This window comes from Lutjanus erythropterus, chromosome 24 (genome assembly GCF_056507025.1).
Source record: "Lutjanus erythropterus isolate fLutEry1 chromosome 24, fLutEry1.hap2, whole genome shotgun sequence".
NCBI lineage: Eukaryota > Metazoa > Chordata > Actinopteri > Lutjaniformes > Lutjanidae > Lutjanus > Lutjanus erythropterus.
The window spans coordinates 4,502,189-4,634,615 of record NC_139340.1 but is presented as its reverse complement, the minus strand read 5'-3'; the positions used below and the strand labels follow the sequence as shown (position 1 = coordinate 4,634,615).

Below are 132,427 nucleotides of genomic sequence, written 5' to 3'. Positions count from 1 at the left end.
GAGAACGTACCTCAAAGCCTGTTGCAAACTGATTTTCCAGGAAGCATGTCGCTCGATCCGTAAACCATGGCAAAACAGTGCACAGCACCTTCATGCCTTCTGGTGTGTAAAAGCGTGGGGCAGTCAGGTGATGTGGAGAGGATGGAAAGTCTGAGGACGTCTGGTGGACGGATGGAAAATGGTGCCTGAGGAACCAGGAAGGAACAGAGAGACAGACTGTGTCACATGGTTTGGAAGGAAACATATGGGTGTAATGCTTGAGTGTCCACATACTTTTGGCAATCCTAAGTCATTATAATATGTGTCTGCTACATGAGAAATATCATAGTATTACTGTAAATATATTAAAAATAAAGGAGACGGAGAGAGAAACAGGGACATCTTCACCCCTCTGAAGTTCCTCCAATTGTCTCCGTCAACAGCTCAACTTGCACCAGACACAAACAGGTTGTATTTTGGGGGATCCTGAAGCCTTCTGACCCTCAGGCTTGTCGAGGAGCATCAAGTATTTTTATTTATTTATTTTTTTTATCTCGAGAGCGCGACTTGTGGGATTTTTCTGAGGCTCTGACCGCCGACTTTGATCTCTGCATCCATCCAGCTTCAATACAGCTTAACCCTTATCACCAGCAGCCCAGAGACCGCCAGCATCAAGACGGATTTACAGGCAGGGACACCCGGCTACTTTCAACATGTAATCCATTACAGATTATTACAGATTACTGGCCAGATGCTTCAATAGTTGTAATTATAAATGAGTCAGACATACGTATAACATTTGTTTGAGCCATTCTTGGGAATAAAACATTAATAAATCCCCTTAGTTTCAACAAACACTGGAAGAAAAATAGCCAAACCCGCCATAAGACAATAAATAATACAATATATAATTAACCCACATTTTCCTGTAATTCATCTCTGGAATGAAAAATATTAAATCATTATGGAGCAAAATAAAGAGCACAAGATAACCTAGCTAATCTTGCTAAATGCTAACTTACCTAGACTGGCAGTGTATCACTGAAACTAGTTTGGTTTTTAAACCAAACTGTGGTGACTCCACTCCAGCGAGTTAAGGCTAACAGGCGAGAGCTTTAGCTAAAGCTTTTGTTTTTTAAATAAAGCTAATTAATTCACTTTTTCCTGTTTGAACATCAAAAAAAGAACACCTGATGGACTAGCTTGTCCCGCTGCTAGCTGTTTGTGCTCTTTGACTTTGTAAGGCAGTAGACTTGACTTGACTTGCATTCAGACCAGAACTACACCAACATGGCTGCCAATAAAGAATTAATTGAAGCTAACTCTTTGAGTAGGAGCTTCATTTGTTTAGGAAAATAATCAGTGGATTGTGTATTAAAACAGATTAGTATTAAGGGTCCACTTAGCACCTCTTCCTCTAAATCTTCCTGTCATCGAAACAACAGACAATAATTGGAAGGGATTAGAGTCCCTTATTTCTGAGGCTAAATCCTTCAGGGAGTCTCTTAGTTACAACTGAAATTAGCATTCCCTGCTAGCTAACAGTCATCTAAACACTTGAATCAGCGGACTGGATTATTTCAGCACCGCGACAAAGGACAGAAAACACACAGAGGATCCCAAACAATGCATCAAAACCCTGAAATATCCCACTTCAGTTTTTTTTAAAACCCCAATCCAGAGCTAATTTATCAGCAGGTAATTGGTAATAGGGATTTACTGCATCACAGGAGAAAAACAATCCTTAAGCTCAATTAGCTGACTGAGTTTTAGGGATAAAATGCTGTAATTTATCCAGGTTAGAAGTGTATATGTTTATAGGCCTATAGGACGAGATTCAGTGCAGAATATCTTTAGTGACATCTTAGATTTCTCCAATAATTAAACAAAACCACAGCCATGCTAGAAGCTAACATATGCAACCACTGGAAAGAGTAACAGACATGTTGCCAGGGATAAAACAACAACCGCCTGGCCAAGTGGATGATTGATCTCAGATGCTGGAACCCTTCTCTGCGACTACGAGATGGAGAACTGCCCAAAACAACCCAAACTCAGGTGGAACACACTTTGTCTCCTCACCATATGGCCTCATATTTCAAAGGCCTACATGTTTTGCCTGCCAAGTGTTTAACCCAAGTCAAGCTAACATGCTAATGTTTTGCACATATAATGTTAATGTTCAATCATCAACATATTTTGGCATGTTAGTATGCTAACATTTGCTAATTAGTGCCATCAAAGTAAAGTATTGAAAGATCAAAAACCAGAAATGTCTGATCTGCTGATGGTCCCGCGCCTTTTTAATTCACAGTTGTACAACTTTGGTATCCGGTCTATTTCTTTCCCCAGAAAAGGGAAGCTATGACTCAGCCAACTCTACTCTGATTGGCTAGTGCTCATTGCCTTCATTGGTTTGGCATCTAAGTAGGCTTCGGATGAGGAATGTAATTGGTAAGAGTTAAAGTAAATATATTACAATATATCACATTTTAAGTTAGCTATGTCTGCATAAGATCACCCACAGAAACCTGTAACTGGTGTGATCAGCATTATAAAAAAACTCCCTTCAAATTACAGCACTTTAAAACTTTCATGATCAGACTTTACAAACATTTTATCATCTGTTTATTTAAAATTCTGACTTGTTGGCTGATTTCCTTCCACAACTCCAACTAGGAAGGAAAAGGTTGTCTGACTTTCAACTTCAAAAGAACTATAATGAAGATTTTACACATAATTTAAGTAATATCTTGTTATAATTACCATAAAAAAGGCTCATACTGGAGACAGCTGTTTCCATCTGACACAGGTGGTATTGTTATTTCCAGTGTTTATCCAAATATTGATCCAAAGACTTCCTGTCCCAGAGGATATCAACACTTCCCTTCTTCATCATATATTTTCTGTCAGCCTCAGTTTACTCTGACAGAACAGCGCCCTCTTCTTGTTCTGTGCCACAACACAACCCAAAGAATCATAACTCTGAAAGCTCTAAAAACCTAATTTATTCATGTTAAATTACAAACATAAACAAAGTTAAAAACATGACATGTTTTCTTCTCTTTTTTTTAATGAATATTCATCTTGATGCAGCAGTGATTTCATTTGCTATGCACTTCCAGTGTTGATTGGCTGAATTTAAACAATGCTGCATAATGTTACACCCATAAATTAGTGATAAATATTCCACTCTACTCCACTACAGGTAGGATCAGTATGATTTGTCCGAGCTGTACCTAAACGCACCAAAGCAAGGCATGTTTATCTGTATAGCACATTTCACCAACAAGGCAATTCATAGTGCATTACATAAATCAGGAAAAGCATCAAGACAAAATGTAAAAAGAACATAAAGTGACATAAAAAGACATTAAATAGTTAAGTTAAATAGAAATTAAAAAATAAGATGAAACAGGATAGTAAAAGTTGCAGATGCAGTTTAACTGCAATGAAGAACAAGACAAAGAAAAGCTTCCAAACTCAGGAGAAGTGAGCAAAAAACTAGTTTTTGGGGTGAGGAAGATGTAAAAGAAAAGTAATCTGTGCACCTCCGAGGGGAGGAGGAGGACGAAACACAACACTTGAAAAAGATCTCCATTATCCGTCTATCGCAAACTATCTCTCCTTTCCAAAAAAAAAAGAAAAAAAAAGATGCTTAGGGGAGCGTTTGAAGAGGAATGAGCGGTTGAGGGGATGAAGCTCTGGGCTCTGGAGGACTCAGGGGTTTGTTTGAGGATTATGAGGACGTTTACATTGAGAGGCGAAGGCCTGGTGTGATGAGCCGGGCCCTCTGAAGGCCCCTGGATCAGCTCTGCATTCCTCTAAAGAGTGATGGACAGCTGAAGTTCACAAACCACAAGGAATGGAAAACATTTGAGAAGTGAAAGCTGAATTTGAGAGAAAGAAAATACATGTTTTACCAAATAAACTCCATGTTTTCTTCATTATTAATAGACATCATAAAGCTGTATAATCTCACCAATAATGCTGCCTTTATTTTAAAAAATCAAGTTGTACACATTCAGAATCAGATTAGATAATTTTATCCATATAAGCAGGGCCAGAACTTTTCTATGTAACCTTAGGAATATGTCTGTTTTGAGGCACATGAAAGGAAAAGAATAAAATAAAAATGGGATATATATCTATTGATACATTAATTAATTAATGAGGGGAAACTGGGGGTGATTGTAGCTCACTCAGTTCCTCCAATCAGAAACAAGAGTGATGACACTTTTTCTGCTCATGCTCAGTACGATTCTCTGTCGGAAAAACTGATTTTAAGGTGTAGTTACTTAAGTTACTTTTTGGATGTACTGTATTTTTTAAACTTACATCACTTTTATTGGTTAAAAATGAACATACAAACTATGCAAACACAGTTATTGCCAACAAGCATTCAAGAAAGTCAGCACCTTATTTGTCTGTGTTAAACTTTTTCAGACTATTTCACTAAATTTAAAGGTAAAATTGCTTTGAACTCAATTCAAATAATTGAAATCCAGTTACTAATAGAATATTTGCCTAGTCTTCTGCAAAATAATAGGTGTTAATATAAGTTTGTTACAGACTAGGATATCCAACTGAAATGGTAGAGGTGCTGTGCTGAACACAAATTCAAGATAATAAGATAAGATAAGGACTCCATCTTGTGGCTGTGAGCTGCATTACAACAACGGGCTAAAAAAGTCACAATTATGAGATAAAAAGTCAAAATTTCTCTCATATATTTTGATTTTTTTTAATCTCATAATTATGACTTACCACGAGGCTGTTTTTGCTTTCACTGGCAGAGATGGGCTTCCATATCTGAGGCTTGCCATGGACGCTAAATCCAAAAAAAGAAAATAGTTGTGGCTCCAGACAGATGTTTTTTCCTTCTTTTTCAATCAAAAGTGGCTCTTTTGATAATAGCTATGGTCTGCTATAATCTTTTTTTGGTGCAAGTCACTGAAGCTGAGGCATGTTTTCTATAAATTTGTGAAATACTTGTCTCAAATATTTATGTATGAATATCAGCAGCAGGATATTTTTGCAGAGAACTTTTCACAAAAAATCCATAAAGGTGTTCTCTATGTCAAAACACATTTAATAATAATATATTTCTTGGCTCACCTTATAATCTATAAATTTAACACAACTAACTGTGCTAAGAGTCTCAGAACATTGTGTCTAATTTCCCTGTGATCAATATCGAATGATGTTGTTCTTTCCAGGAAACTTCCAAGTTATTAGAAACTATAAGAAAAAAAAATTTAACTGAAAAAAATCACTGGACTTTCCACTGTAAATCAACTTTACACAGATTTCAGGTGTTGCTTTTACTCTGAAAGAGCCAAACAGGAAGCCATATCTGACTCTATGAAAAAAACAAAAAGATTTGAAAAGAGTAAAACTGCAGCTGTTAATGGCTCCTCCTCCTCTTCCTCCTCCTCCTCCTCTTCCTGTAGTAGCTATAAAAAGTGTGTGTGTCACACACTGTCAGGACTTCACTCACAGAGATCTCATTATAGGTACACTGTGAGAGTTGCAAGGTTCAACTTCTTCTTCTACTTCTACAAAAAGGACAAAAGAACTGCAAAATGGTGAGTATTAAGACATTATTACTGCTATTAGAATTATTCTCTAACTAGTATATAAAAGAGGCAACATTTGCAGTACTTTATGTCCTAATTGTGAGTCATATCTGAAGATTTAAACAGGTTATCTAAAGTAGAAAAAAAAGTTTTTGTCTTATGTTTCTACTTAAGGCTGCTTCTGAATGAACTTTGTGGCACGGCTACAGCACATAAACCTCACTCATTTGTTGGAAACGGTGAAAAACATCAAGTCAATCAGCGGAAACATGCTACCAGGCATGTGGCTCCAGCTCCAGTAAAGGTTAACTGTTTCCATATGGGTTCTGGAGGGCTGCCCGTCTGTCAGGAGGGCGTGCTTGGCTTGTTTGCCTGGCTGGTTTTGGGAATGCTGATGTGGCTTCCAGCAGACGCTCGTGTGAATTTTACATTTTCTATTTCGGCAGCTGATAAGCTGTTGGATGCCCCGAGCTGAAGCTGTGGGTTGTATAGAAATATGCCAAAAACTGTCACCAACATGCATATTTTTGATGTTTAACATGAGGCCAGGCACATGACGATAAACCCTAAAGCCTTGGATCAACATTTTTAAAAGCTAACAAGAGCTAAAGAGTCTTAAGTTCATTCTTCAGCACGAGGTCGTGACGATGACCTTTCCCTCTTGACTTTGATCAGTCCTAACACGGGTGCAAAAGCAAATACTGAGTGTGTTGTAATGTTTGCAGGTCAGTTTGAAAGACTAGAGTGAGTAAAAACTATTTTCTGAGGTGCGAACTCGAAGAAAAGTCTGTTTCCCCCACATGGTTTTAGGCCATTTGGTGTGCAACATGAAAGGGGCGGAGGTGTGCAGAATCTTCCTGCCTTTGGAGTTGCTATTCCACAAACAACCTTTTCCCCAACTTATAGATCAGGCTACCTTTAGCTAACTATTTTAATTATTTATACATCACTTTCAGCTGATAGGTTCATTTCAACCAATTAAGCCATTACTTTTTGCTAACTGATTGTTTAAACTAACCATAACCTCTTCCTGATTACTTTTAGCTTACAAACTGTTTTTCACTTTTAGGTAACTAATGTTTTTTGTTACTTTTAGTTACTTTTAGCAAACTATTCAAATTCTTAATTCTTAGCTTTTCTAAGTTTTCTGTCCTTTACTTTTAGCTAACCAACTGTTTAAACCTTTCCCCAAACTTTTAGCTAACTATTTTAACTGTGTTACTTTAACTTTTTACAACTGTTTACGCTAATTATAACCTTTCCATCATACTTTCATTTCAACTTTTCTTTTTTACTTTTTATTATCTGTGCAACATTGTAACTTTTTTTTTTTTTTTACATTACTTTCAGCTATTTGAACTTTTAATTAATCACTTTTAGTTAACTGTTTAAGTTAACTGTAAACTTTTAGTGAACTATTTCAATCATTTTTCAGTAGCTAACTATGTCTCCACATTCCCCAATCACTAATCCATTACTTTTTGCTAACGTATTCATTACTTAATTAACTGTTTAAACTAACTATAACCCCCCCCCCCACCACCACCACCACCACTACTTTTAGCTATATTATTATAAATTTTTTAATTTATACTTTTAGCTAATTATGCAACACTTTAACAGTTTCCCCTAGTTAACTATTTGAATTGCTTATTTATTACTTTTATTTCAAACATCATACAACAATATTTTCTATACTTTTTATTTTATTGCAGTAAACTAGCTAGTTTTCACGCACCTTCAAACTAGCACAATACGTAGCATGAAGTGTTACAGCTGACTCAATATGTGGGTATTTTTTATAATCAAAAAGTAATTAAATATTCGAAAGGATTCAAGCTACTCTGTTTTCAAAGTGCCCCCTGTGAAGGCATGGTTGAAAACCCAGAATGATTTCTCCTAACATGTGACCATCTTCAAAGGAAGTAGGTCACTCCACTCATATCAAAATCACATCACATAACTCACTTACAGATTATTCCTGATAGAAATCTGGACAGTGAAGGAATTCCATCTTCTTAAAGTTGAACACACCTGAAGACTCAGTTTGGGTCTAGATGAAGATAAGTAGCATTTTGTGTCCTAGATTTTTTTTTTTTAACATTACATTGAGGTTTTACAGTTGGAGTCTGTCAATTAAGTATGGAAGAACAAGTAATAGAGCATGAAAACTCAAACATCATCCCTCCAGTTCATTTTCAATCGGTAAACAATTGAATTATTGATGTTTTTTATTTATCTTAGACCTAGGCTACAGTACAATGCTCTACTGTACTGCTGAGATCCCGACGTCAGCCCTGACGCACTTTCAGGACAAGATACAGGAAGTTGGTAGATAGTCACTACACCACTGCCTGGAAGGGTAGATTTCAGTCTGCTTGGTAAACATGAACGGATGTGGCTTGTTGCAACACCACCACTTCTACTTTCTCAGATCCATGTTGAAACTGTCTGACTCACAAAACAGAAGTACAGTGGAAAGCTTCATTAACTGTTGTGTTCTATTTCATAAGCATACTGCATTTTATTTTACTTTACTTATTTTCGGAGCACTCTGCAGTAAAAGTAAATTGTTCCCATGACAGAGGCCTGAGGTGCAGTCTTGCAGTCCAAACAGGTCAGTGGGGTATAGTTAAACTGTCTGTGAAGCTTCACTCAAAATAGCTGGCTGCTGAGCTGGCCGCCATCACCATACTTGGCAACTCCCATGTCACTGTAACCCCTCCTCCAACCTCATCACAAGCTTCTTTAGGGGGAGGGGAAGCAAAAGAGATCAAAATTCAAAACAAAACCCACAAGGGAAAGATGAAGAGAAAGAAAAGAAAATACAATGTGTGGTTTGTCCACTATCAGCTTAAAGCAAGAGGTGGTTGTCTGAACTGAACTGTATCACTACCACTGCGTTTCAGCCATTAGCAATTATTATTTAGGTAACTTTCAACAGTCGAGCTGTACATTAAGCTATCTGTAGCAAATGTTGTTACAACCATTTAGTCAACATATTAGCCAAATTTGGCTAACTATTACAAAGGTTTACTAATTACTTTTAGGTAACATTACCCCAGCACACATTACTTTTAGTTTACAATATAAACTCCCCTTCAATTACTTTTAGCTAACTATTTCAACCATTTAACTTAACTATCTCAAACTGTAATGCATAACTTTTAGCTATTTCATCATTAATCCGTTACTTTAAGATAAATATTTGTTTTAAATTTAACCAAACAAATTAAACAATTTGCCCCTTTCTCCCATTACTTTTTTTTGCAAATATTAATCCATTACTTTAAGCAAACTTTTGTTTATCTTAAAGAACTATTTAGACATATTGTTTTAGCTAATTATTTGAAGCTAATTATTCATCACTTAAAACTATTTCACTATTTCAAACAATCATTCACTTTTAGCTAACCATTTCAATGTCTTTCCATTACGTATTACGTAACTACTTTAACTGTTTATTCATCAATTTGCAATTCATCAGTTTACACCTTTCTCCCATTACTTTTTGGTAACTTTTTGCTAACTATTGAACCACTAACCATTACTTTTAGCTCACATTTTTGGTTTTCTTTAAACTGAGCTAACTATTTACACCTTTCCCCATTATTTATTAGCTAACTTTTTTAAGTTTTTAGTTTCCTATTTCAACCATAAATTCATAACTTATAGCTATTTGCAGCTACCAGTCACTTAGCTATCTAGGCTATATCATCTTTCCCCATGACTTTCTCCTTACTATTTCAACCATTTATCTTTAAGCTACCATTTTAACTATTTTTGAGTACTTTTAACAAACTGTTTATTTATTATCTATTTTAATCATACAACACTATTTTAGCTGTTAACTCACTAGTTGTCATGCACTTTCAGTCTATTAAAGATATAGTGTTCAAGTGTTACAGCTGACTCTATATGTGGATATTTCATAGAAAGTTCTATTAACTCAAATTATTCAAGCCACTCTACAATCTTTCCACATACCCCCTGTCAATGCCTGGTACAAAGACCAGAATGTGACCAGTAAAAGAAAGTAGGTCACTCTTCTCATATAAAAATTATATTACATAACTCACGTCAAGATTATTCCTGATAGAAATCTGTTCAGTGAAGGAATTCCATTCTCTCTTAACTTCAAAACTCTGCTTATCAGACTGGCTGCTCTTGTGGGGGGACGACATGTTCAGCATTGTTGGAGCCTGGCTATTTGTGTTGCCAAAGAGGTCTCACTGGAAAAACACGACGAGCTGCCCTGTCGAGATGCTTTTAGACTCGGCTATAGGCTAAAAGAGAGACTGACATCACAAGAATTTCACAACAACTCGAATATTTCAGTTCCCCCGTAGAGATGAGGTCAGAAGTGTCAGCTGAAGCCTCTTTCACCACCTTGCAAACATGGAATTATTTATGATACATAAATATAACAGTGTTTAGTTTACCTAAACTCTTGTCTTGGCAGGTATGGTGCATGATGACATTTTGACAGCAATACTTGACGTGTTTGTGTTCTGATATTACCAGTGACAGCTGGCCTTTTGTTGACAGACTAACTGCTGCAATAAAAACACACAGCTGCGGGACAAAGCAGTTATGGATCAGCTTTAGTTTGCAGTTCAGTAGGGTTGATTTCATCCTCAAAGGTGCTACTAATGTTCTCTGATGTGAGTTAGAGGTTAGGTTTGCCTTTTTGCTATGTCTCACACAACATCTCACAGGCCAGTTAACCAAACAGGACAGACGACAATGCATCTTCAACTCCCTCGGGCCACATTTCTCTTCCAAACGATGAGACCAAACTTGTTCCAGTCCTCAAGCCTGCACCCACTGACTCCCTCCCCCGCCCTCCACCCTCACCCACATCATTTACAAGGAACTAGAAATACTTCAGCAGGGTGTGGAAGCACTTTGGCCCCTATAGACACTCTGACAAGACCATGTTAATCACCACTACTCGCTCATTTAGATCAGTGACTCCTGATTTGATGTGTCACGTCCTACATCGCAATGACATGTCAGAATTCAAGTGTTCCGCAGGGTTTGCACATCCAGGCCTGCAAATTTGACAACACAGAAAGCAGGTTGTGATGCAAATCTTGCGCAAATACAAAAGCAGTTGAAAAGTCATTGTGACTCCACCCGGTATTTCCCGGTGCTCAACTGTCATTTTCTGCAGGTCAGGACAGGTTTAAAAGCAGAAATGTTGGCATTAAGGTATCCAGCAGACGACAGTATATTTTCAAAGTCAGCAGCGTTGTGGTTTGCATGAAGAATTCAGTGATAATTTTGACAATTTGCAGCTGGAAGGCAGTAAAGAATATCCCTCTATCACACTGGATTCAGTTAAGAGTGCTGAATCAACGTGCCCTCCAATAATAAATAAAATCTCTTCTTTTTTTCCTCCACAGCGTGAGTGTATCTCTATCCACGTTGGCCAGGCTGGTGTCCAGATGGGCAACACGTGTTGGGAGCTCTATGGCCTGGAGCACGGCATCCAGCCTGACGGCCACATGCCAAGTGACAAGCCCGCCGGAGGCTACGACGACTCCTTCACCACCTTCTTCAGTGAGACTGGCACCGGGAAATACGTCCCCAGAGCCATCTTTGTCGACCTGGAGCCCACTGTGATTGGTGAGTCCTTGAGGAATTTCTTCAAGCTTCAGGGCAAAAAACCAACCTGCTGTTTCACATTCTTTTAACTCATTTTCCCGAAAGCCAACATTAGGAGGCAAGGGTCGCACTCAACAGCTGTTGAGGTGGTAGAAGATGTTAAGTTATAGAAATTTTCTGAATGAAAACACAGAATGTAGGGCTCACTGTTGGACTCAGAGGGGAGCAGGGGTAGTGATTGCCTCCCCTTGTGGCCCCATGTTAGAAGAAATGCCTTTTGGGTAGATAAAACATGATGAAGTGCCCGAGAGTGCCCTTCAGCCAACAAAATGTGGCAAAGTGCCTTCTAAAGTGCCCTTCCAGTGGACAAAATGTGGTAAATACCCTCTAGAAGAATGCCCTTCAGTGAAAAAAATATGGTAATGTGTCATCTAAGGTGCCCTTCTCGCAGACAAAACACAATAAAGTGTCATCTAGAGTGCCCTTTAATGGACAATTTGTTTCAGAAGGCTTTACAATCTGTACAACATACAGCACCCTCGATCCCTAGATCCTTGATTCGGATAAGGAAATACAGTACCAACATGCTCTCAAACCATCTCTTCTCTGTCCTTCAGATGAGGTCCGTACAGGCCCATACCGCCAGCTTTTCCACCCTGAGCAGTTGATCTCAGGAAAGGAAGATGCCGCCAACAACTACGCCCGTGGTCACTACACCGTTGGAAAGGAGCACATTGACTCTGTGCTGGACAGGATCCGCAAACTGGTAAGGTGATGTCATTATTCGTACCAATGACAGAAAACCACAATTTCAAATAAAAGGTGTCAAAATTTTCAGTAAACGTTTATTTAGGTCTTGAATTGTTTTTGATATTCCTGATATCTGAAGTATGGTTTTTAGTCTTTTTCAAAATTACAGCTTGCTTGCAGCAGTTTTATATAGAAAATTCTTCCTGTCTTGTCCAGTCTGACCAGTGCACAGGACTGCAAGGTTTCCTGGTCTTCCATTCCTTTGGAGGAGGAACTGGCTCTGGCTTCACCTCTCTGCTGATGGAGCGTCTCTCTGTAGACTTTGGCAAGAAGTCCAAGTTGGAGTTTGCCATCTACCCTGCTCCTCAGGTGTCGACGGCCGTGGTGGAGCCATACAACTCCATCCTGACCACCCACACCACCCTGGAGCACTCTGACTGCGCCTTCATGGTCGACAACGAGGCCATCTATGACATCTGCCGCAGGAACCTGGACATCGAGCGTCCATCCTACACCAACCTGAATCGTCTCATCAGCCAGATCGTCTCCTCCATCACCGCCTCTTTGCGCTTCGATGGAGCCTTGAACGTGGATCTGACAGAGTTCCAGACCAACCTGGTGCCCTACCCTCGTATCCACTTCCCTCTGGCCACCTACGCCCCAGTGATCTCAGCAGAGAAGGCCTACCATGAGCAGCTCACGGTGTCTGAGATCACCAACGCCTGCTTTGAGCCAAGCAATCAGATGGTGAAATGTGACCCTCGCCATGGCAAGTACATGGCCTGCTGCTTGCTGTACCGTGGCGATGTGGTGCCCAAAGATGTCAACACAGCCATCAGCAACATCAAAACCAAGCGCTCCATCCAGTTTGTGGACTGGTGCCCCACAGGCTTCAAGGTGGGCATCAACTACCAGCCTCCCACTGTGGTTCCTGGAGGAGACCTGGCCAAGGTGCAGAGGGCGGTGTGCATGCTGAGCAACACCACCGCCATTGCCGAGGCCTGGGCTCGGCTCGACCACAAGTTTGACCTGATGTACGCCAAGAGGGCCTTCGTCCACTGGTATGTTGGAGAAGGAATGGAGGAGGGAGAGTTTTCAGAGGCCAGAGAGGACATGGCTGCCCTGGAGAAGGACTACGAAGAGGTCGGCATCGACTCATTCGAAGAAGATGAAGAGGGCGAGGAGTATTAGAAACAGACAGAGATCTATTAAAGATAGAGTAAAGTTCTCTCAAAGTGTAACAGTAAATGATTTTACATCTCCTCCAGCAGCAGTGTGAATGTTAATGGGCAGTTTAACGACTGGTATGTAGACCATTAATAAACACTAAAGTTACTGCTGAGCAGCAGTTGGTCCAAGCTCAATTGAAAAATGACTCTCTAAAGAGTGACAATGTGTCCTTACCTCCTTTTCTGAATAAAGCTGTTTACACCTACTTCTCTTTATTAAACCTTTCTTCATATACACTGATTACTGATTTTTTTTTTTTTTACCAACTGATGTCTACAAATAAGTTTGTTCAATGAAAAGTCCAAAACCCAAAGCTTTACAAAGATATAAAAATAGACCAGCACATTCTCATAATTGACCCAGCCCAGTCCAGCCCCTTTTAAAACTGGGCTCCTATAAACTTGGCACTCGGTTTATTTATGCTGAAAAGAAAAGCACATTTTGCAGATGGTTAAAAGAGGTTGCTGGGGTACCTGTAAAAGTGACGTACACTTTATGCAGTCACAACTTAAGTTAACTAATATTAGCAAAACGCTAGCTTGCTTGCTAACTAACTACAATCAAATTAATACAAATGTAGGTTACCAGTACTCACAGGCTGTCTCAAGCTGTCCTTCAGTTTTCTTCTCTCTTGGCCGCAACCTCATCACATACCTGGAATGAAACACAAAACTCTGGTAAGTTTATACAATGACTTAACATCATTTATTTTTTCACCCAGCAACTTATCTATATGTTAGGATATATGTGCTAGATGGCTAGCTTACCTTGCATAAAATAGCTAAGATAAAAATGTTACATGTATAACTAGGGGAAGAATAAAAACAGACCACTGCACATTAAATACCACAATCAAAAGGCCACAGATGTAGCCTTGTTAGCAGCTAACAAGCAATTGTTAAAGATAGCTAGCATCTACAAAAAGAAAAAAGTACAGCGAGTTAGCTGGCTAATGAAAGTGAAACCACTAACCATAACTATACATAACTATGCTACAATGAAATGAGTTTAACATCTTGCTGTTACCACAACTTACTACTTACTAAAAATATAAGAAGGTAAAATATTAGTATCAACCTACCATGAAGGTCTGACTGCAAGAGAACTTTCCACAAACGATGGCATGGCACCGGAAAATTAATTTACCTAAAGCAACCCGCAGCAAATGAAGCATGAGAACAGTGTGTTCAAACAACTATGACTCAGCATCCTGGGGGAGAAAAAAATGGTGGATGTGATGCTGCTGGAAATAAGCAGGGTCCTGATTAGGGGCTTATAAATGAGGTAGTTTTGAATCAGGCACAGACTTGCATACTTGCCGATGTGTGATCCAGCATTTTAGGCAGCACCTTTTGATTGTGTCTCATGGCCACCTTTGAATGCAGATCATCAAAGACTCAGTTGCAGGTAATATTACCTACCTATTTTGATGTGCAATATATTTTTTAATAGAATAATGGTTTATATTGCATTTCCAATTGTTACCAGGGGGAAGGAGTTCCACAGAATAAATCAAGCACACACCTTTACATCAGCTGGATATAGTATGGAATGAAACAATCTGATCCTCAACTGTGGCTCATTAATATAAAAAAAATATGTAAAATGTAGGGGAAAGAACACTGTTAAACCATAATACACTGACATATATTTGGTCATTCATATATTTGGGTCATAAACAAGTGTCAGAAAAAAAAAGTCTAAGAATAAAATGCGTGAGTGGCTGAAAGGGTTTGTTATTAAATATGATACACAACAGAATAAAAAGTAACTTGTTCTTTTATAAATGGCACCAAAGTGCACTTTTTGGGCAGAGAGCCCCTCTGCACTGGATGGAAACTGAGGATGAGGGGCAGATATTTCCTCCTCAACGTAATGTCAACTGTACTCAGTAATGTGTGAATGGTAAAATCAAGATGATGAGGACGCCATCTAGTGGCTGTGAGCTGCACTGCCATTTCACATGAGCTACAACAAGGGAATCCCTGCAGTAATAACTGAAAACCTTCAAAATGAAAGTTAAATTAATGTAAGAATAAATAAATAAGACACGTTATTAAAGACAGATTTTTTTGTTTTGAATCGAGCTCAAACTTATTGGCTTTGAAATAAACAAAACTATTTTTTTCCCAATAATCGTTTGTTGAAATAATCAACCTTTTCCTTAAAAAACATTTAATTTTCAATAACTGCAATAATAACAAATCAGGTTCATAGCTCCCTGTGAAAGATCTTTCAAATACTGATTTTTTTGGGCTTCAATGACTCAAAGATTCAAGTTTATCTAAAGAAGAAAAGCAAATGATGTCAAAAAGAGATTATAGGTCACCAAAACTTAAGAGCTTAAGCTGCTGACTGTTTTGTATATCAAATCTTGCTATGAAAAGTAACTCCTGCTGTCAGGCTCATGTACTTTTCCCCCCTCTCTCATCAATACTTGAGTTAAGAACAATAAACTCTGAAAAGAACAAAGCTGCAGCTGTTCATGGCTCCTCCTCCTCCTGTAGTACCTTTAAGTGTGTGTGTGTGTGTGTGTGTCACACACTGACAGGACTTCACTCACAGAGATCTCATTATAGGTACACTGTGAGAACTTTTCTTCTTCATCTGCAAAAAGGACAAACGAAACATAATAATGGTGAGTATCATTCAAGTCATTATTACTGATTTAATCATTGTTTCTTAGCTAACAGCCTCAAAAGCAACACTTGCAGGGTTTTATGTGCTACTGTTGAGAATTATGAGTCATATTCAAAATATGAAAATACTTTAGTTTTTCAATAGACTAAACTAAAGTGGAAACAGTGGACAAAAAGTTCTTGTTTTGTGTCTTTAGTCTCTACTTTATTTGGCCCCAGGCTGTTTCTAAAACAGCTTTGTGGCACGGCCACAGCACATAAACCTCACTCACTTGTTGGAAATAGTGAAAAACATAAAGTCAATCAGTGGAAACATGCTACCAGGCATGAGGCTCCAGCTCCAGTAAAGGTTAACTGGTTCCATATGGGCACTGGAGGGCTGCCTGCTTGGCTCGTTTGCCTGGCTGGTTGCCTTCAGCAGCCAAAGAGCGCAAGAGCCTGCAGTCTGTTCTTCAGCATGAGTTCAGGATCCGAATCTTTCCCATTTGACTTTGAGTGTGTTGTACAACCGTAATCACTGCAGGCCATTTGAAAGGCAGAAGTGAATAAAACCAGTTTGTCAAAGTGATAACTAGAAAAAAAAAGTTTGTTTCCACAAATGGCTCTGAGCTGCTGACACCTCCTGTCGGGCCGTTTGGTGTTCAGCATGAAAGGGGAGGAGGTGTGAAGAGTCCTCGTGTCTTTAGAGCTGCTATTCCACCTTAAAAAGTGCTGTTAGCATGGGCTTTGATGGGGATTGGCATCTTCTGCTCAAGATGTATTCATATTACCAGGAGTGTGACTTAATTTCCAGTGTGATTTGGTATTTCAGCAGCCAAATTCACAATTTTAAAGCTTTTGCAGATGAAGGAAAGCAAAAGTTAAACATTAAATATCACTATATCAGACTGGTTCTAGCAGAGAGTGCTGAACCTGCATTTCCTCTGATAACATATAAATTTTCTTCTTTATGCCTCCACAGCGTGAGTGTATCTCTGTCCACGTTGGCCAGGCTGGTGTCCAGATGGGCAACACCTGCTGGGAGCTGTACTGCCTGGAGCACGGCATCCAGCCTGACGGCCACATGCCAAGTGACAAGGCCGCCGAAAGGTATGATGACTCCTTCACCACCTTCTTCAGCGAGTCCGGCCTCCATTGATCTCAGAGGCCGTGTCGGTCAAGGTAGAACCGACATGCTATCAAACCATCTCTTTTCTCTCCATCAGATGAGGTCCGTACAGGGCTGTACCGTCAACTTTCCCACCCCGACCAGCTAATCTCAGGAAAGGAGGATGCCGCCAACAACTACGCCCGTGGACACTACACTGTCGGAAAGGAGCACATTGACTGTGTGCTTGAAAGAGTCCGCAAACTGGTGAGAAGGGCTGAAGGACAAAAATTGGAACATGTTTGTTCTTTAAGTCATTATTAATGAGAGGCCAGGCTTTACAGCAATTTTACAACAGCCAGAAGGAGTCATTAGTCATGCTGTGTGAAGTACCAAGACCCTGTTGGCTGTAGATTTAGAGGATGGGGTGTTTTTTTTTTTTGCCAGTGTGTAGCAGAGAGAAAAATCAATTCAATTTTGTCTACATAGCCCAAAATCAAACATTTAGGGAAAGGATTCAAACTACCTCAGTACAGTATTCCCTGTGTAGATGTGCAGTTTAAATTTATTTATGTGACTACTGTTTACACGCTATTAAATAATCACCATCACATCTACCTACATGTGCATTACAGCTTCAACACTGCTGTGCACCAGTCTACCTCAATATATTTTATATAATATTTTATATTTGAACATCTGCAGTATTTATATCTTTCACTTAGATTCCCTTTTTATGGTGTACATGATTTTCATTTTTTATTTTAGGAGTATTGAAAGAGACAGAAGAGTTTCACTGCTTCATTGCCATAAAAATGTGACAAATAAAGAATTAAACTTTCAAATAAAAATGGGCCAGTTTCTTCCATTTATAATGAAAGATTATTGATACAACTATGATTTTAAATGCTTGTATTATTGTATTATTGGAAGAAAACAAAAAGATCTAGTTTGGGGACTTGGATAAAGAACGTGGCTTAATATATGTCAGTTAAAACAATACATATACACACAGGTAAACTGAATTTATATAAAAAGATTTGGGGACTTTTCATAAATTGTGTTGGACATGGGGAGTGTATTTGAGGAAAACACTTGATTTATGACAAATTATCAAGATTAATTGAGCTTGTGAAATAACTGAATTTATTGAAGGTGTTTTATTTCCTTTTACTTATATTTATCTATTATTATTTTATATATGTTTAATTGTTAAAGTATGTTATTGTGAGCAAAGCTATTTCTTCTTTTTTGCCAGTGTATTTGGAGAGAGGAGGTAGCGCACTTTCTGTCAGCATTTTATGTGAAAACACTGAATGTATTTTACATTTGTACAGTTGGGTGAGTTGTGGGTGTTTGACCACAAGGTGGCAGTGTTGTGTTACCCACCCATTTTACAAACACCACCAGAGCAGAACTGAGACATCTGAAGTCCTCCAGCTCGACACTGAGGTCAAGAACCTGCACAAAATGTATAAAAACACACAATCTCACATACATATACACGAAATGGCCAGAAGTATGTGGACAACTGTGACCAAATTAATTATATTATCTGCTTTTTTGTCAAAGGCTGTTTTCTGCACTGTTCCAATATTATTAATTATATTCTTATTAGTTGTGTTGTGCAGACTAATTACTGTAAATATTTGACGAAAACCAAGGTAAAGATTTTTGTTACGGTAGAAAATGTCCAGAACAAAAGACATTTTCCTTCTTTATAGCCTTTCTGTGCGGAGCCACCAGAGACAGACTTATTCTGTGGTTCAGGTCTGACCTCATATTTTCTGAAGTTGCTGCTGGACTCTTCCCTCCCGTCCTCAGTGGATGAGGCCTTCATATTGACTCTGTAATTGCTTTGATGTAATTAAGGCTCAATTTGAGCAGCGTGGACGGGGGATTTATAAAGGTCGTAAAGGACAAAGAGACAGATAAATGTTTTTTTTTTCCTTTTTCATAGTTTTTTTCAGACTACTGTTAGGATTTCATGCTGCTATGTCTATTCAGTAACACAAAGGGAAATTAAAGGTGCAATATCACTTTTTTTTTACATTGTTAAGACATTATTTTGATGTTTTGGTACTGCTGAACCAAACTCCATTCTAAAAGCAGCTGTTTTATGGTCGAGATACACTTTTTCACTATAAAAACTTCAGTTCCATCATCATGAAGACTTCTTTCTGATTCACTTTGATCTACAGACATAATCAGCACACGATTGATTTATTCAGTAACATCATTAACTAACCTGTGGTGAAGTGTTTGACACAAGCACACAAAACTTTTACAGTGCAGGTCTCCATCCATGTTGGTGGGGAAGCTGATGATGGGATTAAGAACAGGTGTGGGGACAGAAACAGTGAGGACACCTGCAGGACAGGAATGGAACAGCAGACAAGGAAAACTGATAAAATAAAGAATAATGCAAATAATGTATTTTACCATATAGTACACTGCTGTACTGCTGTACTTTAATGACAACACATATTTTCCATATTCTATACTACTAATAAAAAACTACACCACGGTCACATGCACACCGAAAGTACTTTGAGATGTTTTATTATTAATAACAAAAATTAAATACAGATACAAAAACTTAAAATTGCAACCTTAGGACCATCAGTTGAATGACGCTCAAAAGAGGCGCCTCAAATACATGAAATATGAGATCACTGCAATGTAGTTTAAAATAAGTTTTGCCTTTCCTGTAACCTAATATGTAGTCACAATCATGCATGTAGCGTGATGATTAGTTATGGCTTCAACTGTTTCGAAGAGAAATGCAGATCAGGAGGAGAATGTTTTGAGCACTTGAGCAGAATCACATTCAAAATTAAGTGGGCAACAGTGAACAGAGTACAGAAGAAGCAACCGTGAAGTGCCCACAGCACCACCTCGCACCAAATGGTGCAAAACAAGAAGCTTGAGAAACACTGTGCTAACTCAGGACTGCAGCGCTCTACAGAACTCTCCTCCATGTTTCATGGGAACTTGAAGTAAAGGATCCAAGGTCAAGACACGACACAATCTAAAAACATCTAAAATCAGACTCACAAGTGACTCATTCATCGCTCTTTAATATTAAAACAGCCAAAAAATACAGTAAGCTTTTCTTTATTCATCGCTCGCCCAGAATGTTTCCCCCAAGAAGAAAGAAAAGTTAAGTTAAAGTCACAGTACAAACCCCAACAGAAACAAAAAGCATGACTTCACACTGCTTCTTTAAATTGGACACAGACAGCGGGACAGGCTTTCAGGAGCTTTAAACAGATACACATGACTTTGAAGATGCTGCCTCGCCAGCTGCATGTGTTTCATCTTTAAATGAATTATGAGAGCGGCTGTATCCAAGGCTACCAAAATGCGTTGGCATGGCAACCGACAGCCAAGCGTTTCTAGGGGATTATCACAACTTCAGATTTGATTTTCATGGGTTTTTTTTTTTTTCCTCCTCGCGTTGACGGCAGTTTGCGAATCAAACCGCAGACACCGAGCACAGAGAGGACGTTCATCACTGTGATTAATGGCTGACAGTAATTGTCTGAATCGCTCTCGTAATCACGGCGAGGAACGCTCTCAGGGCCTGTGCTGCCGTAACACTTGATGGTGCCTTTTATTGCAATGCTTCATGGGTAACTCTACAACCTGGAGTATTTCCAAACTGTTCAGTGCAGCAAAAGAAAATATTTTAAGCATAAACGCCGCTGCAAAGAGGAGAGAAATTGCACTTGAAATCGTTTATCCAGAACAGTTTAGACACACTTTAATGAATAAATTAGGACAATTAAAGTTTACGAAATGTTTTGTCATGCATGTAAATGAAACCACAACCAGTAGAAAATCTAAAAACATCAACTGATAACATCAAATCAAAACATGAAATGACACAGACAGTGGTAGGTCTTAACTGTTCAACTTGAAAAAGAAAAAAACTTAATTTATTTTTATCTTTGTAGGCAGAAACAAAATCAAGAATTCAGTTTTTATTTCTCTCTTTTTTAATACTGGCTGCAAACTGACTATACAACTTAAAGGGATAGTTCTGATTATTTGAAGTGTGGGTGTCTGAGGTATTTATTCATAGTTAGTGTATTATCTACATGAGATAGCAGTCAACATGCCCCCAGTTTGGAGAAGGAGTACCTGTGTGTAACATGAAAGTTTTCACTGCTTTACTTTGCTGTCAGACTTCCTTTTCCAACAGGAAACCACTGTTATATAAGACAAACATCGCTCTCTCCTAACCAACCAAACTCCATTGGTAAAATCACTAATTTTACCTCACAGAACGCAGGGGTTTCTGGTCTCCCGCTGCCTCGATCTGTTAGTTTGTCTGTGTTATTGTGTGACTTCAGGGTTAGTTTAGATTCACCAAAGTCATAAAATAACACAAACAAACTAACAAAAAGAGAAAGCGTAGACTAAAGCCTCCTGTGTTCTGTGAGATAAAATGACTGATTTTGCCAATGGGGTTTGGTTGGTTTTGACTCAATGCCAGCCAGTCTCCAAAATATTGCTCTCTCTAAACATTAGAGGGAGGAAGAGACAGTCTGACAGCAAGGTAAAGTTATATATTCTAAATATAGCGCACACTTAGACTGATATTGATTTCTTTAAAGTGGCTAAAATCCATTTTGGACATTGCTCAGCTTCTGCTACTGGTGCTCCTGCTGCTTCTCCAAACTGAAGGTGTGTCGATTGTCGTCTCCTGTAGGTAACACACTGACTATTGATGAGTACCTCATATAACCCCACTTCAAAAACTATCTCTTAATATTTTGTTTTTCCACCTTCGTCAATTATTTTTCTGCTGTGGCGCCTTCAAAATGAGAATTTCCTTCTTCCCTCTCTGACAGCAGGACGACAGCCTCATCTGAATATGAAACAAAAAAAAATCTTCAAAAGGCACTGGAGATTGTATGATGGAAAAACAGAATATTAAGTTAGGTATTTGTTTTGCAGCAGAAGTCTAAAACTAGAAATTTCTGCCCTGAATCTGAATTTATGCCAAAAATCAAATCAAAAAATTCAAACAGTTAAAACCACAGTCTCTTTAAGCTAGTGCAGATAACAACCATTTTTAACAACAACAACAACAAAAAACACTTATTGCCCATTTAAACCTCCCTTTTTTAATTATCTGTCCATAAAAAGTTGGTGTCAAATGATAAATACTGTCTTTTAAAATAAATAAATGAATAAATAAATAAATATATTTCAGTTGAAACACTGATACTGACAAGGAGACAGAGTAACAAAAAGACCATCCTCTAACATAAAGTACTGTACTTGTGTTGAGCTCTATTGCTGTCTAATTAAAGGCTAAATGACTTAATAGGTCTGTTACCATATTTGGAAACAGGAAGCCGCCCCACATGAATATATAAACAGGCTCGACGTGACAGACAGGTTTTCTCCTGCTTCCCTGTGCAGGTTGATCACTTTCAGATAAAGTTTCAGTCTTCGTAAATGAGAAATGTTGACATCAGGTGATGAAAATGACACAATATGCCATAAAAATGTCCTTAATGTCAAAACAAATGTTTTCCTACAAGAGGCTTTGGAAGATCAATGATCTTTCATGGCATGAGGGCATGAAAATAACGCCACGTCAAAGTATGTGTTCACACAAACTATGAGCTTCTGTTTCTTAAATTTTCAAGGAGACTCCTCCACCAAACTACACCCACATTTGTTGAATTTTGAAAAATTCCCTCTGTTCTACAGGTGAAAACAGATCTGACCGCAGGAGATTTAGTCTAATGGGGTGACAATGAGCGATAGAAACTAAATCTGATATGTTGTTTCGTCCGTCAAACGTGCTACAGGTATAAAACACACTCACACGCTCAGTCTACCAGGGGCACATTCACTCATAAACACGGTCCGGTAACGACCGCGCGTCCTCTCACTCGTCGTCCCGTTGTTGTTGGTCGAGTAACGATGACGCGTCGAGCAGACATCCTCTGAAATAACCGATTAGGGAGTGAGTCAGCTGGATCCGGCTGCGTCTTGACAAGAAGTGTCCCTCGTCTGGGTAGATCTGTCCCCGAAAAACATGACAGATGCACGAGTGAAGAAGACACAAACACACTAAAGGTCACACAAAACAACACAGCTTGGAAAATTACATTTTTTAACATTATATATAAGAAAGAAACTTTTTCAAATACATCATTATATCAAGTTAAAGTTTGTTCTACATATTTATGTTTATTAACATTTATATATATTTATAATACTTTTACTGCTATACCATGCCATCAGCTTTTTCTGATGAGAAACTGATGTTTTATAAGCCAACTGTCACTTTCTCTAAACCAACCAAACTCCATTGACAAAATCAGTAATTTTACCTCACAGAACATGGGAGTTTCTAGTGGTCGGCCGCCTCGATCTGTTAGTTTGTTTGTCTTATTGTGTGACTTCAGTGTTCTGAAAGTTTAGTTTGGTTTCACAGAAGTCACAAAACAACACAAACTAACCGATCGAGGTTTTTGTGCGACTGTATCTGAAATATGTCTTAACCTGCCGACATTTAGCTTTGAACAAACTGTTTCAACTGATTTAATCATTTACAGTAAATTTATGAGCATTGTATTAATGGGAAACAAGTCAGATTTGACAAATACAGAAAACAGTAAATAATATAGGCTACTTATTTATCTCTAGTGGATAAAGTCCCCAGATTTCGTTTAAAAATCTGCCATTTTTGTTGTTGCTGAGTTAGGATGAACTGTATAAACTTTGTGAAACACTGTCTATGACAAATTCTTAATTATTTGAACCTTCTTGTAAATTCGGCAAATGTTACATTAAATTATAACTTTTTTTTATGGAAAAAATATTGTGTCTTTTTGTCCCAGTGTGTTACTGGCTACTATTGTTGGACTGCCAGTTAAAAACAACAATGCATTTGGTTTTTGCAAACAGAAATTATGTGTTTATTTACGTCTTTATTTGCATTCAGAGCGGGGAAGTGAGATCCAATCACAGATGGTCACTTGAGACGCATTTTAATGCCGGGTGTAAACAGGCTCAAAAATTGTGAGTAGTTACATGTATTTTCTTAAAAATGCAGTTTTTTCAGTTCAGTCTGGAGCAGAGGATTATGATTCATGAGTTTTCTCTTTTTCTTCTTTTGCAACATACTACAGTATCTGTGCAGTAAAAGAAAGAATCAAATGTACTCTATTTCAGTCAGTACCTTACCTGCATAGTGTAGTTGGCTCCGATCTTTATTAAGTGTTTGATGAGCTCTGCTGAGTGCTGGAAGTGAACGTTTGCTGTGGAGAAAAACAGAACATGCAGATAAGAGTGGACGGGGTTAATTCCACCGCTGGATATAAAAGCTGCGGCTCTCATCGAGGTCAAGTTTTAATGCTGCGCATCGTGGAAGAGCTCATTTCAAAAGGACACGACGAGCAGCTGAAAACACTCACGCCCACCTTTAATAACAGACAGCGCGGGATGGTGGTTTGTAATGACAACGGTCGTATGAGGTGAAGAGAGGAAATGTTCGTACCGTCAGCAGTGCCGTGAGCCAGAAACAGAGTTCCTCCCTGCAGACCCTTCATGTTGGGCAGGACTTTGGCTGTCTGGGCACACACAGAAAGACAGATTCTCCATAAATACATTATGTTTTATAACCTTATCATGCGTTTTGTATCTTAAAAAAAAGGAATGGTATGCTCATTCTCTTTCTTGCTGAGAGTAGATGAGAAGATTGATACCACTCTCTTGTCTGCGTGATAAAATATGAAGCCACAGTCAGCATTCAGTTAGCTTAGCTTAGCATTAAGACTGCAAACAACAACTCTGTCCAAAGGTAACACACTCCACCTACCAGCGCCTTTAAATCTGAGTAACTAGCACATTAAATCTAATTTGTACATTTTTTTTCCAGAAATATCAAACTGTTCTTTCAATCTGAGAAGTACAAGTATCTCAGAATTGTAGCTAAATACTGTTCTGAGTAGACGTAGCTTGCAGATACTATTGCTGTGTTAAAATTGAGCTTGTGAACCCGTAATTACAATACCAAACATGTCGTGAACATGACATCAGGGTGTCATTCAAATGGGCTCATCTCATAAACATGGCAAATCCGACCCCATTTGAATGCACCGTATTTTAACTGTTTGGTAACCACAGTAACCAGTAGACAGGCGTGAGTCTGACGTCAGCGTGTTTATAATTAGACAGGTTAGCCGATGTCGATGTCAATGTCTCTTCCTTCCTGTCCTCATTTTATTTTGGTGGGTAGTTTTTCCTTCTTCCAGCTCTGATGATATCCTGTCGTAATTTCCTGTAATTGGTACGAAAGTCCGAACCATCCAAAAAATGTTTTCACACTAAAAACAAACTGAACCATGGTCAATTTATTCTACGTTTCAGTATGTTTTAATAAGAAAAACCAAAGTTATTTAGCTTGTCTTGCTTGGTTACAGTTGATAAGCGATGCTGTATTGAGATAAGAGAGGATGGGAACAAAAACCAGGATTTGTTAAGTCAGTTTTTTTTACCAAAGTGGGGATAATCTTTTCTTAAACTCTTCTTATCTTAACTGAACACTGATGATAGGAAGTTTCAATCATATGACCCCTGAGCTAGAAAACTATTTCTCTTTCAGTTGTGATTGTGAAACTCTTAACAACGGCAGCGCGAGGAGAAAACAGGTCCTGGAAAGGTCATGGAGGGACATTTTGAAAGAGACTTGGCCTTTTGTAGAGCGGTGCAGCCGGACTGGAAATGAATGTCTGCAGAGAAAAATACCTTGAATCTCACATCTAGCTGGTGAGTATCTTGTGTTTTCAGATTGCATTTAGATGTATTGCTCAGGGGAGTGTGGACAGAAGCTGTTATATCAATCTCATCATTCACTTTTTTTTTCCCCAGCTGGGATTGAATCAGGAAGATTTCCCGGCTTGTCAGTCAGAGCACATCAACAAGCGGACATTTAACAACCCATTTCTTTCTCGGCGTCTCGTTCGGTCTCAGTGGACGGGGGGGGGGGACGCAGCTGATTATTGTCTGATCACATGGTGCCACTTTTTTCCTGTCTCTGGATGTCATTTAAAGCAGCAGACCCCCACCTCCTGCTGCGAGAGTCACAAAAATAGCGTACCCTGGCCCAGTTAAAGGCAACCCACTTAGGAGGGAAAACACACTTTGACTGCAACCTTCACTTGGAGGACAATTGTGTTTCAGCCTACACCTCTGGCACTTTCCTATTTCTCATGTTTTTGTCTGTTTTTTTCCTCTTTGGAGCGTTGCCTAGACTGCTTGAAGCCACATTCTCTTTTTTTTATTTCAAGCAGACTCTCTCTCTTTTGTTTGCGGAGTGAACCAAAGCAGAGTGTGTTTTTATTAAGACGTGTGTGTCGCCTGCTCTGTGACGTCCACCTCCGACAAAAACACCTTGCAGAAAGAGAATCTAAGATGTTATTTGCAGTCAAAACATCAGTTGTAATGCTGTAATTTAATTTCTAGGCGGCACAGCAGCAGAAAATGAGCTGCGGCTCCATCAAAGTTAGTGGAATAAAATTGATTTGAGAAATTGATTTTCTAATAACTCTACTGTCGAAATCTTGCATCAACTAATCTATAAGACCAATCACAGAGAGCAGAGTTTTCACTGCTGTTTATCACTGTGGTCTGAGGTCTGCTGCTGGAATAAAGTATCTGTATTTTATGAAATACTTCTACTCTGTGACGTCCAAGTGTGATGAGTGATGGATTTCTCTCTTTTTCCTGAAGACTTTTATTTAAAATTTGGAATCCATAGTGAGCTTATAGAGACTCAAGAAGACGAGCCACCGTCAAATTTTAGAGGAAAAGACATCCAGCCATAGACGTAGACTATGATGCACATTTTTGTTGATGAAATATAAAAACTTTTCTTTGAATTTGGTGTAGAGGCTACATATTTTTAACAGCTAGCAAATGTAAGACTTTAAACTGTAAAAAAAAAAAGAAACTGCTCTGGAGCTGCAGGTTACAGACCCCCCGATCTACGGAAACAAAAACACAACAGTCCTTCTATTCACTGATGATACACTCATGAAAATATTGTAATATTCTGCACATAAAACCCTGTAAATCTCACACTCTGGACCTTTAAGAATGCATTACTCCATGTAATCTACTTCACTAAAATCACAATTACTACTAAATTCTTATATTTGTCAGTTGTAAATATGTAGTTTATACACCAAAATTAAATACTTCATCAACTAAACTGTACATCATTGACTACGTCTATGGCTCTGTGCTTTTCCCTCTAAATTTAAAATTCTCTTCTAAATTTTGAATGAAGAGAGAATTTATTTATTCTTTTTTTTTGGCTCCAGATACCGTCTTTCACATTCTCCTACACTCTTCTACACATTTCATGCAGGATTTTGAGCTTTTTATACAGAAAATCAAATATTTTTAGCTGATTTTTAACTTGGTTTGGACTTTATTTTTAGTTCAGGGATTTTATTGCTTCCTCCGAATGTTAGTTTGTTTTTCATTTAATGCGTCTGGCTGCTGAGACAGATGTGATTTGGGACATAAAAATAAATAAAAACAAGCCGAGCAACAGATGGACAGCAGCTCACCTGGTATTTGTTCTCCTCGGTCGAAGGAAAGCCGAGGTACCTCTCAGAGAACGCAGAGGCTGAAGAGAGAAAAGAGCGTTCAGTCTGCTGTTCATGATATGCATGGTGTGTTTTTAACATCAAGAAAGTGAAAGGAATCCTTCTTCTGCTCTGTAGCTCTTATTAGAAGCAGACACACTTCAGTCTATTAAACTCTAATCACATACAGCTGTGTCTCCTCAGCTCTACAGTAGCTTTAATACTCCGTTGACGCTCCCAGAAATGAAGGAAGCTTTTCATCCTAAAATTCAATAAGACCGAATTCCCGAAAGCAGAACCGGAGGATAATTAAAGTCACATTACCCAGACAATACAGCATGTAGGATAAAGACGTCGTGGCGCTGCTGCAGCAGCAGAAGCAATAAATATTTCCACGTCCCTGCGGCCGTATGCTTTAAAGTAGAGCAGACATATGAAGAAGTGCTCACCGTACATGGACCAGTCGATGACGGGAGTCTGAGCTGCTGCACATCTGATCAGCCTCTCCGTCGACTTCAGCATCATCAGTGTCAGGTAGCCTCCGTAGTCCTGACAGACGAAGGAAAACTAGTTTTGTACATGTAGTTTCAGGTTAAAATACGCTCAGATTTTAAGGACAGCAGAAAAAACATATTTCTATAACACAGTTATGTTGTTTTTAAAGACTTTAATAAGGTATTTTAACTTGCAGAATCTCCATATTTTGTCATTTTAATTTTTTTACCCCATAAATCAATGCTACTGGTGACCTTTGATGTGGGTTTACACATACTTAACTAAATTAAAAGTATTAAAAGGAGCTACCGAGTTTGACAACACAGTGTTAAATTATTTAAATTCCTGGAAAGTAACAGCTTTGGGAGGTTTCCATTTGGCAGTGATGATATACACTGTCTGGCCAAAAAAAAGTCACACACTCTAATATCCCTTTAGCTTTGATTTCAACACACGTTCACCATAGCATTGTTTCTATAAACTTATGCAGTGTCACAACATTTATTTCTGTCCAGAGTTGTATTAATTTTTCATTAAGATCTTGTATTGATGATGGGAGAGTTGGACCGCTGTGTAAAGTCTCTCCAGCACATCCCAAAGATTCTCAGTGGGGTTAAAGTCCTGGTATTGATCCATTAATGTAAAAACCTGATCATTCAGTATATTCAGGTAGTGAGCTGACATCATAACGTTGCTGAACCTCGACCTGAGCGACTGAAGCAACCCCAGATCATAACACTGCCCCCAAAGGCTTGTGCAGTAGACACTAGGCATGATGGGATTTTTTTATTTAAATAAATAAAAAAAATACTATAAGTTTACTGTTTCAGTGACCTGATGTCATTCTGAGCAATTAAATTAGTTGTTAAACTATAAAATACCCTGCCTCCATGACATATCATTGTGAAGAATAACCACATTTGTGAGGTCATTACAATACCAGCTGATATATTGATATAAATCATTTTTTACTCCTTAATATCATAATTGGCATTGGCCCCAAAAACTGGGTATCAGTCTTGTCCCAGTTGTATGTCTATTTAATTGCATCCAGAGGCATTTTGTGCTCCTGAGAAATAAAAAATGAGCTGAGGGAATCTGACAATGCCAAGCTAGAAGAACCCCTAAAGTCACATTTTTTTCAATGTTGATATAATTATTTTGAGTGTGTGATGTTAGGAATGAATGCAGAGGATTCTCGTCCTCCATTACTAAAGACCAGAGAAGCTGAAGCAGCCAGAGATCATATAACCATCAGTGTGTATGACCTCTCATATAAATGTGGTCTCATAAATGATCCTGAGTGTGTTAACGAGCTGTCAGACAGTTTAAATGAGACTCTTCAACCACACAGACCATACACATTAATCCAGTCGTGTCCAGTGAGCTGAAAAGAATCAGAGCGAAAGGTTTGATTCATTCACAGACGAACCTTTCCGAAGACTCCGACTCGAGTGCGATCAACGAACGGCAGCTTCACCAGGTACCTGAGTCACACAGAGAGGAAACGCTTTCATCCAAACAAATCCAGAACCACTGCTTAAATTCACAGACCATCAAGTGACCAACTGTCAGGAGGTCAAAGGTCACAGCCACAGGTACTCTACTCCTGTGGTGCCTTCACTGGTCGTGGGACAGAGGAGAAATGAGAAAACCAAGCAGGAAGCAACACCAGTGCTGCCAACTGCTGCCTTTCTTTATATGTAAAAACAGCATCCTTTTTTAGTGTCTCACATTTAGATTTTAACACACAAACACAAACCTGAAGAGAGATTTGTTTCAACAGAAACAACGCAGGAACGTTGGATTCAGCTTTGCAAGTTGCAGTGAGTGTTAGAAATTAATTAAATCTGCAGAATAGTACAAGAAAGTGTCCTGTGAATGTGTGTGTGTGTAGAGATCAGAGCCAGCTAATTATCAAGAGTATTCAAGGAAATCTGACTTTATTATTTTCATTAACAATTAATCCACCAATGATTTCCAATTTAATTTGGTCTATAAAAAGGTAACAGTGAGTCAGAATCTTCCAGATACCACACGAGTAATAAAATGAGTAAATTTACATCTAAGAAGCTGGAGAAAGAGTCAGTTTGCCTTAAAACACTTCCTGTAATGATTAAATGGTCACACAGATGTGGAAATGTGTTTAAATTTGCATCAGACAAACATCTTGTCAGCTTAGTTTATCATGCATTTTTGAGATTTGGGACTATTATTATCCTACAAAAAAACTTAAAAAAATATTAAAACCAACATTCTAATTCTTTTTTTCTTTGGTGAAAATGTATTCTTTAAGGATTTAAATATATTAAATATATGCAATTTATGAAAATGTGAAAAAGGCGTCTCTGAAATTCTAATCAAAAATCTTCCCTCTCAGAAAAACACCTTCAAAACTTTCCAACACAAAGTAGCTCTCACCAAGCTTGAATGACGATGAAACTGGATAAAATACGTTACATACTCCAGAGCCGCTATCTGGTCCTCTGCGTCCACGGTGCCGAGCCCCTGATGGACCTGCTGCAAAACCCTGTGAAGTGACGAAGATAAGGATGAAGGTCAGACGCTTCATTTATTGAGTCAAACCGTGCAGGAAGAAGTAATAACAGAACCCTGAAGATGACTAAAACCACCAACACGTGTTTATGTTCAGTACCTTTGACCTCTGAAGCCCGACCCTCGGCCGTCCAGTCGAGCGACGATGACCTGCTCTGTTCCCACCAGCACCCAGTCCCAGTCCGGACGGAACTCCTCCGTCACCGCCTGCTCGCCTGGAGAACAGCCGCTGTCGGGACAGAAGACACAGAGTATCTTATTACTAATACAAAGATTAATTTAAACATTTATTCAGATACTTTTCACTCTCTTTTTTGGAAGCGCGACTCAGTTTTTTCAAGTGCTGTACTTAATTGCAGTGGTTTTATCAGAATTAAAATGTTATTACTGCAAACTAAAGCCTGTATAAAAGAAATGGGGATGGCCTGTGTGACATTAGCTGTTGGTTTGTGAACATTCTTGCCATTTTGTGTTTTTTTTTGAAGAGAGAAGTGACCAGATCTGCAAAGAAGTCATCACTTTAACCCAAATTGTGATCTTTCTCTAAACCTAACCAAGCGCATTGCTCACAAGCTCAGACCAAACTGTCAAAGCAGGCAGTGCTGAAAAAATATTGATCAAGATTCTGTTACTACCTTGTTTATTTCTCAGCTAAAATGTTTTCAGAAACATGTTTTAGTGAGTGTTTAGCACTCGTGGCTGCCTCAGATAAACAGAGTGTGACTTCATTCTCTTTTCAGGATGCCAAGGTTTTCAATTAACACCTTCTTTGTAGTTTTGTTGATGCAAACACCACTGAGCCAACTTTAGTTTTTCCACACAGCACGTCACAGACTGATGTTATTTCTCGCTGAATCTGCACGAATCACCTACGTGCCCTATTTTGGATTCAAAATGATGAATTTTGTCAAAATATGTACGAATCTTGCAACAGTTTCGCACATCTAGGATTATCATCGACAGATGACCACATTTGGATGAGAGGGTGGAGCTGGGTAGGAGCGAGGGGTGGTGGTCAGGTTATCAAACTGCAGAGCCAGGCACTGTTAGCATAGCACATGCTAAGTTATCAGCTAATGCTAGTAGTAGCTGCAGCAGTAACATTAACTGTGATATCAATTGGGATCATTTTGGCGAGTGAAAACAGACATTTTCAAGACATATTTATAGCTTTATTTGACAGAACAGCTGAAGTGAGGAGAGGAAAGGGGAGAAAGTGGGGGAGTGTTACACAGCAAAGGGCCACGGGTGGGAGATGAATGAACGGCTGCAGCCTCTTTGCATGGGGCCTATGCTCGACCAACTGAGCTACCAAGCCAACGCAAAAACAGACTTGACTTGACTTGACAGTCTTGAATACTTTGTGTTGAGCCACCAGACCAAAGTTTTGCACCTTCAACCTGCAGGGAGTTTATACTGTATGTTGCAATGTCTTCATGTGGAAACTTACGTAAGTTAATATGTGAAAATGGGTTTAGAACAACTTGGCAAAATAGTATTTTGATGCTAAAAGATGCATACTTCAAAAAGTAAAGACTGTTTAGATTCGAATACATAAGAAACACTACTGAAAACTTAAAGAATCATATAAAACCTCAAAGAACAAAAACTCTGTAGTGTCTTTCAGTACAATCAAATGCTGGACTAGACATTTTTTAGGTGCTACAATAAACTTTTATGATCTAAAAATACACTGAAAAGGTCAAAGTTCTAGAACAAAAATGCAAACAAAAGAAGTTCTCAGCTATTTAAATGTGCACACTGCCAAAGATATGCATTGCCACACCTCTATCCTGATCAACAGGTTGCCATGGTAGTGACTTGTAAATCATAATTTACAAAGTTATGATTTACATGCCATATAGAAGAAGACTTTACACTAGTGATTTAGAACATAAATTCATCAGGAAACTGATTACTGAGGCCATATATCATGACAGAATTTGGGTCATTTTCTCATAGATTTCCAGAGAATCTGACGTCTTTTTGCATCCACTGGCGTCGCCCCCTGCTGGCCAATAGAAAGGATGCTAGTTTACAGCACATCTGCATTGGCTTCACTCTTCAGATCACTTCATTCATACAGTCTATGCTGCAAACACTGCCTCTAGCAAAATAAATAAATATCTCATAATGAAGCAGCAGTGCTAATTAAAACATATTTTCATGCTAATATGCTGTTTTTCTATGTAATAACAGTTTTTATTTGAGCTCAGAAGAAGAAATCCTGCATTTTGTGAGTTTTTTGAAGCTGCTCTGCAAAGTAAAAGAATTATAAGGGATTAAAATTGTAGCTAAGATGTGAAACTTTATGCTAAATGTACACTTTCTCATCTAGCGCTGCTTTTTATTTTCATTTATTCTGACTGTTGATGTGTCAAATGTATTAAACAGCCTGCAGGTGTCGAGGAGTGAAGCCGTCCTCATTGAGTTTGGCCTTTGAAGCTCACAGTGCGGCCGCTACGGTAAATGAAAAAAATGTAAATGTAATAAAGTGAAATGGGCTTACACAATGAGGAGAAGGCCGTAGAGGTAGGACTCAGAGAAGTCAGGAGGATAGATGAGCTTCAGAGGCAGCTCTGTGAGGAGGAGGAGGCAGAAACATTAGCTGGAGGAGGTGAACCAGAGGACAGACAGGAAGACAAACACACACACAACTCCAGAAGTGGCTCATTATCTCATGAAGATGTGTCAGATCAACACACACGCACACACACGCGCGCACACACACACACAGCTGTTAAGTGTAGATAATTTGTACCAAAGTTGTCATTAGTAATCATCCGGATTTCCGTCTGAATCGTCTTTTTAGTCTCCAGCGCAGACCGCAGAGGGAGGTTGTTCTCCAGGATGAAATACGCTGTGAAATGAGAAATCACATTTATCAGAGTACAGTAGAACTGTTATTTATTTATTTTTATTGCACTAAATTAAACTTTTTTTTATGACAAGAAAGACAGAGCAGTGCCTGAAGCAGACGAGACGCACAGGAATCAGTCATTAAAGGTGCAGGTAACTCAGAAAAGTGAATTTATAATCAGTACATTATCATTTTTATGACCTGTTTGGTGGGTGTCTGGGATTTAAAGCACTGAGTTTCACCTTTTATATGTGACTGATAGGTTATCAGTCTAATTAGCCGGTTAGAAAGGCCACTTCTGTGAAGTGCCGAACATTGTGAGGATTATTACATGAACTTTTTGAAACATTTTTCAAAATCCCATTTTTGTCCTCCATTACTGTTATTTTTTCCCCCTGGGTTTTGCCTCTCAGGCCACTTTTGCAGGCTACTCTACCATATTTGTGAAGATTAACACGACAGAAACAGTCCTGCACAAAGTCTGAATTAGCTATTAAACAAAGAAAAGATTTTCCATAGGATATCCTATAGGATTAGAACGGCACAGAGGTTAGTGATGCAGCCTAAAACACCAGATTATTGGATGTTACGACTTTTAAAGTATCCACGGAAACCCTGTACATAAATTACACAAAAAGAAAAGAAAATGTTATAATTTTTACCAATTCTAGCCATATGTAGTCATATTTTCCATACAGAAATTTAAGTGGTTATTGTTGTTTTTTGTGTGATTGTAGATGCATCTTGGTTGCTTAGCAGCTGTTATATTTCTGTTATATGTTTCTTTCAAAGAAACTTAATTTTCCTACAAATAATTAAACCTAATTGTCCTAAACAGTAGAATTACCAGGGACCACGGTAACACTTTTTGTCTCAGCACCTGTAGCTCGCCGAAGTTTTGCATGAGACCTCTCAAATCATTAATTTTTTGGATACATCCTTTGCACAATTATATATATAAAAAGACAAATATAACAAATACCACCTGCTGGAAATATGATATTATTATATGATTAACATTATGTCGTTTACTTCTATATGCTTTCATTTTTTAGATCAGCTTGTTTGCTGACTTTTCCACGAGGATTGTTTTCTGCGACGGTTCTGGGAGGAAATCTTTTATCAATGTTAAAATAAAATGCATAAAATACATTTAATTGCTTCTCATTCTGAGTAATTCATCTAAAATGTGAACGGGATCTCATGATTATTCCTACATAAAAATAATTTAATTCACAGTTATTCAACAGGTATATATGTTCTGTGAAATACTGATTTTAGTGAAATACTTGCATGTATATCTTTATGTATCTAAGAAGCCCAGAAGCAGATATTTCCTCCATATTCATGTTTCCTGCTGTTATTGAATGAAGGTGAACGGTGAGGTTGTGCAGGCATGAAGACAAGATAGACAACAGTTCACATGAAATATTCAGCAATGAAAGAGCAGGACTACATTTTTATTTTATAACCACTAATCCACGTAGCGTAGGCAGCGCTCCTATAGTGAACATGTACCATTACACAATGACATGCTTTTCAATATCTGAGCCTCCTCCTGCATCACCTTGTAGCTGAGTATTCTGTTTCTTTTCAGAGAATTTCTTCCAGTTTTATAAATTTTCCTTTCTAACCTGTGTCTTTGTGAGTGTGCACAGGAGTTCAGACTATTATCTGTCTTTAAAAAAGCGATTGTGGAGATGAATTGCGGCCATTTAAAGTGGGAAGCACAAACATCTTGAAATGAACAAATTGCCGGTGCAGTTTTAGCGCCGGCGTCAAACCCAACAGCTGCTGATGTTTTCAAACGAATGAGATGATGATGCTTAATTGCTGCAAACTATTTTCCATTTCAGAGCAGACGTGAGAGAAAAAGCACATCTGCCCGCCCACACAAACACCACAGGAACACAACATGGATTCATGTTTGGTGGAATAAAGACGACTCACAGTCCACGTCATCGAAACTGAGCAGCAACACAGCTGGAACTCCAGGACCTGCGATATGAGGGAAGAAAATATTGTTGTTTTTATGAATGTAACACAAGATGTCCGTCCTGCTTTGGGCTGTGTGTTGAAACATTAAAAATTCTGCATCTAAAACAACTTATTTGGGGTTAAGACACATTTTTCATAAGATAAGATAAGATACATTCCAGTGAAGTGAACTTCATCGGGTTAATTTTACAAAAGACACGCAGAGATCATTTAAATTCTTAGAGTAGATGAGTCTGTTTAGATGGTCTCTCCTTGTGTTTTGTAAAATTAAGTTCAAAGAAGGTGGTTAAATTCAAAATAAAGTGATTAAATAAGTTGTTGTACGTCTGGTAGAGTCCTGCACCGGTTCAGTACCCATAGGTAACCAACAGGTGTTCTGCAAAAACACAGTGTGATGGGTAAAAAGACCTATTTATATCCAGTCACTGATGTGTAAATGGGTAAAACTGAACTAAATGCCTGTAGGTAGCTGGTGAGCACAATAATATAAGACATACCACACACTTATATGTATTTTTTTCTGGAGAAATCAGAAATTTTTACATTTATACTCACTAATACAGTAATATCAAGCCTGATCGGCCAGGAGGATTTTATTGTGAAAGCCTTCGACACATCCTTTGACCCCACATCCTGCCAAACAATGGGACATCACTGTTTGATCTAACAGCAATGAAGGTTAGCAAAGCGCTAACCTTGAAGAACTGATGATATAAAGGCAAAAATAGTGGAGGACACAAAATTGTGGACAACACATCGTCAAAGGCCAAAGACTGGGGCGATCAAAGACTGCGAGAAGAACATTGTCAGCGACTTTGCTGCTTGTAAAAATTTTCAACAAGTTTAAGCTTTTGATGGCCAAAAGATAGGCTCGTCGTCACCATGGAAACATGTTGACAGCTGCAGGACACAGCTGCTGAGCCAGTTGAGAACACAAGTGAGAGAACAGTAAGTGTATTTGTGTTAAATCGCAGGCGCGGGTCAGGTCGTGGGGCTTTTATTCACAGTTCCAGGCGGGTGTGGATTTGACTTGGAAATAATTATGGGTAACGGGTCGGTTCTGGTTCTCAGCCTTGCGGGTCTGGGCGGGTTTGCAAAACCGACTTTTCTGTAAACTGGCCACTGTAATATATGCTGCTTCATTCTCTGTAAGTACCTGAAAATTAAGTAAATTACGACGCCTGGCGACAGCTAAAGTATGTGATTAAACCAAAATTTAATAGATATAGTGTTATGCTGTCAGTGCTCAGTATCAGTATTTTTAATCCTCTCTCAACCAAGTCAGCTAAATGCTACCATCAGCTGCAGCAGACATAAAACAGCCAAGGACCTGCAGAGGACACGGGGGTTTCGGTGTCACTGTTCTCTCTCATCTCTGAAAGGTTTAACAGGGTTGAGGGCGTAATTTTCACTGGGGATGAGAGGGGCACTTTCACTTTCCAAACTCCTATTTTTGTCCCCCTCGCTTTTATTGTTTCAGGAGTTCGAATGGTGCAGCGAGTTCTTAGGCTGACAGCCGACTGAATTCTGGACTCGTTACACTTCATTTCCAGCCAGCTCAGAGGAGTGGGCGGATCTGAAGGTCTTGGCCCAGGATAGTCAGTTCTTTGTGTAAATTATTGCCCTGAGTTTTGCCTCTCAGGCCACTTGCCCTAAATTATTGGTGGAGATTAATAAGACGGAAACTTTTAAAAGATGTGGATGCTGCACAAAGTCTGAACTGGCTTTTCAAACCAGCTGCAAATAGCGGCTGCGTACCTATTCTCACCCAGGTGTAAATTACACATAAAGAGGTTCACATAACATTTTATTTATGTTCTGTTAGGATACGACCATTATTCTGGACAGACCAATAAGCAACAACTAATTTGATCACGATTTGTTCTTTGTGAGACTGATCTAACTGGAGTAAATATTTCCTTGTTTCTGACCTTTGCAGTGCAGGATGGCGTACTGTGCATTGGGGCTGACGTCCGCATCAAAGAATGAACACTCCTCCTTCAGCCCACAGGTGAGGCATCGTTGCGGAAACAGACTGAGCGTGGACACGCTGTCGGAAGAAAGATGTACGTTACGGAGAGATAATCTTAAAGAAGAGTATAGTTCTTTTATTGTGCAGCAGCAGCAGCAGAGTGTGTTGTACCTGTACAGATGTCTCTGTTGTGCAGAGTCCTCTGTGCTCAAGAAGTATCTGTGTGAAGAGAAGCAGAGCGGCTAAAGTAGGACAAGGTCATGGATCCATTATAGATCTGCCTCCACTCATCACTGCATATTATGGCTGAGCGACCGTAAACACAGATTTATACAGTCATGAACCCTGCAGCTCACAAAGCATCTTAAACAATACATGTTTTCACAGATATTTACTTCTTTTCTTCTTCGACACAATAAAGCTGAATGAGCGGTAGAGAAAAATTCAGCAAGACAGGAACATATTCTTTTATAGATATGGAAGCTGCACAGAACATTTATGTTTCCTGGAGAAAGAAGGCTGGAAAATTGGATAAAAATTAAGCTTGTGTGTCTGGGTGGGGGCAAAATAAAGTAATATTTTCAGGAGGATATTATAATTACAACATTGGCAATAGCAAGTCACAGTATTAACTAAATAATTCATTTCCTGAGAAGTATTTTTCAGCTTTGTAAGCTGTCTGCAGATCCTCCTTTGAGGCACCAAAAAAAGATTCACCACTCAGTTTGTTTAGGCTGGAAACAAGCTCGACTTAACCTAAATCACAATGCTCATTGCACAAAATCCATGGGAATAACTGAAAGAAACCCAGATTACTGTCCTCCCACTGTCCATCACACAACACAGGAGTTACTGATCTGCTGCTGCCTTGATCGGTTAGCTTGTTGGTGTTATTTTGTGACTTTAGTGAATCCAAACTTTTTTAACTAAACTTTAAAAGCTCAGGTGTCATAAAATAACACAAACTAACTAACAGATTGAGGCAGCGGTAGAAAAGAAACTCCTGTGTTCTGCAAGGTAAAATTACAGATTTTTCCAATTGGGTTTGGTTGGTCTGGAAAAAGCAACATTTGGCTTATAAAATGGTGGTTTTCTGGTCAAAATATTCCAAATATAGCATACACTTAAACTAATAATGATTTTTTAGGTGTCTGACCCTGTCCATAGCAGTACATTGCTTTGCTTCCTACACCAGTACTCCTGCTGCTTCTCCAAACTGGAGGGGTGTCGACTGCCATTTACTGTTGGTAAAACACTGAGTATGGATAAGAATCTCATGAAACCCTACCTCAAAACATCTGAACTATCCCTTTAATGCGAGAAACAAAACTTAAACTTACATGATCTGGTTGTTTTCATCATAAGCTACAATTTTCGTCACCTCCCAGTCTCCGGACGTTAAGTGCCTGACGTCGTCCTGGTCACTTCGTAACTGAAAGAGAATCAGTTTAAAGGATGGGAAACAACAGGAAATACAACACTCGGCAGTTGAGTTTAAGACAGAGAGCATAAGAAGTCTGTAGAGGATGAAGAGAGAGAAGAGTCACCTTTTTGCTGAACATGGTGACATGGTGGAAATCTCCCTGCCCTCCTTGTTTGACGGGCAGCGTGAGGAAGAACCTGCTCCTGTCCTTGGAGAAGAGCGGCTCCTGTCTCTGCAGAGACGAGCACAGGGGTGACATTCTTTATGCATGATCGACTCCCGCTGTATTCTTCCTTCAATAATGCAACATGTGCAGTATTGATTGAAGGAGAATACAGTATATAGCTGGAGAAGGCAATTTTCAGCTATATACTGTTAGTGGAGGTTAGTGCATCATTGTTGTTGAATGCTGTTTGTATGCAGGGTTACCTGTCTGGACAGCCATGTCCCTGAAGTGTCCTCGTGTCTCTGAGTAACAGAGAAATAAACATTCTTACACATGATATACAAGTTATTCAGACATTTTAAACAAGTGAACAAATGACTGGGAGTTTCAGTTTGTAGAGTCAAGAAAGATTGTGTTTGCTTTTGATGTTTTTGATGTCGACAATGACAATGATGTTATTTTTTGAGTATCTGCAAATGTTTCACATCCCTAAAATCTGGACAGAATTACAAAATACTATGTAAGTCAATAAAACATAGTGAGCAATGACATTTTGTCATAAATTAAAAAATGCAAAAACTGAGCGTGCACTGATTGCTCCTGCAGCCCATACTGGCCACCAAATATCCTCAGCAGTTACAGATGTGGTTGCAAATATCTCATCGTCTCATTTTACCTGCAGACAGACTCCGATGGTGGCATCACACACCGTCAGCAGTGAAGCATTCTGGGGCCTGTTGAGCCACCGCACTGTGAGGTGAGTATTACTGATCCACTTCACCATGGTGACGTAGAAATCCCTGCAGAGGAGACGCACAGAGGAGAATCAGACTGAGAGATTTGTGACTGTGTGTGTGAGTGTGTGTGTGTGTGTGTGTGTGTGTGTGTGTGTGTGTGTGTGTGTGTGTGTGTGTGTGTGTGTGTCACCTGTGCCTGAGCTGATCCGGAGGCTGCAGCTCCTGAGTGTGTGTCGCTCCAAACAGGTTGACCACCGACAGTCTGACAGCAGGATTCGTCTGACCGGCCTGAAGGTGGAAGATAACAATCAGATAAAAGATATTATATATGTGGAGATCAATACATCCCTGTATGATGTCTGTGTGGTGAAATGTCAAGAAATCTGATTCTCAAATCTTGGGTTTTGTCTTTATAGGACAGGAAAAATGACACAAAAGAAAAGTGAAAGCCTGTCCAATCATGTTTTCTTGAAAATGTGATTTTTGGGGATTCAATAAACTGAGCCAGTTGCTTCTTAAGGCTTTTTCTGGAAAAATGACTAAATGGTTGAAAAGAGAGACTTCCTAAAGGGGACAGTTTGCATTATTTGAAGTGTGGTTGTATGAAGTACTTATCCAGTCAGTACATGGTGTCAGTTTGGAGAAGCAGCATGAAAACTGGTGTAGGAAGCTAAGCAATGTACTGCTGTGGACAGGGTCTGCATTGAAATGTATTTTAGCCACCTAAAAAAAAATCAATGTCAGCTATATTTAGAATATTTTCACCACTTTACCTTGCTGTAAGACAGCCTTTTCTAGCTAGAAACTGCTTTTATATAAGCTAAACTACACTCTCTCCAAACCAACCAAACTCCATTGGCAAAAATACTAATTTTACATCACAGAACACAGGAGTTGCTCGTCTACTGCTGTTTGGATCTATTAATTTTGTACTGTAACCATCTACTTCTGCATCAATCTGTTAGTTAGTTTGTGTTACTGTGAGACTTTAAAAAGTTAGTTCACATTCACTGAAGTCACACAACAACAAACAAACTAACAGATCGAGGCAGCGGTAGACCAGCAACCTCTGTGTTCTGTGAGGTAAAATAGCTGTTTTTGCAAATGGAGTTTGGCTGGTTTGGAGAAAGCGATATTTGGCTTTTTAACAGCAGCTTCCCATTGGAAAAGTCGGTCTGTGCATGAAGTAAAGCAGTGAAAACATTCTACATATAGAAATTAAATATATATAATATGAAATATGTTTTGTTGCTGTCCACAGCAGTACCTTGCTAAGCATCCTACACCAGTGTACTTGTTTTCAGTGTGTATTTTATCATTTCAGTGCCTTTTTTGTGGTGTGGAGTAGTTTTGAGCCCCTTAAGAGCCACAAGTGAAACTTTGAATTTCTGGACTACAACATACATGACAAAAACTGAACCAGTCAAAGCTGAGATCAGTGCTTTCTCTATTACTCCATCTGGTTTTTGCTGCACGTGTGTCTAAAACAGGACACTGAAACATGCACAGACATGTAAAACACATTTCCAGGAGAACATTAAGGTAATAAAAGAGCAGAACAAATGATTTTTTTTTCCTAAAAAGCATCCTTTTTTTCTTCAGTAGCAGGAGGACGATGGTTTAGTTTCTCTTTGAAAGAGAAAGGTCGTGACCTGCCATCCATTAGTGAAGCTGATAATCCACACAGCACCGTGGTGAATAAAGTCTGCTGCGTGTTACTGAAATGACCTCAGGGTATTTCAGGAAGCGAGTGACAGAAATTAATAAAATATCAGGGTTGTACCAAATAAAGCAGCTGAGAAAGAATGTTTTGTATTTCTCTGTAATTTAACACATGATGTATTGACTTTATTTCCCACAATCCCGCGGCAGAGTCCAGACCTACCATGGGATAAGGGTACTGTAGTCCTCTGGGGTAGGTGTTGCCGGTGAACTGGGGCAGAACCATGTTGGGCACCAGCGTGTTGTTGATGGTGAGAAAAGCCAGTTTCTCTCCGTCAGGCGACCACCAGTGAGCCAAGTGTGAACGCAGAATCTCCTCTGAGACAGAAAATACACAAGAACGTTTTTATCACAGTCTCTTACTTTTTTCTTCCCGTTCTCACTCTGTAATGCTCAGAGGTGCTAATGACAATTCATTTTTATTATTTCCTTTTTTATTATTACAGATATATGAGAGCCCATTTTCACCAGTCTAATGAAAAAACATTGTTATCAGTCATATAAGGACAAATCTAAGAAACTTCAAGACAGTTGCTTATTATTTTGAGATACTAAGTTATTATGTTGAAAAGTTTTTTGTCATTTGGAGATAAAAGTCATTATATTGAGATACTAAGTCATTATTTTGAAAATGTTTATTATCTTTTGACTCTAAGTCAGTTTTTTTTAGATATTAAGTCATTATTTTGAGATAAAACTCATTTTTTTTAGATTCTAAGTCAATGTTTTGAGACATTAACACATTATTTTGAAAATTTTCTGATTATTTTGAGAAACCAAGTCATTATTTTGAAATGTTTATTGATATTTTGAGATTATAAGTCCTTATTTTGATCATGTTTCTTATTATTTTTTGACTCTAATCATTTTTTTAAAGCTAAAACTTATTATTTTGAGATACAACTTCAATTTTTTCGAGATAAAATTCAACATTTCGAGATACTAAGTCACTGTTTTGAGATACTAACACACTATTTTGAAAAGTTTTTATTATTTTGAGATTCTAAGTTATTATTAGTTAGTTAGTTTATTATTAGTTAGTTAGTTTCTCATTATTTTGCATTATTAGTAAGATAAAAGTCATTATTTTGAGATACTACATCCTTATTTTGAGAAAGTTTCTTATTATAATGGCTAATAGGATCTTTTTTTTTCATCACCTTGGTATAAATGGACTTTCATTGGCTTTATTTTACTTTTCTTATTAGCTGTTTAGACAGGGGTATCTGTAGCTCTTCATGCTACATTAAATCTAGTAAAAAAATGGTCAAAACACTTTTAAAAACAGATGAAAATCTGTTATTTCTTACACAAGAATGTTTTTCTTGTTCCTGTTTGCTTGTATCATTGGTTAAATAGGACTTCACACTTATTCCTCTCTTTCCTTCACTGTCAAAACATCGGCCAAATGGCTACAGTCTAAGTAAATGCAAATCAAGAAGAGAGAAAACACACAGCTCGCAGTAAATCTACAAACAGAAATGATTCTATAATGTTCCCCATCTGCCTCCGTGTGTGTTTGTGCAGCTCTCTGTGCAAACTGCACACACCATCACCACATTACTGAATTTGTTTACACAGCGACTTAATGGATTGTGGAGGCTTGCTGTTGATTTTTCATCGCCATTCTGCTTAGTTTGTCTAGTCTGCTCTGCTGCATTTTTAATGCAAAAGACAAATCTGTGAAACTCTTTTAAAAACAGCTGAAGTGAGGCTGAACAGCGTCGCCTCACAGCGACGTCCTCGACCACCAATCATGATGTTCCTCCACCTGAGAGCAGACGCGAGAAACTGGAACTGTCCACCACAATTTATACACTTGTTCATCAAGATATTGCATTTGTTCTGGTTAAAAATAATCAGAGCACTTATTTATTTTTACTGCAAAGTGAGATTTTCTGTAAATTTTATCTCCTTGTATGATGTTGTTTCAAAACCTCCTTCACAGAAATGTAATTGGAAAAAGAGTGAATCTGAATCAAACTTTTTCTACCTAAAATCAGTCAAATATTCTATCAGAATCAGCCATAAAAACCCAGACTCTCACTTGTGAAACACCCAGAAAACTCCAAATATCTAAAACAGCTTTGGTACAGAGCTGCTGTGACCACACACACACCTTCATACAACCAGTCTGCGAGTCCGTTGAAGATGACTCCCTCCATCCCGGAGGAGGTGATTCTCAGAGAGTTACTCCTCACGTCTGACTGGTAGTAGATGTTGTTCTCAAATATGTAGATCTGGAGGGAAAGTGGAGATAATGAGGGTATTGATTGTGCAATCATGATTTGTATTAGTCCTGTTCCTGTTCCTCTTTTACTTTCTGCTTCTGCTCGACTGTTCGATCTGTTTTCCTTTTTGATTTCCTCTCTGATGAGGATTTTGTTTTTTCATATTAAAGCTCCTGGTTTATCTCGCCACGCAGCAAACGAGTGTGTTTACTCTCCTTCTTCCATCAGTGTTTTAATATTTACATTCGATCAGCCCGACACATCCTGCATGCTCACCAATTTCCTGAATTCAGTTTGTTCTGCACGGTGAGCATTCCTCCTGTTTCTGGAGTTATTTATTTGAAAAAACAAAATCATACCGCGGCATACCAAAAGATAAATAAAGCAAAATGCTGGTGGCGTCAAATAAAACATTTATCATATAGGCATCCTGCCTCAGTAGTATGAAAGTGTGCTCTTTATCACAATGTACAAATCTTTGTCAATTATCCAATCAGAACTAGACACATAAAAGCTCAGCTTTGCTGCAACTCAAATACAGAGATTTTAGAATAAGAATACACATTAAAATGCTGCACAAACAGCAAACGCTACCAGAAAAAAGTAAGAAAAGACTTGAAAAACAGCCAATGAAGCACAGAAAATACAAAGCTCTAGTTCATTAAATAAATAAATCTAAATAAAAAAAAATATATTCAACTCCAAATTAAGTATTGCAGTACTGCAAAAGGATCTCACTGAAAATATTTGCCTACATAAAATGATTCTTGGTTCTGATAAACATGATGCAATGTTTTTAAGCAAAATGCAACTGAAATATATAAAAACAAAAGTTTAGTTATTCAAAAAAGTAAACATACTGTGAATATGCTTCATATAAACTGAATGTAAACAAATCAAGTTAATTTTATTCACTAGCTCACAACAACACAGCTGATATAAAAGTTTGCATTAACTTAATCAAATCTGACTTAAGGTATTTTATTTATTGACAAAACATATTGTATTAAATGCAACTCTTTACATTAAACTTAAGTCATTAAAATACATGAAGTCAAGGATTTTTTGGGGTGTATTAACAATTAGCTTAGCAAGAGTGAAAACTTTACAAACAGTGTGAAAACATGCATGTCTTCTCATAAAAGCTTCATTATGAGAGTCTTCTCACTAATATTTTGGAAAATTTCCTGAAAAGAAAAATGTAATTTGATATTAAGAGAAGAGAACTTAAGAAGAGTTGATAAAAGCTACGTACGATGTTGTCTGGCACCTGTGTTTGTGCATGTCTTCTAAATAAAAATTCTGCCCCAAGTTGATTTGCTGTTTAGTCGGTCCACACAGTCAGAGAAAGTAAAAGTGTGTGTCCTCCTCTAAAAACACAAGAGCTGAAACTTGTGACTCATATCTGTTAAGCACCAGCTCATGTTGTCTCAAGGATTTTTTAATAAGTGCACCAGCTAATATAAAACTATATTTATGATTCCCCTCATTTAAATGTTCTCCCTGTGCATTTCTGCAAACATTTTTCTGTTTTATCCTGCAACTGTAACGCACACTGACTGACAAAGGAAAAGAATAGATGAAGAAAGACTAACAGGTCTCTGATGACGATTCAAAACTTCAACTTTCATGGTGCAGCTTTAGAAATTAAAAGCCGAATACTCTGATTTTCATGGTTGAGGACCCCCCACATGATGCCAGCTCCTTGTGGCCCCTGGTTTAGAAAAACCCCAGACCCTCTATGTTCAGTAGTTGTGTTGTGTTTATGAGCAGCTGTTGACTGCACACCCATGATAAAAACCCACCCTGGTGATTTGGATTGTTTTGCTTGAGTAGTCCTCATTTCAGGACTGTGGTTTTGTGTACAAACTGTGTTTGATTGACGTCTCCCAAACTCTCCTGTTAGCTCCGTTACACCTGTTTAGACAGATTACACCTTTATTAAGCATGTTAGTCTTATTAGTCCACTGACAATTTCCAGCACAATTTTCCGCCTTCTGTCTCAGCAGAAGATAAAACCTGTGTGGGTGTTCAGGAACCCTTCTGAATCTCTGCCTGTAATTGGATTTCAATGTGTTAAAAAATGACTTCATTTTCTTTTAATTAGCAGCAAATTATAAAGTTCCGTTCAGGAACCTTCTCACCAAATACACTCTGAAGTTTTCTAGGAAATTATTCTATAAAAAGGACCTAAAATTAAAGTGTCACTTATACACCCTTAGAAATAAAGGTGCTGACTAGAACCATAAAGGGTTCTTCAGCTTGTCACCAGAGGAGAACCTTCTTGGTTCCTGGTAGAGCCTTTTATAAAGGTTCAAACTGGAACCCTTAAATATACCCATAACATAAACATACCTCAAACCATCTGTGAAAGGTTTCATCCAGAGAGGATCTACACAGAACCTGTCTATGGTGTAATGGTTCCACCCAGAATCCTGCCACCAAATTAGTTCCGGTTCTTGAACTGGTTCCATTCAAGATTCTTGTGACCTTGGTGCTGTCTCAGAAACCAGCTCCAGTTCCCACCAGTTTGAGTGAAACCATTTGCACAGCTTGCACAACAACCTGTAGAATATGACACGCCCACTTTGGGTTTTGGTTCTAGCTGGGAACCAACTTTTAGGATAAGTTCACCAAGAATTTCAACAATCCTTGAAGAACTCTTTCTTCAATAAAGGCTTCTTGGGGTGAAAAGGGTCCTTAAGGGGACCCTAAGCTTTAAAAAGAACCCTTGGTGAACCTATTCTCCAAAAAAAGTTCCTCAGAAACAAAAGGTTCTGGGTAGAACCACAGCCCTTCGGGAAGAACCCTTTTGGGATCCATGCAGAGAGTTCTACCTAGAACCCAACATAAATTAGATTATACCTAGAAGCATCTGTGAAATGTTTCACCCTTAACCCCCAATGGAATGGAATGGTTCTACAGAGAACCCTTCCATGGTGTAATGGTCACACCCAGCACACTGTCTGTAGGTTATATACAGATCCTTTCCACCCCTGGGGTTCTACCAAGAATCGTTTTATATTCCCAGGGTTTTATCTACAGCAAACTCAGGGGTTTCTATTGAGAACCCTTTTATATTCCAAAGGTTTTATCTGGAACCCAACCAGGGAGTTCTACCAAGAACCCTTTTAGATTATGATACCAGGAGTTCCTCGTTCCTTTTTAGAACCCATATTCCCACAGAGTGTACTTTGTGACACATATAACACTGTGGATTTGTCGCCTCACTCATGTGTAACGTAATGCAAAAATGTCACAGCTGTAAATTAGGTCAGTGGCAGAACCGACTGAGTCTCAAACAAACAGAGAGAACACAGCTTGTTGTGGATGTAAACAGAGCCTATAGTGTAAAAACTGAAAGAAGAGAACATCATTGTGTGGCTCAAATCCCTGCGGAGCGACGAGGCAGCGTGAATTTATAAAAAGACGGCGAGGACAGAAGAAGATGGAGAAGCTGCAGAGACACTGGATCACATAAACACACTCAGCCTTACCAGCTGTTGTCCTTGTCTTCCCCATGATGCATGTTGGAGGACTGCGTTGTGAACCTCTGGAGGATTTAACTCCCAAACCTCCCTGATACACACACACACACACACACACACACACACACACACACACACACAGATATACAGTTTGAATTAACAACCACCATCTGTTTCTGAATGCCACTGTGAGCGTGCATCAGGTGCCGACATGAGAGCGTCCGAACTTGACGGGAAAAAGTGAACTGGCTCACCTCGTGTAGATGTTGTAAACGATGTAAGACGCCGTGTAGGAATACCTGTACATCTGCAACGAGAGGTCAGCTCATCACGTAATGCAAACACTGATCCATTTCTGATACCTTCTGGCAATGTCAAGAAAACAAAACAAGAAACTTCAGACATCCACACGAGGAAACAAAGTTAGTGGAGCGAACAAAAGCAGGAAAATACAACAACAAAAATTTAAAAAAGGAAAAACTGAGTGAGAGTCCTTGAACAACAGCTCCTTCCATCATTCATCAAAAAACAATGTTCCTCATTCAGTTAACTGTGATACATATTTTTAAAAGTAAAACATATTCTAACATGGTGTATTTACACCAAGTTCTGTCACATGGCTCCGATGCTAAAGGGCGCCTTGTAACAGATTTTTTTTCATGTGGTGAAAAAGCAGGATGGTATTTTTTACCTTGACTCCCTAAAAAATTGTTTTACTGGCCTTTGTTAAAGCATAGCTGAACCCTTATACAGCCTTAAACTATGGTGTTGTTTCGACTAACTTTTTAAAACAGATCAATAATGAATGATGCATCACTGAAATTAATCTAACATTAGTTCTAATGAGAGAGAAAACTAGATTTTAAATGAGTAAATCCAGGTTTAAAATTAAGCAGAGCTATGTTGTACAATTAACAAAATGTTGCATTGCTTGCTAACTAGCTAAAAAGTTAACAAATATTATATTGTTTGCTTGCTAGCTAAGGAGTTTAAAAAACAAATCAGATTGTTAAGTAGCTTGTGAAAAAGTAAATAAACAAAAACATTGTATTGTTAGCTAGCTAGCTCAAACGTAAAATGAACAAACATAAAATTGTATATTGCTTGCCAGCTAGCTAGAAAGATAAAAACAAGCAAACATAAATGTTATGTTGTTTGCTAGCTAGCTAAAAAGTGACCAAATGTCACTTTGTTTGCTAGCTAACGAAAAAGTATTTTTTTTTTAAATGTTATGCAGTTTTGCTAGCTAGCTAAAAAATAAGAGAAATATGTTGTTTGATAGCTAGCTAAAATTTAAAACAAATCAACAAGGAAGAAAATTTATGTTGTTTGCTAGCAAGCAAATTTTTTAAGTTATATTGACTGCTAGGTAGCTAAAGAGTAAAAAAAAAAAAAAGACTGTACATGGTTTGTTTAAAAGTTAAACCTCCCCCCAGGTGTAAGTTTAAAGATAATCTTGCTGGCAATCCCATGATGTCCTGGTTTGAGTCTGTTGACCAATCAGAGGCTGTGCTCCTGACTTGTTGTGGTATTATATATTTAAACCCATGTCTTCTGCATCTTTCCCCCAAAAGTTAGATAGTTATAGTAACTTTGCGCTTTTTGGGCCAAATCCCAAACACTTCATCTTTTCCTTCGCTGCCAGGTGACCTGTGCTGTATGCGTTCTGCACAGCTGAGCTCTTTTCATGCATGGCAGCACATTAACTGAAAGAAATTCAATTGAGAGCAACTAAAAATCTCAGTAAGTTTTGCTACTTGTATCTCAAGGGGATTTCTGGTTGCCCTGGCAACAAATAAAACTAGAGTGCAATCTATTAAGCCTTAACACACAGAAGAGAAGTGGAGTGAAATGTGTGAAAAATAATCAATGTGTCTATAAGGTGTACACTCGAATCTTTTTTTTGTATCAAACATGAATCCATCTCATTCAGAGGAACGTAAGACGTGTTCTCCAGCTGCTGCAGTGTTTCTGAACCTGAGCCTGTTTGCAAACAAATCTAAAAATCAATGCGAGAGCTTTGACTTTGAAGAGAGAAGAAAGCCTCAATGTGGATGACTGAATGTTAACACACAGAAAAACACACTACACTCTTAGAAATAAGGGTCCAAAACGGCTGAGGTTCTACCTAGAACTCTTTACTTCCGAAGAACCTTTTTGTAAAGGAGAAGTTCATCAAGGGTTCTTCTGAGCTCCACAAATCACCCTTTTCATCCATGGAACCCTTTTTGGAAGAACACATTCTTCAAGGATTGTTAAAATACTCGAAGAACTCTTTCATCAAGGGTTATTTGTGCCATATAATAAAGGGGCTCTCAGTAGAACCCCCTGGGTGGGTTCTAGATAAAACCCTTGGAATATAAAAGGGTTTGCAGTAGAACCCCCTGCAAGGGTTCTAGATAAAACCCTTGGAATGCAACAGAGTTTGTGGATATACCCCCTGGGTGTGTTCTTGATAACACCTTTGGAATATCAAAGGGTTTGTGGTAGAATCCCTGGGTGGGTTCTTGAAAAAAACCCTTGGAATATAAAGGGGTTTGCAGTAGAACCCCCTGGGTAGGCTCCAGTTAAAACCCTCTGAATATAAAAGGGTTTGTGGTAGAACCCTCTGGGTGGGTTCTAGATAAAACCCTTGAAATATGAAAGGGTTTGCAGAAGAAGCTAGCATCCTTAGAAGGTGTAAAGTTTTTAGATAGAACCTCCAGAGAGTACCCTGGGTGGAACCATTACACCACAGAAAGGTTCTGCTTTAGAACCTCTCATAGGGGGCTCTGGGTTAAACTTTTCACAAATGGTGCTAGGAATTAACCTTCATTTTGAGTTCTAGGTAGAATTCTCTGATTGGATCGCAAGTGGAACCTTTACAAAAGGTTTACAAAAGGTTCTACCTGGAACAAAAAGGTTTCTCCCATGGGGACAAGCCAAAGAACGCTTCATGGTTCTAGTAAGTACCATTATTTCTAAGAGTGTAAATGCTAAAAAACATGAAAGGACACACAAAGGGAAAAATCACAAGAAGCACAAACCACACACATAAAGGCGAACAGAACAGAAACACAAATAAATCCACACCTGTTCTGTGCAGGTGGTGCAATTTGTTTTCACACAAACTGTGTGTGTGCATGTGTGTGTGGTTTTCAAACTGTTGATGCGTGCTCCGTCCGGCCTCTGAGTTATCCAAAGCATCAAAGTTAATCTTTTCAATTCAAGTCAATTCCAATTTAAGAAACACAAAGTAGCAAAGTGCTCATCAGAGAACAAAAGAGCATAAATATGAATAAGAACAAACAGATCACGGAACTGCAGCTCCGTGGCCAGAGCTTGTGTGTATTTGTGTGTGTGTGTGTGTGTGTGGGTTTGTTTGTGCATGCAGATGAGTGAGTGACAGCACCCATGGGTATTGCACAGGAGCACAATGTAAATGACAGCCAGCCGGGAAGTAAACAAAGGCAAAAAGAACGGCTGGTAGCGTCGAGGATGATCCACAACTCCGATCACAGCTTGTGTGGTCGTGAGAGAGAATGCAAATCAAAAAAAACATGTTTGTGGTCTTTTGTGTAATGATGTTCAGATGAATTTCAATTTGAAACGCACCTGTTTGACATCGTAGGCGAAGAGCACGTACTTCAGATCTGCAGAGAGCGAGTATTTTGCCACCTTGAAAGCCACCTGACAAAAAAGAAAACACATAAATGCCGACGAACCGCAGAAGATTTGAAGTTTTCATACTTGTCTTTATTCCGCGACCCCTAGAGAAGGTGTCAAGAGAACAAACTGATCATCTCTTTTTGTGTGTACAAAACAAGACTACAGGCAACAGTCTGCATTTTTTGACAGTGGATCAGTTTAAAATGTTGCTGGGACTAATGGAACAACAAGGAGCAGCCGCAGTTAGCTTTGACGGAGAGCTGCAAGAAACAGGCTGCACAAAACCTCTCAGCGAGTCAAGGCTAACAGAGTACTGGTGAAATTCACAGAAAAAATATTAAGTTACTGGTAATGCATTTAGGACCTTTCACTTGCAGGAAATGCAATGTGTTTATTAATGAGCTTAGCATAAAAAATGAGTATACAAAACAAGACAACAGTCATTTTCTGCATTATTTGACAGTGGATCAGTTTGAAATATTGCAGGGAGCAACAAAAAAAGCTGCAGGTGACACGCTTCACAAAAACCTCTTGGTGATCATGGAAAAATGACAGATCTGCAGAGAACAAGTACTGGAAAACTTGGGCACCATGCACATGCATACAAAACTTATGGTTGTCTGTCCAGTTGTTTTTCAGTCAGGCCCAATTTGGTGGACCAAGTGAATTTTTAGCTACTAGCATGGCAAGACTGGTTGAGCAGCTTCATGTAAAAATTTGATTCTTCTTCTCTCTGAACACCAAAAATGTATAGAAACTTTTGCAAGTTTGCAATCAAATATACCTCCTGGATAAAAGAGAAGATGAGGGGGAAAAAAAAGCAGTGAATTTTGATTATTTCCATTTGACAGGGTTTGATTGCTCTTTTGTGTCCGCTAACATCCTTCACATTTCCAGCCTTCATCCCGTGACAATGACAAAAAGATGCAGCCGGCAAAAACTAATCTAGCAACTAAAGGCCATAAAACCCCGAGGGATCCGCAGCAGGTTCTGGCATTTCTCGGAGAGGACGAGGTGGACAGATATTTTATAGACGACATTTCAAAACTGTCCAAAGTCACTTCTGTGCACTGAGATGATGAGACAGACCTTCAAACCCATGTCTTAACAATTATGTGTATTTGCTTCTTTGACTGATTAATTCTGAGATTCTAGTGTTTATTTTTGTGCCTGATAGTCTCTTTGATTTTTGTGCAATAATATATGAAAAAGTTTATATTTAGCTGGATGCTGCAGCTGGTGGTGTTTGCAATTTTGGGGGGTCAGATCAGTGACTTCCTCACTACGAAGCCACCTCTGCTCTTTGATTTCGTTTGCATATTTTGACAAGCCGATCCTAGAGCTTTTAAATCCTCACGAAATCCTGTTATGCAACCATTAAAAGTACAAGCTGCAACTGTGGTGGAACAATTCTGCAAAAATGGAAAGAGAAACGGCAGAGAAGAGCCCTTCAAAGACACATATTTATCCAAAGAACAAGAGCATATGAATAAAAGGTTTCTGATTTCTTACAGTGAGCATTATGAAATAGCAGGATTATGATGATGTAATTAGAAAACTGCTAAATTTGGCCTGTTTTTGCGAAACATTCCAGGCTGGATAACAATTTAAAGCATTTAAAAGGATAATAAGATTATAAATATTGACACATTTTCATGTTCCTGGAAGTAATGCTGCTTATAATCACAGTAAATATTCATTTTGTGGTTTTAGAGACAAAAATGTGATGATTTTACTGACTATTTGGTGATTTGATTGCATGATAAGCAGGTAAATACTAATCCAAAATAATATTTCAGACTGTCTCTTCCTGGTGACGGTGAGGTAAGTTGAGGTGAGCAGATTTAGTGACCTGAGAGCCCGACAGCTTGGCACACACACACACACACACACACACACACTCCTCTCAGCAGCACATTATCATATTCTGATTCTGCAGGTATCATAGTGATGAGGTTCTGCCGGCAGCTCTGACATGTTTCCTGCAGCCTCTGGGGATCCAATCACACCAGCAAGACAAGAAGAGAGCAGCTCCGTCTCTTTCTTAAAGAGCAGTGTTACTGGACTGGCCAGCAGCAGAGTCACACGTATACGACACCTGTAACTCTACTGAGCCCCAGATAACAAGGAAGATAAAATATATCTTCTTTTGGAGCTTTAGGGCTCTGTAGTTTTCTTAAAATGTTTTAAATAAGTTTTTATGGTCATCTGATGACCTTATTTTCATCATTTTGTAACTTTAAAGTGGTATCAATCCAAATGTAGTGCAAAATCATATACAATTTTGAGAAAATCTGCGACAGAAAATGCAAATTAATATGTGCATTTTCATCCACTGACTGTTGCAAAATTTTAGGAGGTGGTTTGTGGAGATAAAAAGTGGGATATCATTAAAATCAGTGCAGTGCAAGAGGACGCAACAAGATAATGTAAATAAATGTGCACCAGTCAAACCTCAAACTGAAAAACATTTTATGTTTAAAACATTATGGAAATATGACATTTATGTGTGTTACACACATTTATTTGAGGAACATTACAGTCTCGTTATCGCTCCACACAGAAATAATGTTTCAGTCTGTTCTCATATTATAAATAAATAGTAATTATAAGTATTTTATAACTGGTATTGGCAAATTTATTACAAGATACTTCAGAGTGCAGTCGTTTTGTATTTTCAACATTGTATTTTATTTTGGTATTTTTACTGGAGAGGTATTTTGTATTTGTACTGGACACATGCATCAGTGAAACCGGTTGCAAAATTGCTTAAAATCACTGTTTTGCTACAACTGGACACTAATTCTACTGCAGTAAAATAATAATAGAATGAGATAATGTTACGTTTATTGAGTAATAACGGAAAAAAAGTAAGTGTAACAAGACTTACGAATGTGCTGTTGCTCAGAATGACTTCGGTCTCGTTCAGGTCGAAGTTGAACTTGATGACGTGTCCGTCGCGGTTCCGGTACACGACCTCTGAATCTGAGAGAGAAACACAGGAACATTAATGAGACGAGCAGCAGCTCAGATAGAAAGGTCACTGAGCTGCACGTAAAGAACAACTGAACTGACCTGCGAGGCTTTAGAGACTGAATAAATAATCAAAACAAAGGTCAGGGTACTATATGAGGACCAAAATAAGATCTCGTTAGACTGAGACCTGCAGCCGGTGGAGCTTTCAGGGACACGCTGAAAGATAAACTGATGTTAGTGTGTCTTTTGATGCTTGAAACTGAAGAAGCAGGTACTGACACTGATGAATGGACTGATGATGTGTTCAAGTCACTCGGAGATTACAGTATTTTTCTCAGATTTGCTTCAACAGCCAACTGGCAAATACCTGCTCATATATCCATGACTTCAATGGTATGTTAACATGTTAGCGAAGATAAACAAGGTCAACATCTTTTTGAAATCTGATGAAACAAGCTTGATGAAACCAGGCAAAGTTACAGTAAATCGTATGTTAGCCAGTTCAAAAGAAGCAAGAGGAGATTTTTATCAATTCTCTATTTGATGTTATTTTACGTGGCTACTACAGTGGAAACACTACCACTTTGGTCCACAGGGGCCTTCAAAATCAAGTACGATCAAGACAAGAATGTCTCATTTTGTCCTACTTTAGTTTGGCTTTATGTGAAGCTGTCCAGTTAACTACATCTTTTGTCTTGCACAATATATGTCATCAACCTGATGTCTTTTATCAGCGACTCCAGGTCCTTTTATCAGCTGGGACGTGAAAGAATGAGTGAACACGTTACTCATCATGACTACATCCCCGTACGAAAACACACAGGTAGCTTCAGCTGCTAGCGTTAGCTTTAGGAGGGAGAAAGTCTAATGTTTTAGATGTGTCTCTGCTCCAACACTCCTGATTCAAATGATCAGGTTGTTATCAGGCTTCTGCAGAGGCTTGATGATGAGCTCAGGGGTCCCCGAGGACCAGGATTGGGAAACACTGCTCTACATCACTTAAATGGCAGTATCTGGCTCAGTCAGCAGTATTTCAGAGTTTGTCTTTTTCTGGAAAATAATTTGAAACAGTTGATGACACATCCTGCAATCGGGGGCGTTACTATATTTGCGTTGAATGAAATGTTTTCTCGCTTATGATGCAGTGGTGTATGAAAAAAAAATGGCTAAGGATGGTCTGACTTAAACACTATTTGACACAACTGTTAAATATGAATATAATTTACGAGATGACATGATTTGCTTCATTGTTTTTAAATGACTGAAAACTGTCCTGACACACTGGAGTTTAATCCTGGTTTCAATATGGCCTCTGAGAAAAGATGCTCCTGATAGATCTGTAACGTAAGGTCTTTGAACATTAAAATTAAAAATGGCATCAACCAGCAGGAGAGGTCACACATATGATAATGAGTGTTGTCCCAGTGGGTTTTATTCTTCTTATCTGGCAAATAAAAAAAAACAGGAGGAGCTGCACCTTCTACAGAAGAAGAAGAAGAAGAAGAAGAAGAAGAAGAAGAAGAAGAAGAAGAAGAAGAAGAAGAAGAAGAAGAGAGTCTCCTCTCTCTGATTTCCATTACACCAGGGATTCAGAGTCTGTCAATTCATTAGCTGTCTCTCTGAACCCTGCCCGTCTGTCCAACATTTGTAATTCACAGCAGCACACACATAGCCAACATGCTAGCGGGCCATGTAACCGCACACACACACACACACACACACACATCACACAATGATGCTGTCCTGGATTTCTCTTATCTGACGCAGGTCATGGCTGCAACTTCCAGACCTGCTGTCACATTAATTCACCTGGTACATGTGTGTGCGTGCGTGTGTGTGTGTGTGAGAGAGAGAGAGAGAGGGAGGGAGAGAGAGAGAGAGAGCTGAACTCTTACAGCAAGCACTGAGGTTATTTCAAACAAACGCAACAACATCTCCTGCAGAACAACAAAAGGCTGCTGCTTCTGACAGTAATTACAAATAATGAAAACTCAACTCTGGACCTTATTTAAAGTCTAAATTGGATGAATTATAATATTTTTCTTCTTTGTGGTACTTTTATTGCTGAAATCTTCTTTGAGGACTACATTGGATTACATACGCTTATGGACTGAATTATATATCAATTGTAATGTGAGAGTAGAATACAGTGGAATACAACTTTAACTCCTGCAACACTAGAAAATTTAGCCATCATTAAAATATCAAAACGCACAATAACAATGCTGATGTATGACTACTGCAAGTAATAAAATACAATACACAAAATGAAAAAAAGAAGTCTTGATATATGCATGGTTTCATCCCCATAAAGTCTTATGAATTACACAAGCTGGCCAATTTGTATGGAGGGCTGAAACTGCCAAAATAAAAAATAAAGACATAAATAAATGACTCAGTAAATAAATATGCCCCATTTATTTACTCATCCCATTTATTTTCCCAACGTCAAAACTTCTGTATCAGCTTTTTTTTTTTTTGTATGTTCATTTGCATTATCTTTGCTATATTTATTTACTGAGTGATTTATTTATTTATTTCTAATTTTGTCAGTTTCAGTTCATACAGTTGATCTATTTTTTAGGAAATAATTGCAAATTTAACGCCATTTTTAAGGTGCAAGACTACGACTATACACTTTTATACTGATCTACGCTGCAAAAGATATCCACATCATATCTCCTACCTGTTTCAAGAATGTGTGTTTATTTTTCTTTTAGTTTAAATATTTTAGCAGCAGAGCATAGTAAATAAAAAACTAAAATAACTTGTAAAAACTAATGGATTGTGCTGCTGAGAAGGGCCTGTGAAGGCAACACGAGTTTCAGGTGCACCTCTTTTACTTTCAAACTTTTTAAAATATTTAAAGTCTCAGTTTAAACTTGTGAATTCAAACAAACTGTTTCAAATGCTGATCATCTTCATCAAACTGAACATGAAGCAGCTGTGCCCCCCGTCTCCCTCCCTCTCCCTCCCTGATGAACTCCTGAAACTCATTTGCAGTGAATTTGTGGCTGATTGCAGGAGAGGAAATCACTCACTGCTGTGTGAGAACGGGCAGCTTTCAGGCTGAATGTGCATTAACAAACAAGTGCAAAAAAACTAAGTATGCGTTCACATCATTAGAGTGAAAAAATGATGGCGAGGTTCATGTAGAGAATGCATCAAATTAAAAAACATCAAAAAGCAGCAATAAAAGTTAAGAAAAACTTTTTATGTAATATTACAATTTAAACAGCAATATTTGTTGATTACTTGTCTATTATTCATCCTTAATCTTTGAAAAGTAGGCCTAATTATGTTTAAGTCACAAAATTATAATATGAACATCTACTCCCAACACTGGAAAACTCTATATTTGATCATTTTGGTCTTCCTGAGCAAGGAAAATGTAAACAATTATATATTATATTATATATCCTTCATTTATAACACAGCAAGAGACCAAACAGGTTAGAATTCAAGTCCAAAGGTCAAATTCCTGTGAGCTCCCGTGTGCTGCCAAAGAAATATGAGCCCAGTCAGCTACATGGTGGTGCTATAATTATTGTCTAAAATTAATTAATTTAAGTTATAATAACTTCCAGCGTTGGCTTCTATCGCTTATTTACAAAGAACCTCAGTGCCGATGTACTCAAACTGACTAGCATTTATTGTGAGCGAACACTAGCAGTTTGTTAGCCCATCTGTTAACTTGTTAGGTCATTTGTTTGCTTGTTAGTTTGTTCGCCTGTAGGTTTGTTTGCTAGCTTGTTAGTTCATTTGATAGATCTCTTGTTAGCTCATTGGTTAGCTTATTAGCTAGGCCAGGTAAATCTGGAAAGAAAAATCTACGCCAAGTGACTCGCATTTATGTGAGTGAACGCTACGAGCTAACAGCTTGTTAGTTTGTAGCTCATTTATTAGCTTGTCAATTTGTTTGTCAGCTTGTTAATTTGTTTGTTGGCTTGTTACCTTGTTTGTCAGCTTGTTTGCTCAATATTAGCATTTTGGAAGTAGCACTCCCTAAAAGTTATCTTTGATCATTTATTTATAAAACCTCACTGCTGACTTCTGGGTAGATACCTCATACAACCCCACTTCAAATAATCCCTGACTGTCCCTTTAAGAAGGTATCTGCATGTCTGGGATTTGTTGGGGTTATATTACTGAAAAAAGGATTCTTGTTTCTTGGATCTTGCTTGATTTACTTATTTTACATAAATAATGCATTATTCATGTTGTTTTATTCATACGGGTCACTGGTAAAGATGTAGCCTTTTGTTTGTACAGACCTCATTAGCAATCATGTATGACAAGCCAAGCAGCATGAAGCATTCATCCATAACACACTCTGATCTCATCACACACACACTATCTTTCTCTCTTATGTAAGTACCTGAATGTTTTCCTCATCCTCAGCTTAATCCAATATAAACAAGCTCCACTTCATGTTAACCATACATTAGGAATACTCAATGTAAACAACAGCTCCATGAATAATTCACTCATATACATTGCAATGTTGACTCTACAAATACACAGCATATATGTCAAAATAGATTTAATTAATTAAACCATCTCCACAGAGAATTATATGGTCGCCGTGGTAACATGAAAAATCAGTGTAGCATTCATAATGTTGACAACGATGCAAGAAAATATGCAAGAAATGAGACATATTTTTCTGTTTTGTTGGGTTTTATCTGAATTTAAGAACAATGCAAAGGTGGTAAATTTTGGAAAAATGTGGGAAGTGACCACAGAACTCTAATACTATTAGCGTTTGGGCTAATGGTGATGCATTTTATCACTTAATTATGAAACCTCACAGCTGATATATTCCAGGTGACTGCCATTTAATGTGAGCGAACAATAGCAGTTTGTTAGCTTGTCTGTTAGCTTTTTAGTTCATTTGTTTACTTGTTAGTTTGTTAGCTTCTTAGTTCCTTTGTTAGCTAGTTACATCATTTGTTACATCACATTAACTCATTTGGTAGCTTGTTTGTTAGCTTGTTAGCTTGCAAGCCATCGAAATCTGGTAATACTGTTTGATGCAACAGGTTTAACTTAAAAATTAAAATAACATCCAGTATTTGCTTTCATCACTTACTTATGAAACCTCGCTGCTGACGAACTACAAGTGACTGGCATTTATTGTGAGTGAGCACAAGCAAGTTTGTCATCTGTTCACATTGCAACTTTTTTGTTAGCTTGTAAGATTGTTTGTTGGGTTGTTGGGTTGTTGGTTTGTCTCTCAGTTTGTTAGCTTGTTAGCTAAGCCAGATAAATCTGGATATGCTATCTGAATAGACAGGTCATTTTTCTGACACTATTAGTAGTCGAAATAAAAAAAATAAACTTTTGAAAATCAAATAATGTCCACTTTTGGTTTTCATCAGTTATTCGTGAAACCTCACTGCAGATGGACTCCAGCAAACTAGCAAGTTAATTAGCATTTTTAGCTTGTTAGCTCACTTGTTAGCTCATTACTTTGTTTGTTAGCTCATTTGTTAGCTTCTTAGTTTGTTTGTCAAGTCGTTTGTTAGTGTGTTAGTTTGTTTGTTTGTTAGCTTGTTAATTCATTTGCTAATGTTTTAGCTAGTTTGTTAGCTTGTGGGACGGAATTCGTAAGTCCTGGTTTCACTTTGGCTCTCTTTAGTAAATTTGAGAGGACCTGGCAGGAGGTTTTTGTAAGCTTTGGGCAGAGCCAGGCTAGCTGTTCCCCCCTGTTTCCAGACGTTCTGCTGGCGGTAGCTTCACATTTACAGAATACATAAGAGTGGCATCAATCACCTCATCTAACTCTGAGTGAGAACGTGAATGAAATCTTAAATTATTCCTTTAAACACAGGCTGCTCTATATCCTCTATGAATATCACAATTTATACTACCAACAGTGTGTATTTAATCTATCTACTTCAGCAGGATGTGAGCTTGATGATATTTATTTGCATTCATCAGTCATCTGTGTTTGTGCTGAGTCTCACTCTGGAGGAAACGTGCTCCGTGCGGTCAGGAGAAAGATTTGAGCAGTGATGTGTTTGATTGTTTTGCTCTGGTGTCCTGATGGGTTTGAGAATATCATCTTAATGATATTCAGCTCTTGTTCGGAAGCCGCCGAACTCAAGGAGCTGCAATTTTACATCTTAATGTTTTATATCACTTTATTTTTTTTGAAGTGTTTGGACGTGATTCTGACATTCTGAGGGGTATGAATTCCAGCCTCTTGTTTTGTTTCTGTCTGAAGCACTATTATCAGACATATGATGTAAATGTCTCTTGTGCTATTAAATTACGGTGAGCAGCTATTCAAGTCTGACTCGGATGTTAGAGGAGAGGAGAGGAAATGAGTTGTAGGTTGTCAAGGAAGCAATCTTCATTACAGACGTGTTTGAAATATACCCACAACACCTCCAGGAGGCCCAGCGGTAAATTCAGGTCCAGACCATGCTCGTCTACATGGGCTCTTGGCCCTCATCACAACCGGTCTACATTAAGATTTACACCACACAACATGTCAGCCGCTAATTTCCCAACTTCATCATTAATCTCAACAAAACAGCTAATGGCTGACAGCTGACCCAGGCCAAAACAAGTTAGTTCTTACTCTCCAATGTAATACAGCCTATGTCAGCTGTTCCAACTATCAATTAAGCCTCAAAACTGAGAAATGTAGTTATAAACTTGCAGGACAGAGGGAACTCTCCAGAGGAAATCATGTTTTAGGCAGCTCTGATGGAAGTCAAGATTTATACGGCTGCTTTAGTACTTCTATTTCACTGTATGAACATGAGCTTTCTATGATTGTTTGGATGTGTAGAAGAACACATTGTTGGTCAGATACTGGTGTACAGGTGACAAATAGTGCAATATATATGTGATACAAAACCCTTTAACATGCAATAATTCTTTGTTCTAATCACTACAAGTGACTACTTTCACATGCCAATAGTCATGTGATCCATTGTTAATTTGAAAATATTGATTATAGCTGTTTAAAGAGCACACACTGTACAGTTTTTATCTCCAAATTATCAGCACCAAGTGCTCGAGAGTGAAACAGCTTCAGTCAGATCAGTCGCATGACGCCTAAATCGTGTTCAGATCAAATGTGACCCTGCTTTAAGGAAGTGAAATACAGTCCTCACAAGCACACTGATATCTGTGTGTGTGTGTGTGTGTGTGTGTGTGTGTGTGTGTGTGTGTGTGAGTGTGTGTGTGTGTGTGTGTGTGTGTTAGAGGCCATCCCAACCAGAGCCCATAATGAGAAGCCACAGGCCGCAGGACTAGTCATTAGTATTATCTCCCTGTGGAAGGGAAGGACGCAGCAGGCAGTGGATCTCTGTTTCATATCCAGAGCAGGACGGCCATCTCTCACTGTCTCCTCCACCTCTGTCCTTGTGTCTCTCCGTCTGTCACTCCCAGCAAGTCTCCAGAAAGGTGTTACGGATATATTTAGTCATCTTCTTTCCCCGAGTTTACCATTAGAGCTGTAATTTAGCTGTCATGTTGTCAACAAACCGCTGTTTTTTTTTTTTCATTTTTTCTGCTCTGCCCCTCTAGCTATAGCTGCTATTTTCTCTCTCTTTCTTCCTTAATCTTTTTTTCCTTCTGCGAGCTCGAATGCAAACACAATCTGTCACGCTGTCAAGAAGCCAGTTAAACAACACGGACATTTGCGATTCGCCACATTTGGACCTGAATACGAGCGAGAACATGTGGAGGAACGCTGCTCTCTGCATGCTGTGTGATACAATAAAGCCCTCGGCCTCAGATCAAGGCTGTGCTGTGACACCTCCAGCAGAGAGCGACTTATGTAACATGGGAACAAAATGTAATGAGGAGGTGTTGGAGATGTGGCCTGGGGGAGGACTGGGGAGGAGAAAGGTCAGTGAACTAAACATTTCCCCTGATGTGAGGGAAACTGTGTGAATGTGCTGCGGTTTACTGCTAACGTTACATCTATTTCTTTAAAGTGTCACATTTTGTCTTGCTCAAGGACACTTTGACACAAACAAACTGCTCTATCACTTGAGCTACAGCATCACGTCAGATTGTCTTTATGCAACAGATTTATTACCCTCCTGGCTTTCACAGTCTTTTTTGGGGGGGATTGTTGCGGCCTAAAATACCTGATTTCACAGCAACTTTCTTAAAAAATTGTGATGCATGTTGCAGTGTTTTGAGTGGGACTGATTATCATGTCATTATTTCAAAGTGTGAGTGCCTGAGTGAGTTTGTATATGAGTGATCAACCGTCCTGCATGTTGTCCACAGCTAATCTCGACGACTACTGGACTGATCAGCCTATTTTTTCTGGTGTACGTTCATGACTGCACGCTGAAGGACCTCTATGATTTAGAATTTTTGAAAAACCTTTTCTTTTATAGCACCGTTCCGGCGAAAGCCATGTTTACAGGTCATCGCATTCTTGTGAACACAATATCTCAAGAATGCCTTGAGGGAATTTCTTCAATCTTGGTACAAGTGACTGCTTGGACACAAGGATGAAGTGATTAGATTTTGGAGGTCACTGTCACCTCATGTCCATCCAGTTCTCGTGAAGGCAATATATCAAGAATGTCTTGAGGGATTTTCTTCAAACTTGGTCCAAATGAACTGATTACTTATTATACTCCCAAAAGAACACAGGCCACAGACGAAAGCCCTACGTCCTCAAGGATTTTTTGGCAAAAGTTTTCCTGCTGCTAGTAGACACTATTTAGAAAGTACAGAAACAAGATGTTGTTTGGTAGCAGAGTGATTAAACCAAGTAAAACACAGCCGTAAAATGTGGATTCAATATGCTCATTAAACACAATAAAATAACTATTATTGAAAATGTTGGAAATAAACAAACAGAAACAAGAAAAGTCAGTTTATGGTACATTGACTCCAGGTCAAGGTACATTAATACACAGCTTTATCTAATTTCTGCAATAATTCAACATCCTACACTAACTCAAACCAGGACTGTTTGTGTTTTTTCCCTCTGGCTTTCAGTAAAATTTAGTGCTGATTAGAAGATTTTATTGACTGTTTTTTACTACTTGCATCTGCAGGAGCTGCAGATCAGATTATACAGCTCATTCTCATTCAACTCTGTTTTAAAGATTCATTTTTACTGGCTTGCTTTTAGTATTTTAATGGCTGAGATTTAATATTTAATATATTTACTTACTCCTATCCTTACACATTTACTGTATATTGCATGTGTTGATAATTACACTACAGCAGACATATCTCAGATCCTGCCTGTGTTGTTATATTATCATTATTATGATCTTTTATTGTTTGAATATGGTTTACCAGAGGGTGGGAGGATAACTGACCCTGACTCACTGCAGGCCGCCGTGCTCTTGAATCAACACAACACTGTGAAGCCATCTGTGTTTGAACAGGCAGGTCAGCAGGAGTCACTTTAATTACTAAATGTGTTTATGCACTGTTTATTCAAGTGTACTGATGAATAACATAGAGATATTAAAATATACAAAAGCAAAAGACATGGGGCAATGTTCACAAAACATCCCAAGGCTAAAAGTGACCCTGAACTGGCTCAGTTGAGAGAAAAACATGTTTACTTTCTTGAGACCTTATAAAACATATTTATTAATGAAATATATATTTTTTTATTCTATTAAATATTTATTTTATCCATCCATTATCTATAACTGATCCCAGCTGACATTGGGCGAGAGGCGGGGTTCACCCTAGACAACCCGTCAGTTCATCACAGGGCTGACACACATAGAGACAAACAACTAGTCCGTCCAGGAAGTTGTGATGTTACGATTGCAATTTTGTCCAAACTCTGTAACTCTTCCATAAATTTGATACCACACATGTACGTCTCAATGAACCAAGTCAGTGTTTTGTTTTATTATTCACTGTTTTTTTTTGTCATTGTTATTGACGTTAATGCTCTGTACAATTCTTCATTTACAAATTAAGCCTATTTTATTAGAGTTGTTTTGTTTTTGTGCTCGTGGGCCTTTTTGGGTTCCTCAGAACCCTCAGAACAGAGTGTTCTTCCTGGAACAAGCTGCCTTTGATTTTCATGAATTATACAAAAAATATTGCAACTTTCTTTTGCAATTTTCATTTGCTCCCCTAAATTAATTTAAAAAGTTGCTTAAAAACATCACAACATGCATCACAGTTTTTTAGAAAAGCTGCTGCGAGGTATTTTAGACTGCAACGATCCCAAAAACAGGAGGGACTGAACAAACTTCTCCAATCATAATTACTACGGCCGCTAGAGGTCGCCGCCTAACAGTAAATATAAATATGGGTCGTAATAAGCTGACCTACAGTATACGCCTGTTTTTCTGCTAGTTGGTAAGGTTGGTGAGGATTTTCTCAGGGAAAGTCAAAGTCTTTTCCATCAAAATCAAGTAAAGATGCTCATTTTTGAGTGAGATTTTTTTTTTCCTCTCTGAGATTATCAGGATCCTTCGACCTTGATGAGTTCAGCGTAACTTTGCAGACAGCTGCTGCTTTCACAGACTATAATCTCAGTGAATAAATGGTTTTAATATATATGGAATTGACACTCGCTGACACTCTTCTCTGACAAATGTTTGGAGTCAGTAATGAAAACCTCAGGTGGAGAGATTCTCATTTTCTTCTAATGCACTTCACACAGAGCTCTATGAACTTGTGTTTCCTCCCCTGGTGGGAAGCTTGTGTCAGTCCTCAGGTCTGATGACTTTATGTGGACAATACTGTCTTCTTTTTAATTAAAGTTAGCTTATTTTAGTTATTTTTAGGAACAATTAGAAAATACTCAATTTCCTCACCAGTTTCAAATTCAAAGCAATTTCAGGGTAGAGAAAGATCAAGGTCCTTTTCCATCATTTAAAGCTGCAATAACAACCTGTTGCTTATTTACACATCCAGCAGAGCAACATTATAAGTTGTTTAAGTGAGTGTGAGTCCAATATTAGTCTCTTTTGGTTTTGGTTTTGGTCTCCACCCCCTGAGAGAAATATCTGGCCCTGTATCTGGTAAATGTGCAACAAACCATGATTTTTCTCTATCCATCAAATGGCTATGTTTATTTTTTATAATAAAAAGGAATCAAATTATATGTTCAATGTGATTGTAGGGCTGGGTATCGATTCAGATTTCCCAAACCTATTGTTTTCAATTTGGTTTGATATCAGTATTGATCTGATTATGGATAATTTAAGTTACAATACCAACTCTGCTTTGATATGAAAGAGATTCTCAGAGAACTCATGCTGTAAATTGTACAAGGCTACAACTAACAATTATTTTCATCGTCAATTAATCTGTCCATTATCTTTTCAATTAATCCATCAGTTGTTTGCTGTACAAAATGTCAGAAAATGGTCAAAAACTTCGATCAATGTTTCTCAAACCTTGAGGTGAGGTCCTCAAATGTCTTGTTTTGTCCACAACCTGAAGATATTTAGTTTACTGTCATAGAGGAGTGAAGAAACTAGAAAATATTCACATTTAAGAAGCTGGAATCAGAGATTTCTTTTTTCTCTTAAAAAAAATACTCAAACCAATGAATCAATTGTCAGAATAGTTGCTGATTATTTTAACAATGAATTGAGAACCAATTATTTGATTAATTGGTGCAGCTCTAATACCTGGTGCATTATTATTATTATTATTATTATTATTATTATTCAATTTCAGTATCCTAACAAGGTATTAAGACCCTTAAGCCTTTCTTGTCCAGTAAATTATCAAATTCTGCCAGAAGACTTTTACTGTATATGAATATAGGACTCAATCAATATTTAAACTTGTATTTTCCTGAGTTTAAATTCTGCCAAATCAAAATTTCAAAGTATCACCTTCGGAGTGAAAAATTAACCTCGACAAGCGTTGTAGTCAAACCAGCTGTCTGAGACTGTTTTGGATTTTCTGTGGGAGACGAAGCAGCCAGATGTGACCAGCTGTTTCATCCAAACTAAACCTGACAAAAAAAAGCACATATATTTGCTTTGTAAAAGATAAAAATACCAAACCATGTCTCATCATCAGCCTCCAGAAAGTCACTCAAATGTCACCTGTATACTCTCTTCTCAAAGTCACACTCTTTTTGTTCTCCTGTTACATCACCATTGCACTTTCCTCTCAATGTCACACCATCCCTTACCTCCTGATTCTCCTCCTGAGCTATATCACCTCCACGCCTCCTTCAATGGCGGCAACAAAGAGGAGCTTTGGTGTGGGGAGGTTTGGTTGTGTAGCCTTACTCAGTTGGTTATGACCAGGAGCTAATGGTGGCTAATGCTGGATACTTCAGACTCACCAAAATCACGCAAACACAAGAGATCAAGGCAGTGTTGGAAAGCAACTCCCATGTTCTGTGAAGTAAAATTACTGATTTTGCCTATGGAGTTTGGTTGGTATAGAGTATAGGTATTTTATAATAGCGTTCCATCAGAAAATGCTGTCAGACGGCAAAGTGAAGCAGTGAAAATATTCTAAATACAGCACACACTTAAACTGATTTTTGTCGGCGGATCATGCCGTACTCACCGCTGATCCACTTGGCCTCGGGGTCGTGAACGCTGAACTCTGGTTTGTACAGATCTGCCACAGTCAGCGTGGACTTGCTGCTGCCAGGGACCTCCACTGGGAAAACACAGTAAACTCCAGTCAAACTCAGTCTCTTCTTACACCGAGGAACAGAGGACAAAACTGAAGAGTAAATCGCAGTACTTTAGCTTAAACACGCGACATACCAGGCGTGAGGACGACCACAGACATGGTGATGAGCGAGCAGACCACCACGATCACCAGCAGAGAGATGGCGATGCCCTTCCAGTTCCTCTGCGGGGGGCTGACGTCCACAAACTCCTGCAGTCACACAACAAAAAAACAAGTTCTCAATGTTGCATCCATGTATAGAACTACGGACAGCCTGAAAAACACTGATATGTGAACATATGTCGGACGTAGGTCTGGGTATCGTTCAGAAATTTTCAATACCATTATGATATCTTTTCTTTATCAAAATGAAATATGAAACAATAATCATTAAATAAAAATGAGATCGTTAGCTAGTTAGCTGAGTTAGCCATGCAGCTAGCAGGTGCATGTGCTGGAAGCTCAGAAAACTGTTGTTCATTTCTATTATATACTTGCCTTAACCAGTAGATGAAAACACTAACAATCAAATAATTTATTAATCATTAATAATTTCTAAGATACAAAATACACTTTGTTTTTCTTACTTTGATTTTTTCTTGTTTCCTCTCTCATTTTAAGATTAAATTTCCTTATTCAACAAAATAATGAGGTGCAATTACAGCCATTTTGTGACTTTTCATTAATTATTGATTTATACATTTTTAATTGTTTTTTAAAGGCAAGCAATGATTAATCATTAACATCTCTATTTTCTACCATTATGCTGTTTGAATGCACAATGATATTAGCTGATATTTCATGTTTTAATAGGATAGAAGCTACAGAACAAAGACTAAAATCCTTTTTTTTTTGATGACTCAGATAGCCCTGTCAGCAACTGTCTTTAAAACCTGACTAAAAGATGAATTGATTTTTGAATTTAGCCGTTCAGGACACTAAAAGGAGACAGCCTGTGCAGCTTACACTCATCCTGTCTAGACAGAGCGGTGATTATCCACCCAAAAGAGCCATCAGAGTAAAACGCTTTTTTTGGAGGAAACAAAAAAACAAAAAAAAAACACTTGGGCTTGACATGAAAAATGAAATCTGAGCTTTTGATTTAACATTTTCAGCCTTTCTTATATGAGCCAAAGGTAGAAATTCAGCTTGAGGTTTGCTTAAAGGCTCTTCGGACGTCCAAAACTTTTCATGTGTTGGCATCTCTGCTGGGTTACATCACCTCTCTGGACTGATCTTTTCTCTCTCACTCCAGGCTGCGATGATGAAAGTCACCTGCAGGCTGGACTTTAAAACCAGACAGAGAAAAGACGGGAAGGGCTTTTGGTTCAGGATCGGATTTGGCCAGAAAACATCTGTGGCCGCGTGCTCGGAGGTTTCCAGCAGTGACGCTGCAGGGAACGGTAATAGGTAGCTGTCATATGGTGTTTAAATCAGTGTTCTTCAAAGCTTCAGAGAAAGACAGACAGATTCATGAAGGAACAGTGTGAAACCTCTTTTATACATCAGACGTGTCAGACTGATGCTGACTGCTCCAGCAGCGGAACAACTTTCTGTCTCTGATTTAGATTCATTTGCTGGTTTTCAAAGTTGCAACTGTCCATTTACATTTAATCTCATTTAGGTTGACTTTTTGGGAAACACACTTACTCATTTTCCTGCTGAGAGTTAGACGAGTAAATTGATACCACACATGTATCTGTGTGCTAGGTCAATCTTAGAAACTAAGGTGCTAGAACCATAAAGGGTTCCTCCTCATATCCCCAATGGAGAACACTTTTTGCTTCCTAGTGATGGTTCCACGTTGAACCCTTGCAGAGAGTTCTACTTCCATTGTATTACCCAACATAAAGGGTTAAACGTAGAAGTATCTGTGAAATGTTTCACCGAGAACCCCCAAGAGGTTCTACTGAGAACCCTTCTATGGTGTAACTGTTCCACACACAACACTCCCTTAAGATTCTATCCAGAACTTTTCCTCCTTTTAAAGGTGCTAACAAGAATCGTTTCAAAGAGTTTTATATAGAGCCAACCCAGGGGGTTCTACTGAGAACCATACATTATCATATTAAAAAGCTTCTAAATTGACTGCAGCTTCATCTAAAAGGGTGGCTGCTTTTCATATAAATGGCCATTTAACAAATTTGACAATGTCAGAAACCACGCAAACATTGTCCAAATCAGCCAATCAGATGCTGAAATATTGTCCATATGGGTGATTATACTAATAAATGCTAATTATGCAAATTACACAACACATGCAAGTCTGCATCCATCAGTTTTATGATGCTGGCAACCCAAACTTTACATTTCTGACATAAAACTCAACACAATATTCTTTCTGTTGGCTGGCAAATAGACTATTCAGTACTGACAGCAGCAAAAATCACATGCAAAAATGACAATTTCCTCTAAAACTGTGACTCATATCTGTTAAAATCATCACAATATGATTAGTTTTGCACGTCATTCAGCCCTTTATATGTATGGAGTAACTATAATATGAACTCTAAGTCTTTGGAATCCTTTCATAGATTAACATGATACAGTAAATTCACTGTACTGCACGAGGACTGCATATAGAACTGAGTTTAAATCATAAAGATCAGACACACAAACGTGTCCACAACGATCTGTATCACATGTGCTGTCGGCGAGCTGGAAACGGCATCATTCTTTGCACACGACCGCGCCATCGACTGCTCTCAGAGTATTAGTTCAACATCTCTGAGCTAATTCTCTGCATACTGCCTCCGTGTGTGTGTGTGTGTGTGTGTGTGTGTGTGTGTGTGTGTGTGTGTGTGTGTGTGTGTGTGTGTGTGTAAGAGCAGACACAGTCCACTGCAACAGTCTGTTGATCAGACGCACTTCAGTGCAAAGTAAAGCAAGCAGGGAAATCAAGGATGTGTGTGTGTGTTTGTGTTTACGAGTGTGTGTTTGACAGACAGAGGGAGAGAGAGTTAAAGAAATAAAAACAGAAATAGATTAAAACTCAATATTTAACAGGAAATAAGCTTATTACCTCAGAAAACACATAAATAAACATATTTAGGACAAAAAATGGGAGTTCTGCTTTATAATATTAAGGTTTAACATTCAAAAAACAGGATAATTTGATCAAATATGACACTTTATTGTAGTTTAAATCACTGGCTTTTGGCTTGTTATCTCTTACAGTAAAGCTGCCAAGACCATCCACACTGTTTATTTACTTATGTGCCTATTTATCTGTATTTATTACCTTTATATATTATATTAATTTTTCCTTTCTCAATACATTAATTACATTCATGTTATTATTATTTTACTTTTTTTATTATTCATGCATGTATCCTATAACAGATCAGCCACTATAATAAAAGTCATGTCATATAACTGACTATTTATATGTACCATTTACACATCATTCATTTTTTCTTTTTTTTTTCTGTATTTGTCTGTCCTTGTGTATTTTGTCCCTATCTCAATCGTTGTATCTGTAAAGTCACTATTTTATTATTTTTTTTTTTTATTTTTTTTTTTTTCTGTACCAATGAAAAAAAGAAAAAAGGAAAAAAGAAAATCTATCTCTAGTTGCTAGTCAGGAACCTTTTTCAGATTTTAGTATTTCCCCATCAACTGATTTAATTTAAATCACTGTTTGAGGCATAAAGAGGTAAAATAATGTGATATATCACAAAAAATGTGCATAGATTAGAAAAAAGTCTAAAAACTGAAATCACATTTTGTATCAGAACCAGTGTTTGGGAGTGAAGTGTTTACAAAGTAACTTGTTAGACTACTCAGATTACCTTTTTATTGTAACAAGTACTGTAAAGCGCTAGTTTTGCGATTCAAGTACTAATTAACTGCATTTTCAAATCATCAGTCTGTTATATTACAAGTTTTGTGGATTTCAGCCACTGCAAGAAGCACCACCGCCTGCATCTGACACTGACGGAGACTCTGAGGGTGAATTGTTGCATTTGAGCTGGAGGACAGACACAGATTATGGTCTCAGCGGACACTGAAGACGCACAGTATCTCAAGCTGGGTCTCAAGATGGATGTACTGAAAAAATTCTCCATGATCAGATCTTTCTTTGAGTCAACACCATCCAGACCAGGGCGCCTGTGAAGAGGCTTGTAAGGATTGGAAGTCCAAACAGAGGAACCGAGTATGCAGCACATGATTTGAAAAATCTATTAAAATCATGATAATGTGACATTTGTTTGCATCCGTTTCAAACCAAATCTTTTATCAGACATTTTCCTTTATCAAAAAAATCATCTTCTGCCATCTGGATTTTGCACTTGGCCACTCTGCAAGTAATACTTGTACTTTTATTCAAGTAGAAAACAGCTAAATGACTGATTAAGTATACACACTGTGAGACTGGTGGACATAGACAAACCTGGCAACCCTGAGAAAAAGCTTGACTTAAACTTTCTCAACTGGGAAGATGTGCTGCTGGTATTTCAGACTATTTTATATCACGCACTTAACTCTAGCTCTTTAACAGTTTTACTCAGTTTTAGCTTATTTTTTTTATCAACTACTACGAGTTTTTTTATGGCAAGATGGCTTTAATTGTTGCTAACGTAGCTAAGCACTAACTGATGTTAGCTTGGTTAGCCACGCAGCTAGGTTAGCTGACTGAAAACCACCTTTTCACTGTATTACCATCAGAAATACACCAAACCTCCTCCATAACTGCCTGTTTTTACAATAAATACATAAATATGCAGAAGCAAATAGCAATTTTTAAAGAAAGAGAGAAAACTCTCAATTTCAAGGCAAATGTCTTCACATTTTTTTAAGGTTCAATCAAACTAGAAGTTCTGAAATAAACTTTCAATTTAAATCTTTTGTTGTGATCATTTATTTTTCTTCTTAGAAAGCTTGAATTTAGAGGCAAACTTTGTATTTCACAAATTGTTGAGTAAACTCAAAGTGAAAGTGAATAATAGTTAATAATTTGGTATTTTCAGTTGCAGCCATTTAATTTTCAAACATTTAAATAAAGTCACATTTTTGAAAATACAGAATTTATCAGTTAAAATTTGAGTTTATCTACAGAAAAAAAAAGTAAATTATCTCCAAAAAAGGTTATAGCTCCCACCTTTACCAGCTGTGACATTAGTCATGGTTAAATATTAATGCATAAATACTTAAAATCCAGTGATATCATACATATTATTCTTTTACTTTTGGTACTTTAAGTATATTTTAATGCTAACACTTATGCATCACATGATGACTGCAGGACTTTTCCTTGTTACACAGTATTTTTACTCTAGTATTGTATTGTTACTTGAATACAGAAGTAGTGAAGTACTTCTTCCACCGCTGACTTACATTCAACATGGAGACGCAGAACAAATCAGAGGAAAACGATGAATAATTCGTAGTTGTAGTGAGTTGTAGCCCTGAACTGACTGTACTTTCGTGTATTTTTATATTTTGATCATCTCCACGTTATATTCCAGTCTAATTTGTGTCCGAGCAGCAGCAGAGAAGCGCTTCTACCCACAGTCTGTCTCTGTCTGAACACACATATTCATCTCCTCTCAGCTGAATTCATAAACAGTTTGTAGAGTGTTTTTTTTTCTCTACCTCATCCTGCTGAGACTCTTTCGGTTTCTTCTTCGTCGGGTCTTTGGACGCCGTCATCGTACCGGAGCTTCCGTCCTCCTGCTCTGCCTCAGTCCAGCAGCTCTCCGGTAATAACATCAAACCTGTCGGCGCGGCAATTTAGCAGCACGAGCGGAAAGTTAACCGCAAGTAAGACCGCGAGACTTCCGGGAGTGGTTTTCAAAATAAAAGTCGATCCACACGTGAAGGAGTGTTTAACTTTCTTGTAAAACGACCGCATAGGCTACAGCAGTTACTGACTGGAAATTACTGATAAGTTTGCATTTTTTTTAAATCTCTGATTTAAAACTGACTATATGTACAGGGACCAAAACTGACAAAATAAAAAATAAATACATGCATAAATGACACAAATCATCTTTTTTAATCAACATTTTTATCATCATTTGTATAAATTTCTCTATTTTCTCACTTTCATTTACTTTCCCTGTACATTAAATATATATTATTACTAATGAATTTATTTATCTCCGTATTATATTTATCTTTTGTATATACCTCTGCATTTATTTACTACACACACACACATATACACACACACACACACACACACACACACACACACACACACACACACACACATGTATAATTTCTTTATTTATTTCTGTATTATTTTCTCTTTGCATTTGTGAGATAATAGTAATAAGTTTGGGGAAGTAATTTTTTTTTTTTTTTTTTTTTTTTTTTCGGTGGGGGGGGTCAGTTGTCACATTTTCTCAATTAATGCAATTTTTTCATTATTTTATTTTGGGGGTTTCAACTCTCATTATATGTATATAATCTACATTTCTTTCACCATCCTTTTTACTTTAGGATTCTGTTTCTTGTTTTTGATATACACCCACTAACATGTAGTTTACACACATATGGCTTTTTAGTGAAATATGGAAACAAACCACAAATGTTAAAGTTATTTAAGGAGAATAGAAGCAGTTATTTTAGCTTCACTCCATTATTACATCGATTCAATTTAAATCGTTTTTATCATAGGCTTTTATTTTCTTAACTAATGCAAACATCCGGTATGATGAACTACAGCGACTGTAGAGCTGTCCGTGGTGCTGAACCTCAAATCTGTGTCTGTAGCGCTCTACTCTAATATTACTGTTATTTCAAGGTTGAGGAAATTATTGAAACTGCATTATTACTGCATACTCTGATTATAAACACTTTTTAAAATCAAAGTGAAAAAGTATCAGCATCAAAATAGAGTTAGTGGAGCAAAAGTACCAGGGTTCAGAAGCATGATAGAGCTGGATTATAATTATTCATGCATTAATGTGTACTACATCACTTTAATGTTGCAGCTTGTAAAGGTAGAGCTAATTTGAAGTGCTTCTTATACTGAATATCCCCTCAGGATCATTAAAGTTTAACTTTAATCATTAATAATATATCATAATTTATTACATAATGAGTAAATGTACTCAAACATAAACAGGAGAATGGGGATGCATTTATGGGGAGGTGTCCCAAGGAGGATTTTCTTTTTAAAAAAGTGCCTCTCAAGTGTGGCATATACTGCAAAATTACATTAAGTCAAGTCAAATATTTATATTTATATTTTAGTCCCTGTGCCAGTTTATTAAACAGTGACATTATGAGTTCACTATTAATTAAAGCTGCAACAAAAAAAGCAATTTAAAACCTGAAATCAGTCACTATTTTAGTCATTAATTAAACTAAAGATCATGTCGGTGGTTTAATTAATCCTGACAAATGATTAAATTAAACATTATCCTTCACATTCTTAATAAATCCTTTAAGTATGTCTCTAATAGCAGATTGTAAGCCTGCAGTATTTATAGTTTTCCTGTGAAATAGTGTTTGTATCATAGTGTAATATCCCCACAGGGACTTACAGTGTGCACAGCCCTTTGTGGTATTTTTACCTCTGATGTCGTCACTCCACTACTCCTACAGTATCACTTCAGGGACTGTAAGAGCTCCGCTGTGATATCTAGTATTAGAATATCCCTCAGAAATAAATTATAGGATTATAGCTCAGCGTGTCATTGGAGAATGAACCGGACCGAGCGAGGCTTCATCTGAAATCCCTTCAGAGGGGAATGAAGTGAGACAATCGAGCAGATCAGTAACCAGCTGGCCTTTCCTGCTGCCAACTGACTGGATGCAAACCGATAGGTGTCACAGAGAAAGCCCTGAAGACACAAGCCCCCGACCGACCAACACACACAGACACACACATACACACACTGTCCCATCCAAAAATAATGGAGATAACAGGGGGTGGGGAAATGAGGATGAAGAGGGAGAGACGGAAAAAGACCAACCAGCCTGCAGGCACCAGTCTCCTTGTGTGTTGTATGTCCACACCTTTGAGGACCAAATGACCCCACAAGGACAGAAAAATGGCAACTTCAAAAACTGATGACAGAAAAGGAAACCGTACCCCTCCTTAGTGACTGTTGCTACACCTGTCAATGTTTGCATTCTGGGACTGTAGATAATACACCTTTTTTTACAGCAGCCATACTGATCTGAAGTAGTAGAGTAAACACAGGTGTGACTGATGATACTAATCAACCCTTCATAAGTCCTGTCCTTTTCAGAACCTCCATGACCTTTGTCCTTTCCTGTTTCCTTAGATATGTTGTGTGCTGGGCTCATTTAAATGTTTGACTTTCCAGGTCATAATTCCATTTGAAGGCAGCAATAGTAACATCCTAAATTAGCTAATGTTAGCAAAATGCTACATCAATCATTAGCTAGCAAGTTAGCTAGTGTTTTGCTCTGCAGCAAAATGTGAACTAACTGGCTTGTTGATCTACATTAATTGTTAGCTAGGTAGTTACATCTGATTGCTAGTTATCATAATTCTTTAGGCAACTGAGACCCTTGTGCATTAGCAAACATTACCGTTAGCTACTGTTAGCAAAGACTTCTGTAACAGTTAGCAAACACTTCTGTTAGTTACTGTTCGTGAAGACTACGCTAGCAACTGTTAGCAAAGACTAAAAGTCCCTAACCCTAATTACCATGGTTACCAAACACATATAGATTTAACAGGTTAGGAAGTTTCTCTAATACAGTAAATTAAGATTTTCTGTCTCTTTTCCACCCAAAGGAAGGGGAAGACCAAAACATAAAAGTGGTCCAACAACCTTTGCCCCTCTGGATCTTGGACTACATGATCTTGTTGTGTTCAGTTAATGACTTAATCTTCTCCAGTTACCTGTAGCTGCCTGCTAGAGCCTAATGCATCTTTAAAACTGAGATACTGAGAGTTCAGCGTCAAGGATTAAGGAGTGAGAGCAGTGAGTAAAAATCATTAGGCGTGCGGGAACACGTGCAGTTCCTGATGGAAACTGAATGAGCAGCGTGAGTGCTCGAATGGAGACGGCAGGGAAAGGCTTGAGGTCAACGAGCTGGGAGCGAAGGAGGAAAAATGGCAGCGGATCGAAAATTCAGAGGAAAGCAGAGGGGAAGCAATAACACGGAAATGGGAGGACGGACAGAGAGAAGAAGAGAAGACAGGAACAGAAGAAGAAGAAGAAGATTGGGCTGGACTCTCTTCCCTTCACCATTAAATATTTAACAGGCAGAATCAGAGACCACATGGAAATGATCTCTATCCCTCTTGCTCTGACCTCTGCCGGTGTTTGGGAAGTTCACTAATGTCCCTGAGGCAGAGAGCCTGCAGACCACAGCATAGTTAGAGGATTTGTGCATTTGCACTCACTTGCCTGCATGTTTGTGCATCAGCCTTCATGCCTTTGTCTGTCAGAGATTTATTTTGTGTTTATTTAGAGTGCATTTGCTCTGTGTGAATTAAAAAGACCACAGTTATCAACATGAAGACCTCGGAACCAAATGAACTGTTTTATTAATACTGTGATTTGAAAATAACCTATTCAACTATTTTATCATCGTATTTATCTGTTTTGTACTAATACAGCTTCATTTTCTGATTTTTCTGTTTTTTTTCTCATAAAACATGAAGTAGTTTTGAACCTCTTGACCTTGTCTAAAAATCGAACACAACAAACTGAGGATGTCTCTTCCCTTTCTTGGCTGTGTCAATGCACTCTTACACCAACGTCCCCATTTTGGAGAAACAGAAAGGGGTGCCAGCACTAAAGAAGCAATATACTGCAGTGGACAGGGTCAGCAATAATAATAAAAAAAAGTATCAGTTTAAGTGTACACTTTATATAGAATATTTTCACCACTTTACCTTGCTCACAAACAGCCTTTTCCAACAGTAAACTGTCATTTTATGAGCCAAATATCACTTTCTCTTGCTCAACCAAACTCCATTAGCAAAGTCAGTCATTTTACCTTGCAGACATGGGAGCTGCTCATCTACTGCTGCCTCGATCAGTTCATTTGTTTGTGTAATTGAATCCAAACTGATTATTTAAAACACTGAAGTGACACAGTAACAAAACAAACACAACATCTAACTAAGACATCGAGGCAGCGGTTGACCAGAATCCCCTGTGCTCTCTGCAAAGTAAAATTCATGATTTTGCCAATAGAATTTGGTTTGTTTGAAGTGAGCTCATATAATGGCATTTTGAGCTCATATAATGGCATTTTCTAGCTGGAAAAGCCTGTCCTGTGGCAAGGCAAAGTGCTGAAAATATTCTAAATGTAGTGTACATTTAAATTGATATAGATTTTTTAGGTGGGCCTCTTCTTTGGTGGCTAAAACAGGTTTTCCTGCAGACCCAAACTGGGGGCATGCACATGCAACATCATAAATTCACAATAAGAAGTAAGAGCAAGTCCTCCACTGTAAGTTGATCAGCTGTTTATAACTGTCAGTTGTCTGTTGTTGTAAAGTTAAGCCTGTTATCCTGAAAAGAAAAGCTCACTGCTCTTAAAATACACACTCTGGAGTTGGAGTTTGGTGACTGTCTGCCAAACTCCTTTAACATTTTGCTCAATTTAACCGCTATAAACATCTACTCCCTCTAACAGATTATTAATGTTTTCTTATACCTCAGAAACAGACACTTTACTTATTCGGTGTTAAGTCTGCGTTAATTTGAACTCTAATTAATGTGAAACAGGCAAACAAATGCAGTTATTCTGGTCTGGAATAGAAAAATTCAAAGTTCTTGATGTCAAAGTATGTTCCCTTAATCCTAATGATAAATTACAGTAAATATATTACAGATTTCTACTTTAATCCATTGCTTTGAACACTCAGATGCATCACCTTCAAATGGAGACAGAAAATGTTGTTATTTTAGTGAAGCTTCAACATTTTGTAGCCTGTACTTTGTTTTAATGGGTCATGAGCCAGAACGGCTGAGATCCCCCCTCCTCAGGTCTCGAAAACCCTTCTGGGTTTCACTCCTGCTGTCTAATCAGGGACTGGTTTCCACCTGGGAGGCCAGGTGAATGTAATTAACCTGCTGCCAGGATGGAAACCTGCAGGGCTCCGAGTGTGGAACCACTGAGGTTTGGTTGAAAAGTGTTTTTTAGATAAGGAAGGTTCCTAAGTGGGTTAATTGACCCAGAAGGATCTGAGGAGAAGTCCTGATAAGAGCAGGTTAAAGTCTGAGGAGAAGTGCCTCACTGCTTCTTCAGTTGACAGACACATTATCACTTAATTATAGTCTGGTGTAACTTTAGTTGGATGTGATTGTCTTTTTCTACACAACAACTATTTCCTAAAGGGAAAATTCACCACATTTTATGTGATAAATTGTGTCTATATTGATGGTAAACTGGAGCAGAAAATCCCTCGGTGTTTGCTCTGCAGACAGAGAAAGCCAAGTTCTCTTGCAGCAAAACTCGTTATTCTTCCTGCATCCAGTGATGTCACAGTGATGTCACTAGCTGCAGGAAGTGATGTTACTAGCTGCTGAACACGAGCATGTGCATGTTATTATTGCGTATTGTAATTTAATGTGATGTGTTTTTTTAATCAACCTGTGAAGCCGAAGGCAAATTTCCACATTTTTGGATGCTGTTATCATTATAATTATTATTGTTAATGTTAGCAAAATATCAGCTAACTAGCCAGATAATCTAGCCAGATAATCATTTATTAGCTAGCTAGTTAGCTAGTGTTTTGCTAACATTAGATAATTTAAGATGCAACTCTATTATCCCTTTTACAGGAAAAGAATAAAGTTGACCAAGGTACCAAATTTCCTCAGCTGTCACTGGAAAACTGAGCAAAAAGGGGCGGGGCTTATGAAGAGTTAATGGAAAAGAAGTTCAGATTCACCATCAACACACAGTATGCATTTTAATAAGAAACAACAAGTATATTAAAGTCACTTCAAGCACAAATATGTTTATTCTGGTGAATATATCTGTGCTCAATAAATCAAAACTTTTCAGCAAAATCATGACTAAGAGGAAAATTATGAGTTTCCTGAAATGTGTTTCAGAATATTTTAGATTATTTTAAATGAAGAGGCTCCTCCAGGCGCAGAGAAGCAACAGAATGTATGGCCTATAACATATTCCATCTTCCCAGTCTGTGCTCACAGACCGACCTGTAAATAACCACAATAAAAGAAATAAAATGCTCATCTCAGTCTTTAAAGCCCCCTCCTCGAATATGAAGTCACATTTTAGTGCATTTCGCAGCGGCAGAGGCCTTAAACACTGAACTGTGTGAGTGCTTTAAATCTCCTCGAGGCCTAAATGTCCGTTTATAGAAATGCAAAATTGCAAACAGCACGGGCACAGAGACAATAAGCTGTGTGGGAGGAGTGCAGTGCTGCTGGCAGATGAAAGCATGTACCTGCAAAACATATTAGTCATCTCCACCATGATGATACACATGGATATTTTAATCTATACTCTGTTTTTTTTTTATTATTATGATTATAAGGCTTCAAAAACAGATGCCAGTGAGCTCTGTAGATCAAGAAGAATCAGAGCTGTGAAACACAGTCAGACACTGTGATATAAAACAATGGATAACGTCATTAAAACACACAGAGCTGCTTGTGCATAATTTTACTTTTTCCTTTGTGACGGTATTCCTTTTGAAGAGCTTTTGCAGCGTAACATAAAGAAGTTATTGATGTAGAGTTCCTTTAGATCCTTTACTTCAGTAGACTGTGTTATTTTTTTATTAAAAATACTTGATTACAAGTGAAAGTCCTGCATTAGAAATGTTACTTGAAGAAAAGTACTGCTGTCCTACTATTATATATGATATAATTTTAGATTATCGTGAGTCATGCATTTATGTAAAAGCAGAATTTTACTTTTGGTCAAGGCAGGAATTCACTTTTCATTTTGAACTATTTTGCACAGGACTGCAACTAATAATTCTTCTCATTATAGATTAACCTGATGATTGTTTTCTCCATTTATTGCTTGATTGTTTGTGTTTGTTAAAATTCTGAAACGAGAGAGAAATTTCGTCGCAACTACCTACTTTTGTCCTTCCAAACAGTCCAAAACTCAACATCAATTAAAAAAATACATTAAACTTAGTCAATTTATTCAAATGAAAAGCACATTTCAGGAGTTGGAGCCACTGAATCTTTGCCATTTCTACATTAAAACATTGCTTATCAAAATAGTTGCTGAATTATTTTTTAGTCAGTGGACTGACTGCCTTTCAGCTGTTCTTATATGAAATGTTGGGTGGTTTAATTTAGGGCAAAACATATTTTATAAGCTCGTTGTATGTTTTGTAGGCATCTGCATTCAGATAGAAGTCAGCACATCTTGTATTCATTGGCATTGCAATAGTTGTGGCAATAAAGCATCAAAACAATTTAATATAGGCATATAATGAATTCTGAAATATGTTTTTACATTTTCTCATATTGTACGCTTCATCTATCTCTCTTTCTCCTTTAATTTTTAGATAAATTAGGTTTTATGAACTGTCTGAACCCTTTTAAGTAGGAACAATGAAAAAGTAGACTAAACTGAAATATATGCGTACACATATATATATACATATATATATATATACACATATATAAAGATTTTGTTTTACACTGGATAGAAACTCTACAGTTAAAATATAAGTATTTAAAACATCTTTCAGCTGAAGGGAATGATCTTGGTGCATTAAATCAGTGATTTATAAAGGTATAAATTCCACATTTCTTAAGTCTGCTGAGGCATAAATGAAAAAGCTGTCAGTTTCCTGCCTGAGGTGCACCGAGGGAAGACAAAGAGACGCTGCTGCTGCCAGAGGAGGGCTGACTAAGATTAAGGGCTGCAATTAAAGTCCAATATCCAAATTACAGAACCAGAACTAAATCACAATTTTTTTGAAGAGGAAAAGTGAGAGAGGAAACAGCATCAATGAGATGCCCTGGCTTAAAAATCTTGTGAAACATGTTTGTTTGTTTGTTTCAGAGACCAACAAGTATCACATCATCATGATTTTAACAGTTTTTTTGTTTCTAGTAAAAATGAAAATTGTGATACAAAAATGATCATTCTCACACACAACATCGTGAAACCCTTCTTAGTTTACAGCATGTGTGGCAATAAATTGCAAAATAAAAGATGAACCTTGTTTGAAAATTAAATTAAAAACTGTTCTCAACAAAACATTAGTTGGTAAAACTTTTTCAAAACTTGAGTTGGGCAAATTTATTGAATTAAGTTAAGCCTGGAGATTTTATGTTTTCTCAACTTTTTTTCTTTTACAGTGTGTTAACTTGTTGCAATGAGAGGTGTGAATAAAAATATTGTATCATTTATTGAAAATATTTGAATTGGCTTAATCAAATATTTTAATTTAACTGTAATCAAACAGTACATGCAACAATAATTATATTTAAGCTCTGATAACCTCCAACCTTTAAGTTAATTCAAAAATATTGTGGCAACCAATTGCCTCAATTTTCTTAAGCATTGCTAACTTATTTGGGTTTATAGTGTATAATTATTGTGTCTAATGTTATCTTTTTAAATATTTGAATAAAAACCTGCCCGTGTTGCAAAAGAATGAAGAAAACTAAGTGTAATAGAAGATGATCCACTACTGTGACCTAGAAAAAAGTCGGTCATGATTTACTGACTGACCCAGTAACCAGCCTGAGGCTCTGATTGGGCTCCAGTCAGCCAGACATCCTGAGAAATATTTCATATAACAAGGTTGGCGAATTTTCCTGATGGGGTTTCACCATGTGACATCTTGACCTGGAGGAACTGCTGAGTCATGCTAGTCTGAGAGTGTGACTGCAGATGTCTTCACTGGACACAAAGACCTCCAGGGTCCAACCCAGTCAGACATGGGTCTCTAGTCAGGTAGATCAGGTCGAGAAAGGATGATTAGATGGAATGCTGCTTCCACCCACTAATGTTATGAAATTATTAGGAGTTGTCTCATCAAGATAAGCAGCAGGTAATGCAAAATTCTACCGAGAGCAAACCAGTATAGACAAATCCGGACAATTCCGGAAATTAACAAGGGCGGCGTCTCTTTACAGTATGAGCGTGAACGCGAGTCGCCATAAGAAGTCTTCTAATTTCACACTTACTTTTTATGTCACATTGCTTTAGACAACAATGTCTAAGTAGTTGTCCATTATTATACGTTGTCAATCTAATTTTCCGTGTTTTTACTATCAGCATGCAGCAGCAGAGATGGTGTCTAGAAGAGGAACCCCAGACGCACAAGAACTTGCGACAGTGAATATTTTGACCAAAACCATGAAAAATCTCCAACCAGCAGACACCGGGAGTGACGGACACGACGTGCCACAGCAGCAATGGCGGCACTGCAAGATGGCGGAACACACGCCGTCCGTAACATTGCAGAAGAACGTGAGGAAGGATCCATCAAATGTGTGTGGAGCGATCATGAATGCATGTGGAGGCTGTCCTCTGTGAGTTAAATGTTTGTTACGTCATAACAGATTTTTTTATAAAAGTGTTTCCATCTCCCGTTAACTCTTTTTTCAGCTGAGCATTAAAACTTTTGAATATAAAAAGTAAAATTTTAATGGCAGTGTGTGTGATTTGTGATATTAGAGTTAGTGATGACTTGTTAAAATGATTTTTTTTCACAAATCTGGACCAAATTAAGATGATTTTTTAATTCTGTAGAATCTGATTTACAGGACATGACATTTCTGCCTCACAGCCTTCATTCATTTAAAAGTTTTTTGACACGCTCCTGCAGAAAACCACATTGCAATTTCAATAAAATCAATTAATAGTGCAGCCCACACAGAAACATCATCTCTTATTTCATTCAGGTATTTCTTTGCTTCATTATCTCCTCAATAAAACATGTCTGAGCCGACAATAAAAGCTGTCTGACTGGAGTGTTTCCTGTTGCATTTGGCTAAACAGACACACACCCTGCAGCCCATTCATCACTCACACACACACACACACACACACACACACACACACACGCACAACAACAGTGTGCGTCCTGACACACTTCGAGTCCCAGAGGACTCGTTTCTGTTTCTCAGAGTCTCGACTCCCAGGAGGCAGCTCACACTCCTGGGACTGCACGATAAAACACACACGTCACTCTTCTCCATTGATTCTCCGGCTATGAAGCAGACTTTAGGATGTCATAACACTCAATAATAACAAAAAAAACAGTGCTGTGGTTTCTATAAATAAGAGCGTATTGACACCTCACCTCTAGAAACCTGAGCTCTGGGTCCATCATGTTGACGTCTCTGCAGTCAAAATACTGAAAACCTCAAAAGCCCAAGTCTTTATCAACCTCAAAAGTGGGAAATATTGTCGAAAAAGAATTAAAAATGCAAAAAAACTACAAGCAAAAGGTCGCCTCCTCCGATGCTCTTGCCACCAGCGTGTCTGTCTGGCTTTTCTATCCAGAGTAAACAGACGTCTCAACCCCTCTGTTCTGATTTTATACTTAAAAAATGGTGTCATTCATAAGTAAAATCAGTCAACCCAGTTTCACTTGGCGTCGTTAGTCTGATTATCTATTAATTCTGTGTCACGGGGAATTCGCCTGGTGGTGACTCTGAGGCCCACTGAGCTCAAATCCAGGACAATCACAACAAAGTGGGTTTAAAAGAAAAATGTCCACAAATTTTTGATTTTTTTTTCCCCCATTAATGTGTTTTATTGCCCTTGTTTGCTAACTAATGAGTCATCTTTGAAATTAGGCTTCAGAATTCACCCCAAACACAATCATTTATCAATCAGGTGCATACTTCATCACTTCATAAATATTTCATCAGTGTATTATCACCTGAAATAAGTAATGTTGTGTTTAGAGATATAATGATACCAAAAAACTCAAGGTAGGACAATAAAATGTCCACAGTATGATGTTTATTATGATATTGTTCCTTTTAAACTTAAAGTGCTTCTTTCTTTCTTTCTTTCTTTCTTTCTTTCTTTCTTTCTTTCTTTCTTTCTTCTTACTTTTGAAATCATAATTGTACAATTTGAATGAATATCCAAACCTTTCATCTGCATTTTATTAGCCAATCAGATGATCTGATCACAAACAGACCAATGAAAAAATGACATGCAAACAAAAAAGCAAAACAAAATGCTGCAGCAGCACAGGTTTGGAATAATGATGTTAATGATTAAGTATTCATTTTTACCTTTAACTGAGTAATATTTGAGTACAGATTTTCAGTAGTCTTTCCTTTCTACCACTGCTTATATGGACATAGGACATATATTCTACATTTGGGCTCTGATCGTGTTTGTGTATTTCAGTTAGTGAACGTGTATTTACAATATAAGGAGGGTACTTCTGCAGGTAAAGCATGTTAAATAAAACCTAAACTTTTGTTCTATTACTGTATAACATCAACAACAAAACTGATGTAGAAATGGAGGAAGTTTTAGAGTAAATTTTTCCTATAAGAGACGACAACCTTCCCATGACAGAGCAAACGCCTGCAGTTCAAAGATCCTAAATTTGCCTGTAAGACGATTAGAAGCTGCAGATTTCTGACATCTATAAATCACGGCATCAGCAAAGCAGCGGGAAGGTTGACAGACAGGAAGCGAAATCCTGGAGGGTTTTCAGTCCAGAGGGAGGGATTCAAACGGCGACATTGAGTCTGAGGCACAGCAGGAGTTCAAAGTCAACTCAACCTGCTCAGACAGATTATCAAAATTAAAGTAAGAGGTGCTACCGCGCCGGAGGAGACGCAGTCGACGCAGTGTTTGACTGATGCTCACTTCACAGCAATGTCACAGACTGAGACACTGTCTGAATTGAAGACTTTAGACTTTTAAACTCACCAATAAAAAGCCATTTATTTACACACTTACTCACTGGAGCTGCGAGTTATTATTTTACCTTGACAATAGCTGAATTTCTTTTACCTGTGTAAAATCTTGATGGACTAAACAAAAGTTTAAAAAGCAGGACTTACACTTATTCTTTCTCTGGCTGAGAGTGAGATGAGAAAATCAATACAACTATGTCTAAGTCTTTGCACAGCAGCCATTTTGACATGAAATACAACTGATAGGTAGAGCTGCAACGATTAATCGACTATTAAATTAATCGCCAACTACTTTTATAATCGTTTCAAGTCAGTATTTATTAATAAAAAATGTCCAAATTGTGGGGCTTTAGGAAACACTGGAATTTTTCACAGTTTGTGGACAAAACAACCAATCAATCTAAATTAATCGAGAAAAAAATCGACAGATAAAAATGATCATTTTGCAGGAAGAGACTTGGGGTTGTATCAGTCTTGCACGTTGAACCTTGATGTCTATATTCAGTGCAAGTTAGCCACAGGTGTCTAAGGCCAATATGAACAGCCACAGGTGCACCATCTTTGAAAACTAACTTCACTTTCTTTAACAATAACTTACAGTGTTTGCTAGATCGCTAAAAAGTCAGTTAGCCCACTATTGTTGCAGCAGTTTTGCTCCAAGAGACTGCTGCCAACATGGTAACATGCAACATCCAACATGTTGTGTGGCTAATGTGGCTACTACCACAGGCTGGGGCGATGTTGGATTAATGTTATAATACTGAGGGACAGTCAAGAGAAACCGTGTGAATGTTAAACCTTATTTGAAGCCAAATAAATAACGAGAGCAGCAGACTGGATGTTAGTAAGGGTTTGTTCATGATGATTTTTGATTTTTGTTAAGTTTACACTGCAGCACAGGTGCGTTAGCTTTGCCACTGCATGAAAGTTAGCTGTACCAAATTAATTAGTTTAATAGTAATGTATGATCAAATTAGTTCATTTATCATAAATTAAGTAATTCGCAAAAACAAACAAATGAATTCTGCTAATACAGCACTGTTGAGCTAACCTACATAAGCACAGGGGATATTCTGTCACTACAAAAGCCCTATTTAACATAAAAGATATAAAATATTAAAAATAAGTGTGCTTTCTAAGGCAGATTTTATTAACTTCAGACAAAGCCAGATTTCCAGCTATCTCCTCCTGTTTCTGCTTTTTGTGCTAACGTTAAATTAACCAGAGCCCTGCAGGCTGCAGCCATACATTCACCCAACATATAAGAAGAATAAATCTTCTCTCATGTCATTTAGTCTTGAGTGAGAGGGATTTAAAACGCGTCTTTAAAAATGACTTTTTCACAGAGAGATCTTTACCGTTCCCACATCTCTTTTTTTCTCTCCTTCGACTCTTCCATATTACCACCTGGAGAGGAGCCATGGATCACAGAGTTCATTACTGATTAAGAGAAAAGCTTTTATTAGTCAGAGACGTTACAGAGCTGCTCAGCTCGTCCTTATCTCTCTCTCTCTCTCTCTGTGCTTTCTATTCAGCTCCAAACTGGACCAACTGGCCACCATTAGCAAATAAATGGATGCTAGCTTGTTGTTTTTTTTAGCTACTTACTCATAAAATATTAATCATTAGTAAAGATTTTAAACAAAAACCAAAGAACAATCTATTTTTTTTTTTGTTCAAATACATTAATTTGTGTTTGTGTTTTGGATATCTTATTGTTTCTGGGTTAAATGACCTGTTGCAATGCAGCTTTCCCAAAATAATGATCATATCTGTTGACAGGAAAAGAAGTCATTACTGAACAGTATGTGGCTGCTTGTGGAAGCATCACTGGGAAGTGAAGGCATCACATGATGTTTACTTTGGGGCGATAAAGACGGGTGGTCATGTGGTTTAAACGGAAAGTACCTGCTGTTTTCAGTGATGAATGCTCACGGTGGTAATTAGGGTTATTAGTTTATGCTAAGAGCTGCTAATTGCTGCAAGAAATGTATCATATTTGGTGTCTTTGCAGGGGGAAAATGTTCTTTCCTGAAGTCCAGAGAACAATTTAGTATGATACTGAATGATACTGTCAATAAAAAGTACAACTAATATATTTGTTGTTTATCTTTGTTTGTATGAGCTGTTTTCTTTTCATATCCATTTCTTTGTTTTTTGATTTTGCAGTTATATTTGGCAAATCATTTATTGTGTTAAAGAGATACTTATTTACTTTATTATTTTATCTTAGCCACCTAAAAAAATCAATATTAGTTTAACTGCACATTGCACAAGAGCAATTTCCACTAAACAAACCAAACTCCATTGACAAAAACAGCAATTTTACCTCACAGAACACTGGAGTTATTGGTCTACCGCTGACTCAATCTGTTTGTTTCTTTGTGATATTGTGTGACTCTGATGAGTCCAAATGAACCCTTTAATGTATAGAAGTCACACAATTACAGAAACAAACTGACAGATTGAGGCAGCTGTAGCCCAGCAACTCCTGTGTTAAATTACAGATTTCACCTATGGAGTTTGGTTGGTTTGGAGAGAGTGATATTTGGCTTATATAACAGCACTTTCCAGACAGGAAATATTTTAAATATATATGTAAACTGATTTTTTTTTAGGTGGCTTACATACATTTCTGTTGCTGACCTTGTCCACAGTGTACTTTCCTCAGCTTCCTGTATCAGTTCTCCTGCTGCCACTCCAAACTGAGAACACGCCATCTACTGCAGGTAATACACTGATTATAAATAAGTGCCTCATACAGCCCCACTTCAAAAAAGCCAGACTGTGTTTTCGCTGAAATGAGGATAATCTATTTTATGCATCAATTCCCTCACGCCTTCTGAGAGACAATAAAAGCAACCGTGACCTTGAATACTAACCTACAAAGCTGCCTGTGCTACAGTATTTTATACTCATGTGCTTTTGAGGCCTTGAAAAGCTTAAATATCTGCTGTGAAAAAGGAAGACTCCACCCTTTCAGTCCTCGTCTGTCCACCAGTAGTGTTTCCTGCTTTTTACTGGTCACATGATCCTGCTCCTGCTGGCAAACCTGTCATATTAAGGGAAATTTAACTTTTCTCTGGAAAATATATTTGAGAAGAATTCTTAACTGTTTCAGCTTGTAACAGGTCGACCTGCTGACTGTAGATGTTACACTTTTCCATTTCACAGCAAAGTCAGAGTGAGCAGCCACTTTATTTTTACAGTTGCTCAGGTTTAAAAAAAGAAAGATTCTACATAAAAACCCATGGACTGTAAAACGGTTCTTGGTAGAACGTGCCTCATGGTTTCTGAAAAAAAATCAGTGGAATACTAAAGGGTTTGCAGTAGAACCAACTGCACAGGTTCTAGATAAAACCCTTCAAATTTAAAAGGCTTCTTGGTAGAACCCACCGGATGGGCTCTAAATAAATCCCTTGTAATGTAAAGAGTTCTTGGTGGAACCCCCTGAATGGGTTCTAGATAAAACCCGTAAAATGTAAACAGGTTCTCAGAATGAGCAAAATGGGTTCTAAATAAAAGAATGGAATATGAAAGGGTTTGCAGCAGAACCCCCCTGGGCAAGTTCAAGGTAAAATCCTTCAAGTGTATAAGGGTTCCCCCTGAGTGGGTTATAGATAAAACCCTTGGAATGTAAAGAGTTCTTGGTAGAACCCCCTGAATGGGCTCTAGATAAAACCCTTGGAATGTCAAAAGGTTCTCAGTAGAACCCCCTGAATGGGTTCTAGGTAAAACCCTTGTAATATAAATAGGTTCTTTCAGTAGAACTCCTTGGGTGAAACCTTACAGATGGTTCTACATATAACCATTTATTGTTATGTTGGTAGAACTCTCTGAAATGGTTCTTGATAGAAGGATTCTCCTATGCTGACAAGCTGAAGTACTCTTTATGGTTCTATTTAGAACCTCCATGTCTATCAGTGTATCTTGTGTCAGCAGCAGTGAGTGAATGAACAGGAGCAGGAGGTTCTCCTGTGTTCTCCTGTGTCTGTGTTGCCTCGGGGCTGCTGTCTCGTCTCCAGCAGCGACTTTGGTTTGAGCGTTTTTATTTCAGACGAGTCTTGGTGAGCCACACAGTGACTCACTGACCTAAAAATACAACACAACACAGTAAACAAACACCAGCACGTGTGTAACAGAACATTTAAAACATGAATGAGGGAGGATCACAGCAGCACGGGTCCAAAATTCAAAGATTTTGATGAGTGACTGCAGATTATAGAAGTTGTATTTGTGTGACTTCTTTCTGTACATGTCCCTGTGGTAAATATGGAAGATCAAATATTATTAACCGATATAAATGTAGATGCATCTCTACATTTCTACTTTTCTATTAATGTTCTGTCTGTGAACTGACTGCAGGTCATAAGCAGGTCTATTTAGTGTAGACGCACGTCCACCAGCTGTGACTTGTGTAAGACTGCCCTCTAGTGACAAATGTAGGACCTGCATTCAAAAATATTTTACTGTTGACTATGATTTGAAATAAATGTAGGCGGCCAACAACCTGCAGCTTCTGGTAACTTATGAAATTTGTTTTGTTCTTTTGCAGGGGTTTCTGGACCATTGAAGTACGTTTTGAACTCAAATGATGGGGAACTTTTACACTGAAAGGACCAAGTGAAAACTGAAAAAGAAAGTGGTGATTTTTTTGTGTAATTCATTAAAAATAAAATGCAACTTGTTCAAGGGAGAACAAAACTGCACTCTGAGTTCTGAGTGGAACAAACCTTAGCAAAAAGGCTCAGAATTACAAAAATGATAGAAAATCTGCTTTATTTGTAAATGAAGAAGTGCATCAGGATGTCTTCTACAAAGAAGCAGAATCTTTTTGGAGCTAAAACAGTCAAAACAGCACAAAATCATTATATGTCATATTGTGCTCTTTTCAGAAAAACAAGCAAAAAATAGTGAATAACTATAGAGTTTAATCAACTATTAAATGATGTTTCCAAAGAAACATGATCAGCATATTAGCAGACTTACTACAACTTGTCTTTTTATTTATTTGATTCATGTTTTATATTGTTTGTTATTTATTCTATTCTATTTTTTAATTTTACATTCATTTACCCAGGCAAGTCATTTATTTTATTTTATTTTAATAATCTATTTTTAATTGTATTTTTAATTTTTTATAATTTACATTTAATTTATTTCATTAATTGCCATTTTTTAAAATTTATTTTACATATTTTTATTGATTTATTTTTTATTCTATTATTCTATTGTTATTTTGTGCACTACTTACATACTTGTACTGAAGCAAGCTTTTGAATGCAGTACTTGTACTATGGATGGAGTATTTTCTCTGTGTGGTATGAGTACTTTTACTTCAGTCGAGGATGTGTGATTCCATCAGAGTCATGAGCAGCTCTCAGTCTGACATTCACATGATAACAGCGTAGGCTGTGCAAACTGCTCAGCTCTCCGTTTACAACAACATCTTGTTTTTCAAAGTGCCCCATTGCCCTTTTCAACTCATTAAAGCAGTAAATACATAATTTATGATATTTCCATATTAATCTGTGTTTTATTGAGTGAGTAGGAGGAGTTAAATTAGCCGCTGAAGCTCAGAGGCTAACATGCTAATCACAGGTCCACGAGCATCTTCAGCTCAGTCGAGTCAGTGAGGATGATGATGAGCCAGGATTAGTCATCTTCCTCCACCGCTCACATGCTGATGAGCTTCTTTACTCCACGTCCATCTCCACGGTAACAGATGGCCGTGACGACAGAGGGCTAATGTTAATATTCAGTGGTTTTTGACTGTGGCTGGGAACAGGAACAGGCTGCTAAACCCTGTTATGATGCCAATCTGTTCAGTTTCACAGGTTTCAGGGTTGCTGGGAGTTCAGCCCAGTGAAAGTTCCCTTGAAAGGAATGAAAACATGTCAACTGAACGGCCAAGTTCCTACTATCAGAGGAGGAATCTTGTGCATTGAAAGAAAGACTTCAACACTTTCAGAAACAATTTGCTTTCTGGCGCAGAAACCACTGGCAGTTTTACAGAATTAACCCACCAGCTGTTGATCTCACACACAACAGTTGTGAGTTCATCCTGCAGATTTTTTAGGAGATTCTGTAAAAATGTATGTGATTATTAAATGGAAACTTGGTTAGCCCCTCATCACAAAATCCCTCTTTTATTTAAAACAGTTTCACTTGAAAACTCCTCAGATTGTTTCATTTGAATACTTTCTTATTTCCCACCCCATTAATCATCTTCTGACCCTTCAAAATGATCGTGTGACAACCTAATGGGCCCTGACCCTTAGGTTGACAACCACTGAGATTTACTCCCAGAGGAAAGGTGAAGTTCAAAACAAGATCTGGTCTTTGTCTTTGTGTCTCCTGGACATAAATGAAAAAACACATAATGTAATCCAAGTCTCCTAAAGTCACGACATGCTGTTTGCACACCGTCACACCACACACACACACACACACACACACACACACACACACACACACACACAAATTCTGCTACGCTTTTTTTCCCTGTCAAACTCCAGCAGTGTTTTGTGGACTAAAAAACTAAACCCAACCCTCAGTCAGCAGTGAGGGTGAGTACATAATGACTGAATGTTCATTTTTGGGTGAACTATCCCTTTAATAAAGAGTCAGGATCTGCTTGAGGTTTCTGTCTGTTGAAAGGAACTATTTTAAAATATACAAGATGAAACTATATACATATTTTACTGGATAAAACTATTTATAGTTCCACTTAATCAAAACTCACGTTACAAAGTGCTTCACAAAGAGCAGCAAAATAAAACTGACAGGTTCAAAAGTCAGATAAAACTGGTAAAATAGTTCTGTGCGAAATGGCGAGATAGAAAAATAAAAACGTTTTGAGAAATAAAGACAGTTCAAAACAGTTAAAATCAGGAAAGGCTCTCTGATAAAAGTATGTTTTAAGAAGGGATTTCAAAGAGATCACTGACTCGGCCGACCTGATTTCCTCGTGCAGAGCCTCAGGGCCCCGGACTGAAAAGGCCACGTCCCCTTTAGTTGTCAGCCTGGACTGATGAACAGACAAAAGACTTCTGCCTGAGGATCTCAAGGTATGTCCTGCTGTGTGAGGTACATTTATCTTTATTTTTTCACATTCTTCTACAGATTTACCCTTTTTTTTCATGGCGGTTTTCACTACCAGTTGACTTTTCAGTTGCTGATCAGTCAAGAAGCACTGAGATGATAACGATGTGTTCATACATTCCCTACATTCCTGTAACTTTGCAATCTGAAACAGCAGTACGACATTTGAGCTTCCAACTGCGTAACAACAAAAGAAAATGGCCGCTGCGTGAATGTGGTGAATGAGTGCATTTTTTCCCCACATTTTTGTCAGATTATCTGATTTACTTATCAGTGCTCGGATGTATTTTATCGAATATAACAAAAAATGCCTCCTGCTATAGTTTTCATTCTCCTGTGACAGATCTGTAAATTCCTACACACCTAAAATCTGTCTCTTTGCTGTCTTCAATTCAATCTTAGAATTCAAGGCCAGACTTCTTAAAAAGACAATTTGAAATATTTTTCTACGTTGTTTGTTCTTGCTGAGTTGACACACACAAAAAAAGCTGTTTACGATGTCAACAAATCGTCACCATGGCAACACTCGCTCCGAAGATGAAGAGAAAAAGTTTTAGCAGAATGTCTCGTCATTATAAAGTGACATTTAAAGCTTTTTGCTTCTACAACTGACTCACAGCAAACTCAAGAGTATGAGCACACTCCCACTCTCCTGACCCTGTGCACATGGGATTTAACGGATAAATATATATTTATATATATATATGATAAAAATGTCCTGGAATAACAAGTTACTTAGCAACAACCAGCATGATCATAGCAGCAAGTGAACATGAGAAAACAGAGGGAGGGAGTGAGAGGAAATCACCATGATGATAAAATAAAAAAATCCTTGAGGAGATATATATATTATTATACTATATATACTATATTTTATTTTACTATAACATCGGTGATTCTTATGTTGAGTCTGATGTGGCTTATATTCTGAGGAAAAAGGGCTGAGGTTCTACCAACAATTCTGGACTCAGGGTTCCATTAAGAACCCTTTTCCACCCAAATAACCCTGTTTAGAAGAAAGGGTTCTTCAAGGATTGTTGAAATCTCCCAATAATACCACATAAGTGTTCATTCAAGAAAGTGGCATCAGAAGAGAGAGAGAGAGAGAAAAAAGAACTTTATGAGTTTGGCAATTGAGGTTCTGCTCAGTTATTTAGGTTATTTATTGTTTGTTTGTTTTGTATGTGCCTTTTAGTTGTTTGCAAGGTAAATTTTACTTTATGGCTCATTTTACAACACAAGCTTCATAATAAGATGCTAGTTGTAGTTCCATCTATGCAAAACACAAAAACAATGCCATACATGCCACACAGAAAAAAAACTATACAATGGGGAAATAAAAATTCATCTACATTCCACTAAAACTTCTGAAATAAAGATGATTAATTTCAGTCAGAGGTACAATTTAGTACTGAAGCTGTGTCTTTTAAATGAAAAACACATGAATCTATTAAACTGTAAGATACTGTGATGATAGTAATTAAAGTAGATATGAGAAATTGTAAATTAATGCTATTCTGATGTAAATGTGCACGTACAAATGCACGTACTTCATGCCACCCCTACATAAGTCAGTGTCCCATTTGGGCTGAACATGCCCCTGTGAAGACAGACTCACTTTTTAACTTCTGAGGCCGTGCACAACAAATGTGTAGTTAAAAGTATATCCCCGGCAATTGTTTCCAGCAACAGCAGCCAGCTGTTTTTAGTGAGAAAGTTCCCAAAATCCACCGTACACTACCTGCTCAGAGGAACATTTAGCAGCTAAATAGCTAGATGTTTCTGTCAGGAGGTGGTGGAGACCAAAAACAGAGCTAAAAGAGAGTGACTACTGGACTTAGTTCACCGTGTGGACAGAAACACAACTCCAAAGTGCTATTTCTCTGTAACTGCTGGATGTGCCATTAAAAACTTCCAAATATTGGAAATATATTGTTTCTGTTGCCCTCAAGCAGAAAAAAAAAGTCAGGTACTGCAGGTTTGACTCGGTAACGGAGCTGATATCTGGTAAATGACAAGCATCATCAGGTATGGTGGTCTTAGCGACCCAGCTGAAGTAAAATCATCATTAACATGCCACTGTGTTATAGAAAAAAGGTGAGCAAACAGCGAGAAAAGATGCTAGGAATTCATATTTAACGTCCCAAGTTGAGTGTGAATCAGTTTGTATTTGTTATGTCTGCTTTGGCAGTGACTATGTTTAGACTCGACGCCTCCGGAGCACCTTTGATTTGAGTCTGTGTTGAGAGCGAGATGATTGACGTGCTGTGAAGCTGTTTGGTTCCTGTTTTGTTTAGACGTCTGAACGTAGGGTCACCACAGCTGCTCTGCTGGGCTTCAGTCTGCAGCGTTCAGAGACGGTGAATTAGCTCAGGTCGCTGTTCACTTCAGAAGGTCCTGTGTGGGCAGACAGGATGGAAACTTTTATATATCCGCTTCAGTCCTTTTTCTATCAGGAGACAATGATGTTGCCCAGATGGACTTTGCAGTGGGAGACATCTTTACTTCATTCACTTTCCTCCTCCTCAACTTGATTCAACTTGCAGTAGTTAATGAGAGTAATCTTAACTTTAAGATCCAGTATGGAGAATTCAGTGGCATCTTGCAATGAAGTTTCAAACTGCAAGCAATTTGCCTCACCCTCCCCTTCCAAGGGTGAATACGGTGGCCCCGACACTTGCCAGAAATGCAAAAGAGCCAGTGTTTGGTTTGTTCATTCCAGGCAATGCGGTAGTTCAAACTGGGGGCCTCTTTTGAAGAGAACCTGCGCAAACTCTAAGGATAAAGGCCTCAAACTTCAGTACCAAAAACACAGCAAGTCTTACTTTCAGCTGATTATACATCCTCTAGTCCCTCCAGGATTTCGCAGGCTGTTTTCAGGATTGCTGTGGCCTAAAATGCCTCAATTCATGACAACTTGTTGAAAAAAGTGTGATGTTTTTTTTCCTTTTGTGTTTTTGGGAGAATAAAACTGTTTTGTTCTAAGTAACTTTTCCAAAAATGGTCAGCCTAATCCTAACATTCAAAGGGCAATGTTGTGTTTTTTCCAAAACCTGTGACAAAATAAAATCTAAATACAAATAATAAAAAGCAGATAATACAAGTATTATTATAATAAGTTGCAGAGTTTGGTCAAAATTGCCATGTCATGCAGAATTCATGGGGATTGGTTGAATTTGCGTGAATTTTTGCGATCACAACAACACAACAAATGCACTGCAGTGATATAGAGGAGGAGTTATAATAGCAAGGACAAGATAGTGATGAACCAGCCGCCCTGACAAGATCAGAACAGATTAAAGCATCATCACTGTCAGAGCAACTTCTCACATATAGAAACTAACAGGTGACAGCACACCTTAAACGAAACAAACTTACTTTTGTGTTTGTATGTTGCTTGTTTCTCACTTAAATGCTGTTTTCTCATTTCACTAGCTAACTGCGTTCGGCAGTACTGCACATGTCCAGAATGGCAAAAACCCAGAATTCCACAAGGGCACATTCTGTACATTTTTTAACTTGAAATCACCCATAAATTCTTATTTAAACTCAATTTAGAAACGTGATATAGATGTATGCGCCAATAAACTACAACCTTGTGTATGTAAAACATAGTTTGTGTCATTTTAATGTTATTTATTTAGGGAATGATAGCAAGTCTAACACCATGAACAAACTTGACTGAATAAGCACAATTAACAACCTCAGAATTTAACTACATATTGGGAAATAGGACACGTTTGTGACGAAGTGTAGCAAAATCAAGTCTTAAGAAAAAAATTAAGTATTTTTCTACATCACTGGAAACTCACATAAGCATAAATCCTATTGTATCTGTAAATGTGGTACTTCAACCTGCTGACAGCGTCAGTTTGCTGGTGTGATGACTTGGTGTTATGACTGCTAAATGTTAGCTCATGTTAGCAAACTTTAAACTGCTCCATTTATGACTTCTGTCCACTTTTACTGCTGTTGCAACAGTTTCACAAGAGTTACACAGCCTGCTTAAAATAAACACAGCCGTGAGAAAATTACTCATCTTAAGTGGAAAGTTTCAGTTTCCTCCGATGACTTCATTAATTTTTCATCCTGACAATACTTTAATCTGTTTTTATCCAAACTGAAACTAATCTAAGGTTTACTGTAACCTCCCAGCCGCTCCATTAGCATCAGCAGCTCTGTGGTGGGTAAATTCTCATGTGCTGTATCTCGAGAGGCGGCAGCTGTTTTATGAAGCTGGCGGCTCATGATGGTGGATTACTGAGCTGTGATTTATGGCACAATTAAGAGCACTCAGGCTAAATAATGCAAATGAAAAGCAACTAAGCATCCTTGCTCATTTTACAGTTGGCCTGTGCATTGCAGGTGATTTTTGAAGGCTGTAAAGTAAATTTTGGGATCAGATTGGAACAAAAGTTGATGGAGAAAAGTTGGAAAAAACTTCTTTTCAGTGGACAATATCAGAAACACTGAATCTCATGTACCTGCGGAGGCACTTGAACAAAATGACACATCCTTTTAAAAGTATAACACAGAGTTTTCTTTACATAACTTATGGAAGCTGCCAGATTATTCCCGTCCTGCTGCCGTGGGGCTACAGCAGGGATTATATTTTGGCTGTTCGTCTCCCTGTCTGAGGGATCGGCTCAGAACCGCTTTGCATAAACTGCGAGCAATAATGAAGCTCTTTAATGTTCCCTCTCACTGCTGTCACCTCGCATCTGCCTTGTATTTTATTGCAGATATCAGCCAAAAAACACGAAAAGGTCACAAAATACAAAACTCCACTTAGATCATTCAATATGACTGAAATGTACAGGATCCAGGATGTAAGTGACAGTTTTAATTCAGTCAAATTATTTTTCTTGAATTATTATGCTCAGCTAAACAAAATCTGTAAATCATTCCTTAAAATAGAGTTTAATTTAAATCCTTGTTTGTATTTATTAAATGGTACACCAGATTTAGACCCAGATTGATGCAGAATATTAATTACCATAACATACTTAGCAAAGAAATGTATACTTTTATTTTGGCGAGACCAATCCCCTCCTTCTTTCCAGCTGTTCCTGGACCAGTAATCACGATTCCTTCCATTAGAGAGACTGACCGCGGAAAAAAATAATTGAGGACATGTTTTTCATTAACTCGGATCTCCATTATTGTCTTACTTTTCAAGAGGAGCTCAATAATGGACTTCATGGCCAAGAGCCTTTATATACATATAAATTATGGATTATGAAATTATTGCTACCATTCATTTTGTCACTGCTTTTGTCTATTTGTTGCTATTTGTTTTGTTTTGTTATGTTCCTTTTCTTTTACTTTTTAGTTAGCTGGCAAAAAATGTCACACTGTGTTAATTTTTTAGCTGGCTGCAAATAATACAATGATTTATTTTTTTTTGCATTTTAGGTAACTGCAAATAATCTTAACATTTTGTTAACTTTTTATTTAGCTAGCAAACAATATAACAGGAGTTTTTTATTTTTCTTTTTTTTTTTACTTTTTACCAAACTGTCAGAGAATGTAACATTTTTGTTTTTTACTTTTTAGAAAGCTAGCAAATAATGTATAAATAATATAATTATTTTGTTTTTTCTTTTGTTTGGTTTTGTTTTACTGCTTTCTGGCAAACAATGTAACATATGTTACAAACAAGCATCTCCATATTAATTAAACTCTATTTAATTTCAGTTACATCACTAAACTTGCATTTACTTTTAACTGAGATTTGTTTGTAATTGTGTAAAAGAGCTTACATTTGGATTTACTCATTTTAAAATGCAGTTTTGCTTAACTAATCCTACATTAAAACAATCTTTGCTGGTGCAGCCCAATCTAAATACAATGCAGGATTTTTACTTCTAACAGAATATTTTAACAACATCTGAAGAGGAGAGCAGTGCAGTGATTCTACAAAGTGTGAGAAAAGAAGTACTCTGAACATGAGAAAGGAGCCACATCATGAACAGATCCATCCTACCTTGGTATCCTTTGCTGGCTGACAGTCAATCTGATGAGAGACGGACGCAGTCTGGTTCATCTTTGCTCCTCAGTTTCACCGAATGCTCCTTTATCTGCTCGAATCACTGCACTCGGCTCCACAGCGGCTCAATTTTAAAGTTTCCTCCGACTTCCCTCCGGCTGCTTCTCTGCTCCACGCTGACCAAAGCAGAAACTGATGCTAATGATACGGAGAAGTGTTCAGGCTGCAGAGCTGCTGCACTGGAACGCTTTCAGTCGTCGTTACTGAAGCTCCACCAGAGGCGAAACATGTAAATACCAAGCCCGTTTTCCCTCCTTTGGTTCTCCCTCTGTCAGTAAACGCTCTCGCAATCCCTCCGTCTCCTCTCTTCAGTGAGTCTGTGCTGCTTCACATGCAGCTGACAGACAGACAATTCATAAACCAGGATGTTTGCCAGTGCCTCCCACATACCAGGACGTTTCTTGATCAGAATGCAAATTCGCTCGAGGCAAAGACATTGCAGGCGTTTGGTTTGAGCTTTTTTACATCTGAAGGGTTCCTCTGACGTGCTTAACTCAAAGCGACTTACAGCAGGGGTTTAGTGTTTGGATGAAAAGACATTTCTGACAGGACTCATGCTGAAGAATGGATATTGAGCTCAAACTTTGACCCTGGAAGAACCTGCTTGTGTTTGTTGATGTGGAGAATCCACTTTATTCCCAAAGAGAAGAGACACCAGACAGAAAAGCCAACTGCAGGCTTTTTGGACAGATAAAAGACAAACAGTACACTTTCTTTTACTTATGCACACTGGTGGAAGCACTAAGATGTTTTAGTTAAATAAAAGTAGCAATGCAACAATGCAGAAATACTCTGTTACTCTGAAATGTTTTTCATTAAAAGTAAAAGTACAAAATAATAAGCAAATGCACTTAAAGTCCTTATTGTACAGAATAATCTCTGCTATATGTAAGGATTTTAGCTTAAAAGGGATCGTATGCAACATTTCCTGTAAAAAAAAATATGCATATCAGTCATTCATATGTCCCATTAGAAGTGTCTGGTGGTTGCTATATCTACAGAGACGCTGCCTCTGCCTGTATTTTTTATTATTTTGCTGCTCGCTGCAGGCTTTATAATGACCTGGGGCTGAGACACAACAATAAGCTCGGACAAAACCTACTGATTGTACCTTTAAAATATTCAAAAAATTAAGTAAAGTTATAAACAGAATCTGCGTCACAGAAGTTAGGATGCTAACCTGCACATTTACCCCAGATTTCATGGTAAATATGTGATCATTAGCATGTGCTGTTACCACTTGCATGAAAACAACACTTACCATGAAATCTGGGGGTCCTTTGCAGGTTTTAATGCTATTAATGCTAACATTGGCTAATTAACAATTATTATTAACAATTATTAACAATTATTTAATATATTTGCAGTGTTCTGAGGTAATCTGACACGCAAGACTGTTTTTCCACACAGAACCATCCGGGAAGTCGTCCTTTGAAACAGTTTGGAAACGGGCAGGCACTTTAAAAAACAAAACACTTGACAGGTGATCAAACCCTTGCCAAAGCCAGCCAGGAGGAGAGAGAAAACATCGAATCCATCATTCTTTTCGCCATTGTTTGTTCGATACGACAGCTTCCACAGCTGAACTTCATTCCTCTTAGCTGCCAGACAACAAGATTTTATGTGCTTTTTCCATAAGGGAAAGATGGGAATCATCGTTTAAAAGATGTACAGCAGCTGTTAATACTTCAAGGTTACTAATAACCTAACCCCCCAAAATCAAACCAACCCCAGACACTCCCACACATCATGTTAAAGATGTATGAGTGTTGTTGTGACTAACCTTCATATCCATATGTATGTGTTCATGTTAAACCTTAATTTCCTTTCCCAGACTTGTTGTATTTTGTTACAGTAAACTGTTGTCTCCATTAAAAATGTATAAGCTTGATTCATATTTGATGAGCTGGCTGCTCTCCGAGCCACTAATCATATTTAGCGTCCAGTCTGATCGCCTTCATCCGGCACGAACAGCTTTTAACATTATAAACACTCAGCAGCCGAATATCGGATTTCTGTTCACTTCGATGTCAAATGGTCTAAAGCAAGAGGTCAATTTGCAGCTCACTCTTCATCAATGCAGACAACTAATTGATCAGATCTTTATCAATACAGACAGCTAATTGATCATATCTTCATCAATACAGACAGCTAATTGATCAGACATTGATAAGAAGTCTTTAGAACATGGAAATAACAGAACAAACATGAATGGGAGATTTGATCATTTGATTGATTGTTTCCATACACTCTGAGAAATAAAGGTTCTAAAAGGGTTCTTCCTGGGCTGAGGTTCTACCCAGAACCATTTGCCTCTGAAGTACCCCTTTTTGAAGAAGGTGTTTGTCAAGGGTTCTTTGTTAGACTTCGGATTCCAGTGAGATCCCTAATCATCCAAAGAAGCCTTATATGAACATAGAGTCCTTCAAAGATTATTGAATTCCTGAAAGATTTTTTTCGTCAGGGGTTCTTTTTGCTATAACATAAAAAGTCTCTCAGTAGAACCCCCTAGGTGGGCTCTAGATAAAACTCTTGGAATATAAAAGGGTTTTTGGTAGAACCCTTAGACGGGTTCAAGATAAAACAATGTAGCATTTTGTCAACTTTTTAGCTGGCTATAGTGAACAATCTAATATTTCGTAAAGCTGTTAGCTAGCTTTAGCAAAGCAGGTAACATTTTGTAAAGTTTTTAGCTAGCTATAGTAAACAATGTAACATTTTGTCACGTTTTTAGCTAGCTATAGCAAATAAGGTAATATTTTGTCATGTTTTTAGCTTGCTATAACAAAAAAAGGAATGTTTTGTAAACTTCTTAGCTAGATATAGCAAGCAGTGTAACATTTTATGAACTTTTTAGCTAGCTATAGCAAACAATGTAAGATTTTGTGAACTTTTTAGTTATCTAGCCAACTATCTAACAGTTTGTTGACTCTGTAAAGCCACAAGTGAGAAGTGAGAGATGCTGTTGCTATAACTGCTTCAGGCACATTTGACAGAGAATCTAATTATAGGCTAAATACTCCAAAAACAGTAAAAACTTGTTGACTTCCTTCCTCACTCTCCGACATCTGTTGTGTTTTCCTGGAAGACAGCAATTAGCAGCTAGCACTGGTGCAGTGCTGCTGGAGCATGCCTGAAGAACGCTCTGCTACCACCCTTTAAAAGTGAAATGCTATTTCTGCACCATCCCATTAGATCATGTCGAAACCTGAAAACAAAATATGTATATGTGTAGAGATTTAATGCCACTAAACTTAAAAATAATGACAAGAAATGTGTCATCTTTTGAAATGCCACCTTAAGAGGCCATGAAATAAAATAAATATAAAAATATGTATATGAGACACAGAAGATCACCTGGATGATTTTCTGACAAGGATCTGTGTGTGATCACAGGTCTGTAACAGCCCTCTCCTACTACATTTATCTTCATATTTTCACTATAGGTTCCACTAATCATAATATTCCCAATTTGTGCATTTATCATGAGTTTATTAGTTTTGCTTTACCCTATTACAAAAATTGTTAATTTCATACTGTGGTGATTTTCAGTAAATAATCGCAGTGGAGCATCTTTAATTAGAGCAGCTGTGCAGGAGGCGAGGAAGCCAAGCGTAATCAAGACAAATACTGTCCCACAGCAGAGAGGTTTGTAATGAGCCTTTCAGCCAATGGGGAGGGTTTACAATTAGTTAAGTTCATAAAAAAATTACTTGCGCTCCTTGTTAGTTGATGTGCACAATTTCACAATAAATGCCATGACATTTTTTATTTTTTTTTATTTTTTTCAGGAAAATGGTACTTGCAATCATGAATACACTGCACAAAATCTGCTCATCAGTGGATTGCTGAAAGTTTATTTGTGTCTTAAGTTTGATTTTATTAAGGCAACCTGACATTATTCTTTTTTCTTCCAACACACAATATCTTTCCTGCACTTTTTAGTTAGCATGCAAACTATGTAATATTTTGTTGATTGTTTGGCTTGCATGAAAACATTGTAATATTTTGTTAACATTTTAGCTAGCTTGCAAACAATGTAGCATTTCATTGACTTTTTACCTCCTAAGCAAACAATGTAATGTGCCTGCTGACCGGACAATAAGGCTCTGAATTTTTGTGTTTTGAACTCAGCAGGACAGAGTTCAGCCCAAGTCTTACTTCCTCAGGCCAGTAGGTTAAACACCTTGTTGTGTTCATCCTTCCTAGTTTCAAGTGTAACTTTCAAGTGGAATCAAGTTTCTTTAAAGTAGCATCTTACATATTTAGCTCTCTGTGCCTGGCAGATATAAAGACGTATACTCTGAAAGATGATACTTGATGTGGAGGGCAGTCAGGGAGTCAGGTGGACTAATAAAAGAAGACATTAAAGCAAACAAGGAAGAGAGTGTTTAGTGTTCTATCTCCTCTTTCCTGTCTTCAATTATACCTGTGGGTCCTCTGCCTGGTTTCAAATGTACTTGTTAAATAGTGTAATATTACTCCACGTCCATATGCATCAGGTAACTGGATCTGTATCGTGAAGGAAATCGTAGTTTGTTAAAGACTGAAGGTTAGATTAATGGAAATGAGATGCTCACACAAAAATAATTTCTGGTGTAATGCACAGATACTGAAGCAGCACGACTGCAAACTATTATTGAAGTAATATGATAAGAAAATTAAATTACCTGAAATGAAAAACAAAAAGTAAACATATTCTGTTACAAGTAAAAGTACTGTCTTTTTAATTAATTTATTAATTAAAAACTCCATACTAAATTTGCTTACATGCATATATCTTAAACAAACAGAAACATATTTTTTTTAAGTGGTATTGGCAATTTCATACAAAAACAACAATACAAGAGAGTTTAGGTTTGTTGCATTTATTACAGTACTTTTATCAATATTCAATTATTGAATTCACACCACAAATGTTAAAAAATAATAGGTGTAAAAACAATATAAAAGTAATTTAAACTATTTACTTTGCTGGCTCCCAATGAAGCATACAAACATACAAAAACTGTCATATAAAGAATTTTGGGTGTGTCTGAGTGTGCAAATACACTTGTACCAATGGAGAACATGGCACTCAGTGTAGGTAGGGTAGCAGATTGTACTGCATTGCAGTTTTTATTGTGCAAACACCAACGTTTCTCAGAGAAAGCCTTCAGGAGGTAGCAATTGGTCGAGTTAAATGTAAAAAAGTTATATTTTATGTAGAAAGAGCAGTAAGACAACTCACATATCATATTGCGCTATACGTCACCCATATGCCAATCTTGGCCAAACATTGACAAAAAAATAATTTTGTCAATATTCTCGGGTCTTTGTAATGGTAATTCAGAGTGTCTTTTCCTGGAAAATGATTCAAACCTGTTGATTATTAATCCTACACTCGGGGACAGACACTAATTTTGCATTCAGTGAAGTGCTTTCTGATGGACAAGATAGCTTTATCTTGCTTGCTGCTAAAATAACAATTTAACTGTAAGTGTTAGCTGTTAGCTGGCAACAGAGCCATGCTCAGCAGCCTCTCAGTAAACACAATCAATCACTGAGATGGTTCGATTTTTCCTCCCAGCCGAAAGTCTTCCGGCTACCAGCCAACGTCCAGCCAGTTCCCTACCAGTTTCCAGCCTCAATACAGCCAAGGGCAAGAGTGGGGACCTGTCATGGACCTGTCGGGGACCAAAGGTAAATTCCAGGTGACTGTATCTGTAGGTTTACTTGTTGCTAAAGTAACTTAGTAAAACTGGTCAGCCGTGACTCAGCCTTGGGGTGCTGGGAGCCAAACCTAGCAAGAAAACATTTTGGTCCAATCCATTCCTCCTGTTTGTTCTTGTGTTTTAGGTTTTTAAAAGACAACAAAAAAGTGAAGAGTCACTTAGCTAATTTGACCTTGGATATCTCAGTCAATAAGATTTGTTTGTTCGTCCAGAGCCGCTGTCCTTTCGTCCTCCCCTCTCTGTCTGTCAAAATCTGCTTGAGCCTCGAGAGCCCTGCGACGAGTGTCTGAGTAGAGGGTTTCCTGCTCCGTTTTCAGTGGTATCCTGGTTCTCAGGTACCCAGCCACGAGGTGGTGGTAGCTGCGGAGGATGCACTGGTTCATCCGCTGCTCCTGTAGGTTCAGAGTCATTAGGGTCCTCGTCTCCGTCTACTGTGGCGCTCCTTCTGGGTGCAGGAACTGGTGCTCTGCGGCCTCTGAGGCTAGAGCCTCCCAGACTTCCATGACCCCTCTCGTCTAAAAGTTCTACCCCCGGAGCGTCCGGCTGCTCCCCTCCACTTCTATACTCCTCGATGGTATTCAGCTTCTTCATGGGAACTATTGAGCGGGATGAGGAACGTGGAGACACACCAGAGAACTGGAGACGCTCTGAGAGATGGTCCACGTCACCGCTGCCACCACCTGACATAACACAAGTATTTGAGCATTAGTTTAATTCAAAACAAACTTTTGGTTTAGTTTTCTTGCCTTTTAAGCAACTTAAAGGGTTCTTGTGAACGGGATATCTCTGGAATGCCTGGAAAAAAACTGCTTCACACCTGGACAGAATTTTTTCAAATTTGGTCCAAATGTCCACTTTGACTCGAGGATAAACTGATTAGATTTTTATGGTTAAAGATCAAATGTCAACATAACTGTGACTTCATGTCTGTCCTGTTTTTGTGAATGGGGTTTTCTTAGGAATACCTGGACAGAATTTCTTCAAATTTGGTACGAATGTCCACTTGGGCTCAAAGAGGAACTGATTAGTTAGGTTTCTGTGCTGTCATGTCTGTCTCATTCTTGTGAGTGCCATATCTGAGGAATGTCTGTATGAAATAAATAAAACAAATGTGGTACAAATGTCCACTTGGACTCCAAGAGGAATTTGGAATTCAGATTTACTGAGGTCAAAAAATAACACAAACAAACTAACAGACCAAGACAGAGGTAGACCAGCAACTCCTGTGTTTTGTGAGGTAAAATAACTGATTGTGCCTGTGGAGTTTGGTTGGTTTGGAGAGAGAGATATTTGGCTTATATACCGGCCGTCTTCCATCAGAAAAGTCTGTCTGACAGCAAGCTAAAGTGGTGAAAATATTCTAAGATTCTAAGATACATTTTTCTGCTGACCCTGTCCTCAGCAGTATATTGCTTCTTCAAATTAGGGTCGTGTCGACTGAAACTCACCATGACTTCGTCTTCTGAGGACAAAGGCGGTCTCCAGATCCCCTCCAGGTTGCAGAGAGTAGTACCGCTGAGACCTGGGGATGTTTTGTTGAGGCTGGAAGAGGAAGAAGAGTCAGGCAGGTGGGGAGTGAAAAAAAACAAAAAAACAGTGGTACATATTTTTAATGTCCTTTAAAGCAGAAACCCACCGGGTCGCGGAAACTTCCAGCACGGACGCTGCGCCTGATGCTCGCGTGGCGGCGAATCAGAATCTCTCTGGCTCGGCTATTGTCGGGCAGACTGTATTTGTTGGTGTAAGCCATCGTCTGAAAAACAATGAGATATACTGAATACTGGACTGAATACTGAACACTTAATATTTATTTGAAGAAGGCAATAAATTAACTTATTTCCTCAGATTTGATCAATTAAAAACCCACATTTTAATTAAGTTATACCTTTCAGGCTTCATGAATTTGTCAACAAAAGCCATTAAATGGCTTAAATTCATCACTACTCTCAGCGAAGTTTTCATTGAGTTTTTATAAGTTTGTTTGAATCTTTATTTTTTGTTCAAAAATGAATGACTATGGAGAATTAACATATTAAGGTAATATTGCAAGTGAGAAGCAGTGCACACACTTTCAGGTAGAAAATCTTAAAAAAAAAGGAGGTTTAAAACTTGTAGAAATTAAGAAATTAAGCTGTGAAATGGTATCACTGAATAAAAACAATATAACAGTCAGTATATTTACCTTCTGTCTGATCTTGTACATGTTCTTTGACAGGATGTCATGCATTTTCTTCACGTCTGCAGCCCGGAACTTCTTCTTCAGTCTAGATGCCTCTTTCCTCTCGTCGCTGATAGGAGGTGAGAGCAGTGAACAGTGAAGCAGAGACATTGCTGAAATTTAATGTTTTGTTATTGCTGTCAGCATTAAGATGGGTGGCAATTATGATGAGATCATGACGGAAAACAGCATCATCAGCTGGAACCAAATTAGATTTAGTTTCATGTATTTGGTTGATGCACTCATGATGGTGAGCAGATACAGTTTCAGATCAGAGTCTTGTGGTAATTCACTGACTACAGCATCATTAATAAGCTGCTATAATGCAATAATAATGCAAGTGAGTTGTCAGGTGGAGTTTCTGTCAAAACTTTCGAATAGTAGAAAATATAGACTTTATGGTTTACATTAAAATTTTCATAAGTAAGATAGTTTGGTTTGGTGCAACATAATTTAAAATTAAACCTTGATTGAATCAGGTTTAAAATGAATCCTTGTTGGTGCAAACCAGCCTATATAAAGGCTTTTCCATTCAAAAGTAAGACATGAAAAACCAGATGAGTCTGTAGGACGTACTGCAAAGAAACAATAGATGGCGCTGCACTGAGGTCGCCCATTGGTGTGTCCAGTAAGTCGATGGCGTTCTGCAGCTCCAGTTTCTTATACAGAGACACGATGCTGGACTCAGCCCTGTTGTCTCGGAGCAGGATCCGCCTCAGAACACGATCGTTGAACTTCTTAAACCTGACATGAAGACAAAAGAATATGGACATCAAGCTTTGTGGTCTTGATTTTGATCTAAATCAATGAGTGAACTGGCATAAAATCTGCATGAAGCCAGCTAACATGTAACTTTCCCATAACATTCACAGAACGGTCCTTACAGGTTTCTAGTTGGTAAACCTCCCACAGTCTTTTAAGGACATTGTACAAATATTTTTGTCCAACATAACATCTCCAAGATGTTCTATCAACCACACGAGGTACTGTTTTTTAGCAAAGGTTGTGGGAACATAACCACAGTGTACGCCATGGAAAAACATCAACTGATCTTTCCAGAACAATTGAGAAACGTTACCAAAATATAGGTTTTACTTAAGACAAACGTGTGGGAACGTTTCAAGTAACCTTAGAAGAATGTTGTAATAATGTAGCAATAGGACTGATATTTTGTCAGAAAAACGTTTGAACATTTACTTCCCAGTACGTTTTGAGAACATAATAACGTTGTTTTACATCAGGACAAAAAACAAAAATATTTTAAAATGTTCAATCACCGTTCCCAGAACCAAAAGCAAACATTTTGGAAACATTAAAACATTAGTTTTAATTAAAGCAAACTCACAATTTTAACTTTGAGGGAACAATGACATTGTATTTATGTCAGAAAAACTTGCCACGTTGAGATTTGGGGAACGTTAAGGGGAAACGTTCAAGTAACTTTCTTGGGATGTTCAACTATCCTTCCCAGAACATTTTGGGAATGTAAAAAAAAAGAAAAAGAAATGTTTTACCATCCAGGCAATGTTACGCAGATACGTTCAATCAGCACGCTTAGAATCAAAGACAAACCTTTCCAAAAGGTTTGGGAAACTCAGTTTTTCAAGAACGGACCAAAAGTTCCCAAAACAGCACATTAAAAAAAAATAAATTATAGACCGTACTTGTCTTTCCAGTAATAGTGGCTCCACTGTCCACACAAGTCCTCAATACCACAAACAATGTGCTCCATCACCTGACAATACACAAACACATCAAGAAACAACAACAACAATGTAATTCAGCAGCTAAAATAAGAATTAAAACTCATTTAAAAGTAAAAACAGCTGATACTTACCCTGTTGTGAATCTCCTGGTTGATGGTGTTCATGTCTTTGTTGGTTCTCCTGATGTTTATATATTCCACGATGGGACGGATGCTGATGCCCTGAGAAGACAATAGATAAAATAATTATTTTTTTCAATAAGGAATACAGTAAATGTGGATGGGATGACCTGCTGTGTGAAGTATGAAGTGAAGTTTCTCACCTGTATGAAAACGGTGAATATAATCATGGCGATTGAAGCTGTGACAAACAGGTTCCTTCTGTTGATGTTGTCCGGCAGGGTGAAGACCAGAGCGAAACAGATTGCCCCTCGCAGGCCCCCGTAGGCGAGGCCAAACTGGTCCTTGAAGTTGAACTGGATGGTGCGGAATGGATTGATGATCTGGGTCAGAACCAGAATACCTGCAAGTCAAAGTCACATGTTTGATTAATGGACAGAGCTGTTAGATGAAGGTCAAAACTAGCATTTAATCATATAATTAAGCATTTATATATTTAGTTTTGGAACATAAAACCCTCCATATGTTAGGACGTCCTTGATAAATGAAGGCTCTCACCGAGTCCCCTCCAGATGAAGGCGAACAGCAGCGTGAACAGGATGTAGGCCCAGTTCCATTCATGGTCTGTCGTTATGGTAACAACCCCCAGAAAGAAGAAGATGAGGGTTTCCGAGATGGTGGCCAGCATCTTGACGATATGTCGGATGGTGGTGCAGGATCTCTGGGCCACATTCTCCTCCACGTAGTACTTCATGGTTATGGCAGCTGTTATAATGCTGCAGAGAGTGGAAACAAACTAGTACCTGAGTGCCCTTGCCAACCAAACTCCATTAACAAAAACAGTCATTTTAACACGCAGGACATGGAAGTTTCTTGTATACAGCTGCCTTCATTGGTCAGTTTGTTTGTGTGACTTAAGTGTTTAAAGAGTTAGATTCACCAAAGTCACACAATAATACAAACAAACTAACCAGTGGAGGCAAGAGTAGACCAGCAACTCCAGTGTACTGTGAGGTAAAATTAGTCATTTTACCAATGAGGTTTGGTTGGTTTGGAGAAAGGGATATTTGGTTTATGTAACTGAGGTTTCCTGTCAGAAAAGTCTAACAGCAACGTAAATGTTGGAAATGCTCTAAATTTAGTGTAGTGTACTCTAAACTGGTAAAATACAATTTAGTAGTTTTGTTGTCTCACTTCGACAGTTTGCATTAATTTTCTACTTTTTTTTAAACATGACTTAAAGAAATATGTTATGCACAGGAAGTGTAAAGTTTCCAGCTGTCATGAGATGCAAACCATTCAAACAATTGCATCTAAACTTGGCTCATTTCCCTCTTGTTTCAGTGAACATGAACTCAGTCCTATTTAGTCACCTGGGAATGTCGCATGAGCACTTCTTCACCCTGTTACACCTTCACGAGAGTGACTCATGTTGTGAATTATGCCACACATGTCATTTTTAACTTGCATCGCACTCAGAGGTGTAAGGTTGACGAGCAAGTTGAACAAAAAGTTCCAGATTCTGGAGGCAAACCCACGAGTTGTATCTAAAATCCCTACTTTTAAAAATGTAAATTTTAGGCCTTTAAATCTAAGATTGTGCAAAAAAAAAAAAAAAAAAAAAAAAAAAGGAGGAGGAGGGGACAAATCAAATTGAGTCCAGCTTTCCCAAGGCCAGTGCCTCAACTCGTTCACCTCTGAACGTGTGAAGAAATTTTAGAGAAATTTGGCTACAAAAAGGGGTGGGACTTCTGAATGGTCAGTTGCTTTTGGCCCACACTTACGCCAAAACGCTGGAAATGGCAAAACACTCGGCCACCAGGTATGCCAGGTAGCTGTACATGAAGACGAAGAGGGGCTCAATCGGACGGACATTGTGGGTGAAACGCGTAGTGAACGCAGCCACAAATCCAAACAGAAGGCCAAAGAGGATGCCGCCAACTCCCACCACGAAGAACCTGGCCACCCCCAGAAACACATCAGTGGATTCGACGATGGGCATGTCGGCCAAGAAGCTAAACATGTTGTAAAGAACCTGTGGAGGGAAAAGCAGACAGAGAAAGTTTACATGAGTTGGATGAAGGGTTTCCATGCTTTGATGTTTGAAAACCACCATTCACACACAGCTGTTGTCTAGCAGGTTCAACCACTCAAACTCCCTGAAGAATCTGCTCTGTTTAAACGGCCGAAACTGTTAATCTTTGTGGGTCAGGGTGAATATCATGTGCCAACCTGCCTGGCAATGCTGACATTTCCTTTTCTTTCTGAGACAACTGCAGAGGATCAGTGCCAGGATAGGCTGAGTGAAACCTGCCTCTCAGGTGAAACTCAGCCAAAGGAGAGGTAGGTTTATTATAGTTGACGCTTCCATCAACAAAGAGGAACTGGCCAAACTAGACTGCAGGGAGGGAAAACTGCGGAGCCACAAAGATGCAGTCTATGTCATCCACCTTCAGGCAAGACAGTCTGTTTCACAAACTGGCCTTTACAGAAACCCAACTGCTTTTTGCCACAGTTCTGTTCAGAGAAATGTGTAATTTACTGATGTAATGTTGCATTCTGGGCATTATCCCCCAAAATGAGTCTTTTGCATGCAGCGTTAGCGATCACACCACAGATTTTCACCTTTTCTCCACCACAAAAAGGTCAGACTGCTCTAAGCTTTAGTTCAGATGTTTTCAATCTGTGAGAGAGTGGGAGTTGAAGGTGGGGCGCAGAGGAAGAGAAATGTGCAGCATCTCAGAGTCACAAATAAGTCAAATCTGAACACACAGACATGGTGCACATATTTTGACATTCTGCCTGGCTGACTAACTGACATATTATTTTAGAGGCAAATCTCCATAAATGTCCAGAAATCCGCTTAGAAATCAGAGGATAAAAAGGCACTCCTTATAATTCAGAACTTGCCAGAGAAACAGCATGTTTTTAAATTTACCTCAGTATCAAAGACATCTAGTGATAGCTAGTTGTATGTTCATGTGTACACTGCAGAGAGGGACTGCTAATAGCTAATTCGGCATACTTTTAATTGTGCTTATTATCCAAACTATAAATCAAATCTCATCCTAATAACTCTTGCATATTATAAGATACATTTGCTAGATTAAAATCTGTTGCAAAGCTTTAAAGGGCAGCAAAATGTATTTTAGAGATAGATAAGATAAAACCAATATCAGTATAAATGTACACAATATTTAGAATATTTTCTCTTTTCTTTTTTCTTTATTTTGCTGTCTGACAGCCTTTTCTGACAGGAAACCTAAGTTACAGACTTAGTTTGCTAAGTTGCTGTTCTACTGATGCTTCAGTTTGTTAGTTTGTTTGTGTAATTGTGTAACTTCTGTATTTTAAAAGGTCAGATTGGATTCACCAAATTCACATAATAACACAAACAAACTAACGGATTGAAGCAGCGGTAGACCAGCAACTCCCATGTTCTGCAAAATAAAATTACCGATTTTGCCGATGGAGTTCAGTGGCTTTGCAGAGAGTGAGATTTGGCTCATATAACAGTAGTTTCCTGTCAGAAAAGGCTGTCTAAAAGCAAGGTAAAGCAGTAAAAATATTGTAAATATAGTGCACAATCATTGCTGATCTTCCTACATCAGGACGCTTGCTGCTTCTCCAAACCGGGAGCATGCCGACCACTATAGGTAACATACTGACTATAGATAAGTACAAAATAACCCTGCTTAAAAATCCAAACTATCTCTTTAAAACAATTAAAATACTATATTTAACCTATGTCATAATATAACAATATCCATAATACTTATTACAAGAATAATACTCTCTATCCACATCAGCCAACTCATTGGTATTCTACCACTAGATGGTAGAACAGTTTATTTTTATAGACACAGTCCACACAAACAAACATGCCCTGTACTCACCACAGTGACAGCATCGTTGAAGAGTCCTTCTCCAAATATGACTATATATATCTGCTCATTGACTCCAATGTCCTCAAACACATTCAGAGCAGCCACAGGGTCCACGGCCGAGATGATAGCAGCAAACAGCAAGTTCTCCTGCAGCAAAGTCATAGTTATAGTTTTGCTGAAACTTTTTTCGCTGATCTTAATAGAAAAAAAAACTCAATCACACACATCATTATGAGACACACTGCAGCAAAAACATAAATGCACATCACCTTTGACCTTTCAGTCAGAGGAAGCTGTCCTCCGACTTTAACTGACCTGCAGGTTGATGTCCTGAAGTCCGAACACCTCAAACTGGCAGATGGCGAAGAGCGAGAGCCCGATGCCGATACTGTTCCACAGAGTTCCCACGACGGCGTACCACAGCACGGTGCCGACGTTCTCGAAGAACGGTCTGGTGGGCATGAAGTAGCCGTTGTCGAGGACGATGGGTGGGAGCATGTAGAGGAAGAAGACGTTGGAGCTGAGGACGGCAGGGGGCTCCTCTTTGACTGAGTGCATGATGGCGCCGACGATGAGGCCGATGCCAATGAGGAGGCAGGACTCTGGGATCCAGATGGTGATTTTATGGTAAATGTGGAAACCTGTAAAGAAGAAAAAACAATGAAAAGATTGGACTGTGCGAGTCTGGAGCCACAAAATTCAGACTTTGGTTATACAAAGCAAATATTCTGATACAAATCTTTGTTTTATGCACAAACACAAACCTCTAAGGGCTTATTTAGCAACCAATGGCAAAACGTATACCTGCTGTGTGTGAGTCAGACTACAAGTTCTGTCATATAGAATTTTGGGTGTTTCTTGAAACTCAAGATTCAAGTTTATTTAAAGAGGAAAAGTAAATCAAGTTTTTAAAGTTAAAACAAATAGTTATTTTTACAGTGTACAAAGTGGCTTGCAGTTCTTGTTTGCATCTTAATATAAAGACCTCAACACAAGTGATTCATCCTAACATACCAATTTTGGAGAAAGAGGCCAGCAGTACCCACAGTGTGAACTCAAAGGGGACCTGGATCCGAGGGTAGTCCATAGTAAACACGGGCAGGCGGGCCCTCTCCTCATTGGGAAAGGCCTGGGGTCCATTTTCAAAAGGCTTGGCTGCAGGAATCTTGGTTGATTCTGCAGGTTTTGATTCCTGAAGTTCACAGTTCCCTCCAACGCAGCAGAGTAAGAGGAGCAGAAGTATGCAGAAGACCCCTCTCAAAAAACTCCCCATTTCCACAGGTCAACACAGATGTCAAGTATGTCCAGCGTGAGTATATAAGACCCAAAACATTAAAAAAAACTACAATAATGGTTGTTATTTTGGCCTAGAAGTCTTCACAACTCTTTTACTCCAGTCCATGTCCAGAGCAATTAAAAACTATTAAAATATCCAAGTTTCAATGGGAAAAAATAACTTCATGTTGAAGTTTTTGTGAGATAAAATCAAAGACTCAAAGTCCTCTCCTCAACAGTCTGAACAGACCTGAAACTCTGCAACTCATTTCTGGTTTCAACTGTTGCTGAACCTGCTTGTCGCACCATCAATGTGCCGAGCCTACTGGGTGGAGCCCACAACAAGACAACACACTGAAGGAACAACAGTTGTTGTTCAGACTGGTGACAACTTTACTTAATTCTATCTATCTATCTATCTATCTATCTATCTATCTATCTATCTATCTATCTATCTATCTATCTATCTATCTATCTATCATTTATACCCATTAGGGACTATTTCAGCTAACTATTTCAACGTCTTATCCTTTTTTCTTTTTTTTTTTACCTATTTCAGCCATTCTATTACTTTTAGCCAACTGTTTCAACTGATTAGCCATTACTTTAGCCAGCTATTTCAACAAGTTCTTATTTTAGTCAACTATTTCAGCAGTTTAAATGCATTACTTTTCGCTAACAGTTTAAAACGATCATCTTTTTCTTCAATTATTCAATCATTTGTAGCCATTTAAACCATTCCATCATTTTAAGCTAAAAATTTTAACTGATTTTCTTCTATTTTAGCTATTTCAATAATTTATTTATCATTTTTAGCTAACTGTTCCAACTGATTAACCATTACTTTAACAAACAATTTAAACAATTTATTCAGTATTTTAGCTTGCTGTCCATTATTTTTTAGATATTTCAACCATTCCATCATTTTCAGCTATTGTATTGCTATTAAACAAATCCAGCTCTGCTCTGAATTAAAGTATGCATTTATATAAATCAACGATAAAAAACATGTAACACAGCAGCATTTGTCGACAGGTTGTACTATACATTTAAACACAGGTGTAATACCGCATGAATTCCACATGATGGAGATAGAAGGCAACTTTACTTCCTGTACCTTTGGAACACTGGTTATCCACTGGTCCATAAGGAAGAGCTGAGTATAAACATATTTAATCAGGATAAATGTTATGCAGCCTATGTTGATCATTTTCCGTATGGTCGAATGTAACAAACATGTCTTTATAAAATGTATAATTATTTTATTTTTTATTTTTGCATTAATTTTTTGTTTGTTTTTATTTTTACTTTTTATTCTGTTCAATAACACTGATTGCTGTGAAAATGTATATTGATAATTTTTCAATATGTATTTATTTATTTTTTATAATTTTGTTTGCTTTGTTTTACTTTTCCTTTTTTTATTATAAGCAGTAACGTTGTTCCGTGATTGTTACAAAAATGTATATTAATCTTCTTTTTTCTATATATATATATATATATATTTTTTTTTTTTGATAGGGTGTATCACGACTTTATAAAATCTTATAAGAAATGTGATCAATATTAAAAAATTAAAAAAAATTAAAAAAAATGCTGCGTACAAGCCTGCGTGATGACGCCACTAACGTGCGCGCAGGGGGCGTGGCCAGTGGCTGTTGCTGCTCCAGCTCCAGCTAGAAGGAGATACACACAGAGAGAGACACAGTGCGGCAGTTTGAGGACACACTCCTTACAACAGTTGTCTTTTACCCAACAAACGGATATTTTAATATAACACGAAACTGAACCGGTAAGTTACGGCTAATTACGGCTCATTTTAATTCAAAATACGTCGCATAAACGGCTTTTGTCTGCTAAAAAGCTAGCGGCTGCGGCTTTGTTGGTGTTTTGCAGTGCAAGTTCAGAGACGGAAGCTTTAGTTTGTCAGCACGTATTTCTGTCAAGAAGACAGAGCTGAGTCATGTTTTTGAGACATAAATTATAGATATTAGAGGACAAAAAAGCACAACAGAGTCACGTCAGAGCAGGACAGGACGTGGATAGACAAAATAAGGACATGAAACGCATTAAATAGGGTTGAATATTCGTTTTAATAGGTGTTAAGTGTGATATAATATGAAATATCCTCTGACAGGACATATTATTAAGTGTAAGTGGCTGCTGGAGAGTGGCAGGCTGGTCACACACTGCTGCCGCTAGTATTACGTAACTTAGTTAGGAAAGGGTGCATTTTTCCTTCAGTGTGAGTGTGTGTGTGTGAGTGTAAACATACTATATTTACTGCCTGTCATGCTTGGACATAGTTATTATATGATATAGCAGTGAATCATCCTGTCACACACATACTGAGATACATTTATGCCACTTCACAGTGTGATTTTTGCTGATGTGTGTGTCTGGATGCTGACTGTGTGATGTGCACATGTGCTGAGTCTGTGTGTGTGTGTTTGCATGTTGTCTACCACACATTTCACTGCAGTGTCTCTGCTGGGCTGGCTGGCCATCAGGAGAGTGGTGTTGTGTTTCTTGCTGTGCAGGAGTCAAGGTCAGCGTGGACATGGATTTAAAGAGCTGATGATGCTCTTTGTGAGGAGGAGGAGGAGGAGGAGGAGGAGGAGAGGGACCTGCCTAAACATGAGGCACACCCTTACTGTGGGTGTGTGTGTGCCCTGTTGACATGACATGAACCCACACAAACTGCAACAGAAACTCTCTCAAGTGTCTCATATTTGTTTTATAATGTATTTATAATGTTAAGAAATCCAAGTGGGGGAAAGTGTTAAAAAATATTGAATTGGTGATGCCATAGTTTTACATTGTGCCGATTATGTCTGGGCAATATGTCCAATTGTATCAATATTGTGATATGAGACTAGATATAGATAGATAGATGTGGGTTTTAAGACCATTTGAAGACATTAATTGTCTACAATCACCAAATCGCATTTTATATGCTGCTGACATGTGTGTCACTTTGCGCTGTGCAATATGAACATTGCAGATTAACCTAAAAAACACAACAACAACTCATGAAATGCTCCACTTTTTCAGACTGAAAAGGATCACGGTGTCTGCATTACATTGTTTACATGGAGCTGACGTTAGCTGCCACACAGTGTAGCTAAAGTTAGCAGTTCTAGCAGCAGCAGCCTGCTCTCCTTGCAGGTCAGTGTTTCCCCTATCCTGGTCCTCCGGGCCTGCCACCCTACAGTTTTAGATATTTCCCTGCTCCAACACACCTGATTCAGATGATCAACTCGTCATGAAGCCTCTGCCTGATAGCCTGAAGCCTGATAACGAGCTGATCATTTGAATCAGGTGTGTTTGAGCAGGGAAATATCTAAAACATGCAGGACAGTGAGCTCTGAGGACCAGGACAGGAGAAACACTGCAGGTTAATATCCGTGTCTGTCCTGAATGTGCTTAGACATTGCTCCAGTCGAGTGTCGATATACCAGTTCATTCTGATACAGCCTGTGTTCAACACACTGTATTAAAACTGTATTAAAACACTTACAAACCACACTGGTTTTACGACCTGTCATCAGTCTAACCTTGCCTGGGTGGACCATTGGGGAATATGTGCTGGGTCTGCTGTCTGATGGGGCCACAGCCCCGACTTGTGCATAACATCCTAGAGGCAACATTTAACTGGCATTGTGCATGAATAAAATACTGCTAAGTAGTTTAAGCAACTAGTATATCTGGTGCCGACTACTGAGGCTGGTGACATTTCATCGTATAGTCAACTAATTGCGTGCATCCCTAGTATGTGTATAGGCTCCACACATAAAGCACAGGCTACATGTTAGCTGACGTGCACTTCCTCAATACTGCCTTGGGCAGAGAAGATGTGCTGATAGCACATGGGGATGACAAAAAGTGCGATTTCTCGCTTGTGTTTTCGGTGTCTGAGGCTGAAATTGTTGAAGGTGAAGACACCCTTGAGGAAGTTGAGGAAAGACTCTCCACTGCAGCTTTCTGCACAACATGCAGCTCACTCTGCCCTTGTTTCTCATATTTGCTTCAGACATGACAGTCAGTTGATTTAAAGCCACTGAATCTCCTTGTTTTTCCCTGAAACATGCCCTGACACACCAGATGGTTTGTTACACAGAACCATCTGGGAAGCCGCCCTTCGAATCTGTCTGGAAAAGGGCAGGTAGGTTAAAAAAAACAAAAAAACATTTGTCTATCATGTCTAATATGATCAAACTCTCACTGAAGCCAGTTGAGACCAGAGTGAAAGCATCTTCTCCATGGAGAAAAGCTTTCAGTTCCATTCTTTGCTCTTCTTTTAATGGAGAAATACTCTCCAGTTCTGATATAACTCCTACTATCAGAGTATCTGTGTTAACCTCAGCTTCCATGGACGCTCATCGTTGTCGTCACACCTAAAACCACGCCTGCTGCTGCCAGTGGTCCCTCCTCAGGCGCTCATTGGCCACACCACTTTTGGGCAAGATCAGTAATTCTGCATCTTTGGTTTGCACCATCCACCGACACTTGCGTTCTGTTGTGTGCTCCCTGTCATCGTGGAAACCCCCCATGAGTTCCATTTCCTCCTGCACTTCCACATACATCAGTGCTTGTCACTCTCTCCGTCTTTCCAACCCAAACATCAGTCATTCCTTGGCTCAGACCTGCTGGTTTAAAAGTCACAGAATGATTTTAGCAACCATGTTCTCAGCAGGGGTGATACAGAATACAGATTTGATATGGGAGCTGCTGTGAATCTTTAAGAGGCTTTTTTCTCTCTGACATCAATAATATTATCACAGTGTCAGGATGCTCTTGAGGCCTGTAGGACCTTTTCCATATAATTTTTTATTTCCACATTTATTGTCCGGTTGTTTTTCTCTGTCTAGCTATTTACTGGCTGCATAACAACAAGTAAATGATTAGTTTTGATACCAATTAGTCATTTAAGTGCTTTATTAAGAAAAAATGCAGAACAGTAGCTGGTTTCAGACAGTTTTTGGGGGGTGGGACTCATGAAGACAGCATGAAGACGTCAGCTTGAACATTATGCTGTATTTTTGTTTTTTAGCCAAAATTTTTGCATTTGTTATATGATTATTTTCATTATTGATTATTTTCTTAATTAACTGCTTTGTTGTTTGGTCCATTAAATGTTGGAAAATGTTCCTAAGAAAGTCAGTTTACTGTTATAGAGGAGTCTATTGCCTAAAACATATACTTTTTTGAGAAACTGAAATAAGGGAATGTAAACATTTTTCCTTTAAAAAGTTACTCAAAATGATGAGTCAGTTATCTAAATGGTGATTAATTTCACAGTTGACAAGTAATTGATTAATTGGCTAATCGTGGCAGCTCTACTATATTCTGTTGTTTTATAAGCATTATAAACATCAATGCTAATTATGTATTCACTTTAATTATATATTAATGTGCCAATTAGAGGCGCAACTATTTCATTAATTTTGGTTCTGTAAAACTTATAATCTAGTAAACACTTTGTACTTAGAAAAGTTGGGCAATATGCTAAAATTTTCCAAATGATCATCGTCAGCGCATCCATCGGCGATTGGCAATACCATCGTCCGCAATCCCACCTCCTCCCGCCCTCTCGGGTCACAGCTGGGAGATGTGCGCAAGCAGTGAATTCACCATGTTATGCATGCTGCGTACGTTCACTACAACAATCACCAACTCTGGTTTGGTCAAAATAAATCCTTAATTCACTGCGTGAAAAGAGTGTAAAGAGTCTGACTCTGCAGGCTGTTTTCCTCTTACTCCTCACATAGTTTAGCTCACTCATGGTCAGCTGAGTGGGTGTGTACTGCGCCGCTGGATGAGCGCGCAGTGCAGAGCAGAGGCTGTCACTCTGCAGACTATTACATTAGCAAAATAAATGACAAATATCGCCCTGAAAATCGGCCAAAACAAAAAAAAAAAGTAATCGGTGATGGATTCAGCCCATCATTGATAGACAATATATTTGTCTAATTGCCCAAACCTAGTACTTAGCTGGAAAAGTGCTATATAAATACAATTCTTTCAATTGTAATATTATATTTTATTGATTAATCTTTTCATCTGATCATTTTCTTGATTAATTGATGAGCTAGTTGGTCCATAAAATGTAAGAAAAAGGTAAAAATTATCCTAGTCTAATCAGTGCAGCTATAGTGATAATTAGATTTGTAGATTCATTTAGAAATTGTTTTTTTATGAGTGTAAAAGTGTGAAAATAGATCAGAATTTGACCAATGAACCATTTAAAACACAAAAAGGCAGCAGTTCTTCACATTTTAGTTACAGGAACCAGGAAGTGTTTGGCATTTATGCTTGAAGTGATTAATCGATCATGGAAATCCATTTTCTGTCAGTTGTCTAATTGATTAGTCAGCCAGTCATTTCATCTGTAATTATTTCCAGATAACAGGTGAAGCATATTTTCTTCTTTCACATTGACTAAGTGTGATATGATTGGAAATCACACGGTTAGTGTTTGTGTGTGTATGTGTGCGTGTGCGTGCTTGCATTTGTGTGGTGACTCATCAAACTCTCCCACTCAGCTGGAGAGGGTCGAGCAGCAGCCTGTTGATTCATCCTCATCTGTGTCTTCCTCTGCATCTTCGCGTCTCGCTCCCCGTCATACAACATATTTACAGCAAACATGTGTGTGACAGCAGATGTTAGCAGCTGTCCTGGGTTAAAGATGGAGGATGTCAGCATACAGCTGACATAATGAGGTGATTCAGTGGGTCGGTAATGAGCTGTGTCATCCTCTTCACCAAAATGGATCACTCCATAGCCCATCAGCCTCATCAGGTTATAGTTAGAAAGCATGTTACAAAACATTTCTGTGAAAATACAGATATCTGGTCAGAAACCAGTTAAAGTTAATAATTAAAGCACCTACATGATAATAAAGATAACTTATTGTACCATAACTGCAAACTTCAGAACAAATACATACATTTTTCAACTAATACAGAGTTAAATAAACATGGCAGCAAATAATGATTTTTCTTATTCTTATTCTTCTTATTTTATTGTCAGAAAATAGTGAAAAATGTCCATCACAAACTCCCAAAACCCACGGTGACGTTGTTGGAGCTGCAACTTGCCAACTCTTTTGATGGTTGATCAGTTGTTTCAAACATTTTTCAATGTCAAACACAAAAAATGTCAAACATTTGCTGGTTTCGGCTTCCTAAATGTGAGGATTTGCTGTTTTCCTTTGTCCTTTATGACAGTAAATGTTGGTCTTGGACCAGAGCTGCAACAATTTATCAATTGTTAATCAGTTATTAAATTAAAAGCCAACCGTTTTGATAAGCGATTAAGTAGTTTGAGTAATTAATGAAGACAAAAGTCAAAATTCTCTCATTCCAGCTTATAGGTTGGTTCTTATAGACCAATCAGCTAAGAGATTAATTGAGAAAATAATCAATAGATTACTCAACAGTGGAAATAATTGTCAGTGCAGCTCTATTTAGGAAATTATTTAGGAAAAAAGAAGCAAAATGAGCTCTCAGAAATTATATTTCCTCACAGTTTTTTGACATTTTATAACTTAGAGTAATTGATTAATTCATGACAATAATCTGCATTTTAATCACTTGTAAAAATGATAATTTGCTGCATTCTTAGATGTCTTTAAATGTCTCGTGTTGTCCTCCCACTTGTCAAAGATCCAAAGATAGTCTGTTCTATCACAGAGTAAATTAACCAGCAAATGATCGGGCTGCAACAATACACTTATCTATCATGATACTTGGGTATTATTTGATGATAATTTATTGTGTTTGTTGTTTGCTTTTTTAACATAAGACCATGGGAAAAAATGAATCGTGTGCTTCTAAAGACTATATCATGATCCATATTACCAAAACCAAGCAAATCACATATCAGTCATTCCCTCTAATTTTTAATTTTATTTTTAATTTCAGCAGCATCATTGAAATACTGCATTTAAACGTGGTAAAAATACTGTAACGTGGTAAAATACTGAAGCTACTATGTTTATCAAGCAAGTGTACAATAATTAAAATAGAAAATATAAATATATATACATTTGCTCCCTTCTCATGTCATGCAATGCCTCCCTGTGTGACTTTTGTCCCTTTGAGGTTGCTGTAGCTGGTCAGTGTTTAGGGCAGTTATTAGCACTAGTTAATTTCCACTCAGCATGGGAAATATATGTCTGAAAGTATGAGTATACATCCTGTTTTTTTGTTAAACATTTGAAACAAAAACGATGAAATTGATACTAATTTCTGTTGGCATGCTAATGGGAATCCCTATTATATGCATCGAAATAACTGATGAAGGGCTAGTTTAAATATATAAAACACTGAGTCAGAAATTGTGATTAAAAAGAATCACGATATGTAAGAGAATTCTTTTTATCCTCCCACCCTTATGTTCACATTTAAAAGGTTGAAAACAGTGAGTTTTTGTCATTTTTTTCCTCAGATATGACCAAAAATCCTTGAAAATTCAATGCAACATGACTTCAAAAGGGAGTAAAGTTTTTGCATTTAATATTCTTTTTTATCTTTCTTTCATCATTAATTTCACTTTTATTTTTGAACTAAAACTGTTTGTTTATTTGCCATTGCAGTCAAAAAGTAGTAGAAGGAAAGCTAAGTTCAGAAGAAGAAATAAATGTGTGATTCTGTAATTAGGAGGATTGCAGTTAGAAATCATTTCTCTGTAGCTTCTCCATTTTTCTTCTCTTTGCATCCAATTTAGCAGCGTTATGCTTAATTATTAACAGAAGCACTCCATGCTTTTAAGTTTTGAAACATTTCTAGACATCTGTCTTTTCCTTCTCTCCTTCTAAACTGTGAGCTCATATGTAAACACTTTTTGCACTTTCATGCACAACATCATTTCCTTCAGATACACACACCTGGTTGACGTATGTTCAGAAGGGACGACTAACAGAAGACACAGCGGTCGGCTCATGCTGGGCGCTCCCTTTGCAACAGATGGATTCATTATTGATGAGCACTGGGGAAAATGGAGAGGCATCAAAAAGAAGAGTGGAACCTGTGTGTGTGTGTGTGTGTGTGTGTGTGTGTGTGTGTGTGTGTGTGTGTGTGTGTGTGTGTGTGTGTGTGTGTGTGTGTGCTGCCAAAGATAGGACCACCACATGGAGCATCATGGTAAAAAACGTGATTTGTCTCCCTGTGGTACGAGTTATCTCCACTGTAAAAAATATCTGTTGCAGTCTTTCATAAATCTGCTAAATGCTTCTTGCAACAAACAGTTACTTTCATTGTCAATTAATCTATCAATTATTTTATAAATTTATCTCAATGAGTTGTTTGATCTGTAAAATGTTAGAAAATAGTGAAAAATTTTGCCCATAACCCAAAGATATTCAGTTTACTGTCAGAGAGGAGTAAAGAAACCAGGAAATATTCACATTTAAGAAGCTGAAATCATATAATCATAACTCTCAACTAAACTAATAAAAACTACTCAAGCCGATTAATTGATTATCAAAATAGCTGATTAATGTCGTAATTGATTAATATCAATTAATTGATTAATTGTTGGAGCTCTAGATTCATGTTGCTTCATTGCAGTTTTGAAGCTCTTAACCGTGAAGGTTTTTTGGCCAAAATATTGTGGATGCAACTAGTTATTTTACCAAATATTATGTTGTTCCTCTTGATGAAAACAGGTTTGAATTATTATTGGATATTGTTTAATATGGGAGGATATTTTCATGATATGACATGATATAAGACTAGATATCGTCCTGAATTTTGACTCACTATATGGTGACATGAGGTGTTTTAAAGGCTGTATTACAGTAAAGTGATGCAATTTTCTGAACTTACCAGACTGACTTTACCTGCATTACTGATGATTATTTATCAAATGTCATTATGTTAATATTTTGAAAAAGAACCAATGGTAACTTTATTAATATTGTGGTATTTCGTAAAAAATAAATATTGTGATATTTCTACATTTTGTCCATATCGCCCAGGCCAGTGATAATATGATAATTGTTTTGAGTAATATTTTTAGAAAAAAAATGTTCAAATTTTCTGTCATCAGCTTATAAATGTGAACATTTATCTAGTTTCTTAATTCCGCAGTGACAGTTAACTTAATGTCTTTGGGTTGTGGACAAAACAAGACATTTGAGGACTTCATCTTGGGTTTTGGGAAACCACTGGACATTTTATGAAACAAACTTAACTGAATAATCTAGAAAATGATGGGCAGATTAATCTGTAACATAGTTTTTGTTTAAGCTGTTGTAGTTTTGGAGGCTGTAGTGCTGCTGGTATTCTTATTATTTTGTCCACCCTGTGAGGTGAGGCGAAGTAACGGAAGCATCATCTCTTCCAGGAAGAGGCGATGCTGTTTTTTGCTGCAGACCAGGCAGAGAAAGAGTTAATTGTCTTGAGTGTTTGGGAAGCAGCGAGCTGTTAGAGACAGAGAGGGAGAGTAAAGGGTGAGGAGGAGAGAGATGGGCAGCAAGGAGGAAGAGGAGGAGAGGGCGAGCGCTGGCCTGGCGGCAGCTGCAGTCTCTTTGCCTCGTGACGGCGTCTGCAGCGTGAGTTTGTTTACATCCATCGGCAGCAGGTGGAGCGGAGCGGAGCAGACGTCCTCGGGTATGTGTGTAAACTCTGCCGCCATCTGTTTAGCCGGCATTTTAACCATCATCAGCCAGATCTGGATTGTGATGCTGCTGGCTTTGTGTCTTAAGAGTGACATCTGAGCTGCATTTGGGGATTTGGGAGAAATTGCACAATCATGCTGTATGCTAATAGGTTATCTTTTAACCAGTCATAGAATTCTCTTCTGCACTCCTGCTGCAAATAATTTCAAGGTATTGCTGTACTGAGACAACATGATGAAGATGAAGGAGTTACATAGTGCTATCACGATATACAGCATTTCTCAAAGTGACCTCTAGAACAATTTGAGCAGAAGTTGTAATCCAGCCAGATCCTAATGCATTTCATGTTGTGATGAATTGAGTAGGGCTCCAGTTTTACTTGGTCTATAAATCCTGATGATTTTCAGTCTTTACAATAGTCCAAAGTCTTCACATTGCTCGTTTGGTCTGACCCTCTGTCCATGAGCTCATAATCAGTTCTTCCTAAGTCCCGCCCTTTCTTGCTCTTTGCTCTAATAACAGTTGAGCCACTGACCTCAGTCAGTTTTCTCCTTTCCTGTTTCCTGTTCTTAAATGCGCTAGGTGCTCGGCTTGTCTATGTTCAAAAGAAAATTTTAAGTCGGATAAAAGATGCTGCTGGGGGACCTGTAAAAGAGACATATCCTCATCTTGAAGTTCCCATGAAACAGCTAGCAGAGTGCTTATTGATTATGTGTTTCCTGTAAAACAGGCACCTAGCAATTCACTTGTCACAGACATTAATTGGAGTTCACAATAGCCAAAAGCACTGAGTATTTCCCAGAAAAGGACAGACTCTGAAAGGCATTAAAAATACCTGAGAATGCAACAAAACTACTGTTTTATCATTGTGAAGCCAGCTGAGGTTTAGCACCGATGTTAGGATATGTCCACCAAATTGGCACATGATAATATTCATAGTGAAACATTGCCATGGACGATGATATCATTGATATCGTTTTTATATACTTTCTGTTATCTGTCTTAGATGTATGTATGTTGGATGTCAATTCCAAATTGGGCAGTACTTCATGATGTTTTTCCTTTAGTAAACCAGGGGCATGGTGCTCTTTCTTTCCTCATTTTTGTACTGTCTGGCCAACACTTCTTAAAACACAAATTCATCAGTTTTAAGGCACCTTTAATTTACAATGTTATGATGTCAGAGGCCACAGGGAGGGATTGTACATCAACCTAACCCTATGTAACATAATACATATGTCAGTGTTTCTCAGTCCTGGTCCTCAGAGCTCACTGTCCTGCATGTTTTAGATGTTTCTCTGCTCCAACACACCTGATTCAAATGATCAGGTTGTTATCAGACTTCTGCAGAGGCTTGATGACGAGCTGATCATTTGAATCAGGTGTGTTGGAGCAGGGAAACATCTGTATGTGCATCTAATTGTGATTATTTTGACTGAATCTGTGAGAGTGGCAGAAAAATATTTGAACAGTTAATTTAATTAATGGATGACTAAAGATATCCACCCTAATGAAATACATTATACCTTGCCAGATTCTGCACTTGTGCTCTTGAGTCAGATTGATGTTTACAGTGTGAAATGTAACCCAAAGCCTGAGAAATTCAGCTGGACTGTAAGTGCACAAAAAAGCTGTGTCACACCGGCTGGTCAGTGTGCCAAGGTAGATGTGGGTGTTTAGGCCGCACCACACACACAAGTCAAGTTGCTCTGTGTGTGCGTGTACTTGGGGCGCAAACTGTTTTTATTTTGTTTTATCAGTGTGTCTTTTTGTAGCGAGAACGCCCTGCGGCCCCATGATGTTAAACATGATGCTTCTGACAAATGAGGCTGACAAATGTCCGTCCTGGCAAACAGCATCTTTGTGGCACAGATGGCCTGAGACTCAATCACTGGGCTCTCATGCAAACCAGGAACAGAGACATGAAGCAGACCTGTTAGACCTCATGTTTAAAAGCTTTCTTTCTTAAAAGATTCAAAATACATTTACAGTCCTGACTTCACAGACAACCTTAAATTTGTGGACATAATAGCCTTTTTGGCTTGTCTTTTTTGTATTGAAAATTTGCGGTCGTCCTCTCTTTTTCTACCATCTGCCCCAAAGCAAAACACCAGATTCATGCAGTAATAAAAGCTATTTTAAGCAATTAGGAAGAAACCTGTCCTATTCTTTCTAATGAGTCTATGTGACTTCATCGAGGTGACTCACTGGTCGGAGTCACATTTTGTTTTGTTTTTGTTTTTTGTCTCCACATTCTGATGATTCATTGGCTGATGCCCACATCTCCTCAGACCAGATGAGGTCATGGACACATGGATTGGTAGCTCATGTAGCCTTAAAATCATCTTTTATGAAGAAAGAATACCGCAGCCAGTGGGGTTAAATCATTTCACCTTACAGTTGTTGCAAAAATTGGTTTGACGCAAGTAACAAAACCTTGAAAAACATCACATACCACCACTTGATTGAAACCCTTAATTTGGACCTGGTTGGCAATGTTGGTCTGTTGATCAGTCCATTGCTTTGGTCCAGACTAAAGTACCTCATCAAGTATTTGATGTATTACAATGAAATGTTGCACTGACATTTAATCTTGCATTACTATCAGGTAATCAGTAATTAAGGATAAGGAAATGTGAGGATAATTAGGAAATGTTTGCATGCTAACGCACTAAACCATCCACCAATCCCATCTCTAACTGCCTGTCATTTGGATCTAAACATCAACTTTTTAGCATTGTTGTTGTGAGCCTTTTAGCATGCCAAACAGTAAGAGTTTGCTTTTAGCTCAAGCCTTTCCCTGAGTGGAGCCACATGGTTGCTAGCATGGGTGTAGAATCTTAGACTGGGCTGCACTAACAAAGATTAAGTCCAAAAAGTTTAGCAAAAGTAGGGTTAAAATGATTAAATCCAGATATAGAATGAAGCAGAGCTCTGTAGCACAATCAAAAAATAATCCCTGTTAAGTAAATCCAGGTTTATTGATGTAAAATTTAATTTAAGTTTACATCAATATGCAAATTAAAATAAGATAATATAAGTAAATCAATTTCAGTGATAGTGATTAGTGACCTAGTAAATATAAAAGAGGGGGGAAAAACTTAACTTTTGGCTGCTCTGTATTCCTAAATAAAAGGTTACACTGTTTGCTAGCAAGCTAAAAAGTTAGCAAAGCGCTACATTGTTTGCTATCTACCTAAAAAGTTAAGAAAAGGCTGTTTGTTAGCTAGCTAAAAAGTTAGTTAGCCTACCCATGATGGTTCAGCACAGAAGCTGTGATTCATCCTCTTTTGAGAAAAGTTGTTGGCTGAATTAATGGAGCAATATGGCCAAAAAACAGAAGATTGAACAACAGACAATAGCAAAGTAAGTTGAAAGGAAAAGCCTGGCAGATGCATAATCCATCTCTAAAAGGCTGCCATTGTAAAACTTAAACATCCTCATGTGTATGTTCAAAGTTAATTCTCTGTGACATTTAATAGAAAGTGTAAAGACTGGTTTAAATTTCATCTTTCTTAATTTTAAAGTTTGGTGCAACATAATTTAAAGTTAAATGATTTAATTGTGTTTAAAAAGTAATCCTTGTTAGTGGGACCCAGTCAGTACTTGAATAAATGTCAGCATTAAACATTTATTGGGATACTGAACGGTTTAGTTTTATTTTTATGGGAGAAGATAGCCTTTAACTTTTCCAACATCCTTTGAAAGTAGAGCAAAATTAGATTGTTCTGTCAGTTCTAATCCAGCATGATTGCCCATTATTGCTTATCATTTTCACTCAGTAGAATTAATTCCGTTTGACAGACTGATTTAGAAGTTTCCTTTTATTGCATCAGTAGAGGAAATAGTGGAGATCACTGGATCACCCAGTACCCTCACCATCCTGCAAACTCAAGATGAGTCTTTGGTTTGTCAGTTAGACATTAAAGGTATGATGGCGAGATCAGAGACACCTTTACTTTATCAAAAAGGGAATCTTGCAGATGTTTCCATAGTTTCCACATAAGAGAGTACAGCGTCGGTGACTTGTGTTTTCATAAATGACAAGTCTTGGTGAACCAACGGTTTAAACGCTCTGATGTCAGCAGGTCTTCAATGATTACTTCCTTCATGTTGTGGGAAGTGGTGCTTGCAGTTTTTCCTCGGAGCCTGACAGAGAGGGACTCAACTTGTGGCTTCCAGCTCACTTCTGCTTTCACCGCGTCTCTTCAAACGCCTCAGACTCTTGGTTTCTTTTTGTCCTCTGTGTCATGCTTGACCACAGAAGACACCCACTTTTGTTCACCTTACAGTACACTAACACACAGTTCATCAGGTATCAGTTTTGGCCAGTAGCAGGAAATCCCCCAGCTGTGCAGCAGCTGCTGAACAGTAGTGAGCAAGAACTCTGACTCTGCTCTGACTGGCTATCAGAGCATAATCATGAATATTTATGGAAATTTCAAACTTCTGAAACTGAGACTAAAAACATTGCATTTATTTATGTTTCATGACCGTTCATGGCCATCTGCAAACACTTTGGGAATAACTGTACTAAATAATTTAATATAGACTATGATGTTTATTGCAAACCACTGAAATGTAGTTAAGAGTGAAGGTGATTATGGTGTAAAATAGCTGCTGAGTTGCTCCTCATTGGGGAACTGTGTGTGTGTGTTGTATCTTTGTGAGGACCAGACTTTGAGAATGAGGACATATTATGTGGTTGTCACTTATTTAAAGGATCTTTTGAAAGTTAAGGCCTGGTTTTATGGTGAGCTAATCTTACTTACTTTTTATTTCTAATATATATGCTTTAATATGTGTATCTCAAAATAGACAAACGTTACCGTTATCTGAAAGCGTGTAGCCAGGTGTGTGCAACAGAAACAAAAGCAGAGCGAACGTGACATACCAGCTCTTTTCAGACACTTCCTGCACCAACAAAAGGAAGTGATGTGAACTTGAGCAAGAAGCAGTTTCATACTCTCACTGAGGTTTGTACTCCACTTTTGTACCACCCTTCAAACTTTTGAACTTTGTTTTGTTGAAAAGTTAATCTTTTGTGGTTGAACTGGAACACACTGTGGAAGTTTCAGGTTTGATTAAACTTGTTGTCCTTGTTGGTTTGGTGTCACCTGTGGTTACTGTGGTATCATACCATCATAACAGCAAATACAGTGGAATTCTTCAGGAGCCAGTTGCATGAGTAAGATTTGGCTGTTACATATGAATATCTGACTGTTTGTTCCTTTTTTCACATATATACTATCAAGCAACACTTTATTAAATTGCTAGATCTTTGAACAGGGTTTGGTGGGATGCTCAGGCTTGTTTACTAAATTATTTGGACATCGCTGTCAGCCTGAGCATCCCACCAAACCCTGTTCAAAAATCTAGCAGTTTAATAAACAAGCCAATTAATAGCCTGTACTATACTCTCAAACAGATGTTCTCCAAAGCTAATGTGTGCTAACTATGCTAACGATGGATTGGAAATGTGCAGCAGCATTTTGTGCAAACACTAAACTCTTAGTCAACTAGCATGCCTCCGACTGATGATCTAAAATCTTCAACTGTCAGGGCCCAGCTCTATAAAAATGCTTTACTAACTGGAAAGATTTAAGTACAATTCATTCGGGATGCACAATAGGGCTGCACGATTTTTCCATCTGGAGATCAAGATTTTTAGGTCTGGCCATCTCTGCAGCATGGTAGTACCTCGTCATACTGCTGTTGTCACATTTTTCCTTTTTCATGAGGGTTTTCTAGCTGGGTTGGAAATATTTTTGTCATGAATATTCTCTTTATTCTATGCAATGTCACTGAAAGGCTACAGAGGAAACTATTGTGAGTTATTTTGTGAGACTACAGGTCTTTTTTTCCATGCAGTGTAATTCTCAGGATGTAACTGAAATGAAGTGAGAAATATCTGGTGATGTGGTGAGAGTGACACGGCTGAAAGTGAGGGGGAGAAACTGTGTGTTTCTCTGTGTGTGTGTGTGTATTTGAGGGTGTGGGCGATGCTCATTTTCATGTGAAAAGGGCTACAGCTGCTCCGTCCCTCTAAAGAAATTATTCATGCTTTATTCTAATGCCCATCCCACAGGACACACACACGCGCGCGCACACACACACACAGTCAGAGGGACAGGCAGGGAACACCTCTATTATTGGCTCAGTTAAGCAACATGGGGGCCAAATCTGTTTTTGACAGAACTCCTCTGCCTTTTTTCATTTTTTAGTATTTTCTGTGGTGGAAAGTGAGTAATATTGGCCTCTCAACAAATGCTGACTGGACTTTTTGTGTTCATAATTGACAAAAAAGTGTCTCTGCTATGAAAAGACACATTTAATGTCCTGTTTTCCTTGTACAGAAATACGATGCTGTGGAGAACAAAACAGAAACAATCTGACAGTTTGTATGAAAGTTGCAGACACATGAGCTATACTTTGATATGTAAAACCTGTCCTTTCATGTCTTTTCAGATTGTGAACTTCTGCTGACCTGTCTGGAAGATCATCCTCACTGAACCTGGATCATCTTACATCCTCTTCTCCTTCATCCCATCAATAGACTGTGAGTACTGAGGTTGTTACAGACATGAGCAGCAGAAACGCCTCTGATACTTCCTAAAATGCTGGATTGGGTATTGGCACATCTCTGCAATAATCCAATATCTTTTAATTTATTAGTCCTGAGATGTGACTATGCTACTTTTCAGCAATCTTCTGTATGCATCAGTTCAGTTCAGATCAGCAGATGTTAGGAATGATAAGGATTAATCGATGATTGATTAAATGGTTGTGAAGAATTTGACAGATGAAATCAAATTTAACTGATCTGCTAACAAATAAAGATCTGAAATATAACAGATTATTTTAATGAGCACGCTCCACATGTCAGGATAAAATGTTTGCTATTGCTTGGTACAAGTAAACTTTTTCAACAGTTTTGCAAAGTTGACCAATCATTCTTGCTGTCAGTGTGTTCCACCAATCATAACAGTCCCCCTCGCAAACATCATACATCTCCATCACATTTATCTGAATCACTGTTTTGTTATTTACTGTACTGTACTTTTTTTTGTCACAGCTTGTGAAAAGAACCAAGGTTTGTTGTTGTTATTGTAATTTATCAATGCTCTGGGCACTGTTTTATATTTTTGTAATGTTGTGCTTTCTGTTTTGATTGAGTTTGAGCTCCAAAAAGATTTTTTTGTTGGGGAAAACTCTCCTGAGGCTTTTTGTTAAGGTTAATGTTTATTAGTTAAAACCTGGGCTCCAGGCCCTCCTTAGTGCTGCACCAGAGATTACTGGGCCAAAGGCTTTGTCTGCTCTGAAATTGTAAAAATTAGATCTGCACATGTTGTAAACATCGCAACATGCATCACAATTTTTCAGAAAAGCTGCTGTGAAATCAGGTGTTTTTGGCCACAACAATCCCCCCAAATTTCCTGTTAAAACCAGGAGGGACTGCCAGAGATATTCAGCTAATACTCACACTGGAGCTGGAACTAGAATATTTTTTTTATTTCACTTGAAATATGACTAATATTTATAATATTGCATAAGAAGCACTCACACATTTTCAGTGATCTCAGAATAAATTGGCAGATATGTGTGAACTTCTCAGAATAAATACACACTTTAGAATTATTAAAATATGTTAACGTTAGTCCTAAAATCTTGCTTTATCAAACAGGTGAAATTTTCAACTGAGCATGAATATAAATACACTCGTTCATCTGTTTTGTTAGTCAGTACAGATCTGTTTTTCTGCCTGCAACATTTGATAGCTTTAGAAAACAAGTTGAACCTTAAAGCACTTGTGGATAACTAAGTTTGTTTTTTAATTGCGACCAAAAAAATGCTGAGAAATCTTCAGGAATCCAGCAGAAGAAATCTGGATCTGCTGCAAAGACCGCATAACAAACATAACTTGCTCAACAGAGGTTAAGATGTCATCTCATTTAAAGTATTTTTAATTGAAGAAAGGATTATTTTAAGACTAGCGATGAAGGTAAATTTGTCTGTGAAACTTGTTCTGCATGGTGTTATTGGCTTGAATTGGCATTGCTCAGATCTCAGAGGCATCAGAGAGAGACACTGATAACATATCACAGCTGCAAACAAATCCCGACTGTTTAGATGAATCATTTCTCCACATCGTAACATAATAAACCTTTGTCAACCGGTTGGGCAGGAATGCTGGTAACATTTTGACGGTCATGCTCACTGACTGTTCCTCTAAACTGGCACAGAAGCCCAAAGATAAAGGACAGAGAGGTCAGACGGCAGCTCTGCAGTCTCCTCACGTTTTACATGTCAGCCTGAGCACAGCAGAGGCTCTGATTTGTTGCTATGAACAGATAAGGGCTTTGTACCAACCACTGATTTCTGTGTGTGTGCAGAACTTTTAGCTTCATTGAATCTCTTGATCTTTAAATTTCCAGTTCTAGTTGCACCTGGACTTTGGCATCAAGTTGCTCTTTTCAAAATTGATCATGTGTTCCCAGTTTGACATTTATGTAACTTTTCTTAGTCCTCGCGATTGTTGAAATTTCTGCGATCTTTAGTTTCCACCTTGCTGGACATTAGCGCCCTCCTGGTGGCGGGTCGCCGCATAACATCGTAGATGCAACAGTTAAAGCCATTTTGGAAGAAATTGATGGCGACACAAGATCAGAAAATGCTCAGGCAGAACTCTTAAGGACTTTTAAGCCAGTGTTGGTACTAGTACAACTTTAAAATAGCATGTTAAAACAGATCATAACAAAAAGAAGGAATGATGAACTGTGACAGTGCAGAAGTTTTACAATTACAAAATATATCATATATTCTAATGTAAATGAGATGTCACTTTACATAATCTGAATAATTATATAAAACCTAGCTCTTGTATTTCTGCCTCTTGCAGGCTGTGAGCTGCAGTAAAATACAGTTTTGAACTTCCAGAGGCATTAAGATTACTGGATTTTAGCCATAATCTCTTTAAGTACGACTTTAAATCCCAAACCAACTTTGTAGCACTGCTGGATCTGAGTCAGACTGTTATTCACTGTCAATTTGTTATAAGTAGGCTGTGTAATGGAAACTAGCTTCTTCACAAACCGTCTTAACTTTTTTAAATCACAATCCTTGTCCTGATATAAAGGAAAGTTAGAACAGAAATAACTTGGTTTTCACTGAAAAAAAGAAAGTCCGTTCACGGCTTTGAACTAGTTTCCACTGCGGAGCGGTCATGACACTTTCTTAAACATTAAAGAAAAAGCACCGGCTCTCCACTGAAGTTGAAAAAGAAGAAAGGCTGTTTTATTGATCACAAGAAAAGACTTCAGATTGATCCTTGCTCCCTTTTGATGGTGATTCAGGACCGAATATCATACAGATGAAGAGTGCACAAGAAAAACTTTTGAAGAGTTTAGTTTTAACTTTCTAGCATCTTTGAATCCTGCAGTCTCCTTAAACTAGGATTAGCTCAGAGATGGATGGGAAATAAACAAACCTCAATTGAATAGAATTATAAATTGAAAAGTCACATGGAATTGCCGTTTTGGAGATACCC

General features: G+C 38.1%; 3 protein-coding genes across 4 annotated transcripts; 1 reads left to right on the top strand and 2 right to left on the bottom strand.

The window, feature by feature from the left end:
* Positions 1–5,413: 5,413 nt before the first annotated feature.
* On the top strand, positions 5,414–13,276 carry LOC146304539 (tubulin alpha-4A chain-like). The gene is made up of 4 exons (XM_084713883.1): positions 5,414–5,567; positions 10,967–11,189; positions 11,786–11,934; positions 12,135–13,276. Exons 1-4 carry the CDS (start codon positions 5,565–5,567, stop codon positions 13,107–13,109), a joined length of 1,350 nt encoding a protein of 449 aa, XP_084570009.1. The 5' UTR covers positions 5,414–5,564; the 3' UTR covers positions 13,110–13,276.
* An 8,689-nt stretch (positions 13,277–21,965) lies between these two features.
* On the bottom strand, positions 21,966–97,584 carry LOC146304538 (inactive dipeptidyl peptidase 10-like). 2 transcript variants are annotated; one of them, XM_084713408.1, is made up of 27 exons: positions 97,275–97,584; positions 66,485–66,599; positions 66,279–66,374; positions 53,686–53,780; positions 50,742–50,816; positions 47,402–47,454; positions 47,157–47,238; positions 43,548–43,668; positions 41,592–41,746; positions 39,897–39,994; positions 39,646–39,769; positions 39,233–39,271; positions 38,928–39,035; positions 38,721–38,812; positions 37,552–37,599; positions 37,340–37,458; positions 35,361–35,408; positions 33,312–33,410; positions 33,060–33,129; positions 30,651–30,779; positions 30,459–30,524; positions 29,427–29,481; positions 27,949–28,048; positions 27,482–27,540; positions 24,403–24,475; positions 24,090–24,163; positions 21,966–22,920 (listed from the first exon to the last, which is right to left on the bottom strand). In XM_084713408.1, the coding sequence occupies exons 1-27, from the start codon at positions 97,332–97,334 to the stop codon at positions 22,786–22,788; spliced, it is 2,388 nt and encodes a 795-aa protein (XP_084569534.1). In that variant the 5' UTR covers positions 97,335–97,584; the 3' UTR covers positions 21,966–22,785. The 2 variants fall into 2 exon arrangements, with proteins under 2 accessions (XP_084569534.1, XP_084569533.1); XM_084713407.1 differs by lacking the exon at positions 97,275–97,584 and adding an exon at positions 71,985–72,153.
* Positions 97,585–104,473: 6,889 nt separating this feature from the next.
* Positions 104,474–112,524, bottom strand: LOC146304537 (sodium/hydrogen exchanger 2-like). Its single transcript, XM_084714159.1, has 12 exons — positions 111,996–112,524; positions 111,297–111,622; positions 110,991–111,128; positions 108,879–109,129; positions 107,653–107,870; positions 107,298–107,497; positions 107,107–107,196; positions 106,934–107,004; positions 105,846–106,013; positions 105,234–105,339; positions 104,688–104,804; positions 104,474–104,593 (listed from the first exon to the last, which is right to left on the bottom strand). Exons 1-12 carry the CDS (start codon positions 112,252–112,254, stop codon positions 104,474–104,476), a joined length of 2,064 nt encoding a protein of 687 aa, XP_084570285.1. The 5' UTR covers positions 112,255–112,524.
* Positions 112,525–132,427: the final 19,903 nt, after the last annotated feature.

Excerpts from the sequence above, each read along its gene's own strand:
- LOC146304539 (XM_084713883.1), top strand. Across the intron at positions 11,190-11,785 it reads CCTGGAGCCCACTGTGATTG|ATGAGGTCCGTACAGGCCCA; the intron begins GTGAGTCCTTGA and ends TCTGTCCTTCAG. Across the intron at positions 11,935-12,134 it reads TGGACAGGATCCGCAAACTG|TCTGACCAGTGCACAGGACT; the intron begins GTAAGGTGATGT and ends TGTCTTGTCCAG.
- LOC146304538 (XM_084713407.1), bottom strand. The coding sequence starts at position 72,101 with ATGTTATTACCGGAGAGCTGCTGGACTGAGGCAGAGCAGGAGGACGGA. Across the intron at positions 50,817-53,685 it reads TTCTGAGCAACAGCACATTC|GTGGCTTTCAAGGTGGCAAA; the intron begins GTAAGTCTTGTT and ends CTTTTTTGTCAG. Across the intron at positions 37,459-37,551 it reads CAACAGAGACATCTGTACAG|CGTGTCCACGCTCAGTCTGT; the intron begins GTACAACACACT and ends TTCTTCCGACAG.
- LOC146304537 (XM_084714159.1), bottom strand. The coding sequence starts at position 112,254 with ATGGGGAGTTTTTTGAGAGGGGTCTTCTGCATACTTCTGCTCCTCTTA. Across the intron at positions 109,130-110,990 it reads TCAACGATGCTGTCACTGTG|GTTCTTTACAACATGTTTAG; the intron begins GTGAGTACAGGG and ends TTCCCTCCACAG. Across the intron at positions 107,498-107,652 it reads CTTCATCTGGAGGGGACTCG|GTATTCTGGTTCTGACCCAG; the intron begins GTGAGAGCCTTC and ends TTTGACTTGCAG.